Consider the following 144,179-nt stretch of genomic DNA (forward strand, 5'->3'; position numbering starts at 1 on the left):
CCTCAAGGTTGTCTCACCAATCTTGACAAGCTCTCAAAAATGGATTGAGCCATACACCTTATCCTTCTCTAAGAATGGTATTCAAAGTCTCCTCAGGGTGTTCAGAACCAAGAGGACCAATAACTTTAGCTAGATATCCCTTTAAGATCTCAATTTGCCTTTGAAGTGTTCTGATTTCAATCTCTACCTATTCCATATGGCTGAGAACCTCCTTGACTCCCATAGTCATCATCTATTGGGATGTATCCTGTGTAGGCATTCCTAAAATGATATCTTTCACTTCATAGTCCTAAAGGCTAACAACTTCTATATCCACACCTTCCAGAGGGTGAGCGACTTGTGCAAATAAATCCTTGTTCCATGTAGTAGTAATGAATACAAATGGCATTGCATCATGAAATGGAGAGTTAAGCTTGTTCAAAATCTCTGCAATGTCACAAATATCATCCTCTGAAGCATGGAATTGATGCTTGGCACTTCTCATTATTTCCTTTTGAAACCATCTTGGAATATGTCTTTCTATAACCTTATCTGTAGACGATGAAGGGATGTGTTCAACTACCTCCTTCCCTATATCGCTCTTGTTTGGAGTCTCTAGTTGTGGGGATTCTTCTTCTATAGTCTTAGTTTTTGTAGATCTTGTAGTTTGATCCTCAACTTCCTAAGAAGGTTTTTGTATACATTCTACTTTCTGTGCCTCTTTTGATGGCTCATTAGTAACCCTTGGTTCTAGTTCTCCTTGTAATGATGGTTCCTTCTGAACATGTTCTTCTGAACTCAAAGGTGGAGGTGTTATTGAAACCTTATCTACCATCATAACCTGAGGTGAAGATGGGGGAATGGGATGAGGACCTTGTGTCTCGGTTGGCATCTGCTTCCAATCTTGCTATTGAAGTTCACCTATAGGAGTATCTTTGATCTTATCTTCAACTAACTCTATACCAATAGGCATAAAATCAAAATTTGGGATGGAGAGAACATCATCACCTAGCTCCCTTTTCTCATTCACCCATCATTTTACTTCATCTTTCAAAGAAGAGAGTTCTACTATTTTAGCTTGGGTGGGTGTTGGGGTATTTGTGACACTCTTCCTTCTTTCCAATTCTATGGCTTTGGCCAGTCGAGTTCTCCTATGTAGAGGCACTTGCCCCTCCTCTTCATTTGACTCTATTTCTGCCTCATCTGATTCCTCCTCAGGAATGGTTTCAAGAATAGATGGATTAGGCGCTAATATTTTATGAACTTTTTGCCTCTTTTTCATTATAACCTTGATCTTCTTTTGTTTTTGTGGAACCATAGGAGAAGTGGGTTCTTCATGCACAGGATGAATGGATGTCTCTGGAATTTATCCCTCTTCTTGTTGACTCAACAAAACAAGAGGCAATGGAAATTTAACCTGAATATGAGAAGCTCCACCATCTTGGGGCTCTTGGGGATTGGATTCCTATTGCTGGGAAGGGGTCTGTTCTTAAACATGCTCTGCCTAAAACCTTTGAGGAGAGGCTCTCTTCCTCTCTCCATTTTATGGGGGGTGGTAGTATCCCACTAGATGATCTATTTGGTAGACTGTTTCTGGCCTCATAGGAGACTGGAGCACAAAGATAGGAACTGTGACTTTCTTTCCCTTCCCCCTTTCTGGGTGAGCATGTGCATGGAAGATCACTGTATTCAGAATTGGATCAAGTGGAAAGGGTTTCTTGATCCAACTCTTTCTCATTCTAATGACATGTCTCATTCGATGATTAATATCATCTCCTTCCTCTCTATCAACTTCTGCATTCAGAATGGGCCTCTCACCAACTTTATCTTTATTGAATAAGGGGTCCAGTAGCTCATGTGAGTCTTGTAGCCTTATCTCATCTAGGATGGTCAAATGGAAAGCCTTCTCTGCTAAATACAAAATCATTCTACAATAGTCTCTGATACAAACATCGTAGTCATTTTTAGCATTCATCCAATGATCTTCAATGGTATCTTCATGATAAAACTCTTTTTCTGCCAGGTTTTCCACTTTACCAACATTGTCAAAGAATGGTTGAGGAGAGTTATATTCTTCAAGAGGATAATTCTCCCATTCCCGCTCAAAAGTTAGGATATCCTATTTTCTCTTTACTTGGTATGCTCCTACTACAAAAGGCCATTCCCAACAAGGCCTCCATTGTCTTTTGATCCTCTTATAAGCTAACTTTATCTATTGGAATATTTCTATCAAGACCAACTTATCACTTGGGTACCTTGGGAGTTTCTTCAAATTGATGGATGCACCACCTATCTGAATGTATGTGAATGTCTAAAACTGGATGAAATATGCACTGAGAGCTGTGATTTGTGTCTTGGCCTCATTGGACAATATCTTCCCATAATCCTCTTCAATGAATCGAATGATGGAAAAGATGAAGGCATTGTTCACAATTTTGTACTCCTTGCTCTGTGATAAGAGCTTCTTCTTCACTAGCTGAGGATAAACTATATATGACCATGCATTAGGGTCCATCATATTGCCCTTCTTATACAACTCGAGATAGTTGGTTGCCCTTGCTAAGAGTAGATACACCACATAAAAAGTCATATAGAACTTCTTCTTGTCCTTTACTGTCTGCAACTGGTCATACAAGTTCTCACTAAGTGGGGTAGCCCAGTCTAGTGGCATCTTTGTGTGTCTGATGGTCTCAATGAAGTTGACCATGAATGGAGTGAGATGACCCACTACAAGCAATCTCATAACTTTGCTCAGGAGAATGATTGAATATCCAATGTCATCCTTCATGTATCCTTGAGTCATATCCACTTTTCTAATTGTCTTCCCCTGAGGTGGCTTCTCAATGAAGTATAAGGAATATATGACATCAATGGCCTCCTAGTAATGCTCTTTATGCCACCTCTCAGCTGCTTCATACAAAATTCTGATGAACTGATTGGCTCTGGGTAGATGGAAAACCCTCTCGATATTATCAGGATGTAAATACAAGACCACTTCCCCAGTGATGCTCTTTACCACCCTTTCATTAGGAACAAAATGTCAAGTTAGGGTCATAATCAATTCAGCTGACTGCACGGTCTCGAGATGTGATGTTGCATTTACTAATCTAGAACAAATTAGGGCAGATCTAAAGGATGACCTTTCAGTTGGATTATTAAAAACTCTCAAGAACTCTCCCAAGTCCATGGCTCCAAGGTCTGTGTCTTTGATCTTAGTGTACTCATCGTATGAGAGGATCAAAAGACAATGGAGGCCTTGTTGGGAATGGCCTTTTATAGTAGGAGCATACCAGGTAAAGAGAAAATAGGATACCCTGACTTTTGAGTGGGAATGGGAGAATTGTCCTCTTGAAGAATATAAATCTCCCCAGCCATTCTTTGATAATGTTGGTAAAGTGGAAAACCTGGTAGGAAAAGAGTTCTATCATGAAGATGCCATTGAAGATCATTGGATGAATGCCACAAATGACTACAATGTTCATATTAGAGACTATTGTAGAATGACTTTGTATTTAGCAGAGGAGGCTCTCCATTTGACAAATCCTAGATGAGATAAGACTACAAGACTCACAGGAGCTACTAGAACCCTTATTCAATACATATAAAGTTGGTGAGAGGCCCATTCTGAATGCAGAAGTTGATAGAGAGGAAGGAGATGATATTAATCATCAAGTGAGACATGTCATTAGAATGACAAAGAGTTAGATCAAGAAACCCTTTCCACTTGATCCAATTTCAGATATAGTGATCTTCCATGCACATGCTTACCTAGAAAGGGGGAAGGGAAAGAATGTCATAGTTCCTATCTTTGCACTCCAGTCTCATATCAGGCTAGAAATAGTGTACCAGCTAGATCATCTAGTAGGATACTACCACCCTCTAGAAAAGGGAAAGAGGAAGAGAGCCTCTCCTTAGAGGTTTCAAGAAGAGCATGTTGAAGAACATGCCCCTTCCTAGTGATAGGAATCCAATCTCCAAGAGCCCCAAGATGGTGGAGCTTCTCATATTTAGGTTGAATTTGCATTGCCTCTTATTTTGTCAAGTCAACAAGAAGAGGGAGAAATTCCAAAGACATCCATTCATCCGGTGCATGAAGAGCCTACTTCTCCTATGGTTCCATAGAAACAAAAGAGGATCAAGGTTAGAATGAATAAGAGGCAAAGATTTTGTAAAATATTAGTGCCTAATCCATCTATTCCTAAAACCATTCCCAAGGAATAATCAGATGAGGGGGAAATAGATTCAGATGAAGAGGAGGAGAAAGTGCCTCTACAAAGGAGAATTCGACTAGCCAAAGCCATAGAATTGGAAAGAAGGAAGAGTGTCACAAATATCCCACCACCCACCCAAGCTGAAATAGTAGAACTCTCTTCTTCAAAAGATGAAGTAAAATAATGGGTGAATGAGCAAATGGAGCTAGGTGATGATGTTCTCTCCATCTCAGATTTTGATTTTATGCCTATTGGTATAGAGTTAGTTGGAGATAAGATCAGAGATACTCCTATAGGTGAACTTCAACAGCAAGATTGGACACAAATGCCACCCAAGACAGAAGGTCCTCATCCCATTCCCCTATCTTCACCATAGGTTATGATGGTAGATAAAGTTTCAATAACACCTCCACCTCTGAGTTTAGAAGAACATGTTTAGAAGGAACCGTTATTACAAGGAGAACCAAAACCAAGGGTTACTGATGAACCATCAAAAGAGGCATATATAGTAGAATGTATACAACAACCTTCTCAAGAAGTTGAGGATCAAACTATAGGATCTACAAAAATTGAGACTACAAAAGAAGAATCCCCACAACAAGAGACTCCAAGCAAGAGCGATAGAGGGAAGGAGGTAGTTGAACACATCCCTTCATCATCTAGAGCCAAGGTTATAGAAAGACATATTCCAAGATGGTTTTGGAAGGAAATAATGAGAAGTGCCAAGCATCAATTTCATGCTTTAGACGATGATACTTGTGACATTGCGAAGATTTTGAACAAGCCTGACTCTCCATTACATGATGCAATGTCATTTACATTCATTACTACTACACAGAACTAGGACTTATTTGCACAAGTGGCTCACCCTCCAAAAGTTGTGGATACGGAAGTTGTTAGCCTTCAGGACTATGAAGTGAAAGATATCATGTTAAGAAAGCCTACAAGGGATACATCTCGACAGATGATGACTATGGGAGTCAAGGAGGTTCTTAGCCATATGGAATAGGATGAGATTGAAATCAAAACACTTCAAAGGCAAGTTGAGATCTTAAAGGGATATCTAGCTGAAGTTATTGGTCCTCTTGATTCTGAACACCCTGAGGAGAGTTTGAATACCATTCTTAGAGAAGGAGAAGGTGTATGACCCAGTCCATTTTTGAGAGCTTGTCAAGATTGGCGAGACAACCTTGAGGATAAGGGAGTCACTATAATCATAGGAAGTCTGAAGTTATTGCATGCTACATAAGAGAATCTTGATAAGATCATGTCAAGTTTGAGGCAAGAATTTAGCATCATGGATGAGGTACAGGTATGGAGCAAGGATTTACAAATTCTACAAGCCATAAAAGGGAAAAGGTACTGCATTTTGATTGATGTATATATTAGAGAAGAGTTAGACATGATAGATGATTGGATAGAAAAGATTGCAGATGGAAATAATGTGATGGAAACATTGCATGATGAGATACATAGGCTCAAGGACCAGGCCCGAGAGAGAATTTTGGAAGCAGAAAAGTTGTACAGTGATGCATGCTTGTACATTTTTAAAATGAAGAGTGAGAGAAGATGTTGCCAGTTGAGGTAGTTGTGGAAAATTTTAGAAAGACTATAGAGGAAGCATCCAATGATGAAGACATCAAATAAGCCTTCAGGATAGAGGAAGCACTGTTAGAGTTGGACACCAAACTCAAAGATTTTGCAAAGACTCGAATTGAGGTAGACAACTACAGATAGAAGGTTAAAGACAAGTATGAGACTTTGGATCTTCCAGAAGCTGCTAAGATTACTGAGTTTATTGAGAAATTCAAGGCCAAACATCCAAACATAGCTTTAGGATAAAAATTAGTAAAACCCAGATGCTAGAATTTCAATTTTGACACTTAGTAAAATTTTAAGATTTTGACCCAGTCGAGGTCTGTAGCTCTGCAATTCAGAGGTGCGCTGATAGTTGACTGTTAGTTGAAAAATTAGCACTTTCCATGCAACAAGATCACATTCTGATGACAAGTTAACCTCGACACACATCTAGTGAAGGGGAAACTTCTATTTTTGGTGTCTCCATGCACTTCTACCTTGACTGATGGCTTCCTCCTACTTTCTCTCTCATGCTTTCTCTATTTTGACATGTAAAGGACTCGTGCATATAATTAATGAATAAAATATGGATGGAGTGCCTCTAAGCACCAGTTAGATTATTAGTTTTTATATATTTAGTTTGGTTAAATGTTTTAAAAGCATTTTATTGCATCAAGATATCTATCACTCTCAACACAAATTGAGGAGACGATTTCTTATAAATACCCCATTGTAAAATGTAAGAAAGGCCACCGTTATTATGCAATAAAATTATTCTTTTGGTGCTAGCATTTGGAGTGTAGTTATTCTTGCCTAAATGTGTCATTGTTTTGTGGATTTTATTCACGAGATTGTGATTAAGCCAAAGGTTTATTGCATTGTTTCCTGATGTGCAATCTTTTAGTTCTGGTGTTTGCTATAGATATATGAATTCCCCTAACGTAACGAGCTTGAGAAGAGATCAACCAATTGTGTCTATATAGCTTTTTGTCTTGCATGAGTGCACTTTTCATGGCCTTGTGATTTGATGAAGAGTGAAACATCATTCGATTTTTTGAAGATTCTTACTGAGGATTGCATCAGTGGATTCTAGGGTGTGTTGCTCCTATTTTCATTGGTTTCCTACATATTTCTTCAAAGGTTTAACTCACAACGTGTTGTGTTCTGTAGCTTATGTTCATTTAGGAATTTCAATTTCAAGTCTTTTGATTTCATGTTATTTGCTTTCAATTTTGTTATTTGCTTTACTAACCCCTTGTTAGAATAGGACCTCATAGTAGCTACATTGTTAGAGCTGCATGCATAAAAAATAAATAGAAAAATATAAAAATATTGTTCTTTTGGTGTGATATTTTGAGACAGCGAATAGATTTTACTTCAATTCCAAGAGAAAAGAGTTTTTAGAACTACCAAAGGCCTCCTTGTGAACACTCACATTTATCTTCTACTGAGTAGATTTTGGTATGTTGTGAGACAAATATTGAACCTTGGAGTGGATCCTTAAAATGATTTTCTTTTCAAGAGAGGAATTATGCAATAGATTCTTTCCATTGACCTTGTGCAAAATGAATGCCCAATAGAAGTGGCGCTAGAAGGAGGGCCACAAAACAAAGAACCTACTATTGGAAACAAGGGAAATTTGATAAAGTTTTAGAATTCTTGCACCCTTGCAATAATCTACACTCCGTAAAAGTTTAGAAATCACTTCTGAAATTTTTAGAATTTCAGATTCCCAAGTCCATAGAACTCTATGGTGCACAAAATTCAAAGAAGCGAGGAAGTGTACTTCTATAGAGGTATGCTTTTTCTAGAATTTATACAAGCTGGAGGATATTGATCCAAGATCCCCATTCTAGTGAGCGTTAAGATCTTCACCAAGTGCCCAAGAATTTCTAGAGCTTACTCATTTTTGTAAGCCATGTAGTGATAGAGGAATACCCCAAGTTCAACCACTTCCATTTGAAATTTCATCATCTTCTTCTACTCCACCACCCATTCAACCACCGAGTGGACCTCCACATATTCCAACAGTCCCATCACCATCCTAGCCACCTTTAGGTCCACAAAATCCTCCAATGGCCTTGTTTGCAAATGTAGTTGATTCACCCATTATCTTGAGAGTTGCACTCCATGACCTCCCTAAGAATCCTAAGAATTTTTTTCCAAGATTCATTTACAGAGAAACAAGTACCACCGAAGATCATGTCAAGGTTTTTAAGATAATTTGCAACTGAAAGCAAATTGCTAATGAGGATTTGGTTCTTCATTTATTTCCCTAAACTTTGGGGGAAATTTCCTTCAATTGGTATGTGAACCTACCACCAAGATGTGTTGGAGATTGGGACACTTTCAAAAAATTGTTCTTGGAACAATTCAAAACATTCATCAATCCAATAGTGATACATCAACAATTCATATCAATAAAAAGGGACCCAACTGAGATAGTTTCATGCTTCAACCATCACTTTCATATGGTCTACCACAAGTTGGAAACACCATACACGATAACGATTGAAGTTACCACCCCAATTTATTTGAATTCTATGGACCTTCTTACTATGATCTTTCTCAAAAGACTTCCTACAGAAAATAGTGACATATTGGACAAAGTCTTTGTAGAAGTGATCATGTGCACAAAGAAAGCTAATCCTAATGGGGGAGGAATGATGCTTCCAGCACAAATAGTCCCTACAATGCCAACATACCCCGTGGGAGCACCCACCATGCCTAGTCAATTCATACCTATGAACCCAGTTCCATTGTAGCAAGCACCTACTCCACAAACTCAAGCAATAACATATCTAGGGTATGAGCCCCAAAAAATAGCTTTCTTTGAATAGAAAGCAATGGTTCCTGTGGAAGCAGATAACAATCTCCTTTCAGAAGTTGGTCAAATGAAGAATACCATGTCACAAATGAACAACGAGTTGACACATCTTAGATTGTCACAAGGACAAAATAAAAACTTCCAAAGAAATAATGCTAGCCCCTACAACAACAATTTTGGTCAGAATTACATTAGGAACTTCAACAATAATAGTAACAACAATGTAGGAAACAATGGCGGAGGAAAGAAATTCAATCCTCTTGATCACAACAATGGCTTCCAAAGACAAAACCAAAAATGGAATACTCGACCAAATAATTGAAGTATTCCTACTGATAACAACAACAACAACAACATTCAGTATGCTGATATAAATCAACATGATGATGGCCAAAATGTGCCTAGCAATGATGGTGCATACTATAATGGTAATCAGGAGGTGAATCAAAACTCACAAGTGAATGATAATCCTCCTCCTATTCAATTCAATGCAATGCTATTAGAATCTTATGATTCTACACAGAATGTACAAGTGGAACAACAAGCAAGTGAGGAATTCTCATTCCCATTTAGTTAAGAACTTGATCTTCAACACGATGAGATGTTTGCCTTTCAAAATGACAATCAAAATACATATAATCTCAGAAATAAAAAGGATTCCTTGACTGATGGAATTCCTCCTAGTTTGCAACCAACTCCACCTAATCTTAGAGAAAAAAACAATCCGCCACCGGTAAGGGCAGCCCAAGGAGGACAATAGTGTCAAAATCAAGTGAACATACCAACAATATTGAAGAACCCTTCTTGGTCTACTGAAAAGTATAATGCAGTAGAAGATCTGAAGAAAACTAAAGACAATATGTCTATGTTCGACATGTTGCAGAATTGTCCAAAACAAAGAGAAGCACTCATGAAGACATTGGATAATACAAAGGTTCCCATAATACAAATGTTGTCCCTCAAAAGATGATGTCGCAACAAGTAAATGCTACAGAAGAAATGCCCACTATGTTCAAGGACAAAGTGGAGGTACCCTCATTTTTGCTAAGCATAAGGATATATGGGAAGAATCTTCACAATTGTCTTATTGATTCAAGAGCTTCATGTAATTTGATGCCATTATCAATAGCTCAAAAAGTAGGAGTTAATCCTCAACCCTCTAAACAAGTGGTAATACAGTTGGATAAAATGGAAGTAAAAGTCATTGGAGTATTGAAAGATGTGCACATATAGTTAATAGTTGATCCTCAGATCCAAGATATTATTGACATACATGTGGTTGATATCCTGGAAACATATGTATTACTCCTCAGTAGAGAATGGACAAAATTTCTCAAAGGATGGTTCTCTATAGACTTCACTCAATTATGGTTGCCATGAAAAGGATTGAACAATCAAATCAAGATAGATATTGAGCCCAAATTGAAGATAATGATCATAGATTACAATGCCCCAAATGAGATAGCATTCTTACAATAGGATTTGGGTTCGTACAAAGTGATGGTATTGAATATGGTTCCAAACAATACATCTCAAGATCAAAATGAAGAACCTATGGTGTCGGCACCCAAAAGTGAGAATGTGACACAATTCATAGTGATTATGGTGACTAATCTACATTATTTAGGAAAGGAAGTTGACCCTAGTATCATCCTCCTTCTAGGATTTTTTCGGTTGCACAAAGTTAGTCATTCAAATTTTGAATGTTTAGTATGCCAAGAAGTAGTAGCAAAGGTGTTGACACAAATAATGAAAACAAGAGTAAAAAGACCTCAAAAGATGAAATTATTGAAATTCAAGATTCAATGAATTCATCCAACCTTATTGAACAAACTGAAGAAGAAAGTGAAGAGTTAAATGTATTTTATAGTGATACCTCTTCAGATGGTGGAGGTTTATCTTCTCCTCCTCTAGGGATGATTAAAGTTCAAAGAAGAAGATGATATGTCAAAGGTAAAGGATGGACTTCAAAAGTCATTCATCCTAAACCTAAAGTTGAGAAAATTGAAGAGCTAATTGGGGAAATTTAGGAGAAACAAGAAAATCACACACTTCCTCTATCCATAGGATATGAAGGGGACTCATCAAGCCCTACATGAGGAAAGTTACAATGGGTTCCATAGAAACAGTCATTCAAGGCTCAAGTAAAAGAAAAGTTAAGGATGAATAAGCACAAAGTTAGAAAACCCAAGGAAAATGCAGTTTGGATACTCCGCTTTGATGGTTCTAGATGCAAATTAGGAGCCGGTGCAGGTATTGAACTAATCAACCCAAAAGATAGGTCTTTCTATGCTGCATATTGATTGCAATTTAGATGTACTAACAATGGTGCAGAATACAAAGCTTTGATTTGAGGACTTCTCTTTGCATTGGAAAAAGGAGTCACCACTCTTATAATCAAAGGGGATTATCAATTGGTTATATGACAAGTAAAATCCATATACTCATGCAATGAAAAAAAATTAATCGCTTATAGGAAAAGGGTATGGGATATAATGGATAATTTTGAATCCCTAAAAATCAAATCTATTTCGAGAAGGAAGAATGTGGTAGTAGATGCCCTTGCTATTTCAGCTAGTGCTTTGCAACTAGTTGAAAAGACAAAGTTAAAAAGATTCTTAGTTGAATTAGTTTCTATTCCTTCCATTCCTGACAATATCACTAACTTTTAGGTCTTTCAGGATGATCAACATATACTTGAGTTTATTATGTGCAGTCACCATTTTCAAGGACAAGAGATTGATGATACACCAAAGGACAAGCCAGAAGATTATGAGCTTGAGGATAATGATGGAATCCTTAATTTGAAAATCAACACCATTCCAAAAGGAATGGTTGAACTTGAATGCATCTTTGATCATGATGAATCAGCACTCAATAGAAGGGAAACTCAAGAGAAAGGAATCGAATAATGTGACTCATACAATTTGGGTATTGATGAAGAACCAAAAATAGTGTAAATAGGAAAAGCATGCAATCAACAAGAAAGGGATGACATGCTCAAATTTCTCACCGAATATAAAGATGTTATTGCTTGGCACTATGAAGAGTTAAAGACTTATGATCCTGAGATTATCACACATGACATCCCATTGAAACCAGACGTTAAACCTCTCCGACAAAGACAATGACTAGTAAATTTGATTATCAAACCATTAATTATGAAAGAAGTTAAGAAACTTTTGGATGCTAAGATTATATTTCCTATCTGTCATTCCACATGGGTAGCTAATTTGGTTCCTGTATGGAAGAAGATTGGAGAGATTCTTCTTTGTGTTGACTTTCACAACTTGAATTTTGCATCTCAGAAGGATAACTACCCTCTACCCTCACTAGTTGAGGTATTGCAAATCGTTCATGGTTCAAAGATGATGTCATTCTTCAATGGTTACTCAGGATATAACCAAGTGATGGTTGACGAAGAAGATAGGCTAAAGACTGCTTTCACAACCAAGTGGGGAACGTTTTCTTACAAAAGGATGTCTTTCAAGTTGATTAATGTAGGAGCTACATTTCAATGAGCAATTGATGAAGCTTTCAAAGGATTGATAAATAGGTGTATAGTCATCTACATGGATGACTTGACTATCTTTTCAAAAGATCAAAGTACTCATATTGCTGATCTAAGGCAGGTATTCAATAGATGTCATAGGTATGGCATATCACTCAATCCCAAGAAATGTTCATTTGGTGTTACTAAAGGGAAGCTCCTGGGACATGTCATTTCTAAAGTTGGAATTTCCATTGATCTAGATAGAGTTGAGTCTACTTTGAAGTTAGCACCTCCACATAGTCAAAAGGAATTGAAATCTTTCTTTGGAAAGATAAAATCTGTAGGCAAATTCATAAGTGGTTTCACAGAGATAGTCCACCCCATCAATGATTTACTCAAAAAGGGGGCTAAAATAGAATGGGTACCAGAGATAAAGAAATCACTCCAAGATATTATGATTGCCATTTCCATAGCCCCAATTTCGGTAAGTCCAGATTATGAGTTACCATTCAAGATCTTTTCCTTTGCTTTTGAACATTCTTGCGTAGGGATCTTGATAGGAAAAAGAGAGAAGGAAGATGAGTGACCAATTGCTTTTATGAGTTGTCCTCTAAGGAACACTGAGTTGAAATATTCAAATCTTGATAAACAATCCTTTGCATTAATCAAGGCAGTAAAGAAGTTCTATCACTACATACTTAGAAGTAAGGTGTATGCAATTGTACCTAACACAGTAGTAAAGACACTTTTGATGCAGAATAAACTTGGTGAAAGAAGGGGAAAGTTAATGGCAATACTTCAAGAATTTGATCATGAAATCAATCTTTGAGATTAGTCAGAGGCCAAGGGTTGTCAAAAATGATAGCTAATAACCAAGATGGAAATCAAAAGGAATTCAAATTTGATGATGAAATAGATAAAGATGATCAAAAGAAGATGGTTATATCACAAGTTGATATCAATCAAGGTGTGGTGACAGATGTATGGTACCAGGATATTTTCTATTATCTCTTACAAGATCGATGCCCCAAATGGATGAATAGTTCACAACATAGGGGACTTAAGATGAAATACGAGTCTTACAAGTTACTTGATAACAAGTTATATAAAAGGAACTATGAAGGGATTTATTTGAAATGCTTAGGATGTGAAGAAGCTAAGGATGCCTTGGAAAATTTTCATGAAAAGTATGGTATGGGCATGGTTCAACAAAAACAATAGCTCACATGATTTTAATATTGGGTTATTTTTGGCCCTTGATATTCAAGGATACTTTTGAACATATGTGGTCTTGTCATATATGCCAAACCAGTGCTAACAAAGAGAGGCACACAACAATGCCACTAGAACCGGTATACGAGGTGTGCCCTTTTGCAAAGTGGGGACTAGATTTCATTGGTCTAGTAAACTCACCATCATCAACTAGACATGCATTCATTCTTATAGCTACGGATTACTACACATGATGGATGGAGGCAGAGACTTTCAGAAATGACACTGCTAAGGTGGTGACTGAATTTTTGGAAGAACATATTGTTACTAGATTTGGAATGCCATTTGCTCTTATATGCAACAATGCATCTACATTTGCATCTAAATTATTGACCCAATGGGAATTTGAAAATAAATTCATTATCAAATTCTCCACAAATTACTATCCGCAAGGAAATGGGGTAGCGGAGTCTACAAACAAGAACTTAATCACTGTGATAAAACGATTGTTGAAGGAGAATCCTAGGGATTGGCATACACAATTGAAATATGCCTTATGCATACACATGTCTTGTGGAAATAAGGGATTTTTAGTCAAGAAACTAGAACTCTAGACTAACAAGTTCTCAACACTTTAAAAATTTTAGGATTTGATCAATTTTTTTGGTGTTGTTGAGTTCAAGTCAAAGACGATGAGAGATGATCCAAACTTCAACTAGTTCAAACAAGAGGGGTCTCCTTGAAAGATTTCTAAGATCATTGATTGGCATGAGAGTTTTTAAAAGAGCTCTAAAAGAGGAATGCAAGGGATGTGCACAAAAGATCAAATCCAAGAAATGACATCGATGTCTTGACTACACAGTCTAAGCATAGTCAGGATACAAAAAATATATTTAAAAAAAGAAAAGAAAAAAAAAGGGAATATGGTGTTAAGGCTAAATGATTCCAAAGATCTGAAATGGCAAAAGATACATTCTCAAAATAGAATATCTAATATTCAAACTATCGCTTCATCAAAAGTAACATTCTAAATAAAATGAAGCCACTATTCAAATGATCAAAAAATTAAAAGAACGTGGCATCCCACTAAGAGCCCTCAAATTGATTCTCTCATCTTGTCAAGCAATTGATTGATAAAAGCCCTCATGGAGATTCTGAATGAATGAGCTAGGGGGAGTAGAAGATCATTTTCAAGTTATCAAAAAACTTTGATAAACTACATCCTAAGGCATCAAAGGGAATGAATACACAATGCACGTACTGAACTTGAAGATTTCAGGTCCTGAAAGTTTTGACTATGAAGTCATTCAAAATAAGTTTGAGATGTTTAGAGTTTGGTTGGTGTTTGACACATGTTGGAGGAATGTTTTCTAATGAAGAAATGCCTTGGTCATTTCTTCCTTTTTTTAGGGGATATTTGTTGTGGTGTCCACAAAAAACGCCCTATTCCTCATCTAAGAATGGAGACTCCCTACCTTTTTTCAACTCTCAGACTCACTGTTCAAGAGTTGGGAGAAGAGATTAGTATTAGAGTTAGAGTTTTAGAGTCCAAAAAAAAAAATTCAAAAAAAAAAAAAAAAAAAAAAGATAAAAAAATCTCCCACGTGCGTGTGCATTGAGGCATGGTGCACTTCACATTCCACAAGAGAGAGAAGGTTATAAAATGCTCCCTCCCCTTTTGTTTTGCTCATTTCTTTCCAGAGAGCAAAGAGGGAGAGGTAAGTGCATCCCCCCTCCCCCCCTTTTTTTAGTTAAGCTGAGCGCCCATGAGGCCCACGCGCTACCCATGTGCACCACATAGTGTGTAGTGCCCTTTTTAGGCACATGCGCTGCGCTTGAGCAACACACAACTATAATGCCACAAGTAGCACCCTTTCGGGTGCGTGCATGGCACTTGCGTGGCACTCTTGCAAGGCATGTTGCATGCCATCTTGGGTGCACAAGCAGCACCTGCATGATGCCCACGTGGCATCTTGCGCACCCTTATGGGCACTCAAATGGTGCCTTCGCAATGCCCACGCCTGCACTCCCTTTTGGGCATGCACGGTGCCCATGCCATCGCATGAACGATGCATCGTGCACCCTTTTGGGCTTGCTCGTGGTGCTGGCGCATGCACGCTCACACCCTCACGTAAACACTCATGTCTGTGCCTACTCTATTTAAAATTAAAAAAATATATATTAAAAAAATAAAAATGAAACAAATAAGTCCTTAAGGGGAACTTTTTTTTCTTTTCTTTTTATACATTTTTTTTCTTTTTCGATATCCAATGATTAATCATGTTTTCTTTTTCTTGTGATGTGTAGGTAATATAATTAGATGGCATCCACATTCGGATCAGCAATAAAACTAGTTGTTTACAAGTTCGAAGGCGTAACCTCAAAATCACAGTTACACAATGAGTATGCTGAGATCAAAGAGACAAACCTCGAACACATAGACTTGGGAGAGTTCTTGAGAGTTTGTAATAGTCCAACCGAAAGGTCATCCTTGAGATCCACCTTAATTCATTCTGGATTAGTAAATGCAGCATCACATCCTGGGATCATGCAATTAGCTAAATTGATTATGACCCTATCTCAGCATTTTGTTCCTGATGAAAGGGTGGTAAAGAGCATCATTGGGGAAGTGGTCTTGGATCTATGACCTAATAATATCAAAAGGGTTTTTCGTCTACCCAAAGCCAATTAGTTCATCAGACTTTCGTATGAAGCATCTAAGAGGTGGCATAAAGAGCATTACTAGGAGGCCATCGAAATCATATATTCCTTATACTTCATTGAGAAGCCACCTCAGGGGAAGAAAATCAACAAAGTGGATATGACTCGAGGATACATGAAGGATGACATTGGATATTCAATCATTCTCTTGAGTAGAATTATGAGATTGCCTACAGTGGGTCATCTCGCTTCATTCATGGTCAACTTCATTGAGACCATCAGACACACAAAGATGCCACTGGACTGGGCCACCACACTTAGTGAGAACTTGTGTGACCAGTTGTGAATAGTAAAGGACAAGAAGAAGTTCTCTATGACTTCTTATGTGGTGTATCTACTTGCAGCAAGGGCAACTAACTATCCTAAGTTGTATAAGAAGGGCAGTATGTAGGACCCTAATGCATGGTTGTATATAGTTTATCCTCAGCTAGTGAAGAAGAAGCTCTCACCGTAGAGGAAGGAGTACAGAATTGTGAATGATGCATTCATCTTTGCCATCATTCAATTCATTGAAGGGGATGATGGGAAGAGATTGTCTAATGAGGGATATCTAGCTGAAGTTATTGGTCCTCTTGATTCTAAACATCCTGAGGAGACTTTGAATACCATTCTTAAAGAAGGAGAAGGTGTACAACTTAGTCCATTTTTGAGAGCTTGTCAAGATTGGCGACACAACCTTGAGGATAAGGGTGTCACTATAATCACAAGAAGTCTAAAGTTATTGCATTCTACACAAGAGAATTTTGATAAGATCGTGGCAATTTTGAGTTAGGACTTCAACATCATGGATGAGTTATGGGTATGGAGCAAGGATTTACAAACTCTACAAGCCATAAAAGGGAAAAGGTATCACATTTTGATTGATGTATATATCGAAGAAGAGTTAGACATGATAGATGATTGGATAGAAAAGATTGCAGATGGAAATAAAGTGATGGAAACATTGCATGATGAGATACATAGGCTCAAGGACCAAGCCTAAGAGCAAATTTTGGAAGCAAAAAAATTGTACAATGATGCATGCTTGGACATTTTTGAAGATGAAGAATGAGAGAAGTTGTTTCTAGTTGAGGTAGTTGTGAAAATTTTTAGAAAGACTTTAGAGGAAGCATCCAATGATGAAGACATCAGACAAGCCTTCAAGACAGAGGAAGCACTGTTAGAGTTGGACACCAAACTCGAAGATTTTGCAAAGACTCAAATTGAGGTAGACAACTATAGACAGAAGGTCAAAGACAAGTATGAGGCTTTGGATCTTCTAGAATCTTCTAAGAATATTGAGATTATAGAGAAGTTCAAGGGAAAACATCCAAACATAGCTTTAGGATAAAAATGAGTAAAACCTAGAAGCAAGAATTTCAATTTTGACACTTAGTAAAATTTTGAGATTTTGACCCAGTCAAGGTCCATAGTTCTAGAGCTCCACAAGTTTGCAGCTCTGCAATTCAGAGGTGCACTGACAGTTGACTACCAGTTCCAAAAATTGCACTTTCCATGCATCGGGAGCATATTCTGATGACAAGTTAACCTTGACACACATCTAGTGAAGGGGAAGCTTCTATTTTTGGTGTCTCCATGCACTTCTACCTTGACTGATGGCTTCCTCCTACTTTCTCTCTCATGCTTTCTCTATTTTGACATGTAAAGGACTCATGCATCCAATTAATGAATAAAATATGGATGGAGTCCCTCTAAGCACTAGTTAGATTATCAGTTTGTATATATTTACGTTGTTTAAATGTTTTAAAAGCATTTTATTGCATCAAGATATCTCTCACTCTCAACACAAATTGACGAGATGATTTCTTATAAATACCCCATTGTAAAATTTAAGAAAGGCTGCCGTTACTATGAAATTAAAATTATGCTTTTGGTGCTAGCATTCAGAGTGTAGTTATTCTTGCTTGAATGTGTCATTGTTTTATGGATTTTCTTCATGAGATTTTGATTGAGCCAAAGGTTTATTGCATTGAAACTGGATGTGCAATCTTTTAGTTCTGGTGGTTGCTACAAATATATGAATTTTACTGACATAACGAGCTTGAGAAGAGATCACCCGATTGTGTCTATATAGCTTTTTGTCTCGCATGAATGCACTTTCCATGCCCTTGCAATTTGATGAAGAGTGAAACATCATTTGAGTTGTTGAAGATTCACACCAATGATTGCATCAATGGATTCTAGGACATGCTACTCTTTTTTTCATTGGTTTCCTACTGATTTCTTCAAAGGTTTAACTCGTAGTATGTTGTGTTCTGTAGCTTATGTCCATTTAGGAATTTCAATTTCAAGTCATTTGATTTCATGTTATTTGCTTTTAGTTTCATTATTTTCTTTGCTAACCCCTTGTTAGAATAGGACCTCATAGTAGTTGCAGTGTTAGAGTTGCATGCATTAAAAAAAAATAGAAAAATAGAAAAATATTATTCCTTTGGTGTGATATTTTGAGATAGCAAGTAGATTTTACTTCAATCCGAGGATAAAAGAGTTTTTAGAACTAGAAAAGGCCTCCTTGTGAACACTCACATTTATCTTCTACTGAGTTAATTTTGGAATGTCGCAAGACAAATACTAAACCTTGGAGTGGATCCTTAAAAAGATTTTCTTTTCAAGAGAGGAATTATGCAATGGATTCCTGCCATTGACCTCGTGCAAAATGAACACCCAATAGAAACCTGATATGGGTCTATGCAAAAATTTTCAAATTGGTAAGATGAGAAATATTAGTTTCAAAAGCAAGAACTATCATTTTGAAGAAGTCTCAGAACTTGTTCATATAGACTTATGTGGACCTATTGGAATAAAGAGTTATAGTGGAGATAATTTTTTAATTCTTTTTGTTCATGACTATTTTAGAATAATGACTAATTTATCTAAAAGAAACATTAGAAGATTTTCAAAAATACAAGTGTTATTTGAAAAAAGTTGAAGAAGAAACAGGAAAGAAGTTTAAAATGTTTGAGATTAGATAGAGGTGGTGAATTCATTTCCAATGAATAATGCATTGAAAAAGGAATCAAAAGACAAGTGTCAGCCTCTGGTACACCTCAGTAGAATGGAATAGCTAAAAGAAGGAATAGATCCATCATGGATTGTGCAAGAAAACTAATGATAGAAAAGAATGTTGTAACCAAATACTGGAATGAAGCAATCAACACTGCAATGTTGATATATAATTGAAAAGATCATTTGAATGGAAATATTGCTAAAAGATGACTTTGTGTTTTCCATCATTGTTTTGTCATTGATGTCAAACTTGCTACATGTTGGTAAGACAATTGACTTAGTTCATTAATGGGGAGGATTTGATCAACAAGATGTAATTAAAGTACCTAGAGGAAATGCTAAATTATGATTATGTATTGAAGTGTAAGGATCAGTTAAGACAGTGATAACATAATGTATTGATGATCTACTTTGAGGTTACAAAATGAATGGCTACACTTAGAAATTTTAGAAGAATAAGGTTAAACAAAGTTCATTTGCTAAGCTTGACCAAGTTGATAGAAGGTGTCGAGAAAAGCTAGTGCAAACCAAGTAAAAAGTTATTTTGAGCTGAGTAAAAGAAATTTCTAATGAATGTTGAGTAAACTAGTAGGTGTCGAGCAAGTTAGCTGATGTCGAGTGATTTTTAATAGATGTCGAGCACTAGTGAAATATAGTTGATGCTGAGTAACACAGTATGTGTTGAGCATCAACAAATTGATAATGTCGAGCTACTGCATTATGAAAAAGATTAAATATTCATCGATTAAAAGCCAACAAGTTTGTTTTCTTGGAACTTGTGAATCAAGAGGAAGATAAGATTGATGAGTTGGAGGCACATAATCTTATGTAAACTATTTTGGAGGTGATTTCAAATGGATTCTAGGAGAAGTTTCTAGAGAAGACAAGATATGGGGTAGATACATTGTATTCTACCTAATCCATTGAAAACCCTAATTTTGGTGATGGATAATGAGTGATAAAAAAGTCATAATTTCCTATATGTAGGGATGTCTATTCATGAAGTAAAGAGATTAGAGAGTTTTTGGATTTGAAAAACTGATAAGGAGAAGGAAGAGGGTTTTGTTCATCAAGTGACCCAAGAGAAGAAGTCTGTAATGGAAAACTAAGCATAAAGGCTTAAAGAGAATGAATGCTTGAAGGGTGAACAAGCTATTAGAGCTACAAAGATTGGAAACCAAGTAGAGTTGAGGGTTGAATAGTGATCTGTAATATGCAAGTAAGGTTGTAAGTTGTATCAGATCAAAGCTCTACTATTACTTTCTAACAATTGTATCAAATTAGAGTAAATCCTTTGGAGAAAGGTTGACTTAACAATCATCAAAAAATCCTTTAACAGGGTGGCATTTGAAGTGAATGGCCTAAATTCCTCTAACAAGGCTCACTTTGAATAAGGTGATTGAAATGCCTTAACTAGGTCACATTTAACATTGTGTGTTATAACCTTTAACAGGGTTGGCCTTTAATAGGGCATCACTTCAGAAGAGTGAAAAAGGAGTAGCATATTGCTGGTGGTTTTTCCCAAATTGGGTTTCCACATTAAATCATTGTGTTAAGTGTGTTGATGGATATGTTGTGTTTTATGCTTTACATTTAGCATGTTAATTTTATAGTAACATATCAGTTTTGGTTAACACACAATGACTGCATGCATGGTTAAGAATGTTATATGGGTTCACTAAATTATGAAAAGTTTTATTTATATATCTAGACCTAGAATAACTGACTCACAAACCCCCCACCCCCCAATTATTATAAAAGAATTCCAACAATTGGTATCAAAGCCTAGTTGCTTAAGAGGATTAGTTTCAAAGTACTAAAAGCATAAAGATCAGGATGTCAAAAAGAGAGGTACCCAAGCTCAACTGAGATAATTTTTCTACATAGAAAAGTTTGATTAAGCTACACCTTGGAGGACTTGGAGATTATGCACAATCTTGCATTTCAGTAGAACATGTTGATCTAGTAGGAGCCTTAACTAATGAAGATTTGAAAAAAATGAAAGAGCACAATCAACAATGTTGGAGATTGCCTCTTTCCTAAGCTATGCTGATTTTGATTATATCAAAGATCTTAAAACTGCAAAGTAGATGTGGGATGCCCTAGCCACCATCTATGGAGGAGAAAAAAATGTTCAAAGAGCTAAGTTAGAGAGCCTCAAAGGTAAGTTTGATGACATGAGAATGGAAGAAGGTGAAAATATTGCTAAATATGTTGCTAGAATAAAAGAAGTTGTTAGTGCAATAAAAAAATGGATGATGATACTGTGCTAAGTAAAGTCTTGAGAACATTGTTGCCTATGTATCCCATTAGAGTATCTACAATTTGAAGAGTTAAGATGTATGCCAATAAATGATCTAACACTTGAAGGTCTGGTAGGAAGACTCGCTTCTTTTGAGTTATCTAATTTTGACAACTACAGACTAGAGAACATTGAATTAGACCCCAAAGAAAAATTGTTACTGAAGGATTTAGAGGATTTAGAGTATTGCTGGTAAGAAGATTTCACAAAGGAAAAGGAAAATTCAAAGGTAAGTTGCCTATCATTTTTTTAATTGCAATTAAGTTGGTCATATTGCTACAAGATGTACACAGAAGAACTTTAAAGAAGGAAACAAGCAAAAAAATAGAAGAGAAGATGATGGAAGAGATTGCAAAGATAAAGGCAAGAAGTCATGCTACATTGCTAATAAACATGATTCTGATGAACATGATGATGAAGTTGTATATGCTGCAATGAATGATGAATCAGATGAGGATGAGGCAACTGCACTTATGACTTGTATGAATAAGAATGACAAGTGGATCATTGATAGTGGATGCTCACATCACATGACTAGAGACAAAAGTAAGTTCATTACCTTAACTTGTTATGATGAAAATAGTCTAAGATTTGGTAATGATGCATCATGTTTAATAAAAGGAAAAGGGTCTATCAAACTCATAGACAAGATTTCATGTGGCAATGCTTATTATGTTGAAGGATTAAATTATAACTTGTTAAGTGTGTCATAATTGAATAATTTGGGGTGCAAAGTTGAGTTTGAGAAAAAATTGGCCAAGATATATGATACTGTAAGAATTTGGTATAACTTTGATACCATGTAAGAATTTTCCTTATGAAAAAATTCACCCAAGAATTAAGAACTCAAACACAAGCACAATTGTAGACCAAAAATGGATATTATCAATTAATCAGAGTATGTCCTAATACATTGCTCTGTTTAGTATATGATGTACAGACACACTAGGAGTGCTTGTATATAAAGGCCTCTTAGGAAGCACCTAGAATGTCTCTAGAAAAAGCCAGGAGATAAGATAAGCATCATGAAAACTAAGCACATGCCTTATCCAATATTTTAGATGAGTGGATAAGAATGACAAAGTTGTAGACACCATGTGCTTAATTAGTGTGCTAACTCCTGTGTTGTAGATACCATGTGTATAAAAGAGGTACAAACTCATATGTTGTCAATATGACAACTCACAAGAGTATGCATACTCCTAGGTGGCTAATAAATAAATATTAAAATAATGCATTAACCTAAGTAAAATTAAGTAAGTATAAATAGTAAATACTTATTTACACCAACACCCCCCTTTAAATGAAACTTAGGGGAATGCTCTTAAGCTTACAAAAATGAGGATGAAGTGAAAAATGGGTCCCAACTACAAGGCCGTGTTAGGTACCCATGTACATAATGAAAATGCAATCTCTCATAAAGTGGAGAAAGATGGAAAACCTGATGGGAAAAACCCTCCCCTAAAAAGAGATACGAAAGATGTATGGATGGATGGAGTAATCGAGACCCCCCCATTATGACATACATTGAGTATATGCAAGAGTGAAGATGGAGAAGAACAAAACCCCCTAAGAGGAAAAAGTCCCCCCCAAAAAAGGAGAAGAAGAAGACGAGGTAGTCCCTCCCCTTAAAAGTAGTGTGTCGATCAGTAAGAAATGCTCTGATGTAGAAGTCAATCCATGACCTTTGAATGATGTTCCTCCCCTTTGGAAGAAACAAATGTAAGGGTACAAAGGAGTGCATCCCCTATCTGGAGAAGGAATCTCTACGATGACTGATGTCTCTGAAACCTGTTCAATTGTCCCTATGTCGATGTTGATGATGGCATCCTCCAAAATTGCTGAGAAGAAGTGCAGATCAAATAAGGAGAGATGTAAAACCTGCTTCAAGAAACCAACAATTTTCTCAAATGACAAAGTGACCTCTTGTAGATGCTATACATAAGTATACAAAATACCATCAACCTAGAAAGACTAATCATGTAGAGAATGGACATGAGGGTCAGAGTGGGCCCTCAAAACAACTGTAGAAGGATCATCCTTAGTAAAGAGAAGCAGTAGATCATCAAAGAAGTCTTCCAAATTGGCTGTGTGTGACTCCGAGAATAGAGTTGAAATGTCTGGCAAGAAGTCATCACTTGGAAGACAAAGCATATGATGTTGTGCTGAAGTACATGAATCTGTTACTATGGGAAAAGAATTCACCTCAAAAAGAAGATGAATATCATCTAAGATGTCTCCCACATCTTCAATGTGAGACTCCATAAATAGGCTTGTAAGGACATAAAGGAAGTCATTGCATGAAGGTAGAGTAGGAAGACATAAAGGGTCCTAATGCACTAAATCCAAAGCATATGTGCTATAACTAGATTAATAGAAGTAATAGGAGTTGGAGGTGTGATCTCCTCTAAAGAGGAGTCAGCTACTACTGAAGGTAAGATGTCTTCTAGAAATGGAGGAATGCTTGGATCTCCATACATCTCTCAAAGATGCATCCAAAAAACATATGGATCAGATGACTTAATGTCATAAATTATATATAGAATGTTATCAACCATAAAGAGAAAGAGAGTATGCCAAATGAGAAGACTTATGTCCAGATGGTAGGTAAGGCCTCCCACATATGGTAGTGCATTGTGCTAACTAAGATATGTGATAACAATTTGACTCCATTCCAAATAGTTGTTTGGGGTCAAATAAATCAAATCTTCCTTTTCCATGATGGACTAATTTTAATGTAACCTTCAAAGAATCAAAGAACCCCCCCTAATGTATGATTTAGGCACTTGATAGCCACTTATCAATTTAGGGCCTATTTCTAAAAGTAGTATTTCTATCCATAGAACCTATAATATAATTGCAGATCTAGAAAGTAGACAAAAAAAAATGTACTTTCAAAAAAATAAAATGAGCCCGTACTAAGCATTTTAAGTAGCAAAAATTGGGATTTGCAAGTTGCATAAAAGTTAAAGAACATAAATCTCAAACCACCTACACTAATGTGCAGATCATGAAATTATACCCCAAAACAAAAAAATTTGCTCGCAAAAAGGAGTCCATATGAGGGAGATATTGTTGTTTGAAAATTGTTGTTGTTGTTATTTTTTTTGAATCGTTTCCGCACCTCCAAAAAACAAATGGCTCTAGATTTTGCCTTAGATGTCTGATTTGGATGAAACAAAATCCAATCTAGGGGTTTTTGGACCTTTTGAATGTGATGCAAATATCTAATTTGCACCAGAAATCACCAATCATCACCTAAAAAAAATCTCTCCTATGGCCCTATGGCCAAAAATATTTTAAAAAATAATGCAGATCAGAAAAAAAAATAGTAGACATGTAGATGAAAAAATGAAGATTTTAAAATTAAGTGTATTGATTTGAAATGATCATACCAATGCTACAAATCAGTCCTTCGGGTGCTAATTTGCAAAAAAATTATCTCACAATCGACTTTGGCCTAGGGTAGGCAACTTTATAGCCAATTTTCATTGAATCAACATTTTGGGCACAATGGTGAGGTCAGTTCTAGCTCTAGACACTCCTAATGATAGTGATACTCCAGATTTGGGCTATGGTGCTGAAGCAACAAGATGGTCTTAAAATGGCTCTATGATGAAGAAATCTCTAGGAGCTTTGATACCATGTAAGAATTTGGTATAGCTTTGATACCATGTAAAAAAATTTCTTAAGGCAAAATTCACTCAAGAACTAAGAACTCAAACACAAGCACAACTGTAGACCAAAAATGGATATGATCAATTCATTAGAGTATGTCCTAATACATTTCTCTATTTAGTATATGATGTAAAAATACACTAGGAGTGCCTGTATATAAAGGCCTCTCAAGAAGCACCTAGAATGTCTCTAGAAAAAATCCAAGAGATAAGATAAGAATAATGACAACTAAGCACATGCCTTATGCAACATTCTAGATGAGTGGATAAGAATGACAAGGTTGTAGACACCATGTACTTAATTAGTGTGCTAACTCCTATGTTGTAGACATCATGTTCGTAAAAGAGGTGCAGACTCCTATGTTGTCAACATGACAACTCACAAGAGTAGGCATACTCCTAGGTGGCTAATAAATAAATATTAAAATAATGCATTAACCTAAGTAAACTTAAGTAAGTATAAATAGTAAATACTTATTTACACCAATAGATACAAATGGGAACTTGATTGGAAAAGGTGATCAAACTAGGAGTAATCTATTCTATTTAGATATAGAAGATGCTACTTGTCTTATTGCAAAATTTGATGATGTATGGCTTTGGCACAAGAGATTATGTCATGTTAACTTTGATAATCTGATTAGTATCATAAACATGAAAAGAGTTAGAGGTTTTCCTAAGTTGAAGAAACCAAAAAATATAATGTGCAAACATTGTCAGCTAGGCAAGATGACAAAGTCAAGCTTTAAAAATAAAGCTTATACCTCTAAAGAAATACCTGAAATTGTTCATACTAACTTGTATGGACCTATTAAAGTGCAAAGCTACAAAGGAGATAAGTTTATAATGTTTCTTATTGATGATTACTCTAGGATGATGATAATCATGTTTCTAAAACAAAAATCAGATAATTTTCAAATGTTTAAATGATACTTGGCAAGAGTTGAAAAAGAAATGGGTAAGAATCTAAAATGCTTGAGATCAGACAGAGGAGGTGAATTCACTTCATATGAGTTTTAGATGTTCTATAATGACAGAGGAATTAAGAGACAGACATCAACACCTAGGACCCCTCCATAAAATGGAATTGGTGAAAGAAGAAATAGGTTTGTAATGGACTGTGCCATAATACTCATGATGGAGAAAAATGTTGCTCTAAAATACTGGAGAGAAGTTGTAAGTACTACTATATACACCTTGAATCATGTGTAAGTAAAGAAAGGTACTCACTCAACACCTTTTGAACTATGGTATGGTCATGCACCTAATGTAAAATATTTTAAGGTATTTGGAAGCAATTACTATATTCTTAAAGATATTAGGAGTGGAAAGTTTGATGCAAAGAGTGAAGAAGGTATATTCGTTGATTACTCCATAAGAAGTAAAGCTTTTATATGTTTAAATACTAACACTAACAAAATTGTGGAAAGTGAATGTGTCAATTTTGATGAGCTTATAGAATTGCATGAGACTGAACCTACAAAAGAACCAAAAGATTACAAGACATTTGTATATTATTATGAATAAATGCCTACTAAAGAAGATGTTGCAAATCAGGAAACAAACCAACAAGTCTCAATAACTACCAAGTCACATCCTGTGAATGCTGAGTTGCATTTAGATGCCAAGTTGCAGAATGAGGAGAATGCACAATCTGACTCTGAGATTGGCACACATGAAAGAGATGTTGAAACACCTCATAGAGATGCACATAGTGATACTAAAGTTGAGAGATAAAATGCAACCACAAGAACTGAGCCTAGACTATCCAAATATGTCAAAAGACACTATCCTATAGATCAAATCACTGGAGACAAAGATGCAAGGCCAATGACAAGAAATAGGTTGAGAAGTGAATGATGTTTTTAAGAATGAAGGAACCTAAGACAATGAGAGATGCATTGGAAGATGATGGTTGGTACAAGGCTATGGAAGAAGAAATTCAGCAAATAGAAAAGGAAAAAACTTGGAGCCTAGTTCCTAAGCTAGAAGACAAGAATGTGATTGGCACAAAATAGTTATTCAGAAACAAGCTAGATGAGAATGGTGAAGTGACAAGAAACAAAGCAAGACTAGTTTGCAAAGGGTATGCACAAGAAGAAGGAATTGACTATGGTGTAATATTTTCCCCTATTACAAGAATAGGAGTAACAATTTTTCTTTCTTATGCTACATATAAAAGTTTCAAAGTTTATTAAATGGATGTTAAGTCTACATTTCTAAATGACATATTAGAAGAAGAGCTCTATATGGAATAGCCATAAGGATTTGTGGATAAAAATAACAAGAACATGGTATGTAGACTACATAAAGTCTTATATGGATTGAAACAAGCACCAAGAGCATGGTACGGGAGATTTCATGCTTATCTTATTAAGATTGGATTTGAAAGGATAGATGATAACAACAATTTGTACATGAAGATAGATAAAGAAAAAGGTATTCTTTTATCTAAAATATTTGTTGCTAACATCATATTCAGAGGACAAGATTTTGTAAATTAGATGAAGCCAGAGTTTGAAATGTCAATGTTTGGTGAGATCAAATTCTTTTTGGGATTACAAGTCTATCGAATGAAATATAGTGTATATATCACTCGATCAGAATATGTCAAGGAGATATTGAAGACATTTGGACTTGAGGATTCAAAACTATTAATTACACCTATGGTAGTAACACTTAAGCTATCAAAGAATGATGATTCAGCTGAAGTCAATCAAACATTATATAGATTCATGATTGGTAAATTGCAATATGTAGTACATAGTAGATTTGATATTGCATTACCTATGGGGATAGTTTCTAGATTCTCTACTAATCCTAGAGAGAATTACTTCATGGCCACGAAAAGAATAATGAGATAATTGATAGGAACAAAAGAATATGGTTTATACTATAAGAACAATGAAAAGTTTGAACTGAAAGCCTATACTGATGTTGATTAGGCTAGAAATATTAATAACATGAAGAGCACTAGTGGAGGAGCATTTTTCTTAGGTAGAAGACTTGTTACATGGACAAGTAAGAAGAAAAGTTGTACTTCCCAATCTACTACTAAAGTAGGGTATGTTGTTGCTACTATCAATTGTATAGACATTGTATGGATCAAACAACTACTAAAGGGAATGAAGAAAGAGATCATTAAACTAGTGAAACTTTATTGTGATAATACAAGTGCTATAAATATATCAAAGAATCCTATAATACATACAAAGACTAAGAACATTGCAATAAAGTATCATTATGTAAGGGAATTGGTTCAAGACAAAGAGGTGAATATAGAATATATTCACACAAAGGAGAAAATTGTTGATATCTTCACTAGAGCATTACCTAAGGATGCTTATGAATATTTGAGAGATAAACTAGGGGTGATACCTCTATCAAAGGCTATGTAAAAGATAGAGGAAGTACCCTCCATCAAACAAGTTGACATTCATTTCATACAATTAATGTAGTGGATCTTACTTAAGGAATTACCTATAATCACAAAATTAAAATTTCAAATCAGTCACAAGCAACGTGACAGAGGGAGAAAATTGAAGAACCTACAAAATCGTATGTCTACATATATCAAGATGTCAAGTGTTGAGTATACATCTTTGGCATTGTTGGAAAATAGGGAGAAAGTACATTAAACTAATCAAATGCATACTGATAAAGAGGGAGAATATCAAAGCAAAAAATAAAGGGAAACTAAGTACAAAAGAGGGATGATGAAGTAAAAGTACATCATCAAAAGATTAGAGGACTGAAAGAAAGAAAGAGAGAGAGAGAGAGAAAAAAATAAAAGAGGGAGATATTCATATATTTTTCTGATCCATGAAAGAAGAAAATCAAATAAAGAGAGAGTTATATTTTGTAACCTAATCAGAAGAGGAAGTTGCTAATAGAGGGAGAGGTTTTATTCATAAACTTTCTTTTTGGTATTGCCTTACAACTTTAACCTAGTTAGTTTGATGGAACAAGATGTTCATCATTTGTTTGACTAGTTGATTAGTTTGGCTTGCCATCAATGCCAAAGAGGGAGATTGTTGATATATGATTGAAAAGATCATTTGAATAGAAAGATTGTTGAAAGAAGACTATGTGTTTTCAACCATTATTTTGTCACTGATGTCAAACCTGCTACATGCTGGTAAGACAATTTCTTATATGTTTCAAGCACTATCACTTAGTTGATTGATGAGGAGGATTTGATCAACAAGATGTAACTAAAGTACCTAGAGGAAAGGTTAAATTATGATTATGTATTGAAGTGTAAGAATTAGTTAAGGTAGTGATAACATAATGTATTGATGATCTACTTTGAGATTACAAAATGATTGGCTACACTTAGAAATTTTAGAAGAATAAGGTTGAACAAAGTTCATTTGCCAAGCTTAACCAAGTTGATAGAAGGTGCCAAGCAATGTTAGTTCAAGCTGAGCAAAAAGTTAGTTGGAGCCAACTGAAATTAATTTCTAGTGGATGTCAAGTAAACTAGTAGGTGCCGAGTAAGTTAGTTGATGCCGAGTGATTTTCAATAGATGTTGAGCACTAGTAAAATCTAGTTGATGACAAGTGATTTTACAATAGATGATGATTAACACAGTATGTGTTGAGCATCAGTAAATTGATAATGTCAAGTTGTTGCATTATGAAAAAGATCAAAGATTCGCTAATTAAAAGCCAACAAGTTTGTTTTCTTGGAACTTGTGAATCAGAAGGAAGATAAGATTGATGAGCTAGAGGCACAAAATCTTATGTAAACCATTTTGGAGGTCAATTCAAATGGATTCTAGGAGAAGTTTTTAGAGAAGACAAGATATCGGGTAGATACATTGTATTCTACCTAATCCATTGACAACCCTAATTATGGGAAAATACTTCTAATTTCCTATATGTAGGGATGTCTAGTCATAGAGCAAAGAGATTAGAGAGTTTTTGGATGTGAAAATCTAACAAGGAGAAGGAAGAGGGTTTGCTTCATCAAGTGACCCAAGAGAAGAAGTCTGCAATGGTGAACTAAGCATGAAGGCTTAAAGAGAGTGAATGCTTGAAGGGTGAACAAGTTGTTAGAGCTACAAAGGTTGGAAGTCGAGTAGAGTTGAGGGATGAATAATGATCTATGATTTACAAGTAAGGTTGTAAGTTGTATCAGATCAAAGCTCTACTATTGCTTTCTAACAATTGTATCAGATTAGGGTAAATCCTTTGGAGAAAGGTTGACTTAACAGTCATTGGAAAATCCTTTAACAGGGTGGAATTCCAAGTGAATGGCCTAAAGTCCTCTAACAAGGCCTACTTTTAAACAGGGTGATTGAAATCCATTAAGTGGGTCACATTTAGCACTATGTGTTATAACCTTTAACAAGACATCACTTCAAAAGAGTGAAAAAGGAGTAGCATGTTACTAGTGGTTTTTTCCAAATTGGGTTTCCATGTTAAATCATTGTGTCAAGTGTGCTAATGGATATGTTGTGTTTTATGCTTTACATTTCAGCATGTTAATTTTATAGTAACATATCAATTTTGGTTAACACACAATGACTTCATGGATGGTTAATAATGTTATATGGGTTCATTGAATTGTGAAAAGTTTTATTTTTACATCTGGACTTGGAATATTTGATTCACCGCCCCCCCCCCCCCCCCCTTGCTCAGTTATTCTAAAACAATTCCAACATGTACTACATACCTTAAATAGAGTATAGCTAAAGAAAGACTCAAAAAAAAACTACTTATGAACTATGGAATGACTACAAACCTAATGTAAGTTACTTAAAAGTATTTTGTAGAAAATGTTATATATTGAAAGAATCTAGAAAAGATAAATTTGATATTAAAGGTGATGAATGCATATTCCTAGGATACTCCTATAGAAGTAAAGCTTACAAATGTTTAAATTTTCTTACTCATAAAATCATATGAAGTGCATGTGTGAGAATTGATGAGTTTGCAGAAAAGAGTGAAGAAGAAAGCAAAAAGGAGCCTGAGAATTATAGAAGATTTGTTTACGATGAACCTGATACCTTGTCAAATCTATCTGGTAGATAGGAGGTTTCACCTCTTGAATCCCTAAAATCTCCAATAGCTATTGAGTTGTAGACAGTGCAACCTACATCACAATCTGAAAAGAACCAAGTTATAATCAAAGTATACCGAGTTATCACTAGAGAAAATTGATTCTGATGGACCTAAGACACAAACATTGGGACTCAGGCTTAATACTAAAGTTCATAATGAAATCAGTGAAACAAACTCCAAATCTAAAGAACCTGTGTTACTAAGATATGTTAGAAGACACCATGCACCTAACCAAATCATTGGAGACAAATTAGATGGAACAATGACAAGAAACAAATTGAAAGGTACATGTTTACATGCTGAATTTAAACCTAGAAATCTTAAAGATGCTTTGGATAATGAAAGTTGGATTGAAGCAATGCATGAGGAAATAAAAAAAATAGAGAAGAATAAAACTTGGACTCTTGTTCCTATAGCCAAGGATAAAAATATAATTGGCACTAAGTGGGTATTCATAAAAAACTAGATGGAGATGGAAAAGTTTCTAGAAATAAAGCAAGGTTGTTATTTAAAAGCTATTCTCAAGAAGAAGGTATTGACTATGGTGAAATTTTTTCTCTTGTTGCAAGATTAGAAGGTGTTAGAACTTTAGTAGCATATGTAGTCCATAGAGGATTTTTTTTTTTCAAATGAATGTAAAATCTACATTCTTGAATGAAATTCTTGATGAAGAAGTCTACATTGAACAATCTAAAGGTTTTGGAGATCCTAGCAAAAGAGACATGGTTTGAAAATTACACAAGGCATTATATGGTCTCAAGAAAGCTCCTAGAGCTTGGTATGAAAGACTTCATAACTACTTGGTACAAATTGGTTTTCAAAGAACAAATGATAACAATGGTCTATATATCAAAGAAGGACCAGACAAAAAGATTGTGTTAGCAGAAGTATTTATTGATGATACTTTATTCATAGGAAATGATGACTTATGCAAGGCATTTTTAGATGAAATGAGTACAAATAATTTGAAATGTCTATGTTTGGACAACTAAAATTATTTTTTAGATTGTAGATCCAACAGAAGAAAGATGGTATCTATATTACTCAATCTAAATATATCAAAAAATATTAAAGAAATCTAGAATGGAAGATTCAAGACCAGTTGGAACCCCTATGTCTATTAGACATAAAATTTACAAAAATGATGATTCCAAAGAGGTAGATTAGACCATATATAGATCAATGATTGAAAAATTGTAGGATGTAGTGCATACAAGGCCTAATATTGCATTAGCAATCAGTATGGTGGAAAGATTCTCAACAAATCCCAAAGAAAATCACATGATGCATATCAAAAGAATCATAAGATATTTGAAAGATATTGAAGAATATGGTTTATGGTACAAAATAAGAAACAATTTGGATTTAAAAGTATTCATAGATTTTGATTGGACATGAAGTATTGATGATAGAAAAAGCACCAATGGTGGAGCATTCCTCCTTGGTAAAAGACTAGTGTTTTGGATAGGCAAGAGACAAAATTATCTCTTAGTCCATAGTAGAGGCAAAATATGTGCCAATAGCAGCCAATTATTCTAATATTATTTGGTTCAAGCAACTATTGGAAAGTATAAAGATAAAGATCAAGGATCCAATAGTTATGTACCAGGGTAACAACAGTGCAATCAATATATCAAAGAATCCAGTGATGCATACCAAAACAAAACACATTGCTATAAAATATCATTTCTTAAGAGAACTGGTACAAGATAAAGAAGTAAGTTTGGAATATGTGAATACAAAAGAACAAATTGCAAACATATTCACCAAGCCATAACCTAAGGATGCACTTCTTTATCTAAGAGGTAATCTAGGGGTCATTCTCCTCTCTAAAGATCACTAAATGAAGTTCAGTGATGCATCAACTAGAGCATGTTGATGATCAATCGGTTGGTGCGGTGTTGACAAGGGCATATTTCAAATGAATTAGTACTTGAGGTACATTGATACTCATTGATTACTATCTTTGGAATGAGATGTGAAAGAGGAAGAAGTTTGCTATCATATCTCACAAAATTTTTGTAAAGAAATGTACAAAGGGAGAATGAACTTGGTCTAACATCAAAGGTAGAAGAAGTTGTAGTAGACAGAAGTTTTCTGATAGAGAAAGAAACTTAAGAGTTCACACTAATAGAAGGAGTTCTCATGGATGAGAATCATAATGAAATTAAGGATAATTCCTTACTTTATTCTTGCTCTAAAAATTTCATTGTATTATGACATGTTGTGTTGCCATCAATGCCAAAGAGAGATATTGTTGGAACAATTGATTAATTGTGTATTGTCTTTGCTGTTACAGAAAATGTCATATCATCACCAGTTAGTGTATATCAAGCTTACTTAGGCATTAAAGAAAGTTTTTTGTGCTTATCGAGCATTCCAAAGTTTGCCTAGTTTAGAAGAACGTATCTATCAAGTTTACTTGGGCATCAAAGAAAAGGCTTGCAAAAGTTAAGTGTTAATAGAGCTCACTCGATTAATGAAGAAAATGTTGGATGTAACCAATATTAACTAAACTCACTCAGTTACCAAAGGATCTTTGCAAATATGCATTGTTAACCAAGTTCACTTGGTTAACATAGGAAAATCATTTCTATGTTAGTTTCTATTAAGTAGGATCACTGGAACAAGAATTTTCTTGTTTTGGCATATTAAGTTCAAATTGATTTATCTATTGGTTCTAGTTGACTAAGGAGATGAATATTAATTATTCTAATTTGTATTCTAGCTGACTTGACAATATGAAAGATATAAATATAAGGTCAAGTTGAGAATTAAAAGGTGTGTGTGTGTGAATGCATGGAAGATAATTGAAGATTTAATGATGCTAAGAGGAAGTAAACTAGAAAGACAAGAAAAATATCCTTGTGAAGATGAAAAGACACATTTAATCAAGAAGGATCAAGTATACAAGCTAGAATTGATATATGTAATTAGCAATTTAGCTGCATCCAAATTAGGTTATGTGATTGTTACTCTCTAACCATTATAGCAGTGATCTAAATCTCTTAACACAGTTGGCTTAAAAACTATTTGTAAATCCTCTAATAAGGTGGCATTTCTATTGAATTGTCCAAAGACCTCTAGCAAGGCCACTCCTAACAGGGTGATTAAATCCTCTAATAGGGTCACATCTAATAGTGTGTTTTGTAACCTTTAACAGGGTTAGCTCCTAATAGGGCTCACTTCAAAAGAGTGAAAATTAGTAACTAGTTGCAACTGGTGGTTTTTCCTAAATTAGGTTTCCATGTTAAATCTTGGTGTCAAATGTGTTCATGCTATTTTTCTTATTTGTTTGCACCTAAGTTAAAATAATAATAATTACAGAAAATATCTTAAGATTTGCATGTTAAATATTTGCCAAGAATATCCAGTGTTTACCAAGTTACAACATTTTTTGTGTGTTTGTCAAGCTTTAGTAGAGTTCAATTTTCAACAGTTATTTTGAATTCATATCTAAGGGATATAGGATTTATTTTTATAGTAACTAATTCAAAACTCCCAGGTCTCAATTACTCTTATATTTTCAATAGGGACTACCTGATTCCATGAATTTCTCATACACTCACCTCTCTATCAGAATCTATTATGCAAGTTGCTCCACTATTCAACTTCAACATACCTAGGATGAGAAGATTTTCTCTAGGAATGTTCATATCTTCCTTTCACATGTGGACAATGGAGCTAGAAATAAATTAGAAATAAACTAAGCATGAAAGGGATATTGTGATTTTGATAGTTGAATATTTTCAGCAAGAAAAATAAACCAAACGACAAGAAAAGAAGCTCTCATAGATGAGATCAGTGTCTTTTTTATCAAGAATTTGAGTCACAAGGCATATTACAAGGTGACACAAACTTTTGAGATAACTTTAGTTATGTGAAGTGTTTCTTTACAGTCATTCATTGCTACGATTTTTACCTAGCCTTCTTATCAGATCCACATGTAGATTCCATGAAACCACAAACTCTATCAAGAAAATTAATCAATTCATTGGATTGAAGCATGTAAGATAGATCATATGTCCCATAACAAGATGATTAAAGATGATAAAATTTTATTTTATTTTATTCAAATCTTGCAGATTGACAAAATGTAGAGAACAAAGGTGAAACCCTCTTTTTATTAAACTCTAATGAAATCCCTTATTTATATTGAAAAATTATTCATAAAACTCAAAATCACAAAGAGCGGACATAGATTCATTTATTGTTATCTATGAGAAACTATATAGTTGTTGTTCATACACAAGAAAATGCTAAATAATGGTGGAATCATAGCAATGGAAACCTTCTTAGTAAGCTAAAACTAACCCCACAGAATGAGAAGAAAGAAGAAGATATAGAAGAATGAACAAGGGTCAGATTTGATCTTTGGATGTCATTTTTCCACTTGGAACTCATCTATTGAAGAAAATCCTCTATCCTCTCTCCCCAATTGAAAATGGATCAAATTTCATCATTTAGTTGCAATAACTTGAGAAAATATCCCCAAATTGTTGAAAAAACTCTAGCTAAATAAAACTCCAAAGTGTTGCTAAATCCTCAAGTAAAAATCTCATCAAAGTATTGGAGAAGAAAAATAATTCTATTAGAATACTCCTCACCAAGTTTGGCCAATACCTAGATGGCAGATTTTCTTAAAGCTATCTCCAAAAGCCATGCAAAAAACTAAATGAATATAGTTGAAAAGCCCCTACAATTACAAAATCTTGAAAATGTCTCATAGAGTTAGGTCTAGGCTCTTTTCACCAGAAAAATGAGAAAGTTCACTTCAAGACCTTTCCATTGATATAAAATACTTATATATTTGTACAATATTTGTAGTAGATATACCCCTCTAAAAAACATAGATGAAGAAAATGTTAGCTTCTTTAATATTAAAAATATTCCATTAATATATAGTCCAAGAATATATAAAATAAAACATTATCTCTCATGAGAGTATGCACAAGCCTGGGAGAAAATGCAATTTTCTCTGATTGGAGGAGGAAAAGCCTTTATTTTTTATTGGTTGCATTTTTACATGTGGTCCCCACCACTAATACTCCTCTTTCATTTATGTTTGCACATTGAAATGAAGAGGAAAATTTTATTTTTTAATATTATTTGAACTTATCCTCTTTTCTCTCCACTTTCTAATTCGGTTGATCAGTCCATCTTGACAGTGACACATGTCGCCACCTGAACGGCCCAAAATTTGCCAACCTGCAACAACTTGTCATGTCATCTCCATGTGACACTACCTAATTGTCTCTCAGATACTCACCATTGACACATCACTACTATCTTTCTAGATGCTCTTGACACATGTTACGATCTTGTGTTTTTGTGTTATTTCTGTAGTCCCTCTTGAAAACACATGATTCATCCACGTGTCTTCTCTGTTATTTCACCATCTGGAGGTCCCACCTACCACATGGAAGCTTATTATTTTTTTAGGTTCTTACTACATGATCTCCCAAAAACATAACATGATGACATGTGTACTTCTATCCAACTTGGCCTCTTGTAGTGTGTGCAAAGTGTTGTGCTCATATTTGATGCCTAGTCCAAGTCACCCAGTTTCATTAGTCAAATTTACTTACATGCTCCTCCAATTTGGCTATCCGACCCTACTATCGATGAGTCTCATGTTGTCTCCAAGAAAGAGCTTTGAGAAACTTGGAGTGTGAGTACATCATTATAAAAATAAAACAAAAACCCCTCAACCAATGAATGTGGGATATTTTAGTTACACATGCAATCACTATATATGAATCTTGCACTACCAAGGGTGCCCACCATAATTCAGAAAAATATTTACTTCATTTATCGATGCTTCTCATTTTCTATAGAGGTTTTGAAATACACATTTATCATTCCAAGTAGCATATTCAACTGGATCACAACTACATAATGTAATTGATAGTGGGACATTGTTAGTTGAAAGTACTATAAATGTATGCCAAAGTCCTAGATGGCTAGACATTATGCTAACTTAGTAGAGTGCCATATCATTAGATTGATGAAGATGATTTGAAGGAAGTATGAGGAAGACATAAGTGATAAGTAAGGTATTCAATGGGTACTTGAATGAGTTGGACAAAGATAATGCATTATTGGCTTGATTTTTTTACAATCATGTATAGTTGCAATGTATTGAAGAACATAAACTTAACTGAGTGACAAGATTAATGAAGGGAGATTGTCTTCACTGAGTAACTCCACTATTACCCAAGTGATTGAAAAAGAAAAGGAGAAACATAGTGATTCCTGACAAAGTTAGTAATAATTGATTTCTATATTACCTGAGTAACTATTATGTGTATCGAGCAATAGCTAGATGAACAAGTTTGGAGAATCAGAATTTGTGGCTGACTTTAGATGAAATTTAGGAAAGTTTGAGATGGTATAAGACATGAATCAAATTTTTTTACAAGATCAATGATTAGGAAAATTCAAGGAGGATTTGATGATGAAGATTGGAGAAGGATAAGAATGTGCACAAAGTGTATATGAGTAATGTTAGTATGCTAATAGAAACCAAATTTAAATAAAGCTTCTACAAACTAAACAAAATTCATAAACTTCAAGATAGACTAAGATGAACTCTCAATTGAGAATATGAGCCATTAATGGGCTCTCTCAATGAGAAGCTCTCTTGTTGAGTAGCTTTGTCTAAATAGATAGGATGTATGCTCAATATGCTTCCAAAAGCTTCAATGGATGATTGTGGATTTTTGGTGTGGATATATGGCTTTAGTATGGATTTGGCTCTCAAAATAGCATTATAACTTTACTTCATGGATTGTGTTATTTTGCAAAGGGGAAGATCCAATTTAAGAGGCTTGAGGGATTGAGGGCTAAGATGCAAGGATGGGAAAAAGCTTATGGAAGGCTCAGATTGCATGAGAGGAGAGCACATGGATTGTGCTTCCTTATAGCCAATCAAGGAGTGACACATGTCACATGGTGAGAGGATGGAGGAAAGGGCAAGGATGAGTCAACAAAGGAGGCTTCAAGAGATAAAATCTTCATAAAGACCCTCATAATGACTTGTAAGAGCAATAAAAGGGCTTGTAAGAGTCATTTATGACCTAGTGGACTTCATAAAGTTTTATGGTTGAGATATTTTGAGGGTGATGAGAGAAAATTCGACTTGGACTTGATTAGAAATGTTTTAAGCTTGTTTAGGCTTGTGCAAATGATTAGAGGATGGATTAGGATGGTTTAGGATTAGCTTAGGGATAGGCAAGTGGATGGCATTTAATGAGGGTGGGTGAAGGAGGAGATATTTGTTAGCTTTGGCTTGGGTTAGTAAGTTTTAACCCATGTTTAGGGAATGTGACAAGGTTAGGAGGGGATTAGGATTAGGTTTAAAGACATCTTCTAGAAGAGTCTAGAATTTCCTAGGATGAGGATGAAGACTTTCTAGAAGAGTCTAGAACTTCTGAGGATAAATTAGATTTTTAGGAAATAAATAAAGTTTTATTTATTTCAAGGGTTTGGGTTGAGGAGATATTTATTAAAACTTTTTTAATAAACATGAGGATTAATATTTAATTTTAATTAAATATTTTGAGTTGGGATTAGGGGTAGGAAATGATGGGATTAGCCTTTAATCAAAATTAAAGAAGGATTAGAAGATTTTGGAAGAGGTTATTGGTCATAAGCAAATTGGCCAACTTTTGGGAAAAAAATAAATTTTTTATTTATTTTAGGATTTTTGGTCAATTTATTAATTAAATAATTAATAAATAAGGAAATAATGTTTAAATAAGATTTAAACATTTTTGGGAGGGATTCCTTAATTAAATATTTTTAATTAAGATAAAGGGATTTAATGGCATAAAAATAAATAAATTAATTAAATAATTAATTAATTAATAAATGATGATGTCATCAGGACTTTTTCAGAAAATAAAAAAACTTTATTTTCTAAAGGTTTTTAGGTGTCTACATTTTGCCCCTCTTTGATGTGATGCCGCAAGTGGCATGGCATCAAAGATAAGAAAATAAGATGCCCAAGGCTAGAGCAGAAGAGGAGAGAATGGACTGTGAGATGCCCCCTCAAGAAGGCAGCGGGGAGAGAAAGCGAGGCTCGATGGCTTCTTGAAAAGTACAAGAATCTTGGATGAGCAAGGAAACTCAGATTGGCAAAGAGAAGGGGCTGAATTAGCTCAAACTCTCACTATGGGAGAATGATAAAGGAGAATCAGATGCACAAGAGGAAGCAAGCTTAAGACCTTAGGGAAGGTGGAGGATGAAGGAGCAGAGCGCTATAGAAAGGAATCCAGGATAGGGAGATGGATGAGGGGATTATAAAGCTGATGCAACAGGATTTCAAAGAGTTAGATTGGCGAAAGATGGGTTTCGGAGATCCCTAGGACTAGGATTGTGGATCTCGAAAGGTGAGGCTTGGTGGGTTGATTTGGATTGGTGGATCCCTAAGACTAGGATTGTGGATCCCTAAAGCTAAGAGTGATGAGTGATTCAAAGAGATATTGATGCATAAGCTGGGGTAGGAGAGATGGATGCTGGATATGGATGGGGGATAATGGAGATGAAGGAAAACCATTGAAGCTTTTTGAGCGGGGGGATACTTCAAAGAGAAGTACCACCATGTAGTTGAGCACTAGATTTGCTATAGGACTATTGGTTAATTGCCAAGGTTACCAAGAACATCAAGGCCTTTTCACCAACTGTCCAGAGGATTGACAAACTAACTCAAAACAAACACGCAAGGATTGCCCCAACATCACACATGAATCCTAGAGGAAGCAGCGTGGAAACGACATTGGAGAACCCACAAGCAGAAAAGAAAAACAAACAAAAGACATGATCAAGACCTTACGCTCTGATTGCCCCATTCACAGTATACCATGATATGGAAGATCATGGCAACCTTGAGGAGGGAACAAGGAGATTGCTTGGAAAAGATATTTCAAGACCCAATAGGGAAGAGTCCAAATCAAAAGAAAGCGAAAATCTAAAAGAGAACCGTTTGCCAACGAGATGGGTAGGATGAGGTACTAACGGACCAAGATCAGACATGAGGAAAGCTATATCCTGCAAGGACCTATCGGAGAGCCCCTAAGCTGGTGGATTTGGATGAGTGATGCGTCTGGCAAGCTGAACTAAGAAGGATAACACTTTGGTGACAGGAGATCTAGCTAAAGGATGCATTGAAATAGCTAAACAAGCTGTGTGGTGTGTACAAGATGCTGATCAAAGATGAAATGACACAAAAGCTGGATAGATACAATGGTACTAAGCTAAAGAGGATGTACAAGTTGACAGACCAAGATATTTACAAGTGAGCTAATCAAGATATGGTACAAGCTAACGGACCAAGATAGTTACAAGTAGGCACAAGCTCAGGATGATAGGATAGCGGGATGGTTCGATGTTGTGCAAGATGCGAAAGCTAAGGGTGGGGTGATAGCAAAAGATATGGATTTGGCAGGATGCATCCAATGATGATGAGATATTTTGTGACCAAGGATAGCTAGAGGAGCAGGATGAGATGGCTGGATAGGATGGTAGATAGCTAGGATTATGATGGATATAAAGAGATGACATTGGGTTTGCATGAGGATAGCCTAGAGCTAGATACCAATGACAAGGGAGGATGGACAAGACAAGATCTCCAAGGAATATAGTGCCCCCAATCAGAAGATAACATGTGGAAGGAGGTCTTATGATGTATGTGATAGGATTGAAGCTAGGATGGAAAAAGCTGAAGGGGCTAGGGAGATGGATGATAGCCGAGATGATTGGCTAAAGCTGCATAAGATTAGTGGATGGTGTGAGATGGAAGCTGGAGGATGGAGGATAGTTGGATAGATTGGAAGATGGAGGTGGATGTCAAGAGATGACCAAAAGCATGAGGGTGATAGGCTAAGCTGGAGATGGCGGGATTACACATGACGCTTGTTTGCCAAGTTTTCATCATGGTACTTGTCCAAGGCGCTTGAATTGCCAAGTTTTCACCAGTGGACGCTTTATTTTTCTTTTCTTTTTTAACTTTTTGACTTTGGACTTAGCTGGAATGATTTTGGCTTTCTTCAGCTATTTTGCTTTTTTGGAATTTTTCACTAGCTGTTGGAATGTTCAATTTTGTTGCTAGCTGTTGGTACACCGGATGTGTGATTTATGCAATAGATCGGATTAGATGGGATTGATGGTAGGAGATGGAGGGATGAAAATGCTGGAAAGGAGCATGAGATGGGGATTCTTGCAAGAGCAACATTGGCACATGTTGGAATGGGTGTGAAAAGAGCATATGGGGGATAGATGGTAGATGCGGGCGTGATGGAGGATTTGTGGAAGCATGCTTGGGGATATAGGCACCCAAGATGGAGTTAGGAGATGGGGGACATGAGTCACTAGATGGGGGATTAGCAATGGTGGATGCCATTATGCATTGGGTTTCAACTTTTTTCTTGGGGATCCACATGGTTTTGGATTTTCTTTTCATAGGCTTTTGCACTGTTTTGCATTCTTTGATTGGATTTTGCCTTTTTGGAGTATGTCTTTTAGAATAGACATATGATTGCCTAGGATGTGGATTTTTAGCTTTATGCATTTTGAAGTTGGCATTTACATTGTTGTGGTAAGCTTTGGGAAGATGGTTAGGAGAAGCTTTGTGAGATGGAGAGGATATGAAAGAGCATGTAGGGGGATGATGATGGATGATGTGCCCTGATATGTGCCTTTGTTGATCTTGCATAGAAATGGATGGAATAGGATTTTTATGATGGCTGATAGGAGGATGGAGGATGGTAGATTTTGGGACATAGGGACCCAAAATGGATTTAGTGGATGAAGGGGGGATATGGTAGGTTGTTTTGGGTTGCAAAGATGGTGGAGGGGGGATGACATAAGATTTCTTGAAGGAGTGATGGGAGGCTGGCATGGTGGGCTTGGAGATAGGCTTGGTTTGGGGGTGTGGTGTACCAACACCTTTAGATGGTGAGCCTTTGGATACATATCCAAGACCATGAAATCCTAGATTTTTTTGTGCAATAATAGGCTCTTTGATTCCTTTCTCTTGTGGTCCTAAAACTTGACCTTGATAATTCCATCGATTGAGCATTTGAACAAGCCGAGGAAACTTTTTGCTTGCAGAAAATGGTAGAAGTGATTTATTAGGTGTATTGCAATGGGGAGATACTATTCTTAATTCTTCTGCTGAGAGAGGGCCACCGTGGATGAATGTAAGTGAACCAAGAGGGTAGATTATAGATGGTGGAATAGCTTGGATAGGTGGTAAGATGGAAGCATGGAGCGGGGGAGATGGAAGGATAGGATCTTGATGTAGCTAGTGGGATGACAAGATATCTTGTAGTGGAGGAGATATGGCTCGAGGTTTTGGAGATGGAGGAGATGGTGACTGCACTATGGATGGAAGACATCGTATGATGATATCTTCATTTATGCTTTGGGGGATGTCAACATGCTTTTGGGCAGGATCTTGATAGGATTGGTTTGGAGTGGATGGTGCAATAGGAGGTGAAGGGATGGATTCTTCAAAGGCAGCGGATGGATAGATGGGGGATTCAGAAGTGGAGATGGGTGAGTAGAAGATGGATGCATAAGGGTCATTACGAGAGATTTGGGAAATGCTTGGAGGTGATGTGGATAGGATTTGGAGGGATTTGACAGGTGGTGGAATTTTGATGCTTGCGAGAAGTGGAAGGATTTTAAGCAATTTGATGGATGGTATGGGGATGATAGCTATGGGAGATGGAGGTGATATTATAGATGGGGAAGCTTCATCACTGACTACTTCACATGGTTGGATTAGATGACATGGCTTATCGACTGTTGGAGGCAACTTTTCTTGTATTTCCTCTAGGAGATTCCTTGGAGACTCGTGTGTCGAAGGTGGAGGTGGATTGACAGGAATAGCTAGTGTGATGGGGGTGGAAGATTGGAAGCTTGGTTGATGGGGTGATGGAGGGGAAGTTGGAATATCAGATGGCATGACTAGATAGTTTGGAATAACTCTTGGATTTTGGGGGATGCTTGGGGGAATGTTTCTAAGGCTTTCAATATACCTGTCATAGTCAACAAGATTTTCGTCATCATTGGAATAGGAGGTGGCGGGAGCAAGGACAATGCGACCAAACACATCATGATAGGATTGGTACTTCATGCTTTGATGATGAGTTTGATGGGGATGGGGTCTTGCATATGGATGAACATGGAAGCTCATGGTTGGATTTGGATTAAGCACAGATTTTGGATTGGCTGATGAAAGATTTCCTAGGGAGAGTCAAAGCTGTATGACAAACCTAAGGAGGATTGGCTAGAGATTTTTGGCTTTCTTGTGGGTGGAATACTTCAAGGGTATGCTATCAAAAAGTGAGAGTTTTGCTTTCCTATGTGCAAGATTCGTGGTGATTGTGTCAACTTAAGGATAGACTAATGATCCTATGGCATGACACGAGATTGACCACTTGTGGATCCCAACCTTTAGCTCAAGGTGATGAGGGATACAAGTGACAAAGCTGGATTACCCTAGACAATGCTCTGTAAAAGGGATAACCTTGGTGAGATTGGTTGATTGGTAGGATTGATTGGATAGCAAACTCTGGCAGAGTAACAACAACTCTTTAAAGGCTTGGGTGATTTTGGATTGGGTTGCTAGCTAGCTGGGGGGATGATTTGGATGGACTTTGGATTTGGGATTGTTTTAAGGCAAAGAACTAGATAGATTTGGTTGCAGTGGGGGAGCTTGGATGATTTTCTGATAAGGTAGTGACTATGCTAAGTATGCCTTGAGCTAGGAGATTTATGCTTTTCTAGGATTTTGACCAAAGTTGGCAAACATTCATTCAAAAGCTATGAACAAACAAGAAGACAAAAGTTTTCAGCAAACACGTCAAACACACGAACATCCTAGGAATCTTTCTACAAGGATGAAATTTGTTATAGCTAGGGAGTCCTCGATATACGCAAGGTACGTGAGGCCCAAATCCGTAGATGAAACCAAAAAGATGTCACACAGCCGAGAGGAGCGGTAACCCACTTCTCCTCTTTCACTTCTCAAGGGTATAAAGTTCCTTGAGGCTTAGCCCGAGTGACAAAATTTTGATCCCAAGAGAGGTGTCTTTGGATTCACCTCCCGATCTTTATACTCCGCCGGAATGCTGGAGTTGAGGTCGTCCCAAGGGGTGATGAAATCCCCAAGCAGGCCTCCTAAAAAGCTAAGACAAGATTTTGGATCCTAATCTTATGCACCCAAGATGGCCTCGAAAGACGACAAGGGGAGAGAAGACTTGGATGATCTTGGGCTAAAAAACACGCTTGTTCTTTTCCAATTGATGATTTAGATTTTGTAAGCTATGATTGAAGACACTCGTGATTAGGACATACAATGTTCATTCCAACTTGACAGCGTCGTCAACATAATGAAAATCGAGAATTCATCAGCATAAGAAATGCGAGCGTCATTAAAATGCATCAAAACCATGCAATGTTCATTGATTGTTAGGCATTCAAGATTGTGTTTAGCAACATGCATTCAAAGACAAGTGATTAAACATTCAAGTTTTTTCCTTTGAGCATTCAAGATTGAGATTTTGTGTGTTGTTTTAAGAACTTTGAAGTGCTTTGTTTTAACCTTAGATCATTCAAGATTGTTTTTGGACTCAAAAGTGAAAATGACTCTTTGGACTTTGGATTTCATTCAAGATTTTGTGTTCTAGTTTGCATATTTTAAGCCCAAAAAAGATATTCCTAGATTGTTTTGATGCATGAAAAACCTAAGAAACATTCAAGATTTTGCAACAAGACATTTTTTTGGAACAAATAACAAAGCTTTTAGGACAATTTTTGGCAACCATTTAGGACTCTTAGTTTTCATGAGATTTTTTTAAAAAGAACTTTAGTGTGCACTTAGTGTTGATTTTGAACCTTTTGAAATGGAAACTTGAAGTTCTTTTTAAATTTCCAAAAATGAAGTGTTCCTAATTTTGCATGAATGCATCTAAAACCTTGATGTTGCAAGGATGCAAATGATTAGATTGGTTTAGTTTCACTTGTTAAAAGATTTTTTCTTTTTTGCAAATTTTTAATTTTTCAATGGATTTAAGTATGATTTGGGGGTTCATTTTAAGCACTAAAAAGAAGTGTGTATGATTTTGCTTCCTTAAAAAAAAAAAATGGCCAAGATCTCCCACAAGAAGAAGAAGAAGAAGAAGATGGAATAAGAAGAATATAGACAAGAAGAGGAAGAATAATTTCAAGTTCTTTGTCCACCTATAAGCTTGAAAAATCTGCAAACACTATGAGATAGATTATGAGTTCCTTTGTCTTCTTCATGCTCATGTGGACCTACAAAACCAATTTATACAATCCTACCAATCACAAAAATAAGAAAAATTAGCCAAAATCAGCAAATAACATACAAAACTTGACTAAAAAAGCTAATGAAGATGACCCATGCGGGGTCCCACCGGGCGTGCCAAAATGTATATGAGTAATGTTAGTATGCTAATAGAAACCAAATTTAAATAAAGCTTCTACAAACTAAACAAAATTCATAAACTTCAAGATAGACTAAGATGAACTCTCAATTGAGAATATGAGCCATTAATGGGCTCTCTCAATGAGAAGCTCTCTTGTTGAGTAGCTTTGTCTAAATAGATAGGATGTATGCTCAATATGCTTCCAAAAGCTTCAATGGATGATTGTGGATTTTTGGTGTGGATATATGGCTTTAGTATGGATTTGGCTCTCAAAATAGCATTATAACTTTACTTCATGGATTGTGTTATTTTGCAAAGGGGAAGATCCAATTTAAGAGGCTTGAGGGATTGAGGGCTAAGATGCAAGGATGGGAAAAAGCTTATGGAAGGCTCAGATTGCATGAGAGGAGAGCACATGGATTGTGCTTCCTTATAGCCAATCAAGGAGTGACACATGTCACATGGTGAGAGGATGGAGGAAAGGGCAAGGATGAGTCAACAAAGGAGGCTTAAAGAGATAAAATCTTCATAAAGACCCTCATAATGACTTGTAAGAGCAATAAAAGGGCTTGTAAGAGTCATTTATGACCTAGTGGACTTCATAAAGTTTTATGGTTGAGATATTTTGAGGGTGATGAGAGCAAATTCGACTTGGACTTGATTAGAAATGTTTTAAGCTTGTTTAGGCTTGTGCAAATGATTAGAGGATGGATTAGGATGGTTTAGGATTAGCTTAGGGATAGGCAAGTGGATGGCATTTAATGAGGGTGGGTGAAGGAGGAGATATTTGTTAGCTTTGGCTTGGGTTAGTAAGTTTTAACCCATGTTTAGGGAATGTGACAAGGTTAGGAGGGGATTAGGATTAGGTTTAAAGACATCTTCTAGAAGAGTCTAGAATTTCCTAGGATGAGGATGAAGACTTTCTAGAAGAGTCTAGAACTTCTGAGGATAAATTAGATTTTTAGGAAATAAATAAAGTTTTATTTATTTCAAGGGTTTGGGTTGAGGAGATATTTATTAAAACTTTTTTAATAAACATGAGGATTAATATTTAATTTTAATTAAATATTTTGAGTTGGGATTAGGGGTAGGAAATGATGGGATTAGCCTTTAATCAAAATTAAAGAAGGATTAGAAGATTTTGGAAGAGGTTATTGGTCATAAGCAAATTGGCCAACTTTTGGGAAAAAAATAAATTTTTTATTTATTTTAGGATTTTTGGTCAATTTATTAATTAAATAATTAATAAATAAGGAAATAATGTTTAAATAAGATTTAAACATTTTTGGGAGGGATTCCTTAATTAAATATTTTTAATTAAGATAAAAGGATTTAATGGCATAAAAATAAATTAATTAATTAAATAATTAATTAATTAATAAATGATGATGTCATCAGGACTTTTTCAGAAAATAAAAAAACTTTATTTTCTAAAGGTTTTTAGGTGTCTACACAAAGTTCTGTACAAGTTATCTTTTTTGAGTCTCTAGATTCATTGTATGAAGTTTTTGAATCTAGAAATTTTGTATAAACCTAAGATCAATGGTTTTCATTACATGACAAAAGATGGAAGAATATGGAAGCTTTGAGATGATATTATTGTAGTTGAAGTTCCTACCTATTACGATATATTTCTTTCAAGACAATGGTCAAATTTAGTTGGAGGACACATATAGCTAAACTTTTCCTATTGAACTATCTCAATTAATGGAAAAAACATCTAAATCGATAAAGAACCAAGGTATGAATTTCTTGTTGAAAACTTCCAGCATGATAATAGGGTAATTTTTTTCTAGATAGATATTGACAATTCCTAAGTAAGTATAAGTAAGCCTATTCAAATTATAGAAGATAAGGATGAAGTCCTTACACAACAAGAACATAATGAATTATGGAAAATGCATTTATATGGGGCATTTAGTAAAGAAGGAAATGGAGCTAGAGTAGTTCTTATATCACCATCAAGTAAAATATTCAAGTATGTTTTTGCATTGAATTTGTAATGTACAAATAATATTGTTGAATATGAAGCTCTGATTCTGGGTCAAAATATTGCCAAAATTTATTAAATAAAGTTACTTTTAGTATTTGGAGATTTAGAATTGATAATATATCAAATTAGAGATAAATTTTTGACAATTAACTCAAGGTTGAAAAGATTTAGATGCATTTTTAATCAACTAGATTTTTAGGTCTAATAATTTTTTTAGCAGATTTAATGGAAAAATTATGTATCAAAGAAATTGATATTCCATTGCAAGAAGTTATTCAGGTTGAAATTAAAAACAAACAATTTATTCTTGATAAAATGTACAATTGGAAAATCTTCAAAGATGACAATGATTTATTGCAATTCTTGACATGTGAAAAGGATTACCAAGATATCAATATTGATTGGAATGGGCTTTTTGAAAGTGAAGATGGAAAAGATATTGTCTTTGGAAATGAGATTGTGCAGCTTAAATCTAATAAGATACCTAAAGGATTGGTGGATTTGAAGCATATTTTTGATGAACATGAAAAACTCAAAATACATTCACCTAATATCTTGCAAGAACAAGTTGAGAAGGTTAATCTTGGAAGTGAACACTCTCCAAGAAAATTTATTATTGGGAGAACTTTACCAATTAAAATAAGACTAGAATTGATCAACTTATTGAGCAATTATAGGCATGTGTTTCCATGGTCTTGTGATGATTTAAAAGCATATGGATAAAATTTATTTCACCATGAAATATTACTGAAATCATATGTTAAGTCTTTTAAACAAAAGAATACACCAATAATTCCTATGCTATATCTAAAGATGAAAGAAGAATTAATTAAAATGAGAGATGCTGACATAATTAAACCCATTAGATATTCTATGTGGGTTTCTAATTTGGTTCCTGTGAGAAAGAAAAATGGATATATAAGATTGTGTATTGATTTTAGAAACTTGAATGTATCATCATTAAAAGACAATTATTCTTTCCCAAACGTGGAGGTTTTTCTATAAAAGTTAACTGGAAATGAATTCTTATCCATGATGGATGGTTTTTCTAATTATAATCAAGTAAAAGTCAAAGAAATAAAGCAGTAAAAAACATAATTTACTACTTCGTGAGGAACATATATTTATACTACAATGCCTTTTAGATTGACAAATGCTAGAGAAACTTTTCAAAGAGCAATAGATGTTTCATTTGAGGCCCTTATTGATCATATATTAGTAGTTTACCAGGGTGACCTTATCACATATTCCAAGAAAGTTGAAGATCACTATAACCATTTAGAAAAAAAATTAAGACAACTCTTGAATATGGGATGTCTCTTAATCTTGAAAACTACCAATTTCGAACCATAGGAAAAATCATTGGGACATCTTATTTCCAAGGAAGGAGTGAGAAAGATCCTAAAAGAGTTGTAGCAATTGATAATATAAAGATCCCCAAAACTATTAATGTCATTCAATCATACTTCAAAAGGATTAATTTTGTAAGAAGATTTGTGTCCAATTTTGCAAAAATTGTTAAGCGTATATATAAAATGTTGAAGAAATGAGCTAAAGTGGTTTAAATTGATGAAGCTTTAGAAGCATTTACACATAAAAAAAGGGCAATAAAATAAGCCCATGTTCTTAAAAATCCTAATTTTGAAAAGCCCTTTCAAATATTTTCCTTTGCATCATATCATACAATTGTTGCAATTATGCTTCAAAAAAATAAAGAGGGATATAAAGTCCAAAGTTTAATTATAATATTAATGAAAAAAAAGCATATTCTTTGGTAAAAGATGTCAAGGCTTTCAGGCCATATCTAGTTAGTGCAAATGTGGTGGCATATGTTCCTAACGTTGTAGTCAAAGATATTTTTAGATAGACTGAGACTATAAGGAGAAGATGTAGATAGATCGATCAAATACAATAATTTAATATAAATATCGAAATTAGCAAATTGGTCAGAGGTCAAAGGTTAGCAAAACATATGGTTGATTCAAATTTGGAAGCTAAACAAATAATTCAAGTGGATGAAGAATACCTTCAAGAAAGTATTGAGATGTGTCCTTGGTATTCTGATGTTTCCTACTATTTGAGATGTAGGAAATACCATGAAGGCTTGAGGGAGATTCACAAGAGAAATGTAAAATTGCAAGCAACAAAATACATCTTTATTCAAGGTGATCTTTACCAAAAAAATAGGGATGGTATTTTACAGTTTTTCTTGAATATAGGCCAAGCACTTGTGATTCTTAAAGAAATACATGAAGGGGTTTGTGGAGGAAATTTCTTTGCTAAAACCACTACTCATAAAATCATGAGGGAAAGATATTATTGGCCCCATCTCTTTAGAGATTGCATTGCTTATGTTAGAAGATGTGAAGCATGCCAATTTTTTATAGGAAAGCTTAAGTATGATGGAGCTTTTCCTCTTAGAACTTTACAAGCTAAAGAACGATTTCAAATGTGGGGAATCAACTTTATAGGTGAAATTGGCAATAAATCAAGTAGTGGACACAACTGGATCTTTGTTGCCACATATTATTTTATTGAATGGGTGGAAGCAATATAAACCACATGTTTCACTAACATGGTTGTTACTGATTTTTAGATGAACAACATCCTTGTTAGGATTTAAAGAGAAAAAAATAACAATTACGTGCAAATATAACCAATATCATAAAATAATAAATTGTATAGAAGAGAAAACAAGAAATAAATATTTAATGTGGTTCATCTAATCCTTGGGCTATGTCCACCAACAAAGAGTCTAATATTTTATTATCCACTGATTACAATCTATAATCCCTTACAACTCAGTACCACTATAGGAAGCTCTTATCATATTACACATTATGAAATACTTAACCCTTTGCCATTCTATACAAGTATTTTTTCTTCTTTAGGTTAAAATTAGTTACAACATGTCATCCCAAAAATGTTGATAAAATAGCCCCACTCAAACCCTTGACAGTCATGGCCTATGTACATTACTTCCTTGATTAGTCACCACAAACTAATAATCTCCTATTTCAAGACTAATCTTGTACCAATGGTGCTACTCTATGAATCTCCACTGGATCAAACCACTCAATTGTACCTTTATTGTGTTCAATGGAGAAGACCAACTGAAGTTGAAGAGGAGTGTAACTTCTCCCTTGTTACTACCTTTGTAAACATATATGTTGGATTATCATTTATATGTGTCTTGTCCAAATTTAATTTTCCAACATCCAAAATTGATCAAATGAAATGATACCACAACTGAATGTGTTTTGTCTTCAAATGAAGATCAAAATTCTTGGCAAAATGAATGGCATACTGACTATCACCAAACAAATAATTATCCCTCTATGGGTGCTCCAATTCTTCCAAGAAGAATTGAAGCCATATCATCTCCTTAGTAACATCTGTAGTAGAAACATACTCTACCTCTATAGCAGATAAAGAATTCACCTTCTATGATCAAGAAACCAGCCTCACTTTTGCCCCACTAATAGTAAATACATAACATGTAGTACTCTGCCTAGTATCAATATCTCCTACTAAATATGAGTCAACATAGCCTTTTGAATTAGTAGTAGAGCCCCCAAAAAGGAAACATTTATTGGATGTTCCTCTTAAATATTTAAGAATCCATTTGACTATATTCCAAAGCTCAATTCAAAGATGACTCATATACCTGCTAACACTAGTATATTTGCACTTGTTTTTCTACCAAAGCTATTATTTCTCTTTTTTTTTTTCAATTTTCATCCTTGTTTTGGTCAAAAATATCCTAAGTTTTCTAGTGTTGGTCAAAATTTCAACCAACTCAATCACATAACAAAGAAAATCCAAGTTGGTCAAAAATGTCATAAGAAAGAAAAGGTGTGAAATTATTATTATATAATATTTGTGCATTATGTAGCTACCAACCAAGCTTCATTCCCATGTAGGTGTAAAATCATGGGTAACATGATTTGGTTGTAAATCATGGGTTGGACTTGGTTGGACATTTGTAGGCTACCTTTCCCTCCTTCCTGACCCCAATATATTATTATTCTTCCATGTTCGCTTACTGCATCTTTCGATTGGACTTGCTTGGTGGGTTGGCCTTTCTCAGATCAGGTGAATTTGACCTCCCCATCTCCATTCTTGGGTTGGACTTGCTCCATGGGTTGGCTTATTCATTACTGGGTTGGGCTTTCTCGATTTAGGTGAATCTGACCTCCCCATTTGCTTTCATGGCTCCCTTGTTTGTGAAAGGCATTTTCTATATGTTACTATATTTTAACTATTTTTGTGGGCATGTTAAACATTTTTCATTTATGTCAACATTCTTACACCAAAATCTTTGGCATTCACATCTACCCTCATATTGCAGTCTTCATATAGTCTTGGAACTAGGTGTGCTTGATTGATTTTAGTCCAAGTCACATATCTTGTGGTGTGTCAAAAATAATAAGCATCAAACTTACCAAATCTAATTCAGTGTCTTCGCCACGTAGTGGGCATGCAATAAACAATAGTATAGTTTAATAACATTTTAATTTCACTTGTTCATGCAAAAAATTGTCTTCCTTTAATTGTTGTAGTAAATATTGGACTAGGTAGAAACATATATGGTAGCATGCTCCTCTCCATTTAATTCCAAGGAAAGAAACACTCACAAACACGAATAACAATAGTTCCAAGCTCAAAAATAAGAAGACATAAGATAATATATTAATAAAATTTGCATGTTAATTGCTCAAGAATCCCCATAATAGCATCTGCCATATTAGCCATGAAATATGAAAATCAACATTGAAAGGAGACCCAATTAACATAACAGAAGCAACTTGAAAGTTATGTAGTAAAAAAAAAGGTCTTATGAGTCAAAATGTAAGGAAAACAAAATTAATATTTTCATTCACACCTAAATTACCAATTTTTAGCATTATAAATTGAACAAAGAGTTGTAGAAGTTGTTGAGATGAGTCAAACAATATACACTTCCTTTAACAATTCAAATACTTCAGTCACCATTCACCAAATCCCACTCTCTCTCTGGCAAACCTAATAAAGGTGAAGCCTTACAATAGTACCAAAAAGCCAAAAGTCAACAACTAGATAAGCTTGTGTTTAGAATCTTTATCCCCTTTTATATATTGGTTCTATTTTGTTAAGTTTGACTTTAGCTCTCTTGCCTTGTGCTTTTCTAAAACAATGTCACATCCCCAAATAAGCTCACCTTTGTGATATAACTATGGAAATGTTGGCCAATTAGAATAAGTCTTTAGGCCTTCTTTGACTTTTTCATCACTCAAAATGTCAAAATGACCAAAGTCTAAACCCTCTTCATTCAAAACATTTACAACCTTTTAGCTGAAGCCACATCGAGGGGCATCAAGTGTGCCTTTCATAAAGAGCATGAGAGGAAAATAATTAACTAGTTTTTTCAACCGATCATTGAGTGACTCTTTGGGTAGCACTCCTTTTTTCGAGGCAATATTTTTCAGCTCTCCACTTTTGTGCATTTCTATCATGATATCTAATCCACCAATAAGCTCACTTTTTATATACAACTATGGATAGCTAGACTAGTTAGAATGTGTTTCAAGACCTTGCCTTACCTCTTTATCAGACTGAATGTTGAAGCTCCCAAATTCTAGCCCTTCCTCTCTAAGAATTTCAAAAAACTTTTAACTAAAACCACAATGTGGCTCTTTAGGAGTGCCCTTTATAAATAACATGATTGGGTTGGAATTAATGATATTTCCTAGTTGAGAACTTAATGATTCACTTATAGAAGTTGAGTCCAATATACCACCATTATCAGACTCTGAGATAGCAGTAATAGGTTTGGGTTCAGTAGAAGTAGCTTTTGAAATTAATTCACTAGATTCATGAGTAGTCAAGAGAAAGCCATGTTCTTTAAATAATTGTTTCACTTCCCCACTTTCATGCAGTTGAAAGGTGATATCACAGCCTCTAAGTAGCTCACCCTTACAATATAGTTGTGGAATGGTTGGCTACATCGTTGAGCAAGATTGGAAACAAGTTATGGAAAAACTCAAGTGAGAATGAATACTTATGGAGAAAAATTAGAGAGAGAGAGAGAGAAGAGAAAATGCACATTAAGGAAGAAGGGTGTGTAGAAAAAAGAGATGCCCTTTTAAATTCTTTTCTTAATAGATTAATCTATGAGGAACTATGAGTTTGAGACTTTATGTTTCCAGGTTTTTTCTACTTAGAGATGGTCATACCCATAACATAATTTGAAGGTCCAATGACATCATTAATTAATGTGCACTTTATATAACCTACAATCTTCCTACATCTTAATTTGTTGGTGCATGCAGTTTATTTATTTATACTATATACATGACTAATAGAAACAAAGAGGGAGTTGGAAATGACATAAAGACAAACAAGATATGTTGATAAAGTGAGTGCATGTGTGCTTTGTAATCTTTGTATTTTCAAACAGGTGGTAGTAATTGGAGGGTTGAATACTGAAGGGTTGGTTAATCAGTTGTAATTGTTATTTTATTTTGTGGTGTACTATCTAGTCCATTGTTCCAATTGTTTCATAGGGCTTTCCTCATTGAAATAGATGCAATGATTGAATTCAACAGATTTTCCAATAAATAATTTACTTTAAAAAAAATATCTTCTTAGTTCTTTTGTTGAGATCTTTCATTTGAAATGTTATGGATCACAGGATTTAATTCTATTAAAATAAAATATGGTTCATGTTAAGGAAAATCAATGAATTTAATTTTGCAGGATGCAATTATCTGGCTACTATTTTTGTTTTATTTTATTTAAAACTTATGCTTTCTAGCAAAATGATTGAGCTCAGTAGCTCAAGTGCTAAGAAGGGGATTTACATTGCCACTTTTGAGATTCAAATTTTCTTTGTAATGAATTTGGAGCTTATTTTAGAGAATAAAATGCTAGTTGGCATTTATGTCTGAAAATTTATTGGTGGAGCTAGCTAGAAGAAAAGATGAATTGAACGATGTATCATACATCACACTAATAAAAAATTATTTTTTGAAAAAGAGATTAAGTTTTATAATTATAGGTTATAACTTAAAAGAACTTCACTAAATTGCCTTGAAGCTTTCAAGTCAAATCCCTACTATAATTTTTTCCCCCCTAAAAGTTTACTATTAGAATTGAAATCAATAGTTTTAAAAAATTTCATTGTTCCAAAAGCTGACAAGTGAATCCCAGTTTTCATCATCTAGGTATAGATTAGACAATATGATCTTACTAGCTTTTCTTGTGAGTTGCTACTTTCCATTGATTGTGAGTTGCCGCTTTCCACATAGAAAATGAAATAAGAGCCTTTGGAGTAATGTAAGGGTTCAACTATATTACTATTTCATGTTGTTCACTTATTTGTGTGTTTTATCAGGTTGTGAATTTTATATTGACATTTACTAGCTGTGTTTGTGACTTATGAGTTTCTGCTTTCCTTATAAAAATTGAAGTAAGAGCCTTTTGAGAAATGTAAGAGTTCAACTATATTGCTATTTCTTCATGTTCACCTATTTGTGTGTTTGTATCAAGTTGTGAGTGTTTGTTCAACATTTACTAGATGATTGTGTTATGAGACCTTGATTCCTTTTTGTAGTAATTACTATTAATTTCTTACTAGATCATATCTCTTTTTTGTGGTAATAAAGTGTTATCAAACTCACTATGTAGGTTGAATGGAAGATACCCAAATCCTTAATGTTTATGCAAGGATTGAGGGGGATTTACTTGACAAGTTGTTTTCAGTGAATTGTTCAATGCAAAAGATTGTTTGTCGCTCTTTTACCAGTTTAGCCTTTTAAACATGAAAAGTTAAGCAGAAAAAGGTAAATTTTAATTTAAATCAATTTTGTGTATATATCTTGTGTACATGTTCAAATTGTGTTTAACATGTTAGTACATGGTGAGTCAGATTAGTTTATGTCATATACATTGTACACACTTTTGTAGAAAAACCTTATTAAGATAGATCATGAATATTAAACATTTATGAAAATATTTTGGGTGCTCATATGAATTGCCTTTGGATGTCTCTAGCACAAGATAAATGTATAAGGCTTTGTCAACATGAATTTGGTAGTTAGTGTAATCAGTTGAGCCCAATAATAAAAACTTAATGTACATGAACCATTAAAGGTGCATACAGATTCTAGATTTTTTGTATACTTTAAATATTAGCAACTAGATTGGAATCAGTTATATTTTACATATGGTAAGTTGACAGATTAGACACAAGTGGATGTACAAATATTCATTTATTAATAATTCCAATTCCAAATTGTACACAACTTCAAAGTGTAACCCTATATGGAGATCAAAATAATCCATTTCCAAGCCATGCAATGTCAATAGTGGTGATGAGAAGGGATCGCATAGATTAAAGGTTCATCTTATAGTGATTTACAGTCCCATGTAATTTTGTTGATGTATAATGATTAATTGTCAAACTAAAGCATGCTAGCAAAAATCTTTTCTAGAATATCTTGGCACACAAAGAAGGGAGACTACAGGTCATTGATTGTAATTTTGGTAGATTCCCTATTTCATAAAAACACATGTAGTTTTACTCTCATAATTTTATTTTTTTGTTGTTATTGGTCATTGATTATAAAAAATTATACTTGCATTCATTGTAGATATTTAATAGCCCCTCTAATATAGATACACAGAGATTAGGCAATCAAAGATGTACATATGTTGCACTATTTATTGTGACTATTTTCCATATTCTATTGTGTAAAGGTTTGCTGCAACATCAATAGAATAGAAGATTTCTTGCAGTATTAACAACACATAAGACACCATTGGACTAGAATCTGATTTCTATTCACCAAAAGGTACACATGCTTTATATCTACTTGTAGTCTACATAATAATTAGACTACAATTATCTCAAGGATTAATCAGACTATAATTATCTCTTGGTTGTAAGGCAAGATTACTTTGTTATTCTAAAATCACTAGCACATTCTTTATTTAGAATATAAACTAAACAAATGATAGGTGTTCCCCAACACTCAATTGAAATATGCTTCTCCTTCAACATAGTCTGAGCCATGTTCATGGTGGTGGAGTTCTTGTTTTCAGCAACTCCATTCTACTATAAAGTGAAATTAGTAGTAAATTGTCTATTGATTCAATCACACTAAAAAAAACTCCATCAAATCATTTTACGTATAATCACCTCCTCTATCTGATTATAGAGATTTAATATATTTGCCAATCTCATTTTCGACCAATGCTTTAAACTTTTTGAATACACTAAAAGCCTCAAACTTCTGATGAAGAACTAAAGTCTTCCAACTGAAATCATTAATAGAAGTTATAAAATAAACATTACTAGTTAAGGATAAATCCACATAAATTTGTGTGCACAATTTCCAATGCAGCTTTCATTATATCCAAATCTCTAGGAACAAATTCCTCTCTATAATGCTTTGCTAGTATGTAATATTCTTGTGGAATACTAGGAAACCCTTTCACCATATGCTTCTTCTACAGTGAACTTGGTCCATCAAAATGTAAATCTTCATGCCATAAATGATATAGCAAGGACTCATCTAAAATGTTTTGCTAAGCTTCTTCTTGGATACATCAATGATTATAAATACCAGCTTGTTCTTTAAGAAAATTTTACACATTTTCTCTATCATCTTCTAGTACTTGTTAGTAAAATGACCATACTTTTGCAATAAAAACATTATAAATTTGACTTATCAAACCTTTAGTTTCCTTGCTGCTAGATTCTATCATTATTCCTTAGATTAAAAGTTTCCTTTAAAATTTATCATCATATTTTGAATCATTTCTATTGTCTATTTCACTAACAAATTTTTCTCTTCATCACTACTAGACCTTCCTCTACATTGAAAATGAGTTTTGAAGGTATTCATTAAATGCAAATTGATTAAGTTGTTGATTCTTGAATTTCCCAGATGGATATAGTTGATTGGGTGGGTACAACCAACAACATTCTTATCTTTCTTCAAAGATGATAGGTTTGGGTTCTTCTCTTTTCTCTAATTGTATTCTATGTACATCTAGGCTCCTAAAGTTGATCTACACTATTCTTGCCATCTCTTAGTATTCCTCCTATCCTACTCCATAACTTCATCCAACTTCCTCATGTTTTCCTCAAGCACTTGTCTTATGCTTCTCAACTCCTCTTGCCTCATTTTCTCATCTCTTTTCTCTTATTGTTTCCTTCTCTCTTCTTCCTCTCTTTTCTTCTTCCCATTACTCAAAAAGTCTAGCATTTCCCTCTCTAACCTTGTCAGGCCCATCTTCACCTTGAAAGGATATAAACATTAGGTACAACATGTCCAATTTTTTTTGTAGATAATATACATATTAGTTAGATCAAATTTTTCTTTCAAAACCATATGTTTAGATATAAACATTAAGTACAACATGTCCAATTTATTTGCAGATATATTTTCCTATGAAGAAAGACCACGCTTGACAATATGAACCCAGAACAAAATAATGAGACAATGGCTACATTGTGGTCTCAATTCCAAAGAAAACCTAATAAATGTAATTGTCCTTGTAAAAAGTCTAAGGGCTTAAAGAATCAAAGAATTCTAATCACAACAGTTGAGAGTCATCATAGGCAACATGGTCACGTTGAAGTGGGGCATAATTTTTCTCCATTGTCTAATGTGGATTTCCTACTGGAGGAACATGGAGGTGTGAATATCCAAGCTAAGGATAACACTCCCATGGAAGAAGATGATAATGTCCCAGAGGACATGATTGAAGAAGATGGTATTGGATTAGGTGATGAAGAGGCTCACAATGATGGTACTACTACATCTGACAATGATGATGAAGATGGTCTTGATATACCTTTGGTTGAGAAGGCACATGAGTCCCTATACGAAGGCTCCCAAACAACTCTTCTCTCAGCTATAGTGTTGCTAGTGAACTTAAAGGTTATGAATGGTTTATCTGATGTAGCAATGCCACGTATGCTAAGGTATGTCATTTTGTCATCTTCAATGTTAGCATACAATTACTATTCATTATATTAACAATGTATATTTGTTGTTGTAGGTTGATAGGTGAGTTTTTATTCCCATCATAAAAAATTTTGCCTCATTCGTACTGAGAATTATCTACAATTATGAATCAAATTGGAATGAACTACCAAATAGTACATGCATGTCCCAATGATCACATTCTATATCATAAACAACATGAATTTGCAAAAAAATGCCTTGATTGTCATATTAGTAGATATCAGTCAGATCAAATAACAAAAAAGGTACCTCACTAGGGTCTTTGGTACATTCCCATTATTCCACATCTTCAACAATTATTCAGGTGCATTAACCTGGTGCAATTTAGGGATTACCATGCGTGCAATAAAAGTCAAGATGACATTATGTGAATGCCTATAGATGATTTTGCATATAAAGAGATAGAAGAAACATGGTCACACTTTAAAAAAGAACCTCATAATCTAAAGCTTTCATTAGTAGCTAACAATGTTGATCCATTTGGAGATATGAGATCTATTTACTCAGTGTGGCCTATTTTTGTTATTACCAATAACATTCCTCTTTGGATATCCATAAAAAGGGAGCACAAAATGTTTTCAATGAATGTGCTAGGTATTTTTTTCATTTAATAGTTATCTAAATTAATTTATAAATAGTGCATGAAAATGTGATTAATAATTATGTAATGTTTATGTTCATTCAATTACTAGGTAAGTACCATGTTAAAGATATGAATGTGTATATTGAGCTCCTAATTGATGAGTTTTTGAAGTTATGGAATGATGTCACTGTGTATGACATCTCTAGACCAATAGGACATCGACAATTTCAATTCCATGCAATGCTTATATGGACAATACATGATGCCCTTGAGCTAACTCATTTTTGCAGTATGTTATATTGTTAAGTTCACATATTTTTGATCTATTATATTGTTTAAATATTACTTATTATATTCTTAAGATGCACATGATAATTGTATATGATCTTTTAGGTCTTCAGATAAAGGAAAAATTTTCATGTCCATTTTGTGGTCTAAAGATGAAATCTCATCATTCAAGGAGTTTAGGAAAGCAGGTGTTCGATGAGTTTAGGCACTTTCTCTACAATAATTATAAGGATCGAATTATCAAAAAACATGTTTTTAATGGAAAAGAAGAGACATCATCAAGGCCATGAAGAATGACACCTCATTTATGGAAGTTAGAATACGATCGACTAAATCATCGAGGTAATGTCTAGTTTGTCATCTGAAGTTTAAAATTTGTATTTTGAAATTGTCTTATATTTACTAATGATGTAATTGATACTCATGAAGGTCATCAAGGCATCAATGAACAACTTCTTAGAGGAATGAAAGGTTATCCTACTCAATTTAGTAGGTTACCATACTACAAGGATCTCTGAATCATGCATTTGTTTGATGCTATGCATATTGGAAAGAGTGTAATAGAGACACTATGGAAAATATTGGATGGAAGGTGTGATAGAGAATTTTTTTCCAAAATTTGTACTAACATTCATGAATCTAATCATACACTAAAAGATTTCATTGAATCAAATAGTAATGGAGACCATATAAATACAAGTGCCCTTCTTTGGTTAATAACGAAGCAACAAAGTGATGCATTCAAAGAAGTCATTAAAAAAAATAAAAATTCAAACAACATTTGATACAAATATAAGCACTCTTCTATCAAAGAAACATGATATTGGGCCAGGGTTGAAAACACATAATTGGCATACCTTCATCAAGGTAAGTCATGTTCTCTATTTACAATATACTTTTAAAAGTGAATGTACTACCTATTGCATTATTTAGTAATATATTGAAATGATGATTTTTTAATGATTGTAGTATGTCCTGCCTCTATCCCTCCCACACCTATTTGACAACAATATTAAACAAGTTATATACGACCTTGGAAAATACATGAGGTTAGAAGTATTTTTCTTAGATTTGTATAATTTTATTTGAAATCTATCGTATAATTTTATCTAAAATCTAGTTTATATGTTCTTGCATGTTGAATCTCTTTTAGGTGGTTATCATGTAAAGAAATTGATAAAAAAAGATATAAAATATTGGAAGAGAAAAATTCTACAACTTATATGTGAAATGCAAAAGTGTCTACCTTCAACCTTTTTCAATGCTCAAGAACACTACGTCATACATCAGTTGAGGAGATTGAATTGTGTGGACCTATACAAACTAGGTCAATGTGGATGGTTGAGAGGAACTTGAAATTCATGAAGGGCTTGGTTTGACAAAGAGCATGCCCTGAAGGTTCTTTGGTAGAGGGACATATGCTATACCAGACCATGGTGTATATTAGTGAATATCTTCTAAAGTTTGCAGCAAATATCCATGTAGATTGCATTTGGGATCCCAACTCTAATGACAAATTCAAAGTGGAGTACCTAATAAGGAAAGGTAGATTGAGGATACTGAAAGGTAATTATACATTATTATTTTTATAGTTTATTAATTCTTATCCATCATCGATATAAGTTTTTTCTAACTAGTCTTATTATTTTCTTTATAGTTGGTCATGAGCGGGATGCACTACATTTGTATATTAAAAACAATCTTGATTGGATGATTATATAGATTGAATAGTTTCAAGAAAATGGTCACTCATTAACATGGGACAAAATTGCATCATTCGTTAAAGAAGCTCATCATAATAGAGATCCCAATGTTATGCCAATGGTACTTGATTTAGTATATGGCTTAAGAGAAACAAAGGTATGTAGAAGATTATTGATCATGAGCCATAAGTTTAATATCAACTCATAGATCGATGCAAATAATCTTGACATGTTTGAAAAATTACAGGTCAAACATCACAAAGCTATGTACTACCATGGCCATAAATTTTGCATAAAAAAGTCAGAAGAAATGAAGGAAACATGTGATTCTAGGATAAGTGTAGTCTTCGCGATCACCAATATTTTGTCTAGAACTAAAATACATCCTCAATAATCTAAAAATCAATACTATGGCATCTTGGATGATATACTTGAGTGTGACTTTAATTCATTCAAAATAGTTCTATTTTTCATCAAATGGTACAGGCTATGGCTCAATCAAAATGATCCTAATAGGAGTATTATTGAACATGATAATGGATTTCCAATGAATAATACAAGGTCATTTGAGCCAGTCAGAGATGAGCCCTATGTTCTTCCAAGACAATGCAAGCAAGTGTTTTACATTGGTGTTCCACACAAACTAGGTTGTTTGTTAGACATGATCTAAGATGAAGGCTAGTAAATATAATTTGATGGAAGAAGAAGATACTAAACAAGCACAAGATGAAGAAAATGATTATCATGAAGGGTTGTTCCCTAATGATGAAGAAGAAGATGGTGATGATTCTGGTCATGCTGATAGTAATAGTGATGATAATGATGATGATGATGATGAAAATCATAATCATGTTGATGAAGATGGCAATGATCATGGTGATGATGGTCATGATGATGATGATGGCAATGATCATGGTGATGATGGTCATGATGATGATGTTAATGATGATGATGATGGAAATGAAGATGGTGGTGGTAATGACAATGATCAAAGTGCCAAGTACATGTTGACATTCAGTCAAGTTTGTTATTAGTGACAACAATTATTCAGATTTTGTATAGCTATTGAGCTCATTGAACAATCTACAATGTTTGCCATGCAATTCAATAGCCATGGAGCACTATAGTTCCTACCAAGCATTTCAATGGTTACCAAGTGAATTTATTTAGTGTGAAATCTAGTAGTTCAACTCAAACACTTTAGTGGTTACCAAGCTTTGCAATTTCTACCAAGCTAGTAGTTCATGTAAAGTGAAGTTAGTGTTAACTGAGTTTTATGATGATTAGTGTTTACAGAGTGCAATCATGGTAAATATGTAATTCAATTTATATCGAGTTACATAGTATCTACTGAGTCACCAGTGTAGACCAAGTTCAAGACTACTCTGAGGTGATTAGTATGGACTAAGCTTCTACTTCTACCATGTGCATGATGATGTCGAGTAATGACAGTGGATGCCAAGTATTAGAACTTCACCAAGTTAGTCATTAGAACCTGAGTATCTACATATGGGCTGACTTTTAATATTGGTGTTAACTTGTATATTGGTCAAATTTGTAATTATGTAAATTGGATTGATATATATGTAATGTATTCTATCATATCCAAGTGTGATAATAATGTGAAAAAGAAGCATGAAAATGTGAATTAACAATAGATAAAGTGTATTGTAAGGCCATATCAATAAAGGAGTAGCAGAGTCATATCTATCCCATAAAGGTGATCAACACTTCAAGGAATCTCTATTAGCAATTTAGTTATAAGTCAAAGATCTACTCCTTCATCCTAACAGGTGAACCAATCCAAAACATTTAACAAGGTAGACTTAACAGTCTTTTCTCAAATCTCTTTACTGAGTGTATACTTCATTGTGTGTTTGTAATACCTCTAACAAGGTGGACCTAGCAATCCTAATTGCTTCTAACAGGGAAGATGATTAGAAGTGATCATTGTAAGCCTTAACTAGCTAACTTTATGTTGCAGTATTGAACTTTTGTGGGTATCATCCCCACCCCAGTTTTACTTTCTATTTGGAAGGTTTTTGGTTCACCAAATTATTGTGTTCAAGTGTTATGAATGCTTTATGTTTTCAATTTTTGATGCATGCAGTTAGATCTGATTTAATGAATTGGATGGTAATTAGATTATTACAATTAAGATCTGAATTTGCTAAAGTTTTTAAGGTAACTGATTCACCCCTCCCCTCTCAATAACCTAGCTAGTCTTGAATATTTTCAACAATTGGTATTAGAGCTTTGTGGTTCTCAGGATAAAGTTTGATAGCTTGAGCAAAGATCAAGGAAAATGGAGATATTCAGACTTGACAAAGCCATTGACAATGAAAGGCTAGATCTAGAGATGGCCATTGCCCAACTCAAGAAAGCTAAGGAGCAACTTTCCCAATCCCTAAAAAGAAGGAAGGGACTTGCAAATAAAATGAATGATCATCAATACATTGAAAAAAGAATTGAAGATTTTTTCCCTTCAAGCAGTTCAGATGAAGAAAATGATGCAATCAAAGAACTCTTAAAGAAGAATGGTTCCCTAAAGAAGAAGTAAGAAAGCGGAAAAGAGAACAAGAAATTTAGTCAGTAAGGCTATGTGAAACCTTCGAATATGGGAACAAGATGAAAGAAGAAATGGATGGAAGAAACAATGAGATCCAGAATCAATCCCTTCAACATGCAGATCTTATGGATCAAATCTTCAATGCAAATGATGAAATCATGAGCCAAAGATAGATCAATGAAATATTAAGAAATGATCTAAATTTGGACGGACAAATCAATGAAAGAATAAGAAATGAGCTGAGATTTGAAAAGAAAATTAGTGGAAGATTGAAAAATGACCTAAACACTAAAAAACAAATCAATGAAAGAATGATGAAATATCAAGTACACATGAATCAATTAAATCAATTGAATAAGTAGAATCTCTATAGGCAAAAGGGTAAAGTAGGAATTGGATAGAAAGAAGAAGGTGAATCCTCTTAACAAGGTGCTCAAAGGAATCAAAGACCCACTTGCAATCACTATGGTAATATAAGTCATACATCAAACAAATGCTGGAGTAATGGTAAATGCTACAATTGTAGTTAGCATGGTCACAAGGCTAATGAATGCAAAAGGAAACCAAAATTTGAAGGCAAGTGTCAAAAATGCAAGAAACGAGGTCACAAGGCATCATATTATAGAACTAAGTCATTCAATCCAATAGAGAAAACTATGAAAGCAGTATTTGGTTAGGACTACAACACTTGGTTTTGATGTCATTACTGTGGAGAATATGGAAACATTGGCATGAACTGTGTTAAACATCACACAAGGAAGAGGGATACTACCATAAGATGTTTCACTTGTATTGGACTTGGTCATCTAGCCAAGAATTGCATGAATACAGGTAGAATTTAAGATAAAAAGAAAGAAAAAGTAGAAAACATTTGAAAGCAGATGAGGTAGCAATGGATTCCTAAATCTACTAAGGAACCTAGTTCAAGTAATGATGGTCATGTCACTCAAGAAGTGGGTGACTCCACCACTTCCAACTAAGTTCTTAAGGAAGAACCAGAACTGTGTTATCAAGATCACATCCAAATAGTCCCAATTGAAAGGAAGAAAAGATCCAAATCAATATTCAATATGCAAAAGTATCATCAAGTGAGATCGATATCAGTTATCACTAAGTTGACTTCTCTACTGAGCAAGGTTGGGTCATGGACTCTATCGAGCAAAGTTTGGAGTAACAAGAACATGTTTGATTACCGAGTTATAAAATGTTCACTAAGTAATTAATCAAATAGTGGATGGCAAGATGTCATGCATGATGTCATCATAGCTACCTTTTATCGAGCATTAATGAAATTTTTTTAACAAAAACCATGAAATTGAATTCATTTTTCATTGAGAATTCTAAGTGTTATTGCGAAGAAGAGAATCATAGAGTGATCAAGTGACTTCGAGCAAAATTTGCAATAAAGTTTTTTACCAAGTTACCATGGCATCAATCAGTAGTAGCAAAGCAAGGAAAGGGTCAGAGATGTTGGTCTAAAGAGTAGAATGGAAAGCACCTAATTTCAAACTTGTGCTAGTGATTGCTGAAACCATTGACCCAAATGGAGTGCAATCATAGATTCCTCCAAAGGTACTACTCATTAATGATATCCAAACTCATTTCAAGTGTGCAATTCAAGAAATTAGAACATTAGCAATGGATGAATTGTGTGTGAATGGGACTCTCAAACCTGAACATAAAAATTTGGAAGACAAGGGTTTAACCCACATTTCCCACTTGCCCTAAAGCTTTCAAATAAAATGGATCAAATACATCCTTAGTCGAGTTCACAACAGTTAGTTATGGCTTGAAAAACTAGTTTTGATTACCAAGAAATTGATTCATCGTATCACTGACCTTCCCATGCTCACCAAAGCCAAAACCACCAAAACCCTAGGTCAGGTGGAGTTGGAAACGAAAACCCTAGTTGAGTGGGATGATAGAGGTATGAAAATCAATAGTGTAACTAATGCAGAACTAAAATTCAGCATACACATGATAGATCACAAGATTTACAATTCTAGCCATCTAAATAGTGTGTCATGTGAAGTTGTTGACTTGGCATACAAGGTTGTGAAGAACAATCTGTCATTTGACCTTGCAGATCTGTTGTTGAAGCAATTCAACAAAAACATGCAAAGTATTAGAACTTCCAAGAACAACCCTTACAAATTTGGTTTTTTGTTGACATGTTTATTTTTCTATGTTCAGAAGTTTTTGCCTTCAAAAGGTATGGTAGTATGGAGAAAAGATGTGCCAGTATTATATCAGATTAATGAATATATTTCTAAAATGGGAGAGAATTTTGTTAGCATAATGGATAACTATTTTGATGTCTTCAAGGAGAAAATGAATAACATGTTTAGGATACCCAAGAAATTAGTTGAAGACTACAAAGATGATGTTTGTTTCATGGTAGACTATGACAGAGTCTACATTTAGGCAGTAAAACCCAAAATTGTATGGGTAAAACCTCTTCCCTATGAGGTGAATATAGATGAAGAAAATGACATAATTGAAGCCTTGATTAATGAACTTGTTGATCCAAAGGCACCACTCTTTTGAACATATGATGAGGTCAAGGCAAGAATAGAGCTTGAAATCAAGCTTCCATAGGCAGTTAACAAAGGTAAGAGGAGGATAGCCAAACTGAAAACAAGCACACCTCTTATGTTAATCGAGGGAAAAGGTAAAGATGTTGAAGAAGCAAAGGATGAAGAGGAGTTAGAAAAGAAAGAAGAACCAATAAAGGAGAAAGACAAGGTGATCATCACCAAGCCATCCACAAAAATTTTACAAGGAGGTCCAGGAAGAAATGCAGTGAAATTATCTTTAGAAAATCTCTTCCCACCTTCCAAGAAAATTTGAAACAATTGGAAGAAGGTGCATGCATAACAAACTTTAGATCCATGAAGTATGAAGCAAGATTAGAGGTAGACAAGAAATTGGTTGAAGAACTGGTGTAACCAAAATGAGAAAATGGAAGTATTCTCCAGATCAGATAGCCTCCCAAATCTCTAATTAATTATTGGAGAAAATAAAGCCAAGATGGGACTTTGCTATGCAAATAGAAAAAAATATATCTATGCACAAACCCGGAGGTAGTTGCTACCTAGCATGACAAATGCTGAGATAAAAGAGTCCTTGAATAAAAAATGAAGATAAGATGAATCTTAGATTTAATACTTGTTTAATTTTGATCAAGGATATAGAGCATGTCATCAAGAATTCCACAAGCATGTGGAAGAATGTTTATCACTTGCATAAATAAACTGACTTCACAGTAGAGGTTAAGGATGATGACAATGATGATGAGGAAGAAGAAACTTATACTAAGCCTACACATTTTAACAATGAGGAAGTTGAAGAAGATAAAGAGGAAGAAGCTACTGAGGAAGATAAAGAAGATGATGAGGAGACTAACCCTATGAAGATAGCAACTGCAGTTATTGCCTCACTTCCTCACTCTCTAAGCAAACCAATAGCTACATCAAGCTCAAAGATAGCTTCAACAAGTTTGATTATGACCACAACAGATACATCAAATGTCCAATCACTCTTTGCTCCCTCATAGCTCAACACATCATTGATAGAAGTGTCTATCACTTCAACTACTGAGCTATAGCCTCCCTCCTCTTCAGCTACTGAGTCATCAGGCATGAGTACAATGGCTTCTACAAATTTGAGCTCTTCAGCAATAAGTACTTCAATTTTGAGTACTACAATTTTGGATTCTACAATTTTGGCTACTAGAGTTTCGAATACTTCTATAAGTACTTCAATTTTGAATTTAGCAAGCATTCTAGTTAGTATTCCATCTGTTGGCACTTTATTAATTTTCACTGCTAGTCCTACCATTTCTACTATTGCTTCCATATCGGATTCAAAGGCATTAAGTACAAGGATAGTTGAACCTAAGGCTCAACTGAGTATGAGATTTTTGAGTAGAGGTAAGGAGATAGAAGAAGATATAAACCTAGATGCGGAGATTGGAATTCCCAAATGGGACTTTGATAATATCATTGTGGGTCAAATGCATATAGCTGGTCAACTCCTCCAAAAGAAGCCAAAGCAGAAGAAATTGAGAGAGGAAAAAGATAGGGAATATAAAATTATTGATGATGCCAAGAATATTTTGACTAAGGTGATAGGTGTTGAAGTTGATACTTCTCAACACATTTTGTTGCAATTAGAAGAGACAATCCAAAATTTTAATGAGGACTCCAGTGGTCAAGACAAGTTAATTGGTAAAGTAGAAAATAAATTTGATAATAAATTACTTCAGCACATTTCTCAGCAAATAGTTATCCAACAAGTGGAGCTTTCCTCAATTTTGACCAATCTTAAAACCTCTTACACCAATGTAACATCACTTTTTTGAAAGTTGTGTGATGTTACCAAGTTTACAAAGGAGATAAAGAGAAAACTAACAAGGATTGATGAAGATTTGAAAAATAGTGCACAACAATTGCAACTTGACTCTTGTTCAAGCTCTGTGCATCATATGAAGATTAGATCTTGTCAAAAATGCAAGCACAGTTTTGAGAAAAGAAGCAAGGATCTAGTCTACACAGATAGATATTCAGAATATGATCCTTCTCATCATGGATATAATGTAGAAGCATATTTTTTATTCAAATACATTGATCCATGAAAACTTCTCCATTGTAGATCATGTGATAGAACTCTATAGAAGTGCAAATTGCTCTCCATACATGCAAGATTTTGCAAGAGAATTGGGATAAAACTCTAGCACTTATATTTAAGATGCATTCTAAGTTTCTTTCTCATTTTGGTGTCTCCATGTAAATAAATTTTGAATAAATCTTTGGCATTATTGTCAAAAAGGGGGAGAGGGACTTAGTATGCTACATATGGGTAGAGACACTTATTATGCTATGTATAGTGAGATACTATGTATATTGTATGGGGGAGAATCATGCAAAGGGAGAAAGTGTATATAGTAGAGAATTTGTAGATATAGTATATTGTATATACTTACAAGGACAAATTTTGAAAAAATCAAAAATAGTATACCATACTGAGCTAGTATCACATTGTGATGTACATAAGTTTTGGTTGATAAGTGTTTTTTTCACTAATGCCAAAGGGGGAGATTTTTGACATTCAGTCAAGTTTGCTATTAGTGACAACACTTCTTCAGATTCTATATGGCTATCGAGCTCATTAAATAGTCTACAATGTTTGCCATGTAATTTAGTAGCCATTGAGCACTACACACTAATAGATTTGGCATCGATTTGTGACGGCCATGTGTCGCAATTGTGACAGCAATGTTTTGCCACTACGACAGACATAGATGTCGTAGTTATTTAGTTGCAATTTACGATGTCTACCCCTTGCCGTCACATTTGCAACACCTATCTGTCGCTATACAGCCACCTTATTGTGAAATCAAAATCCCTGTTTGCCGTCGCAATTATGATGGGGTTGTTGTTGCATCTATAGCAACCCCGTTGCAATTTCTAGGGTTACCAATGCCAATTGCGACGAGGTTGCTGTAGATGTGACAGAAACCCCATCGCAATTTTCGTCACAATTGTGACAATGAAAGAAGTAAAACAAAAACAAAATTCGTGCACCATTAAGCTTCCCCAAATATGACACCATTAGAGACCTACAAATCATTTTTCTCAATTATTATATGTCTCATATTTGTTAATGTATGTTACTCGAAGCCTAAACTAGTTTGAGGCCTTTCATATGGATTCTATAAAAGCTCTTGTCGAAAAGCAGAAGAGATCATTAGAGAAGAAATGGGTAGCTTCTTGGAGGATTTCTTCACATTCCTTACCATGATTGCTTTGTTTAGGTTAATAACAAATGGGTCGAAACGAGAGCAAGCAAACTGGGTCTTCCATTAATTACCTTTTGAATTGAATTATCACCAATAGATCACTGTCAGGAATGAACTAAATTGACAGTTGGAATTTTGAATGCTAAGAATATTAATTTATATCTAATTAAATTTAAATAACACTCTAACTTTGTGTAACCATTTACTCATAACTAAATCCTTGGCTGCTAATATGGCCTGTGGCAAGTGCTTCTCTCTGGGAAAAATTAAATGACCATCATAGTTCCTAGTTTGTTACATACCTTACAAACATTTCCTAGATTAAACATTTCTCAGTATTCCTCTGTTTTACTCGGTTTGTGAGTAGCATCAATAGTTTGACAGATACTACAAAAGTACGTCGATAAAAGATATTATTAATATATTACATGGAAGCACATACAAAGTGATAAATGATTGTTTTTCTTAGCAACAAAACATAGAACCTATTGTTGCATTCAGTCACAAAGCTATATGCATTTGATCTCGATGCTTCAAATGCAGCTGATTATGACTTGCTTCTTAATTATTTTTCTCTCTACCATCGGCTTTCACAATGAGATTTTTATATCTTGAAATTAAAAAAAACTAAAACAAAGACTTCAACGAAGCATTCAGTCATGAAACTATGAGCATTTGCTCATGATGCTTCAAATGAAGCCCTTTATAACTTATTTCTTAATTAATTTCATCTCTATCACCAGCTTTTACAAGGAGATGTATGCATCCTATATTTATAATAAAAAAATACAAACAGACACTTCAAAATGTCAAATATTATTGTATTAGTCCAAACAAAATAAAATATATTCTACCACGCCTTATAAATATCCTAAATAATATTTTGTCATTTTCCCTGTCTCAACAGTTCCTACATAGGTAGCTTCTAGCTTCTCTGAAAATTCAAGTAGTCTTGGATTTTCATCTAGTTTTGCCCTGCCATAAAAGCAGTAAAAGCAATTAAACACAGAGAAGATACTGGAAGTGAATCTAGATCATTCGTAGGATGAATGCTTGTCAGATTTGAAAGAAGTTAGTGGATACACTATCATGTAGATGTTGGTCAAAGCCACAAAGCTATTGCCCAGCCTGACCACTTTTATTGTACAGGAGTACAGTAAAACCTGTTTCAAAATGACTAGAGATTTTGATGTTACATTGAGTTATTGGAACTAGGTACAAAAGAGAACATTTAGAAAGTCTAGGCAGTGACATATTTGGAATTCACAACATCTAATTCCTTAGTAAAAAAATATATCAGTGTCATATTCTTCATACCTAGCTTCAGTAGTTGTTGCATCTTTATAAGTTTTTGTGTCTCACAATTTGTATGTGTGTAATTATATATATATATATATATATATATATATATGTATATGTATATATATATATATATATATATATATATATATATATATATATATATATATATATATATATATATATATCAAAGTCACTATTTATATTTGTGCACGAAACTCAACAGCAACACAAATTGTAAATCCTACAAAAATAAATGGTTACTCTTGCCCATTGTGTGTGTGTGTAGTAAAAAAAAATTAATATTTGTTAAAATCTAGTTCTGGATTCAATAAAAAAAAATTTGAACCACAATTGAATCCAAAATCAAGTTTTGAACATCTATAATGGATTGTGGAGGCTTGGTATCGTTAGCTATTGATATTTGCGCACAAAATTCAACAGCAATAGCAATTGTAAACTAAACAGGTATTCTTGCATCTTGATCAATTTTCGCATTTCACAAATCTCTTGCTGTGAAGTATGAGTTGGAAGTACAATGATCTGCTATTAGAAAAAATATGGGAAGCTTATATTCTATATCAAGATTATACAAAAGTGTTGCCATCAAAATTTGACTAAACATGCAACTAACTTCATACCTGGGATCTTGGGAGGAGATCCATGATCTCCATAACCCAATTTGGAAGGTATCTTCAATTTGTGTTTCTCTCCAACACACATTCCCAAAAGTCCTTGGTCCCAACCTGTGCCATAACATATGATTATGTAGACCATCAGGCTTCCATTAATCCCTTCTTTATCCACAAAAGTTATTAACAACAAAAAATTGATCAATTTCATAAATGATAAATTAAAAATCAGAAAGCTGATTTTCCTTCACAGATGTGCCTCTCATGAATACAACTTCATAACTAGATTCTAGGGACTAACCTAGACATCCAAAACTTAAAGATTTGTGAAAATTATTGAAAAAACTTGCAATATGAAATGTGAACTTCATGAAACATCATTAGCAGGGTTGTTCATAAATTGTGTAGAAATCCAGGGCATGCATCAGATGTGATAGGAAAGGAACAACTCAAAGACTAAACATACAAAAGTCACTTAGCTATTATCAAAGACTCCATTTCCAAAAATGCAAATAAGTTTGGGGTAAAAGCACAAACCTGTGTCACCTTTTATAAAGAAATGTGATATCAAAATGTGACAGTTCAACATTAATGACAAAAAAAAATAGTATTTGTGTTTAAAATATGAAGATGATGTAAACTGATGAAATGTGTAGAATTGTATAAATTTTATGCCTATAATTTTCATAAATTTTTGACTAAGAATTTTTTCATTTTATTTTATTTTGAAGTCCCTATTTTAACTGTAAAAAATATAGGATGTAGTTCCCGTCAAACAAGTATGTTCAAATCATCTTTTTTTCTTCTGATTTGAAAATATTTTATAGATGACATGTATAGCTAGTGAACAAAAAAAGAAATAATTATTTTTGATGTATATTTTCTTTGTTATAAGTGCTCAAGTTTGACCTTGTCAGAATCCAACAGTTCTTTCCTCCCATCAAAACTTCCCTATCAAATCTATACCTTCTTGAAAAAAAATTATATATTCATGAAGAGGATTCTCTCCTCTAGTGATAAATATATTTTTTTTATTTTTTTGATATGATTTACTATTTTTTTTCATTTTTTGAGAGAGCATCTTCTAACATGTTGAAATATCGACTTATAATATTTTGAGATTATAACATATTATAACTAATAAAAATACTCAAAAAATTATATAATGATGATATTGAATCTCAGATCTATAAAAGGGTATTTTTAGTTTTTGAAAAAAATTGAGTTTTGATAGAGAAATGAGATTTGACCAAAACAGGTTTTTGTATCACAAATGGTGACACAGATCCGTGCTTTTACCCTTTGACATTTCTTCCAAATAGCCTATCATCAAATCACTGGTCACTTTGAGGGATCGTACATTTGATGATACAGTGGCTTAAAGTAACATTATTCAAACACTAAATCTATTATAATAGTATAGATCACTATCTAAAGATGCCTGATTTTGTTTTAAAATTTTACAAATATGAATAGTAGTGTGAATTAAGTTACTGGTTTGATCAATAAGCCTATGCTCATACTTGTTCATGAATCAATCATTGAAAGAATTTATTGCATGCCCGACAGAATCAAGATAATCAACATTGCAATCTTCATATTATTGTGCCAAGAAACAAAACCAACCAGATTCCTGCTGCATCATATTTAGCTTTCCAACTAGCCTCATATACCTCCTAGAAGATATCTTTAAGCCTACCAATTTAAGTCACATATAAAAAGAATCTCTGAGAATATGAGGATCCTTAAGCTAGAGAATCATAAAGAATGATAACATGGGAAGTAAGGTGTGTTAGAGAAAAAGGTGAAAATAAGATCATCAATCCTTGTATTGATTTGAAAACATACCTTCCATCATATTTTTTTTAAAATTGTGTTTTTAGTACTCAGGTAAAGTGCCCATTTCTTCTCATAAGCTTTTGCCATTGATGCATTAGCAAATGCACGAATAGACTACACAGAAATAATTAATCATAATTGAATATTTGAGATTTGCTCAATTAGAATTAGAATAGGAAATTATATTTGTCATAAAAGAGAGGACTACATACCTCATCAGTATTGTACATAGCTAATGCTATTCCTCCATCTCCTTTACAGTCATATACCTCCAACTCTGTAGTTTCACCTCCATTCTCTGGAACTGCATCACTTGACAGAAGTCACTATTGCATCCTACAAAGAATACTAATGAAAAAAAAAAAATAGATGTTTTTCAATCTCTGACAGTGAAACCATAATGATATTCACTAAGCTGAAAGACAACAAGGACGCATAGCATCTAGTTCCTGCTGATTGAGAATTTGAATGGAGAGTTGTGTACTTAAAGTTCTAGTAGCATACAGATCCAAAGTCTAGGGAACTAGCCAGAAAGTTTTTCCATTTTAAATTTTCTATTAGTTGAACATTACCAACAAAAAGTATAATATATACCAGTAGATCTATGGAAACCTCCCTCAGGACAAGCAAGAATGGGTTTACAGAATCAACCATGATACTAAAGATTTATATTAATAAGGCAGGCTTTACAATATACTTCCTATTCTCAATCTGGCCTTTATTGCCTTGTTTGCTAGAGTTTGGTTGTATACAAGAGGAATTAGGCCACAGCCCTGACATAGGTGCAAGAAGAAAGCCTAGTACCCAACCTGAGATGATCTCCATGACACCTTGTAATTGACTCACAACTTTGCATCAACACAACGTTAGCTATAAAGTAAGCAAAATCCAGCCCGGTTACTTGATCTTTGTTTACATCTATTGAACATAGATTTAGCAATTGGGCTTGAAGTAATTATGAACCCTAAATTAAAAGAGAAATCCATGAGTAGTCCATAATGGGTAACAATCTGTTACTTCAGATGACAAGATTCATTCTTGAAACAGAGCATCATAAGCATCATACCCATGTTAAGAAGTTTATCAATAGCTATGACCAATCACGGAACACTCTAAACAAATCAAATCTACAAATTTTACCTTCTTATCAGCCACCTAGAAGGGTTTCAAGGCTACACACGAGCGCTCCTTCTGACCAGGCAGTGTAAGACATGTGGGCATCAAACTAGCTATATATTTACATCTAACATGAAAACAATAAGGTCTATCTGGTTCTGATGTTTACTTACAAGTCCATGATCAAATTAGGAATGAAAAGATACAAACTTTGGTCTTCACAAAAATTTAATACACACAAAACTGAAATACCAGCAATATCTATTGTGGGGCTAGATGGATTTATACCTATTTGGGCCTAATTGCATCTTCAAATATGGGATGCTTGGAAGATTGAAACTGGGTTGAGGACACATTTTGCATAGGAGGACTACTCATTTTCTCATAGCAATGGATAGAGAAAATAGAAATAGAAAGATGAATCTCATCCTTAATCCAAGATTAAGTCTTTGCACTGTGCTTTTTATTCAGACCAGGATTTGATAAGAAGGGAGACAAGGCTTGAGAAGGCAATGGACATGGAAAAGAAGAAGAAGAAGAAGATCGATTAAGCATAGGCCAAAGGGAAAGAGAATATAGTTTCCAAAATCCACCAAGAGCCAAAACAACAAATCTCAGTTGATGGCTTCCACAACCAGTGTTAGCCCAATGCTTGAGACATATGTTTTCCCATAGCTTGTTATCTTGTGTGTCTTTATGCCATATCCTATTAACACATGAGGTTGTTTCCAATGTTCTTGCATCCATGTATTTCATCACTTTGGATAACAAATCCCCATCTAAAAGAAACTGCTCCATTTGATCCCTCGATAAGTTCTCACACTGATCCTGAGATTGCATCTTTTCAGATGTTTTGTGAAACAATGGTGCCTCCAAGTCTCCATTGGGCTTATAACTATGATGATTATAATTGATTTTACACTTGCTGGGTCTTCTTATTGCCAATCTCATTGCCCTTCCAGATAGAATAGGACAAATGAATGTGTATCTACAAATAAATAGACCTTGTACCTTAAAAAACAAGTTGGATAGTTTCATAAATAAGCATCGAAAAAGGATCTGAGTCTCTAAATTTAGGCAGAAACACAGAGATAGACATGGAGACCAGAGAGCATAGCTTCAAAAAAAGGTAAAGTTATGAAATGGAGTAGAGCACTACCAGAAGGAAAATTTCTAATAAAAAAGGAGTAGACGATGAAGAAGATGGGTTCCTAATTTAAATTAGATCCTAAAAGTGATTGATAATCATTTAGAGACTTTACCTTCATAAATATAGTTTCTACCTTTGGAACACTGACAAACATGTTGCCCGCAATGTGTTGCACACCTATAGCACAAACAGATCATAAACAACCAGTGAGGATTTTGTTACCCAAAATCTGTAAAGAGACAAAAAATGAGTTCAAACATTGTGTTTAAAGCAAGTACCAACATAACTGGGACCCTCTAAGATGACTTCAGGGAGATCAAAATTAAAGCATTTGATATTAGGGAAGGAGCGGGAAATAACAGATCTTGCACTTTGAGTGCATTTTACATCATTTAGGGGCTTTAATAGCCTATTACATCATGTAAACACTACCATCTACCCATAACTCTTCCTAGGAAACCCTAGGACTTCAAATGACCCCTTACATCATATTGACTCCTATTTGTGCCAAGTTGAGCTTCACTTTATTTCGAGAATAGTTTAATATTCTCTACTAAATAGGGCCAACCATGTGAAGGTGGAAGCTCATTTGGCCTCACCCCCCTCCCCCTAACATCACTCTACATTCCCCGTTAACATCTAACATTCATTCATTCTTTCAACCATTAATAAAATGTAACATTTAATCAATATCACATGATAACATTCATTAACACATTAGATTCATAAACATGCAACATTCATCAATATTTTGCATTAACACATAATTCATGAACATTCATTAACACATAATTAAATTCATTGAGACATGAAATTTAGTCATTATCAATTAAGGTATGTAGATGACAATCATTTCTTTTTTTTTCTTTCTATTTCTTTTTTCTATGTAAGCTCTAAGAGGAGCATCAGTGTCATCATCAATTCCCCCCTCATCAATTCTTTTCTATGTTCTTGATGATCTCAAATTCCTATGCTATTGCAAAGGGGGGTCCTCTGCAATAAGAAATAAAAGAGTTAAATTAAAAATAATTTATTATAATTGTTACAAGTATTTAATTATTTTAAATAATATAACTGTGGCGCTCTTTACTTGATCTAACCACATCATTTTTTCTGGACTCAACGTCAACACGCTCATGAACATCGACGCCTTGATCCTCTACAGTTGCTGTACAAAATGTTACGTTAATCCAAACACTAATTGCAATTACATATAAAAAATTTAATAGCAAATGTATACCTCCACCACTGGGATGCACATCATGCGAACCTTCAGCATTCACAGATTGTGTAGAAGGATTGTCAGGCTGCATTCCAACATCCTACGCATTGTTATCATTGCTTGCTTAAAATAGATATACTCACTTTATATTGGAGCTTAACATCAAATAGACTAATTGCTAAAGTATTCAATTTGAAATAAATTTCATTTAGCTTATTTACCTGTGGCTCAGATGCATCATTATTAGAACCTTCCACACTGATTTCAGCTCGTAGCCATTTAGCCATGGCTCTATAGCCTTGTTCGAAGCCAATTCTCTTATCCTCTTCTGTGAGGCATCTCTTGAACTCTGAGCCCTGCATTTTTGCAAGGTATGGTGAATTTTACTTGCATTGTTTCATAAACCAATGGAGGGTAGTTAAAATATCAAAAGGAAATACAAAAGTTGCAAAAGTTGAGGATCAAGAATACTTACAACTCGTGCTTGAAGTTTCAAAAAACCACCAGAGCCGAGCTTGTGTGTCTTGTGCTTTTCTAGTCTTGCCTTTGTTGCCTTTGATGTGTCAGGCAATTTATGAAAATTTTGAAATATGTTAGATATTATAAATATAGAGGTTAATTAGTACATAATTACATTCTTAACATTATCACATACCTTGGTGGTGTACTCTCTAGTGGTGTAATTGTATTTTTCTTGTCAGCTTTATACTTTCCATCCAAAATCAGAGCCTGCCACTCAGCCTCAGGAACATAGGGTGGACGCTTGTACCTAGGGTTATCCCGTAAATTTTTTTTGTACTAGTCCCTAATATACTTCAAACATAAACCAGCTTTTTCAAGGAGCTTGTTTCTCTCAAATGCACGAGGTCCAAAGAGTTGGGTCATGCTCTCTATAAGATCATCCTTCAGCTTTTTGTCTTGGAGATTCCACCTTTTAAGTAAAAAAAAACATGTTAGACTCATAACTGAAGTGAACCTACCTTTAATATAGTTCAAGAAATGGATGAAAAAGAAAACTATTCTAGCAATGATATGAAATCAAAATAGTGGTTTGGGGTTTTAGTTAGGATATGATGTTCTACTAGGTACGCATGGTGGGGTCAAATATTCACAAACACTCATCACCAAGTTTTTTCCAAAAAACATCATTCCCTACAAAACAATCATGGGATCATTAGTTGATGAAGAGTGATCAAAAACTAAATTACTATTATATCACTATAGAATAATAACTTTAAAGTACCTGGAACTTTGGCTACTTTTAATGGAATGCCTTCATCGTCGCTGACGATCAATATGACATCCTTCACCGTTCCCATGCTAGGAACATAGGAACATCCAGGGAATGATGCTCTAGCTCCTATTGCAAAAAGTTTCATAAGTTTACAAGTTTACAAGGTTACAAGGTTACATGAATAAGTTTGCAAGGTTACATCAATAATTCAGAAATGGTTGACTTGCTTTCTCGCTGTTTCTCAAGATGTGATATGCAAATTCTTCAGGTAATTCATATTAAGCAAGCTAGCTAGTTGTTGGTGCTCAAGATCTACCACCCCTTAACCACATAAGTATTCTATTGCTATTTTGTCACTAGGGTAAGTATGAGGACATCATACATTAATGAATTTGACTTAAAAAATTACACGGCTAAATCCTGATAACAATATCACAAATTGACTTGCTATGGAAATATGTCCTTCTTATGTATTGAAATTGCTATGCTGTGTAAACATCAGTGAAACAAAATCAACAATTAATGTATTTTTCAGTCTTATTTTCTAATATGTCTTGCTAACAGTAATTTATCAAGTAGTAGCTTCAAACTTTCAAAAAAACTTATGATCTTTCCTGTTCAATGATTCCCATTCTTAGATTTGGGGGACGATTGTGTGTAGAGAATATACAAGGAATTAAGAAAGGAGGCAGCATAAGGGTATGAGAGAAGCCTACATCTAATTGATAATATTCATAGGTTTATGTGGAGAAGTTTGTATTCTTTATGCCATTAATTGTCAAATTGTATGGAAGGAGACTCTACATATTCATATTTTTGATAAAGTTGTGCAAGGTTGAATTGCATATCTTAGTCAAGTGAATTGTAAAGGAGATTATTATCAGATATATTCTGTTTATTGATTTTTTTAAATTTCTTGTTGCTGCAAATATATTGTTTCTGTGTATCTATATTGTATTCTGACATTTGAAGTGATTATGGAATGTTGTTTGTGTGGGAAAGTTATTTACTACATTACTTTAGTTTTTGTCACAGAAGATGTGCTTTATGAAAATGAATTTATTTTGTTTTAGTTCTCGTCATCATGAAGACAAGTTTGGATTTTGTTGGTGATTGTGGATTTCATTTCCATCAAATGGTATTTGAGAGCCTATGTTCCTAAGTGTGCAACCATCTTTGTCAAAGGGAGGCAATTTGCACCAGGATCTGCGTGTCAAGAAGGGTGAATAGTAAAGAAGTTGTGCAAAATAATTTGTCTATCCTCTAGCAGAAATGAAGCTAGGTAAGATGTTTGCAAATTTTTTCCACTGAATGGAAGTGAGTAGAAGAGATCTTGGAGAGGTACCTCTTCTAGAATCCTATTGGTTATAGAGGATAGAAGTGAGAACAGTTGGAAAAGAAGGTAAAAAGGTGAGAGTTGGAAAGACTTGAAGTGATTGATGGTGAAAAGAAAGAAAAAGAGAGGATTTGTCATTAGATGGATTTTGGCAATCCTGTGTTGGAGAAAGATTGAAAGAAGAGATAGATGAGGCTGAGGAAGTGGTAGAGGAAGATTTGTGGGCATAGTTTTTCACAATAGAGCATGAGTGGATGGATAAACTTGGAAGGTGTAAGACAGATGGGATAGTGAAGATGAGGAAGATGTGATTGCAGTAGTGAAATACAGAGAGCTTGTGGATGATGGAGCAACGTAAGAACATGGTGCAAATTTTGATGAATTTTGTGATAAAGAATTTGGTTTACCTTTGTTGAAGGTAGGGAAAGATGTTGGAAAATTTTCTTGCGGGATTCAATTGATTACATATAGAGAAAGGTGAGAATGTTATAGGGCATCCATGGAGGTGGTCATTTTGCAGTGGATATGATTCCACAAAGAAGGGGAGGAGAGGAGAGATTATGTGGAGGAAAAGAAGAGAAAAGTATTTGGAAGAGGAGGTTGGACTATGGTGAGCACAAGTCCACAAGAGTGAAGAAAAGAAGAGAACAAACTATGTAGGTGGATGGTGAGAATCCTGGCCAAGTGTTGGAATAGGTAGAACTACCTCTATCTATGTCAATGATAGAGTTTGCTGTAGTTTGACACAGTCTAAAAGAGTAGTCCTACTACGTAACTCCATTTGTGAGCCATTCTCACCAGTCTTTACCTAGTTGGGGAGTTTGATGTAGGAGCATCTGATGCGAATCAACAAATGACCTCAAGGAAGCTGATCATCCCTTTATGTTTGAGGAACTTTTATTGCTGGGCATCTCATGTTCATTTTGTAGCTATGTTTGTTGTATGTGGACAGCATTTTGCAAGTCCAGAGGTTGTCCTAAGCACTTGATGCCTCATTTTATTAGTTTCTTTTGCATTTCCTTAAGTTTTTTTTTGGAAAACTTTCATCTTCTAAAAGCCTCAAAGATGCCCCTATTGCTCACTTGAGGGCTCGTTCTTCAGTGTGATGAAAACATTCTAGTAATTAAGAATATGTTTTGGAACAAGGATTAGGATCATCACATCAATATAATATTGCTAACCATACATATTTAATGAGCCTGTAAGTTGATATATAATGTACTCAAAGATGACATCGTAAACACATAACACTTAAACACATAACAAAAGAGAGAAAAAGAGGGATTTGTGTACCAGTAGATGGTGCAATGGTCAATGCCTGTAAGCTGTGTGTTGTCAACTCAACAGTCGGAAAGAGATTTGTGGTTGTCTTGGATGGAGGTGACATCATCATAGGATTTGAAGCTGAAGAATAAAATTGTTAGAGCATGCATAAATATAGAACGCGTGAATAAATTCAGTCTTAATTGCATGTATTGTCAATGATTATGATAATTCCTATATATATTCAATGGAAAACACAAGTGGGGAATGGAACATGCAATTTACCTGAACCACCTGCAGCGCCCTCATCATGGGAATGGGGCTCAAAATCACGCAAAAAACCTTGTAAAGAAAATGCATCCATATTTTAATTAATTTCATAAAATAGCATAACATAAAAATGATTATTAAACTCTTGTTATAATTTAAAATTTCATTAATACTTACTTTTAAGGTTTCAGAGGTGTGCAACAATTCAGCTGCCCTATTTTTTATTTCCTGAGAAGTAGGCTTAATGGTTGCCAAACGTATAATTTCTCTGCTAATTTTCTTTAGCAACTTTTTAATCGAACCGATCGGGTCATTGGTCTCTACTAAATCGATATAAAATGGGTCCTCCTCAGGGGCAAACTGCTAAGGGAGTGCAGGTTCCTTTCCGTCCCTCCAACCACTGGCCCTCTGTGACAACAATAGTATTAGTATTATCAAAATTACTCCAAAAAAATGAAGAAAACAACATTAAAAAAATAACATTTTGCTTCTATCTACTTTGCACAATTACAATGAGTTTTACCTGCTCATGTGTAGATGATCCGAGAACATCGCCAACATCCCCTCCCAGCGGTGGCTCCATATTGTGCCCCTATGTCAAAGACCAAAAATTTATTGACTAAATGGTATGTTGGAATCATTGATTAGAAGTTGGTTTAATAGTATGTACCACCCCTATGATAGTAGCCTTATTTGTATCTATGCAGTTCAAATTGTAATCAATAAGAAGCTCTTCCCTGCACGTATTAATTTTATCGCACAGATGAATACATGATTTCCCTCACGCACCTCAAATATGCAATTGGGTTGCTTTATGGTTGACCTGGGTTCTGTACTATTTATAAAACTCGCAATATTCTCTGTTTCTTTTGGCCTTCCATCAATGTATATAGCCACACTTTTACTTTGATTATTGTCTTGCCATTGTATATAATTTTCTGAGAGGGCATACCTACGCATACTTTTTTTATATTGAACAATATGCATCCAACTTTTGTAATCGTAACATGGTCCAACATACTCCATCAATTTAGAAAATTTTTTGTAAGACACCTTTATGCCATCCATAGAAAATAGGCCCAAACCATCTAATGATGATGGTGTTATGTGATATATCCTCTCGTTAACAAAAAAAATTAGTGTTTATTGGAGGAAGTTCCTTGGGTACCCAATGTTTCTATAGATGTTGGTACCTTAAGGGCACCTCAATGTCACCTTCTATCTCATCATCATAAGAACATGAACCCCCTTGAGCAAGAAAAAATTTCATGTGTTTATTGAATTTCCTTCTAGTCCTTTGACCTCTTGTTAATCTCCCTGTTCTAGATAAACTGCATGTCTCACTTTCCTCTTCTATTCCTATATTTCCTTCACTTGAGGAAGACACTTCTGAAAAATACCTATTCGTTGGTACTTGAAAATGGGAGAGATCTTAGAAGACATCAATTTTACTATTGATAAGTGTATTAAACAGCCTGTCTATAAGGAGTATTGACTTATACCTGTCGATTCATGAGACTATGCAGGATGCTCTTGAAAGGGGTTTAGTCTCCTACAAATGTAATTCAATTATCATGAGCATAATCACATCATAATCATAATCACATTAAAAGGTACATCACATAAAAATTAAAAACATTAAATTAGTGAAGGGCTAAGCACTTATATTATGTTTTCCCTATGAATTTTATTCTAGGTACAACTCCCTTTTATAGATATTTAATGAATTCCCTTTTCTAAACTAAACACTTACAAATGCTTTTGACCTGAAAGAAAATAAGGCTCAATACATTCACGCATCAATATTTGTTTTAAATAGTTTTATTTAATTAATTTAGATTAATAGTTAATTTAGATTAGCACTATTCTATTTCTAATTGAAACTTGTAGCTTTTAAACCGATAATGAATAAACTATCTAACCATATAAGACAAATATATTTCTATCAAGAAATTAATATTAAATAGATTAAGGATTGATTGCATACCTCTAAATTTCATCATCATCATCCTCATCATCATCATCATCATCATCCTCCTCCTTGTCATCATCATCATCCTCGTCATTGTCATCATCATCATCATCATCGTCGTCGTTATCATCGTCATCATCATCATCCTCCTCACCATCATCATCATCGTCGTCATTGTCATCATCATCAACATCATCATCATCAACATCAACATCATCTTCATCATCATCATCATCATCAGAAGCAACATCTACATCATCTTCTACTTCTTCGGTATCTTCTTCTTCCATCGCATTATACTTTATTGGCCTTCCTCTCAGTTCATGTCTAACAACAAATGACCAACCCAATTTATGTAGAAACTCTGAGTAAAATGCCCGCTCACATTAGCTTGGAAGAACATAGGGCTCATCCCCAACTGGCTCAAACGTCCTTGTATTAACCATTGTAAATCCATTATCATGTTCAATAACAGTTCTATCAGGATCATTTGGATTAAGTCATAGCCTGTACCATTTGATAATGAAGAGTACTAATTTGAAGGAACTAAAGTCACACTCTAGTATATCATCCAAAATGCCATAGTATTGATTATCAGACTCTCGAGGATGTAAGTCATTTCTAGATGAAATATTAGTCACTTGAAAGACTACAGTTATTCCTGAATCACAAGCTTTCTTCGTGGCATCCAACACTTTGACGTGAAATTTTTGACCATTACAGAACATAGCCTTGTGGTGTTTAACCTGCAATAATATGTGAAACATGTCAAAATTATTGTATCATGAGTTGATAAACATACGAGTGATTAATTAATTTTTATGTACCTGGAAATCTCTTAAACCATGTGCTAAATCTATTTCCCTTTGCGTAACATTAGAATCTCCATTATGATGAGCTTCTTTAACCAATGAAGATACACCTTCCCATGTTAATGTTCGACCAAAATGTTGACATCGTTCAATCCATACCGTCATCCAATCAAGATTGTTTGCAATATACAAATGTAGTGCATCCCACTCTCGAGCACCTGTACAAAAAAAAAAAAAAAACTTACAACCGATTTATTTTGAAAATTAAGAAATAATTTATTACAATAACATCTTATAATTTATTACCTCTCACTTTCCTCAATATACCTTTCCCCATCAAGTACTCCCCTTCTAATTTTTTAAAAGCCTTGAGATCCCAAATGCGATCTACATGGATATTTGATGCAAACTTAGGAAGATATTCAGTAATATACACCATAGTCTGGTATACCATATATCCCTCTACCATAGAACCCTTAGGATGTGCTCTTTTTTGAACCAAAGCCTTCAAAGATTTCAAGTGCCTCTCAACCATCCACATTGACCTAGTGTGTACAGGTCCACACAATTCAATCTCCTCAACTAGGTGTATGAGGTAGTGTTCCTGTGCATTGAAAAAAGTTGGAGGTAGACACTTTTGCATTTCACACAGTAAATGAGGAATTCTTCTCTTCCAATAGTTTATATCTTCTTTATGGATTTCTTTAGATGACAACCACCTACATTAAGAGATTCAAGTCACAAAAAATATATAGATATGAGATTTTACAAAATAATATACAATAGATTACATAGCAAGAAAAAAAAATCACAAATATAATAAATATATACAACAAATTGAATAGATATTACTGCTTACCTCATGTATTTTCCAAGATCGTATATCACTTGTTTGATGTTATTGTTGAAGGGCTCTGGGAGAGATAGAGGAAGCACATACTGCGATAATTATAAACCAATCATTTCATTATTTTCTAACATAACATAATGAATAGTACACATAGTTTATGAATATATTGTAAATACAAAAGAACATAACTTACCTTGATGAAAGTATGCCAATCGTGCATTTTGAGCCCTGGCCCAAATTCACTTTTTTTTGATATGAGATTGTTTATGTTCGCAGAAAATCCTGTGGGAAATCAAATTTTTCGTATGACTTCTTTTATGGCATCACTTTGCTACTCCTTAATAACCAAGGAAGGGCATTTATATTAATCTGATCTCTGTTGCTATTTGAGTGAATGAAATTCTTCAATGCATGATTGGATTCATGAATGTCATTACAAATTTTGACAATTTTTTCTTTGTCACACCTTCCATCCAATATTTTCCACAATGTCTCTGTTATATTCTTTCCAATATGCATAGAATCAAATAAATGCACAATTTGTAAGTGCTCGTAGTAGGGCATCCTGCTAAATTGTCTGGGATACCTTTTTAGTCCCTTTGGAAGGTTGTCAGTACTACCTTGACGACCTTCACGATCATCAATTACACAATTAGTAAACAAAAATCACAATAGAAATATATAAATTACAAACATAAACCATTAAGTGGAATGACATTACCTCGACGATTAATTCTATTATATTCCAACTTCCATAGGCGAGGTGTCATTCTTCGTGGCTTTGATGTAGTCTCTTCTTTCCCATTGAAAAGATGTTTTTTCTTACTTTGATACTTATGATTCCTGTGGAGGAAGTGTCTACACTCATCAAACACTTACTTTCCTAAACTTTTTGAATGACAAGATTTCATTTTAGGACCACAAACTGGACATGCAAATTTTCCCTTTGTTTGAAGACCTACAAGATAATGATATAATTGGATTATTAAATATGTTGATTTTTATAATTAGAATTATTGTGCGCAACTTGAATTCACTATAACATACCACAAAAATGTGTTAGCCCTGGGGCATCATGTATTGTCCATGCAAGTATTGCATGGAATTGAAATTGTCTTTGTCCTATTGGTCTAGACACGTCATACATAGTGACACCGTTCCATAACTCCACCAACTCGTCGATAAGAGGCTCAATATATACATTCATATCTTTAACTTGATATTTACCTACTTCAATGAACAGTAACACTACATAATTATTGTGACTGTTTTACTGCAAGATTTGTAAGTACATGTAAATTAATAACTATCAAATGATAAGATACCTAGAAAAATCATTGCCAACATAATGTGCTCCATCTTTATTGACATCCACAGAGGAATGTTATTGTTGATAACAAAAATAGGCCACACCGAGTAAATAGATCTCATCTCTCCAAATGGTTTGACACCATCTGCTGCCAATGAAAGACTGAGATTACGAGGTTCTTCTTTGAAGTGTTGCCACTTTTCCTCTATGTGCATAAATGTTGAACCATCTGCAGGGATTCGAATAATGTCATCTTGACTTCTATTGCATGCATGATAATCCATAAATTGAGCCAAGCTACTACACCTGAATAATTGTCGCATCCATGGAATAATGGGGATGTAACAAAGAACCTTTTGAGGCACCTTTTTTGTTAGTCAATCTATTCGATATCTAATTGTATGACATACAGGGCATTGTGTTGCAAATTCATGTTCTTTATAATATATAATATGATCATTGGGACAAGCATGTATTGCTTGATAATCCATTCCAATATCTTTTGTAACAGTAGATAATTCTCGATATGAGCGAGGTAGAATATTTGATGATGGTAACAGAAACTCGCCTATCAATCTACAGGAAAAAATATAAGTTGTTAATATAAACAATATTAGTGGTACATTATTCACCCTTTGTTAACTATAAAGACATATATGAGATACCTTAACATACGTGGCATTGTTATGTTGGATAAGCCACTCATAACCTTCAAGTTCAACAACAACAATACAACAGAGAGAAGACTTGTTTGGGAGTCTTTATATAGGGGCTCGTATGCCTTCTCAAGTACAGGTACATCGAGGCTATCATCATCATCATGATTAGATACGCTTGGACTAAATGTGTCATGGATCAATGTATTTATACCATCATCTTCAATTGTGTTTTCCAGCGCATGATCGTCATCTTCCATGGGATCATTATCTTCACCTTGGATATTTGCACCTCCATGTTCCTCCACTTTGAAAACTATATTCTTTGGATTGTTGTGGTTCATATCATGTACTTCCCTAGGGAGATCAACCTATATAAAATTGATTAACATAAATAAACCATGATCATCAACTCATTGTCAAGTGATTTCATATGTATATAGTTTGTTAAAATGATATAATGAACGAATTACCAGTGGATGATAGTCATGCCCCCCTTCAATGTGACCATTCTCCCTACAATGTCTCTTAGTTGTTTTGATTAGCAGTCTTCTATAATTTAAGCCCTTACAAATTTTGCAAGGACAATAACATTTTCCATCACCTTTTCTTTTCAAGTTAGACCACAATCTAGTAATTGTATCCATTTTTTGTTCTTCACTTATATTATTTGACTTGATCGTTCTTTGCAGAAGCAAAAAACGGGCTATGAAAACTTTGGTCTACAACTTTCAAAAACTAAGCAAAACTATCAAAAGTACACAAATCTTCTTAGACCTAGCTAAATACTTTAATATTTTAAAAATACTTTCTTTGACTTTATTCCTAAGACATTTAATCCAATCACCTTTTATAACATTTAGTCAATTGCTCTAGGAAAATTTCTAGATAAGAATATTTGTAAAACTTTGACCAACCACCTGAAGGTCTTATTTCAAGAGACCTTACAACATTAAGCCACTAAAAAATATGCAATTTTCATACCCGATCGTGCGGCTATATAACTCGTGCAATGGCCTTCTTGCTTAGTTGTAGAAGCTCTCCAACAATCAAATCATACAAGCTACAAGGCCTAACAGCAATTTCAAAACATATAAGCTAAAAGTCTAGTTAAAATATACATTAGATTAAAAAATATGCAATTTTCATACCCGAGTGCGTGGCTCTATAACTCGTACAATGACCTTCTTGCTTAGCTGTAGAAGCTCTCCAGCAATCAAATCATACAAGCTATAAGGCCTAATAGCAATTTCAAAACATATAAGCTAAAAGTCTAGTTAAAATATACATTAGATTAAAAAATATGCAATTTTCATACCCGAGCACGCAGTTATATAACTCATGCAACGACCTTCTTGCTTAGCTGTAGAAGCTCTCTAGCAATCAAATCATACAAGCTACAAGGCCTAACAACAATTTCAAAACATATAAGCTAAAACTCTAGTTAGAATATACATTAGATTAAAAAATATGCAATTTTCATACCTGAGCGTACAGCTATATAATTCGTGCAACAGCCTTCTTGCTTAGCTGTAGAAGCTCTCTGACAATCAAATCATACAAGCTACAAGGCCTAACAGCAATTTCAAAACATGTAAGCTACAAGTCTAGTTAAAATATACATTAGATTAAAAAATATCCAATTTTCATACCCGAGCGCATGGCTATATAACTCGTGAAACGACCTTCTTGCTTAGCTGTAGAAGCTCTCCAGTAATCAAATCATACAAGCTACAAGGCCTAACAACAATTTCAAAACATATAAGCTACAAGGCAAGACATATTATATGGCATGGAAAAAGGAACAAAATTTACAAGTTTTAGCAAGACATATTAAACGACATCATAGTGCTAGAGAGATCACAATTATGAGTCAAACATAGTCATGAAAAAACACATAAATTATCTAGTTATTGATTTTTTGACATATTGTTGTTGATAATGTTTTGTTATTATTTGGTTCAGAGATTTGATATATACTCATTGTTGTTGTTTAAATGCTATTGAGATCCACCCTCTTGGCATGTTGGCCAATGGAGTCATGTTATTATATTGTTTTATCATCTTGGGACTTGTACTCTTGGTGAAGACCAATCAAGTCTTTTGAGTTTATATTGTTACCTTCTCTGAAAAGTTTAAGTCATGGGTGACTTCTGAAAAGTGTATATTGTTACCTTCTCTGAAAAGTTTATGTGGATTGTATAATAATTGTTTTCACAAGATTCTATACGTGAATATAGCTTTGGTGGATAAGAAACAAAAATTCTTAAAAATTCTTAAAAATAAAATCTATAATCTTAATGACCTACGAGTAATTTGAAAAGCCTTGTTTTTGATTAATCTATAACTAGACATCACTTTGGTGTCTAGATTTTGATTGTAGTCTTTCAAAATTGTGTATGGACTATGGTAGTATACGCATTACATAAAGACCATTGTTATGATAGATTATAACATTTTCATTTATGTTTTATGCATGTGAAGAGGAGGATATTGCAAATTTGAAAAAACATTGTTGTAAAATTGACCATTTGTAATTCTACCTAAATAGGTGGAATTGGAATATGTGTTCCTATTTCAATTTTATATTTTTTAGAAACTGTAAATTTTTGGGTCTGTGAATTCCCCATCAAATTTTGACTCAACCAAACAAGAATAGAAATATGTATTCTTATTTTCTATTCTAGAATAATAATTCTAGAATATGCATTCCTATTCCCACATTCTTTTTCCTATAGCCAAACAGATCTTAAGAGAAAATGATACACACATTTCCCTTGGTGACCATGGAAGAAAATTTGAAGGCACAGTGGGGGAGTATAATCTTGGTGGCACATCTATTGTGCCAATAGGAATAAGATGTTCACTACCATGTTCTGTCTCCATCCAACTTTGGGTATTCAGGATTGTCATCATTCACTTTTACTACTTAAGCACAAATTAGAAGTAATATGAATAGCTATTATCTACTCATCCTCTAACACCTCTATAAAGAATATGATTATGTAATGAACTTAATTTATGCTACAATACCAAAAAATATGTATGTATCTTCCCTTGATTATTTATTATTGTGTCTAGCATGACTTTTTGTAAGAAAAGATTGTGCAATATCTTTGCCTCTATGTGCTCAAGTTTGCACAATCTCCCAGGGAATTCAACATCCCCTTCTCTTGAGATGTATGTGACTTAGATTTTTGTCCTCCTATGGGTTAAAGTCAACATGCATGATTTTCTAAAATCCTCTACACTACCATTTTGCAAGCTCATTGACAGGCTCTATGATAAATTTTCTTAATCATTGATAATGATTAGATTGTCACTAAGTGTGTTGAAGAGATTGTGGTGATGTTAATGAAGGTGATGGAGAATAAAATCCTCGACTCTCCAAGTTCAAAGAGGCTAACCTCAAGCATAGGTTTTTTCTTTCTTTACATTGTAAGGCATTTAAATATATGATTTTTGGCTTGAATTTCATAATGTTTTAAAGTTTTCATTGCTTCAATTGATTTGAGATGTGTCAATGTTGAGTAAGGGTTTCAATATGTAGTTTTTCATCTCAAATCAATGTGGATATTTTTTTTCTTAATTTTTTAAAGCTGATTTGAGTTTAAGGAATTCTCATCCCTAGCCATACATAAAATCCCTTTTACATCCACATTGTTCTCTCAAAGTTGTTAAATCTTTAATTTTGAATTCACAACATTTAGAAATAGATTTGAGTGAAGGAGTGTTCAAATTGCTGAAATTTATGGCATGTGGGGAATGTGTGTGGATCAATAATTGAAGGAAAATATTTTTCTTTTAAATGAGGTAGTGGAAGACCAAATCTATATTGGAGGAATAAATGCCCCCAATCGTAAAGATGAAGATAGATAAAGCCCATTATAGATGGGATGATATTTGGTGTATCAAGCTCACATTACAACCATTGAATCAATTTCCAATAGTCAGTGAAAAAATCAAGTGATATTTAATGGTTTTTATATTTCATCCAACTTTAAAGAGCACTAAAATTTAGACCTCCACGTCTTTAAATACCCTCTTCTTGAATGCTTATTTTCAATCAACAAAAACTCATATTATCACATTTCTCCCTCTAAAATATTTTTCTGCAAAAGAGAAGTATTTCTGATTGTCTTGGAAATCTTTCAAAGGTTTCAGAGCTTGGTTTCCATTGTAAGCAACAGTGTGAACTACATTTTAATAATGAAGCCCTTCTTTTCTTTTATTATTCTAATGTTTTGTCAGTTTCTCATATCAGATCTTGGTTTAGCTTCTCGACCCATTTCTGATGTGAAGCTGTTGAGTTACAAACCCACTTCTCAGAAAGGAGTTGTGGTCGAAAATGAGGTAAAAGCATTTACATCTACTATTTCAAACGTTTTGGAGAGCCATATCGAGAACTCTATCGAGAACGTTTTGGAAAGCTTGAAGAAAATAGTAGTACAGATGAGACATTGTATAAAACTAGTTATGCTCTATTTCCACAAGTATATAGCTAGATAAACAAGAGAGAATGTTACGCACCCCACCTCTGGTATCAAGAGAAGTTTGAATAGTACCATATTTCATTCTTGGAAATGATCGTGGGTAGATAAGTTGTGCTCAGAGTCTGGCCCTAAGGGGTTTTTTCACTCTGGGAGATCTGATTCATTGGGTGCTCTCTTAAACATTGTGAGCAACGCGCCCTTTTTTTTTTGTCCTATAACTTGACGACATCGCAATTGCGATGTCATCAGGTTATAAGACAAAAATAAATGCCAAATACACATTGATGTCACAAATTAATGTCACAAAATACTGCCAAATGTATTAGTGACAGTTCCTACTGAGCATTTTAGTGGTTACCAAGCTTTGCACTTTCTACCAAGCTAACAGTTCATGTAAAGCAAAGTTAGTATTAACTGAGTTATATGATGATTAGTGTTTACTGAGTGCAGTCATGGTAAACATGTAGTTTAGTTATACTTAGTTACACAGTATCTACCGAGTCACCAATGTAGACCAAGTTCAATATTAATCTAACATGATTAGTATGGATTGAGCTTCTACTTCTACCATGTGCATGACGATGCCAAGTAATGACAGTGGATGCCGAGTATCAGAACTTCACCAAGTTAGTCTTTAGAACCTGAGTATCTACATATGGGCCAACTTTGTAATATTGGTGTTAACTTGTATATTGGTTGACTTTGTAATTATGTAAATTGGATTGATATATATATATATATATATATATATATATATATATATGTAATGTATTGTATCATATCCAAGTGTGATAATAATGTGAAAAAGAAGTATGCAAATGTAAATCAGCAGCAGACAAAGTGTATTTAAGGCCATATCAGTAAATGAGTAACAGAGTCATATCTATCACATAAAGGTGATCAGTACTTCAAGGGATCTCTATCAGCAATTCAGTTGTAAGTTAGAGATCTATTGCTTTGTCCTAATAGGTGAACTAGTCCAAATCCTTTAAAAAGGTACACTTAATAGTCTCTTCTCAAATCTCTTTTACCGAGTACATACTCCATTGTGTGTTTGTAAAACCTCTAACAAGAAGGACCTAGTAGTCCTAATTTCTCCTAATAGGGCAGATCATTGAAAGTGATCATTGTAAGCCTTAACCAGCCAACTTTATGCTGCAGTATTGAAGTTTTGTGGGTATCATCCCCACCCTAGTTTTACTTTCCATTTGGGAGTCTTGTGGGACACCAAATTATTCTGTTCAAGTGTTATGAATATTTTATGTTTTTTAGTTTCTCATGCATGCAATTAGATCTGATTTGATGAACTAAATGGTAATTGGATTATTACAATTAAGATCTAAATTTTGTAAAGTTTTTAAGGTTGTTGATTCAGCCCTCCTCTCTCAGTAACCTAGCTAGTCTTGAATATTTCCAATAGTGAGATGATGGTGATAATGATGATGACATGGATGAAGATGATGATCAATGAAATGTCTATCTAGGTACAATCAATGTCAACTATGATGGGGTCATGTATGCCTATACTTTTCTTTCAAAACCATATCTGCAGATATAAATATTAAGTAGAACATGTCAAATATATTTTTACATATGACATATACACATTAGTTACACCAAATTTTTGGCTAACTTAAGATAAATGATTTACATATACAATCTACTTTATTATTAATATTTTTTTTGGTAAGTCTATTACTTTCATTTTGTTACTAATTGCTAAGAATTACTAATCTTTTTCATAGGGCAACATGGGTAGACCACCACATGATCACACAGGCAAGGATGCACCATCTCACATAGCTTCTTCAACAGAGGTAAACCATAATTATTGTAATAGTTCAAATTATATAGAAATAAGTGTTGTATTGTTATGTTCTTTCAAAACCATAAGTGCAGATACAAAAATTAAGTACAACATATCAAATACTTTCATTTTGCTGCTGATTTCTAAGAATTTCTAGTCTTTTTCACAAGGCAACATGGATAGACCACCACGTACAGGCGGCGATGCACCATCTCACACACCTTTAGTGGAGGTAAACATTAATTATTATTATTTTTATTGTTATATAGAAATTTTTTTTGTATTATTATTTTCTTTTCTTTATGTCTTTGGAGTTATTTTGATGAAATTTTACTGCTATTGATGTCACAAATGATAGGAAAAAGCTAGAATGACAGCATATCAAATGTGATCAAAAATACAGGCATCATTTCTACATTACATTGCCTTTAGTGTTGAACCTATGTTCATGACCCAAAAACTCAAACAAAAATACATTGAAGAAATTGTTAACATTATCATTGAGTGTAATACAAGCAAGGAGAAAGAGGCACTAAAAAAAGAATTGAACCGTAGGGTCCAATCTTTTAAGGTAGGCAGTAATTAATCTAAAGCAATAATAGAAGTTCAATAGATGTTAATATTTGATAGTATCTTATGGATCATGATCTAAAATATTATGTTTTCTTGTATAAAAATATGTGATAGTTGTGACATCATGCAGTGAACATGGTGAGGGTTATAGCACACAACCTTCGTGTAAGTAACACTTTCTTTGTCTATTTTCATCAACATTATAACACAACTTTCTTTTTAGATGCTTCTAGCTAGTTTCCCATTTTATTTGTATCTATTCCAAATGTATTTGCTAACAATATTGTATTCTTTAGCTCACAATGAAGTGTGAACACCTCCTTCAGTTGGCGGTCAAATATTTTCCTTGTGCATTATCAAAAACAAGGAGCATGCAAACATCCTCATCTATGTCCACTACAACCAGTAAAACTTTGTTTTGATATATTGTTTAATGTGATAATCATGCATTCTTTTTTTGTTGGGTGGCTTTTGTACTCATCTACCTATTTTTTGCACTAATAGATAGACCTTCAGTTGATAGAGCAACAAAGATGTGTACTACTAAAGCTGATCCATTTCTTGGAGTAGTCCATGTGACTAGTGTTGGTGTTTAAAAAACTAATGAACAACAAAAGCTCAATACTAAAGTAATAATACCCACAAATATAGGGATTAGCTACTTCCCATTAGCAATGATGTGTGCATACCATTTTGATCCAACTTCAACAAAATCAAGATTGGTTTTCTACTCTTTAGGCTCTACAAAACCAAGGTGGGTATATGTAGGGGATGATTCAAATGAATACTATTGTATGAGAATTATATTAGTTTCATTTTTATTCTCATCTTCTATCCCTAACATATACTTAGCTTATCCATTTCTTGAAATTTTTAGATGATATGCATCCCTCATAAGCAGATTTGGTAACAATTTTCCTTAGGTTTACAAATATTTCTAGAAATAGTAGCTACCTAAGACTCAAAAATCATATATAAATGAGTTATGACTAGAATTTACAACCTCAAACAAATGAAATAAAGTTTATTTTGATTTTATAATTGATTAGATGTGTAATGGTAGGATTTACTCTCATTTACTTCTGATTTATATGATCAGTGCCTTATCCATTTTTCCAGAAAGTCAAAAATTGGCAAGGGATCTAATTCAAATAACTTGTAGATGAATTTATAAATTGTAATCACCCATTCCCATTCTTATGAAATATCCCTTTTATAAACTCATAAACTCTACTGATTTACTAAAGCACTTCCTTAACTCCTTGAATTAAAAGCAACAGTAGAACCAATATACAACCTATCCAAATTGCATTCAATCAGTTAAACCTTATCCAACAGATCTCAAAGAAAAAAAACTCACAAAATGGAGACAGAAATTGGTAACATAGATATCATGTAAGTACCCCTTTGTATTATCCTTTTAAAAGACCGATATAATGACCAATAGAAACTCAATGAAAGAATCATCCAAATCTTGCTGATACTGTCATTTCTATATGAACATCAGAGAGTAAAAAATTAAAAGTAAACCCAAAACAACTACACACAAATGGATTGACCTTACTTTTCTTGAAAAAGAAAAAAATATACAAGCTTTCATACCCTTTCTCTAGCCCTGGAATCTCATTTATATTGTGTGAGATGCAACAAGATTCGGGTATAGAGAACTGACAGCTATCCTTTTGGCAAAGATATTTACCCTTTGCAAACAAATACAAAAGGACAAAATTTTGTATAATAGAAAAGATTTTACATCACAATATTCCTTTTAGGTAGGTTAATTTTCTATTATACATCAAAACTATTAAATCAATGATTTGTACTCATGCTATTCTGATTCTTTGGAGTATGTGGCTATTAGGCTTGAGAGTGATGTGTCCTATTCCATTACCTACAAGCTCACCTCAACTCAGGGGTTCTCATTGTCTTCATCATTAACTTTTAAAGTAACAGTTACCTCTGCATCTTCCTCTATGCCATCATTTTTTGCCATCTATTTTGTAGACATAAATTGTTCTTTCCACTCCTTGAAAGCAGTGTCATTAGGCCAATCAAAATTTAGAATTTCCCTTTTCATTTTTATCACAAAATTTCCTACTTCTATTTCAACAAGGTCCTTTCTAATAGCATTATAAAATAATTGCACTTTGACCAGCTCTTCATTGGTCATTGGTCATTGCCCATATTATATGCCCTTTTTCATTTATAAAATTGTTCATTCTTTGGCACAGTATCTCATCTAACTCTTTTTCCACTCTTCCTTTTCTTTTCTTTTATCAACCTTTTTGAGAGCACTAAGGAAAAGGTCAAACTTCTCAGCTGTGTACTTGGAGAGGAAAATCATTATTCTTTTCTGAACAAAAACTTGTTTATTATCAAAATCCTCCAGCCTATTAAGTAGATCAAAAATATTTTCTATTTGGTGACATGGTAACTGGATGATAGATATGGACATAGTATTAATGTCATTATTCCTTTCACTCCACTTCTATACAATGAGTTTCAATTTATCTTCATCTCCTTTTGTTTCATCCCAAATAGCTATAATTCTTGCCAACTGATCATAAAATGTTGTCTACTCTATAGTGCCTCTCCCATTTGACTTCTATAAGTCATCCTCATGGATGCAACCTTGTTGATCTTTAGTTTTGATGGATCATGATTGTGACAATGAGTGGTCTACACCGTAGAGGTGATTTGATGTATGTTTCTATATTAGTTGCTTTGATTATGCTTTGACTAATTTATGAGATTATGATGTGATTTATGGTTCACTAATGTTTGTGCCAATGCTTACTGGGATTGATGTGGTATCATGAGGTTGTTCCATAATTACCCTGAGATGTGTGCAAAGATTGCATTGTGTACTATTACCATGCTACACTAGACTAGGTTCCTATGGCAGTGGTTAGTCATGTTTATGACTATGCTCGCTTATGTGTTTTAAGTTCCTCCTTGTTGTTGTTTAAATAACCATTATTAAATGCTAAATAGTTAGAAATGGATTGTCCATGTTGGATTCATTGGTTATGTTCTTCAAATATTCACCTTGTTATATTTTTATCTAAGAGATATTTGTTACTCATGTTATTTTTTACATTTCAGATGACCCTAGGGTCGGATATTATACCTTGATTTCAATATCATAGATGTTAGACTACTATGTTGTTTAGTTAATCATATTGCATGATGATGCCATTTTGAGATGACAATGTGTTTTATGATGATATCTGGTTATCTGGTATTTGGGCATATTACTAATTATGTTATGTAATAGATTTAATGCTATTGTTATTTACTTCATTCCTGTGTTGTTATGCTTTATGCAAACGTGAGTGATGTAAATAGATTATTTTAATATAATTAAATAAATGGTTAAATTAAGTGATTTAATGCATTTATTGCTTCAACTATGTTATTATATGCAATTGCACTTGATCATGTTGTTTAGTGTGTAGGATATGGTAGTGGCACATGGAGTTAGTGATTTAGCCATTCATATTTTACCAATGTCATCCCTGTATGGTCAACGTATCCTTAACTAAATTTTTAAATTAAACCTTTCAATGATTATTAAATCCAAACTCATTTGCATTATGTGATTAGACTAGTGAGCATGTATGTGCATTTAGAGGTTTGCATAGTCACGAAAGTTGTTAAAGAAATTTATGTGTTTTTGAGTTTTTGGGCTTTTTAATTGATTTATTTTAATTTTTGGCAGTTTCCCCATACATGAATTTTTATTTATAGGAATAGCCTATTTTTGTTTGGGTTGATTTGGGGTTCACTAGGTTGGCTAGTTTTTTCCCTAATCGATTATTCACTCAAGAAGTGAATAAATATACAAGAAAGGGATTAAATTCCACACTTCTCACTTTTGAATTAGAAAGTTGGAGAGTAAAACCCAAAATCCTCTTCATGAGGATTTACTATTTTGTTCATTGTCAGAGCTATGAGTGTGAGATTGTTGCAAGATCAAGCTCGTTAGATCCAGCTTAGGGAAACCTTGGATTGCCACAATTTTTAGCCACTTCTACAATCTATTTATTTTATGGTTCAAATTTTCATTTTGCCCTTTTGACTGTGAGGTAGGGCTTTCTTGTTTTATTGTTTTGGCTTTGTTTTTGCTCCTATTTTTGGTAGCCATTTGTTTGGAGGTTGAGAACTAATGTTCCCCTCCATTTTTGTATGCTAGTTCTACCCAGTTAGGTGGGTATGAACATTTCCCTATTTTTTGGGCCGAGGGTTTGGGGTTTTGCACTGTTATGCTGGTCATTTTTGCATACAGTGTTCAGAACCAATTACTTTTGGATTTTTGGGGGTTTTGTACCCAAAGGCCCAATGGATTTTAATTTCAAAGGTTTCAAAATTTTGGGGTTTTTACCTCATTTCGTGTGTCACCCTATTTTCTTTGCTTTTCTTGGCACAATGTGGGCCATGGACCTGGATGATCCAATTGGATATCAGTTAGACCACTATTGCACTATTGTGTTTACATTGGGATGTGTGTTGCATCTGTACTCCTAACTTGTGTTCGATTGAGTGATTTTTAAACCTAGTGTTATGGTTTCTTTTGGACCTTTGCTTTTGTTTCGTGGACACTAGGATTCGTGTAGAATCCATACTCCCAGATTGAAGTGGATAGAGTGATTTCATGATTTATGGTTTTATTTTTTATTGGGTTTCGTGTAGAATTCATCCTCTTGAGTTGTTTTTGGTTGAGTGTTATTTTACATTGTGTTCTCATCCAGTCCTTGTGTTATGATCTTTGTGATGGTGGTGTGCCATGCATGAGTATGTGTGTGTACATTTGTCAGGTGACTTGTGAGGCCTGATCTTTCATGGTACTTCTGGAAGTTATGATCATTGGGGTTGGGATGGGAGTACACAAGCCCACGGGTACTTGTCATAGAATGAGTATGGGTAGGGTAGGGTAGCATATAGAGGGGCTTCTATCTTGCAGCCTACTATCTATTTCCTAGTTGGTAAAGGAAGTTTTATTTAAGTGGTAACTAGAGAAAATGTGTGAGTGGTAATAAAACTTAAGATAATTAAAATTGGATATGCATCTTCTATTGGGAAGAGCAGCGGCCAAACTAGATATGCACCTTCTGTTGGGGAGAGTAGTGGCTAGACTAGCTTGGGCTTGTCGATGCCAAGCAACTCTCCATGATGTCAAGCCCTACTTAGTAGCATATTGAGTTACTCACCAGAACCTATACCCCTTGCATTGTCTTAGCTTCTTGGTTACAACCATCATACTATCTAGTGTGAGTGTTAGCCATGGATGTTGTTTTTGTGTCTTTGTGGTTGGATCATTATCTCCATCAGCACAATGGGTGTGGACCTACAAGTGCCACATGGTTGGGAGTCATAGCTACCTTCACCACTACTAGGGACCAATGTACAAAGATGGTCTTTTGTCCTAGTACAATAGTTGTTGGATGTTTTCACTTAATGCTTCGAGTTTTGACGTATGCTTTCTTGTGATTTATGCTTTGATTAAAATACGTGGATATCATGTTTAGATGTTGTTAGCTTATATGATGCATTCCTATATTATGATGTTTAGCATATGTTTAGATGACGTGAATTGATTTGTTGGTATATCTATTGCTTATTGATGTTTAGCAAGTGATAGGTGATGTTATCTACTTGTAGGATTATCTTATGCTTTACTACTAGTATGTTAGATTTCTTTGTGCTTATATTATAGCATGTTTTATTAGTGATGCCCCTATTTTGATAGTACTAACAATCTGATCAGTGACTTGGAATGTTATGCATAGGGGATGGCTAGGATCCACAATGGTCTTATGAAGCTATTGATGGCTGGGAGGAACCGTGTGCTTAGTTTGGTTGTTTTGCACTTTGTGATGTTATTTTTGTTCACTGTGATGTTCCTTTAAGTACATTCTTTTATTGATATGATATATATGTATAGATGTTCCTCTTTCATGTTTCATGGCATATTGTTGATTATGCACTTGATTTTTTGCTCCTCAATCTATATGGTTCTGGTACTCCCCAGTGTGGAGGTTTGTTTTCCCATTTCATTCCTTGTTTTGACCCTTAGAGTAGTTTTCTTGCTTTCTAGGGTGACCATGTGTTAGCATGGTGCGATACAATAAAGTGTCATATGCCCATTGGAGTTTTGGCGTGTGTTCCCTAATTATGTCGCATGCCTCTTGTAGTTTTTTCATGTGATACTTTCCAATATTGCACCCCCATTAAAGAAGTATCATAAGATAGTTGTAAAGTATCATACACCCTTAAGAGAAGTGTCTCCCAATCCCTGAAAGTGTTGCCCTCTTTCTTGAGAAATGTCGCACGATACTATAAAGTATCGCCTACTGCTAATTTAAAGTATCGCCTGGCTTTTGTGAAAACCTATGCTTGCGGACAACAGGCACTTTTCGATAAGACCTAGACTTTTTAGGAAGAGTTTTGGGTAACCTCTTAGGTTTTCTTCAATCCTTTGGTAATGCACCTTGAATTTAGAATGTTTTTATTTGGATTCAGTTATGCATTTTCCATTGTTTATCATTTTGTTTAGTAGTGGCGTTTGGAGATTTTTTGGTTGCTTGGATTATTGGTGAAGTCTTCTGTTGTAATCTTTGTGATCCCTATACTATGTTATCTTGTGCATTCATACAGTTTGTTTAAAAAATATATATCTTATCTTGAATTGAATAGCTTGCCTAAGATTTTCTTCATACTAATTGTTCAGTTCTATATGCATTTTCCTTATTTTTCCATTTCCTCTTCATATTCCTCTATAGTATAAAACTTAGGCCTTTGTGGGGTGTCTGGTATTTCAACAATTGGGGTTGACTTGAATGGTTCAAATAGGCATCAGGGTATACAATTCTTGGCCTACTAGGTTCTCCCATCTTTCTCTTCCCAAGCTGCTTGTCCATTTGAGATACCTGATTTTCTAGTAATTGTATCTTTTTTCCCCTTTCCTCATAGGCCTTCAGAAGTTATTCAAATTTAGCATTAAGTTCTAAGAACTTACTCTATTCTTTTCCAGACCCCAAATTTTAACATTTCTAAAGTCATTCCAAAAATTTGTTGGCTACTTACTTCATCAACCCTATATACTGTAAGAGTAGCAGTATGTTCTTTACTAGAAATTTCTTTGCATTCTAGTTTTATCTCTTTTTTCAATTGACAAAATTACTAGGGCTTGATGATCATCACGAAATCTAATTCCTCTATGTTCCTATAGTATTTCTTCCTCTATTTTATATTGTGCATTTTTCTTTTTTCTAATTGAATCAAAGATCATAGCATTAGCTATGTCCCACTTAGGAAAAAATAGGACCCCTGACTCCTTAACTAATTGCCTCCTGGCCTCAAGTGTTAACTAGGAAAAATCACTCAAAAATTTAGATTTTAACTCTTCCTCAATATCAAAGTCTAGTTTTTTGAGTTGTTTTGCCTTTATTTTCTCACATACCTTCTCAAAATTTCCCATATTCCTTCTCCATAAAAACTGTGCAAAAGCCCTAGATTTAACAAAATTTCTATCATTTATGAACTTCTGTAAAGCTTGGGCAATGATTGGGTATATCTCCTTACCTTGATAATCAACAACTGTGAGGTCTAAGAAGGGCATAGGAGGCTCTTGAGGTACTCCTCTTTCCATGTCTACAGAAGTGATAATTACATCCCCTTCTCCACCCATTTATCTCAGTTGCTATCTTAAGGATGCTTCATCCTCTATTCTGATTAGGGTTTGGGTTGGGGAATACTCTTCTACACAAGAAGAGGATCCTTGTTCCAATTTTTTCCTTTTTGGAGCACTAGCTACAAGTGGACTCTATAGCCTTGGTCTTCTATGGGGGGGAACCTATTGTATGTTCTGAACTACTATGTGACCTGCCCTCTTCTACAATGTATACTATCTTGGAGCAACTATCATTTTTCTATTTATTCTTCTCTCCACCTTTGCTAATCTATCAAGATAGGCTTTAACATATGTAGCTTTTTTTCTCATTCATAGTTTGCATTATTGCAGCAAAATTATTCATCAATACATTCTTTTTGGCTCCCCAATATTTTTTTTTCTTTTAAAGGATCATAATCAAAGTCAAATGCATTAATGAATTCCAAAATTTTGTTGAATACTATCCATTTCACTTTCCTCACCTCTTTTTCTTGTAAGGAGAAGATATTCCTAATAATATCTTTAGGGAAATATACTTGTTGTGTGATAATTTTGGTTTTTGTTATTTCCCTTAGAAGATCAAAGAATCCCTCTAGGTCAATATACCTTGCATCGGATTATGCCATATTGTACTTATTCAAAAATAAACTGAGATGTCTCCACCCCTTCCTCAAAAACAAAATCATGTGCTAGAGTGAAAATTGGGAAGAAAGTGCCCTTACCCTTACCAATGATATATCTTTCCTCAATGGTTCCGATTTGCTACAACAATTATGCTATCCCTATCTTCAATGGCACAAGGAAAGGTAGAACATGAGGTTTCCCCAAAAAACCATCTACTCTAATTACTATAGAAACATTATATGGAATTTTATTGCCCCAATTATGACTAAACAAGAGCCCTTTTGATTGGTCTTTGGGTTTGATCAATTCTAACAATGATTGTGGGATTCTAGGTCTATCCCCTCTCAAAAGCAATCTAAGCCTAGATGTAAAATACCTATCAAACCTTACATAACTGGCATTCCTAGCCTCCAAAGTCATATCAACACTCCACAATTGGATTGGTTTCTTTTCACCATCTCTTGTCAACTCCAGTTCCATACCCTTAGAGAAAATGGTAACTCCCTTAAAAAGACATATGTACATGAGTAGGGAGTACAAGAAAAAGGGTCTATTTACCTTTCCCTTTGATATTCCTACCAAACCATTATGAATTTCCTCTGTAAGGAAAGAAGGAAAATCCAAAATATTGCTCATTCCAAAATATAATGTTTGAGCCATAATAAGAACAATAGAACAGGGATGTATCCCCCTTCATCTATCCCAAAGATTTGGCAGAGCAAAAAGTACAAAGCTTGAGCCCTAGGATTGAAAAATTTCCTCATCAGTGGCTCTAGGGTAGTGGGTGTAACTAAAGGTAATGTACCAATTCTGGTGAAATGTTGTTGTAGAGGCCTTGCTCTTAGGTACACTCTCTGTGCATCATACCTTGCTTGAAGGTCATCCATGTCAATAATCTCATGCACAACATGGTTAGGGTTGAGGTTGAAAACCTCATGAATCAATTTAGGAGAAACCTAAATAGATTATAACCAGCATAATTCTTCACTAACCTAGTAATTTGATCATATTTCTTAGCTAGGTCAACCAGTAGATCACTATCAAAGAAAACCTCGAGGACTACTAATTTTATAATATTGAATTCCTAGACATTACTCAAAGGGGTATCTAGGTTTCTTTCAACAAACCATTTTTTGAACAATTCTAACCCTCCCATGGAAATCTAAGAATCTCTCAAATAATTTTTCTTATCATAAAAACCCTCACCAACCACCAACCTAGGGTTCTTTGGAATGAGATCCCTAACTATTGTTATTTCATGCACAGATGGGGTAAATTTCTCAAGAAAATTGTCATGGACTGACCTCTTGAAATAGTCAATGTGTCTAGAGAATTCCTTTCATGGAGGAATTTTTTAAAAACTTTAAATTTCACACAACACCAATTCCTTGACTTTCAGAGGATGCAAATTACTTAGCTGCTGAATTGTGTCTCTTTTCTACTAAATTTTGTTGTAATTCACTAAACAATTGGTAAAATTCTATCCCTCAGCTCTGGAAAATCCTTGCATTTTGATAACCTTTCATTATTTTGTAATTTAATAATGGTGGATTAATTAATTATACCCAGATATTAAGATCACATGAATTAGCTCTGAGTGACAATAACTTCCATTAGCCATTATTTTCATGTCGCACTCAAATTTGAATCTTATCCATTGATCTCATAATATTGAATGGCTTTGCTTCAAAAAAAAAAAACTTCTTTATGGCTTTAAAGATCTAGCCATGTGTCAAATAGGAACTTCCCTGCATTACTTAAAGTTCTTGTGTCTTCATAATGCAAGCAAGCACCAACCCTCAATCTCCCTCTAAATCTATAGTCACGAAAATAAAACATCTTTGCAGTAACATCTCAAAAAATGAAATCCAACTGGCATAATAACTCAACATCTATTTCTAGCCTATCATAGGTCAACACACTTTCATTGCATTTGGTCCCACTTTTCCATGTGTCAGGTTAGCACTTCCTTTCATTACTTAAAGTTCTTGTATCTTCATAATGTGGGCAAGCGCCAACCTTTAATCCTGGTCAAGTCGATGATCACATAATTTTATATTGCTATAACACCTTGTCAGCTTCTCTAGCCAATAGAAAATCTCTACATAAACTAGTAATTTATGACAACTTCCATGCAAGTAGCTTACATGTTACCTTCTTAAAAAATGGGCCTATAATGTCATCCTTTTCCATGCGTTAGATAGGTGCTTCTCCACTTTACCTAACTGTTGATCATCTTCACAATGTAGGTAAGTGCTAGCTATTGATCTTTGAAAGATCAATGATAGAACAATCAAAGTGTTTGGATAGTATGAAATAAAAATAATGACATTAGCATGGACACATGTTGCTAAGGCACTTCCCCATTTTATCTAAAACTCATGCACCTTCGTCAAGTGAGAAAGAATTGTCCGTTGATCAATCCTAGATCAACGGTGGAGCAAAAGATATTATGGAAGACCATGTCAAAATATTTAGCCAATGATAATATAACACCTGTGGTATGGAAAGAGAACAACTATCGATATCAATGAAATATTTCACAAAGTGTAGCATTGATATCATCATGGACACATGTCCACAAGGCGCTTCCCTGCATTACTTAAAACCTTTGCATCTTGATCAAGTAGGAAAGCACTAGCCATGGATCTTCCTTTAGATCTATAGTGGATAAGATTCATATTAAGGTCTACTCATGGTACTTCACCTATCATCACCATAGATAGGTGTCAACACAACACTTGTTTGCTTTGTCTGAAACTCGGTCAACTTCATCAAGTGGGAAAGCACTGATCATTGATCTGGAACAATCAACAGTGCAATAAAACTACAAAAAGAAAGACCCACGTTGCAAAGAAAAACCAATGAGAAAGTGCATAAGTGGAAGAAGTCAGGACTCTATAGCATGAACAAGGTTACGCGTCATCAATGGATAAGTGTCACAACAACGCTTCCTCACTTTACTTAAAACACATGTATCTCCATAATGTGGGTAAGCGCTATTTGTTGATCTTTCTTTAGATCTATGGCTAACAAAACCATCCTTTTAAGCACAGGAAACATGCCCTTGATCAAGGTAAGCTTAGAAAATAAAAGGCTTAATCACAAAAAATAAAAATAAAGTTATCATTTTATGCAAAAAGAAAAACTTAGGGTAAAATGTACTCCTATGCCAATTTGAAAACACTAACCCTTTTGAAAACTAGGGTACAAAATGAGGATTTTAACTTATCCTTTAGGAACTTGAACTGGGGTTTTGATTTAGGCTCACTAGATCAACCAAAGGGCCTTAGTTTTTCTTTTATGGGGACATTGAATTCACTAGATTCAAAATGAGGCCTCAAATTTTTGGGAGAACAGACCACACAACAAACTTTCCATAAAAATTAACAACTCCTGAGAGAGCAACAACAACAGGGACAAGACTATGCACAGGAAACTATAAAAAGATTAAAGGATATACACATGCATAGAAAATCTAAAACTACTATTCATGGAAAAATAGACATTTCAGTAGAAATACCTCTTCAAGAACTATCCATGAATTGGCAGTTCAAGAATGCTACCTGATAGATCCCTCAGCACATAATAATCCTTTCCCCAATTATCTTCAATTAGATAGGGACCTAACCATATAGGGTCAAATTTTCCATGTTTTCCCTTTTCTTTAATTCTTGCATTCCACATGAGGATCAAATCTTTAGATTCAAACTTTTTACTCACTATTCTTTTGTCTTATAATGTCCTAACCTATAATTGTAACTTTCGGTTCTTGAGAGATGCTTCTATCTAGGTTTCTGCTAGTCCTACAAGCACATCCAACCTTTCTTGATATCATTAGTAATATCTTCATCATATAATTGGATGTAATTATAAATTCCTACTAGATTATTCTGAGGCATTCTTGCTTGAATTCCATACACCATATCAAAACGTGCTACACCAATGGCTTTCTTCACAATCACCTTGTCAACCCATATAGCTAATTGTAACTTAGAGTCCCCAGCTTTCTTATTATCATCCAATGTATTTTTTATTATTTTCAACAAACTTTTATTTGTGGACTTGGCTTGTCCATTCCCTTCTGGATGATAAGGGGAAGAAGTTGATCTTGAAATTCCATACTTGTCACAAAATTTTATGAACTCCTCAAACCTAAAGCACATTGCATTATCTGTTACAATTTTTTGAGGACAACCAAATCTAGAAATAATGTTATTTAGCAAGAAATTATTGACAACTTTACTAGTTGCATTTCTTGTAGGGACTGCCTCCACCCACTTTGTGAAATAATCAGTTCCAATGAGTATCCATGAATAACCAGTACTAGACTTAGGAGAAATTTCTCCTATGAAATCCATTCCCCATTATTGAAATGGTGCTTGAACCTCTACTGACTTCAATGGAGTATTTCCTAAAAATTTTAGCTCACCTATTAATTTTGATAGATATCACATCTTCTAACCATTACCTAAGTATCTATAAAAAGAGAAGACCACCAAAAATTGACTCTCATTATCTTGTGTGTTGTGGTCCTGGCCATATAATGTCCTCCACAAACTCTAGAATGCATTTCCTTTAATATCTCTTTTGATATTTATTGATCAAAACATTTTAGTAGCTCTCATTCAAATTTTCTCCACCATAAATCATTTTGGACAATAATATACCTGATAGCTTGTAATTTGATACTTTTTTTTTCATTCTTGGTCAATTGGGAAGGAACTTCCATATGCTGTAGATAATAAATGACACATTCACAATGATTCATGTCAAATACACCTAATATTAAGTCATCTACCACTATATTAATTTGATTAGCATCTAAGTTCGATTGAGCCATAAGCTTAGTTAATCCTTGGCCTTTTACCAATTTTGTTATCTAAATTTCAATATTAAATTCTTGGATGCTATTGATCCATTTGCATCTCCTACCTGATACCTCTTGTTGGGAGAAAATGTCCTTGATAGCTATACTAGGTACAAAAGAAATAACAATAGAACCTACCAAATAACATCTAAAAACCTTAACAACTTTCACCAAATCATATGTTTGCTTCTAATTTATCTCATTATTCAGTTCAGCAGGTTGTAGTGACTTAATAAATAAAGCAATAGGTTGTTCATATCCTTCCTCATTCTTCTACAACAAGATTGTAGCTACAATATGGAAAGATGCAAAAGAGAATATGTGCATTGTTTTTGTGTTATCTAGAGTCCTAAGGATTGGAGCATTTTCTATGCTAGTTTTAATATCCTAAAATGCCTATGAAGGTTCACCATTCCAATTGATAGTAGCTCCTTTCTTAAGCATTTTTGAAATAGGTCTACTAATCTCAACAAAGTTAGTAACAAACCTCCTCAGAAAGTTAACTTGCTCAAAGAAAGATTGTGTTCCCTTCACATTATTTTGCTTAGGAACCTTATCAATGGTTACCACTCTCTCAAGATCTATCTTTACACCATCTTTTGATACTATGTGTCCTAATATTTTGCCTTTAATTATCCCAAATGTACATTTTTTAGGGTTTAATGACGCTCCATATTCCAATGCTTTGATAAAAATCTTCTCCAAATGCCTACAATGGTCTTTAGCCTTTTGGAATAAGCTATAAGGTCATCTTGGTATACAACCATAAAATTATTGATATACTCATGGAAAGCTACATTCATAGCCCTTTGAAAAGTGGCACGAGCATTAATCAACCCAAATGGCATTCTTGCATATATATGAGTTCCCCATGGAGTTGTAAATGTTTTCTTGAACTACTCTTCTTCTTTCACCAAGACCTAGTTATACCCTAAGAACCCATTCATCATGGACATCAACTCAAAGCCAGTCACTTGTTGTAACATAGCCTCCATGTTTGGCAACCCATAATTATCTTTTAGAGAAGCAATGTTTAGGTTTCTAAAATCTACACATAGTCTGATGTCCCCATTCTTTTTCTTGATAGGTAATAGATTTGAGACCCAAGTGGAATGCCTAATAGGCTTAATTATCCCTCCATCTCTTAGTTTCATTAGTTCTTCTTGCATTTTGGATGCTAAGGTGGGATTTACTAGTCTCTACTTCTACCTAAAAGGTTTTACATTATCCTTTAATGGTATGACATGTTGAAATAGATCTTCTCTATAAGCTTTTATGTCATCATACGACCATGCAAAAAATGCCAATATTTTCCCAGTAGGTCAATCAAATGCTTTTTGATTTTAGCTAACAAATTTTGACCAATATAAACCTTCTTGGGTGCTTCATTAGTACCCAAATTTATCTCTTCTAGATCTTGAGGTTTACAAACTTTAGCCCCAAGCCTTACCCTCTTGGTTATCAAACATGTTCTCCAAAACAACCAAACCCCTAGGTAGTTTATTAGTCTTTAATTGTATGGCCTCTTGAATAAATATTGTTTCCTTCCCATCTATGGTTTCAACCCAGTCACTATAGTCCAATTCCTAACCATGTTACTTATCTTCATGCAACGAAAAATTCACAATGCCTTTGTCATCTTCAAATACTTGCCAATGTTCAATATTGTCAAGTATTGAAGGTCTATTCTAGACTTCAATCTATGAAATTCCTACAAATAATACCTCCTTTGGTTTAATTGCTACATTTTCTAATAGGTTGTCCATCTTATTCTGAGTTCTGTCTCTCCATGAAATACAAAATGCATCAAAGAATTCTATCTAATCCCAGACAACATTTCTATATTATTTCAATCTTTTATTTTTAGAGGCATATTTTTCCCTTATTTGTGAGACAAATACTATTCCTACCCCTGCACCTTCTTTAGATCTAGCCCCATCAAAATACATGGTCCATAAAACTAGTGAATCCATACAACATTTAACTTCATGTTCAATCACAGTAGGCAATTTCTCAACTTCTTGACTAGTTAACTCTGCCCTAAAAGCAATCACACTAGTGTCCAAGAAACAAGTAGAATCTCTATCAATTTCTTCCCCCAAAATATGACTGACCCTTGGCTCTCTATCTACTTTAATATCTTTTTCTCCTATGTGAAAAGTTACATAGGTTAGGTCACATTGTAGGCTACCTCCCATAGCAACACTCCATTTTTTAGAGAGCAACATTCCATAATGTGGAGGAATATCAACTACAAGGACTGACATAGTCAATTCTACCTCAGGATATGTAGCTATCCTAAATGGTAAAGCATTGATAGTACCTATAACTAGAACTTCTCTAGCATCCATACCTCTACATTTGCCTTGCTTAGTGTCTACTTTCAACCCTAGGGCTTCCATTACTTTGAAAGGAATGATGGTGTTAGAGGCTTCTGAATCTATCATGCAATTTTTAAGGGTTTTTCCTTTTATAATGAGGCTAAGAAAAAATGGGTAAATATCTTCTATATATGCTACTGATGAATCATCCAAGAACATTTGGGGAATTTGAGATATAATACCACCATCTTCTACTACCAATGGGGTTTGTTGAATGGCATTTTGTTCTATATTGTTATTATTATTTCTCATCCCTCCCAACCATGACAAGGATTTTCTTTTATGCTCTTCAATTCTAAATAGTTCAGATAAAGGTACCTTTACTGTTATTTTGGACAACATAGACATCATATCAATAGGTTCAGACATCGTGGGTTTTACAAGAATACCTTGAGTTGAAACCTTTTGCATAGCAGGCACTATTATGTGCTTGACAATATCAATCCTAATTTCTTTTCTTGCACAACTGCTTTCACTATCTCTTTTGTTTGGAATTGAACCTTCTTCTTGGGTTCCCACTTCTTGATTTTGATGTCTTTAACCTTAAATGTCTCTACATTAGCCTTCTTGTTTTCATCTTTCATCTTGTGTGTAATATCCTTTATGAATATACCAAAAGGCTTCCTAACATCATTATTAACTATTCAATTTCTCAAATTGTAATTGCTATGCACTTGGGAAATCATCTCTGCAGTGATTCTATCAATCTCCTCTTTAAAGGGCATTCTCAAATTTACATGGCCAACTTCAAAAGATGTAACACATACATGATCTTCATCACAACCCTTGTCATCTAAGAGAACTTGTTGATGATGTAACTGATGAGAAACTCTCTTATTTGCAAGATCACTTTTAGTTTCTCCCAAATCAAAATCCATACAATCGTCACACATGCTAACCATATTACAGCTCACATAATCATGGTTTTTTTCTTCTTCCTCATCATTTTCTGCACTTTGATCTGAGGCAATTGATTGAGTAACTGTACAATAATTTGAAGAGTGAGGTTATTGACATATGATGCACCATGGTACATCATCATTCATATTTAGAGAGCTTCTTTAGAGAGGATCTTGGGTGCCTTTATCTTTTACATTCAAGGTTTGGCTAGGAATTGGCTTACCATCCTTCGATTGAGTGGTATAAGGGTAGTTCTGCATTCTGGGTTGTCAATTGAAATTGTTTTTGTTCATTGGGGTTTTCTCACAAAAATTAGGCTTATGTGTATTGAAATTAGTTGGGTTCATCTTTTTCAACAAGTCCAATACTTGACCTATTGTGGGTTCTTCAGGTTTCTTACCTGCAAAAGTTTTATCAAATTCCTTCTTATTGTTATTCTTGGGATTGAATAATTTTAGGTCATCTCTCCTACCAAGCTTACCAGATACTTTTCTATTATTTTAAATAATTACTATAGTCTTATGAGCATCTCTCAAAGTTTTAGGATCTTTATCCCTCAATTGATAAGCCATCTTGCTATCAAAAGCATTAAAGTAAGTTGTAAGACAAACATCCTCATTCAACCTCATAACCTGGAACAATTTGTACAACCCTTTTTGGAATCTCACATTGAAATTGAATTAGACTCTTTAGGATTCTTCTTGATGTTATTGAAATCATTCAGCATAAAACCAACATTAGTATTATCTCCATATTGTTCATTGAACAATTTTTCCAAATCACTTCATGAGCTAATGCTTTCATCATGCAATCTTCTGAACCAATCCCTTGCATCTTCTATTAGTGAATGAAAAAATAACTTCATTACAACATCTTCATGCTCAAATTTGAAGCCATTTAGCATATCTATGAAAATTCTCAAGTGCTCTTCACCACTAACATCATTATTTTCTAAGAACTTGACAACTTTATCTCTTAAATCAAAAGATATAGGGTGTGGAGCACCAGGGAAAACTACAAATGACATTTGTCTATATTTTTCCATGTAGATGGGCTTCTTCTAAAAACTAGCAATATTTGAGGTGCTTGCTATATTGTCTTGGTTGAGAACAACACTTTGAGATTGTTGAGGTTGGATGATAGGGACTTGAGTACTAATGGTAGATGATGAGGTAGGGGTAGCTTGAGATATACCTTGATTTGAACATACTAGTCCACAAGTACATACAATAGTTGTAGCTAGGGTAGACAGGTTTGGCCATGAAGCCAATGCAAAATTACATTTTATGAATTGAATTTTTCTCCTAATTTTTGCAGGTTGGGCTTCATTCTCAACTTTTTCGAGTTCCTTTGCAAGATCTTCTTTCTCTTTCCTTTCTAAATCTAACTTTGACATAGGGGTGTTTACAAATTTATTTGTTTCTACTTAAGGCTTATTTATTTGGATCCCTATAGCTTTTCCTTTTCCTTTATCTGTCTACTTGACTGTAGGTTCTACTTGGTTATTTTTGATAGGCTTGTAGGGTTGAACTTGGGCAATAACAAGTTCTTGTCTTTGTCTTAGGAGTTTTTCTTGTTCTTGAACCTTGGTTCTTAAACTATCTACATCTCCAAAGACATCAGCATGAAGGATTGAAGTTATTTCTTGTAACTTCTTATTTTTTTCTTTTAAGGTAGCCATCCTCCTAAGCAAGTTGTCTCTTTCAATAATGGCATTTAGGGTGGCTTGCTCTCTTTCCTTTTCTAGATGAACATGTTTAGCTTCTTCCTCAACAACCCATTTCTTCAAAACTCATATCTCTGATCATATTTCTTTAGGATCTATATAAGTGGCTTCTAAATTAGTAGGATCATCTAGATCTATAAGATTAGTTTCCAATAAGGGACTGCTCCAGGATTGAAAGGATCTTCAAATGCACACCTAAATCCTAGCCTATGATTCATCTCAACTATCTAATTTGGCCTAGGGGATGCTTTCCCTACTGGTGACATATCCTTGTCCTAATAATTTCTTTCATTTAGTAATGGGGTACTCAATATTCGTCCTAAGAGTCTTGTGGTTTTTGATTTAGAGCTGAGTGAAGAAGACTATCTCCCTACCACCATTTGGTATAAATAATTAACTAATATGCTACCTCTCAGTTTCGAGGTGGGGTTTTGGGTCTAACTTTTTTTTATTCAGGTTCTTCCTACCACCTTGAGGTAAGTCAATATACATTGATACATCAAGATTGGCTCTTGTGTAAGCTTTTGTATTTTTTCTCTTGTCAGCCATTTTACTACTTATCAAATAAACACTAGCTCCAAAACCTTGACTGAGTTGCCACCCTATTCTAGGGAAAATACAACAATTAAAATTACTCTCAACTTAAAGGAAAGGACACTATATACATAAAAACCTACCCTATTGGGAGCATGCATAAATAAACAAAAATTAGTTGCATATGTATATCAAATATTCAAAATAAAACAAAATACAACTAACAATATGCTTGAGTTTTACAACTCAATGAAACTGAAAAGAAACATCCTCATGCAACCTCAAAGAAACTCAACTAGGGCACCCATAAGAGGCCTTTTTGGTGTGCTTTAGATTGGAGGGATGTGGATGTGCTCTCCCAAAACACAACTATTGAATCCCAATGTTAATGATAAATGACATGCAATATGAGATGAGTGAATCTAAGACTAAATGAACGGAGCATACCTTCAAGAAATGGCTATGAGTGAGCCAATCCTCAAAGGATTCTAAGATGTGGGATGAAAAATGCAAAGAACCAAACTTAGCAATGATATTCTAGAATGAGATTCAAGCATAAATGCAATAAATCTAACATCTATTGAAATGGTTAGTAGAATATATGCAAATCACAAAATCACTAAAGAGCTCTAACACTAAACTAGCATGATAATAATGCAGATGAGGGAGTTCGAAAATGCTTGAGACAAGGGCTCTATTTATAGTTTTGAGAGAGGCCTTGGGGAGGTGGCATCTATGTGGCATCCACATAGGCTCCACAAGGGAGACACATGGGCTAAAGAACAAGCCATGCAAAAGTCAAAAAGAGCCTTTAATGGTTGAGAGGCTCAAGGTGTGCTCACACATGTGTGAGCAACCTTGGGGGAAGGAGTGGGGGACAAATGTGTAAGAGGAGTAAGAGGTGAAAGTTTTATTGAATCATGAGCTTCTCACACATGTGTGAGTAAACACTTAGGAGCTAAAATGTGATTAGAAAGGTGTTTAGGATAATAAAGTGGGATTAAGTAGTGGGTAGGCTTAGAAGGACGAGAGTGATGGGAGTAGACTAGGTTTTAGGATAGGATTAGGATTAAATTAAATAAGATTTAACTTAATCATAGGATTATATAAATTAATAAAGAGGAGGGAATTAAATAAATTGAGATTTATTTAAAAGGGGATATGTGGAGTACTATGTATCAAATAAATTTAATACATTAGAGGGGATGCATTTAAATTAAATTTAAATACATGAGGAAAATGAAACTATTTAATTAAATAAACTTAATTAAATATGTAGAAGAATATGACAAATATAATTAATTAATTAATAATTAATTATAGTGTCAAGGGTGATACTAAATCAATTAATATAGTGTTTAGGACAATTTTAAGTGTCTACATTTTGTGCCTCTTTGATGTGATGTTGGGACAATATTATATCAAAGAAAATAAAATATAGGTTGCCCTAGAGAGGATAGAAGTCCTAGAAGTCATGCCATAGTGATGACAAGGGAGGAGGGTGCCTCCTCTAGGAAATGGGGTGGAAAAGGAATATATTTTGCCCCATTTTCTCAAAAATAGACACATGAAGAAAAAAGTAAGGAGAAAGGCTTAAAGAAAGGCCTTGCATGACTTGTTGGTAAGATCTAAATTAAGTAGGGTGATTTGGATAATTATTAAAATTAAATGCATCTTAACTACATGAATGCATGGGATTCAGTTGTGTTCATATGGGAGAGCACACCATAGTTTGATATTAAAAGAGGAGTTATGCATCAAATGCTATAGTAGCATAGATGACAAGATTCCTTGGTGTGGACTAGACTCTCAACACAATAGATGTAGGTTTTAGAGTCATGATGGAACAAATGACATATATGCACTAGAGAGGTCTGGGCACACCCAAAGTCTTGATAGGGATCTTGGTGAAAAGTGTACTAAACTGTTGTCCCTAGTGAGCAATGCATAACCATAACTCTAAATTAGCATAGATATGCTAAAGAATCATGAAAATAGATCATATCACAAAATGAAACGTGTAATTAGGTTAAGTCATTCAAATAATACCAAGACATTGAAGATTGAGGCACACATGGGGAGGCTATTACTAACACAAAGATAAAATCAACAAAAGACCTTATGACCAAGTAGTCATTCAATCCACAATTCTTGCCATGAACTTTATTCTAAGAGTAAAATTTGTTAAGCCTGTGTAGGAAGGATTCATCCTATAAGGCAAAAATTGATTGTTTGATTGAATTGTATTGACATATTTGTGTTTTTTTGCTAGCAATGATAGTGAAAGGAATGATGTTCTCAAATCATTTAGTCTTAGTGTGAATTTGTGTAAGTTTGTTTGCAATCACTATTTGATAAGTTCAGTTTGATGGGTTGAAGCTCAATGTCATGAGATAAATAGTAGAATTTGGATAAGATATGATAAGATAATGGAAGAACTTAATTGAATGAGATAAATGATGTTGATGAGAAGAAAAAGGAGACTTGGATAAGATGTAAATTGATTTGTAGGAAATGATCGAAATAAGGGAATTTGATTAGAGTAGAGAATAAATGAATTGATGGAATTAAATTTGAAGCAATACAAATTGATGGAAGGTGGAATAGATTAGAACCATTGACAAGGGATAACCAAGGAATGGTAAATGGATGGGAAGGGTGGGGATATTTGAAAGGAGGAATAATAAATGGGTGGAAAGAATGGTGAAAGGAATATGGGGGACCAAAGGATATGCTATCAAACAATGGGGAGCCAAGGACCATGTTTCAAAGGAGTTTAAATGCCCCATACCAAGGATAGGAAAATGGAAGAAAATATGGTGGGAAAGGATGTGTGGAAATGGAAAGATGGTGTAAAGGCTATTGTATGGAGGAAGGGAAGGCATGTGTATTTCCAAAGCATGTATGAACATTTTTTTGTTGGGCCTCTAGTATTGATCACAAGCATAGGCCTGAAAGTGGAATGAATAAGGGATATGCGAGGGAGGGTATGAAAGATGGATACTAATATGAAGAGTATGGATGAAATGTGGGATATGAAGTGGATGAAATGGATAGGATAACCAAGACCAAGGACACATGAAAGAAGGATGGAAGTATGTAGGAGTATGGATGGACAATCAATGAAGTGAACATGACAAGGACTATGGGATGCAAGATATGGATAGAATGTCAAGATCCAATATATGAAAGAATTATGGGAGTATATATGATAATGTATGGATAATGTACAAGGGATATGTTAAGTAAGCATATGGATGGATGGAAATAAATGATATTCAAGATCAAAGATGGAAAAGGATGATGAAGGATAGATGGAAGTATGGAAGATATGTAAGGAAGTATGGTATGGCTGGAGCTTGTCCCTAGTGTAGAGTGCAAGTGGAAGAGAAAAAATAAATGGATGAATAAGTAGAATTGGAAGATAATGGATACATGATAAGGAAAAAAAAGAGAGGACTAAAGCATTTAGTTACCTGGATGGGATCCCTTCATATCTTTTCCTTTTTTTCCTTTGTTATTTTGAAGGATTTTTTACTATCTTCTCATAGATGTTGGTAGGATAGTGAAAAGAAGGTGAAATAGGTTCAAAAATTGGAGGACAATGACTTATGAAAAAGTTTGAATTAAGAGGGTGGAGTGGTTGGGAGGAAGACATGGTTGATGGATGGTAGGTTGGAAGACTTGTGCATCAGTGGATGAAGGAGGTGGAAAGATCATCACGGACACACACATTGAAGGGTGATGGAAAGGAGGAAATTTCAGAGGATATGTAGGAGAAAGTTTGAATTTTGGGATATAGGGACCCAAAATGGATGAAAGAGACAATTGATTTAGGATGGTAGATTTGGGTATATAAGGACCCAAAATGGATTTGGAAAGCAGATTCTTGGATGATTTATGAATGAGGGAATTCTTTGGATTAGGAAAATTGGATGTCATTTTGAATCTTTCTTTGAGATACATTGCTTCATTGAGTAGCTTTGGGATCCACATGATTTTTGCATTTTGTATTTTCAACCTTTGTGGCCTTCTAATTTTGTTTTGGATCATATTTTTCTTTTCTTGAACATGTCTTTTAGAGGGGACATGTTGATCCTTGGATTTTTGTGGATATTTGTCTTGATTCACTTTATCTTTGGCATCCAATTTGCTTCCATTGGCGATGGTAGGGGTGTATGAGGATAAATGGTATGGAGAGCTTATGGATGGTAAACATTGGAAGGAATTCAAGGATGTGTGCCTTTATTGATCTTTAATAGGTATATGAGGGGATGAAGTGGAATAATTGGATATGGTGGATGGATGTATGTAAGGACACAAAATGGATGAAAGGGATGAAGGGTTTGGCTTTGGAACATAAGGACCCAAAATGGATGGAAATAAGGAAGGAATGGGAATATGGATATAAGGGCCCAAAATGGACTTGGAAAATGGATGATGGGAAAACTTATGTTTGGATGGAGGAAATTTAGTTTTGGAAGAAGTGGAAGGTGTACTAACATCTTGAGACAATATTTCTTCAATGGGATATTTGTTATTTTCAATACAAGATGCGAGTCCATGTGGACTAGATAGGTATGATAAGATCATGTGGAGGATTAGGATCATGAGGGGGATTATGAGGGATAATAGGATCTTAAGATGGAGTGGGATCGTGAAAGAAAAATCAAGGGGTACTTTGATCTTGACTTAAAAGAGGATCATGTAGTGGAATGGAAGGAATGATTGGATCATATAATGGAATAGAATCATATAATGGAGTGGATGGAATGGAATTATGAGATGGAACATTTTGATCTTGACATGGAGGAGACCTAGTGGATGGAGTGGAAGGAGCATCTTCATGAAATGGAGGATCTATGGATGCTAACTCTTGAGATGGAATGGAATCAGTAATGTGCATGGTACATGGAATGTCTTGAGCTTGATTAGGAAGTGAACATGGTAAGGGAATAATGGGATCGAGAAATTCTTGGATCTAGAGGATAATAGGAATTTATAATGACATGATTTGGAACAAGTTCTTGAGATGACATTGGATGTATGACTTTGGTTGATTGGATTGCTTCATTTTTAGTTTTGTATTTAGACAAGCTTTCTACCAATGATTGTGGGAAAAAGAAATACTTATTACAAGGTGGAGATAATGTTGATTTTATAGGATTAGGTGTGGAGGTGGAGGTATGGGTAGGGGAATGGGATGATGGTTTTGGATATTAAGCTCAAAGTATGTGGAATTACATGGAGGATTTGGGTTGGATGAGACATGAGGATTATGGTCTTTGAAACATGGGGGAAGAGGAAATATGTCATGGAAGGTAGATTTTTTCTTTTAATTTGCTAGGCCCAAGATAGAATTCTTAACTTCCTCAATTTCTTTGGTAATGAAATTTCTATTTGAGGAATTGTGTGGGCTACGAATGGAATTGTATGTGGTTGAAGGATAATGAGGTGGATTTCCCTTGTCAGAGGTAGAAGAATAATGAATGTGAGATGGATTAGAATTAGATATGAATTTTTGAGGATTGATTTGATACATAGGTTGAAAGACAGGTATAACTCTGGATTTCCTTTGAAGATCTTCAACCATTTTATTAAGCCAATTATTATCCAAATATTTTAGACAAAGAGTGATGAAAGATTTGACGATGGATGGAATATGAACTTGGGACTAGGAGAAATTTTGGACTTTGTGTTGACATGATTTGAATTGGATTTGACTTGATATTGATTTTATTTGATTTGACATTGATGAAGGTTTGAGATGACCTTGATAAGATTTGGGTCATTCAAGATAACAAAGATTATAATGGTGCTCCTAAGTCCAAAGTAAATGATTTTATGAAAGTTAAATTAGAAAATTTTTTGAATAGATGAGAAAGATTGATTGATTTTGGGTGAAGATACAAATGAATTGGATTAGGAATTGATTAGAAAAGAATGAATTGGACAAGGGATTGGATTAAGAATCATGAGGATGAATCATTGAATGAGGGAATTTGATCTTGATATGGATTATGAATCATGATTAAGATGATGATTAGGGAGATGAGGAAATGACTCAGATGATTAGAGATGATTAAGATTTTGAGGAATGATTTGAATGATTAAGAAGGTGATTAAGACAAGAGATCCATGATGGTGATGAATTTTATGGATAGAAGAAGTCACGGGGAAAAACAAGAGCTTCTTTTTGTTATTTTTATTATTTTTGAAATGTATTTAAATTTTGAACTTTTATGATGTTTTTGGATTTTTTTGAAACATAACATGCAAAGCATACAATGAAATATATACATGAAAAGTTTAGATGGTGTTTGTCCCCTTCAAATGGGGAGGTTTTTTAACATGTAGCACGTCAAACACACTAACAATCCTATAAGGTTTTGACTAGGATATACAAGCTCAGCTAGGGTGTCCTCGATATACACAAGGTACATGAGGCCCAAATCTGTAGATGAAAGAAAATAATGCCACACAATCAAGAGGAGGCAGTAACCCAAATCTCCACCTTCACTTCCCAAAGGTATAAAGTTCTTTGGGGCTTAGCCAAGAGTGACAAGATTATGCTTCCAAGAGAGGTGTCTTTTGATTCACCTTCCAATATTTATACTTGTCCAGAATGCTAGAGTTTAGGTCATCCCAAGGGGTGATGAAATCCCCAAGTAGGTCTCCTAAAAATTGTAAAACAAGACCACTTATTTCTTGTGCACTCAAAATCACCCAAAGGCACGAGAGGAGTGAATACATAAGTGGTCTTGGGTTTAAAAGACACTTGTTCTTTTTTGATGAAGCTTTATGTTTTTATCTACTTTTAAAGACACTCGTGTTTATAGCATAAAATGTTCTTTCCAACTTGACAACATCCTCAACATAATAAAAATTGAGAGTTTCCCAACATCAGAAAATTGAGCATTGTCAACACAAGAAATTCAATAAGGAAAGAGTCAATTCCTTTATACTTTCAAGATTGAGTAATTATTTATTTTAAGCACCAAATAAAAATTTTCATTGTAATGTTCTTTGATCCTTAAGCATTCAACATTTGATGAGATTCATTTTAAACCCAAGTTAAAATGTGTATCATAGCATTGTTCTTTGACCTTTATGCATGCAAGAGTGTATTTGACTTCTAAGAATTCATTCCAATTTTTTTTTAAAAATTTCCTTAAGGCATTCAAGATTTTGTTTAAACAACATTCATCCAAATGAAAAGTTTTTCTCAATTGACTATGCATTCAAGATTGGATGTACTTGTTTTACGTTTAGCCATTCAAGAGTGTGCTTGATTTACCCCATTAAGTGCAACATTCATTCAAAGACAAATGATTAAGGATTCAAGTTCATTTCCAAGAGTAATAAAATATTAAGGAAAATCTACAAGGAAATATGGTTAGGTGTTTGTAAAATGCTCTCATCTGCAATGCTATAATAAAAAACTTGATTAGCTTCAACAAAATCTCAAAAAAATGAAAGCTAACTATGGGAATATTTATTTTAACTTTTTTTGTTATTTTTTCTATATGTAAATAAGCTTAGAATGATTCCAATCCTACAAACCCACTAAAAGTCACAAAAATAAAGCATCTTTGCAATAACATTTCAAAAAATGAAATCCAACTGGCACAATAACTCAACATTTATTTCTAGCCTATCACAGGTCGACGCACCTTCGTTATAGTTGGTCCCACTTTGCCACTTGTTAGGTTAGTGCTTCCCTGCATTACTTAATGTTCTTGTATCTTCATAATGCGAGCAAGAACCAACCTTTGATCTTGGTTAGATCGACAATCACATAATTTTGTATTGCTATAACACCCTGTCAGCTTCTCCAGCCAATAGAAAATCTCCATGTAAAATAGTACATTTAAATAACCATCACATAAGAAACTTATATGTTACCTTTTGGAAAAATGGGTCTATAATGTCATCCATTGCCATGTTTTAGATAAGCACTTCCTCACTTTACCTAACTATCAATCATCTTCACAATGAGGGTAAGCACCAGCTATAGATCTTTGAAAGATCAATAGTGGAACAATCTAAACATTTGGACAATATAAAATTAAAATAATGACATCATCATGGACACATGTTGCTAAGGTGCTTCCCCACTTTTTCTAAAACTCATGCAACTTCATCAAGTGAGAAAGCATTGTTCGTTGATCGATCCCAGATCAACAGTGGAGAAAAAGATATTATGGAAAACCATGTTAGAATATTTAGCCAATGATAGTATAACACCTATGGTATGGAAAGGGAACAACTACCAACATTAGTGGTTTATTTCACAAAGTGCAGTGTTGATAGTGCTTCCCCACATTACTTAAAACCTTTGCATCTTGATCAAGCGAGCAAGCACTAGCTATAGATCTTCCTTTAGATCTATGGTGGATAAGAAACATATTATATTCTACTTGTGGTACTTCAACTATCATCACCATGGATAGGTGTCAACACAACGCTTGCCTGCTTTGTCTAAAACTCGATCAACTTCATCAAGCGAGAAAGCACTGATTGTTGATCTAGAACAATCAATGGTACAACAAAACTATGAAAAGAAAGACCCACATTGAAAAGAAAAACCAATGAGAAAGAACATAAGTGGAAAAAGTCAGGACTCTGCAATGTGAACAGGGTTATGTGTCATCAATGGACAAGTGTCGCAACAACACTTCCACACTTTACTTAAAACTCGAGTATCTCCATAATGTGGGTAAGCATTATTTGTTGATCTTGCTTTAGATTGATGTGTGACAAAAACCATCCGTTTAAGCACAGGAAACACAACCCTGATCAAGGTAAGCTTACAAAATAAAAGGCTTAATCATGGAAAATAAAAATAAAGTTATCTTTTATGTAAAAAGAAAAACTTAGGATAAAATGTACTCCTGTGCCAATTTGAAAACACTAACCCTTTTGAAAACTAGGGCACAAAGTGAGGGTTTTAACTTATCCTTTAGGAATTTGAACTAGGGTTCTAATTTAGGCTCACCAGATAAACCAAAGGGCCTTGGTTTTTCTTTTATGGGGCAATCATCCGGTACATGCAAAAAATCAAGCTAACAACTAGTGCTAGTTCATTTGAAGGGACATTGTTGCTAAACAAGAAAACTAAATTTTCGTTAAAATTACAAAAGCTTTCAGGTGCTTTAAAATCGTTATTATTTAAAGTGTAAATTTAGTTTACTTATACATAACTCATTTTGGATTGATAATCCCTTTATTTTTTGTCGGTAATAATGTTTTCTTTGACCATCTTTTTGATATGACATTGAGGCTATTTCTACCCACCATACATAAAAGGTATTTAGTTTCATATCATTGTTACATAATTTTCTTTTCTTCCATTTATTGTACTATATTAAATTTATTGAACTAACAATTTAATTTTTTTTAAGGTGGAATTTACAAGCTTCTAAATTAAAAAATCAACTAATTACATCTTTTGAGGACCTATTTGGAAAAAACATTTTTAACACTACCCTACTTCTAAAAAGAGCATCTAGGCATATAAATACTATGAGGGATCAATATAGAAGGGGTCTTAAGGGGAACCCAAAGTATAATTGTCCTCCTATGATTCCACTGATGGAATGAAATGAAATAATAGAAGATGCAAAGGAGAAAAGGCTATGTGAAAATAGAGTAAATGAACCAACACATGGAAAAAGAAGGTATGTGATGATAGTATTAAGTACATTGTAATCATGCACTAATTAGTAATCTTTGTAAATATATAATCTAACATGCTTGAAACTATTCATAGACTGTAGGATGCATCTATGGCTACAAAAGCAAGACTAGAAAAGGTTGGCCAACACAAACTTGGCTCTGGTGGCTATATGAATCTTTAGTCTTGACTTGTAAGTATCAGCAATCAAATTTCATTTTTTTTTTAATATAATGTTGCAAACAATTTTTTTTAATGAAACCATACATGAAAAACTGATAATGTTTAGCAAAAAATATAGGGTATAGAATTCAATGTGGAGCTCATAGATGAAGATAGAAAAATTTCCTTAAAAGAAGGTTATAAAGGCATGGCTACACACCTATGCCAAGAATCTAAAAGCCTTGCCCAAGAATCTAGTGCACCAAATGAGACATAGGTAAATTGGTCAGATGAAAAGTAAAGGAAATTGAATAGTTGAGAAAATTATTTTTTGGTGTTAGTTTTGAACATAAATTGACTGCATAACAATGCACATATAATTTTACTATAGCCTTCATATCCTATCATAGAACCTACTCATAATGAAGGCCAAGATGTGCATTATAGTGGTGGAGGTGTTAATTTTTTATTGGAAATTAATTATGCAAATATAAATACAATTTAACATCTTCAATTGCAATTTGACATGTATCCTTTTTTTGAATATTTTAGAGCATGTTGAACATCATGGTAAATGATTGGAGCATGTTCCAAGTGTTCAACATGTTGAAGTGGTGGTGGATCAAAATGTTAATTTACATGATGTGGCATTTTTAGGTAAGAAAATTGCATGTTATGTTGTACTAGTACTTAATTATAGACTTGTAGCATTTAAAAAAAGAAAAAGAGCATGCCAATTTAACCCATTTACTTGTTCTTGCAATAGAGCCCCCTTTAGTGCAATAGCCTCCTACTCCTCCAAAGAGGAGAATCCATCATAATTTCACAATACATGTTCCACAAGAGGAGGACAATGAGCAAGATATTGATGCTCCTATCAACCTTTTTCTTAACAAAGCTAAGAAAAACAAAAAGAAGAAATGATGTTTTAATATGGTCTTTGATAAACCTTGTTGGATAATGAAATAACTTTGTTTTAAGTAATTATCTATGAATTTTGAGTACTAATATTGATTTTTATTTTATGATAATGAATAGTGTTATGTCTTATTGAAGTCTTGATTAGTATTGTGTATTAATGAATTTTATATCAAATTAATGAATGTTATGTGATTGTACTGATTCAATTTTATAGTTCATAAATGGACAAATGAATGAATGAAGTATGTAGTTAGATGATAATGGATAATTTAGATTGATGTTAGGGGGAGGGGTGTGAGACTAGATGAGCTTCCACCTTCATGTGGTTGGCCTTGTTAAATAGAGAATATTATAGTATTTTTGAAACCAAGTGAAGCTCAACTAACATGCCAAGGAATCATAAAACCCAAATCCATCTACCTCTCATATTCTCATCCCAATAAGTCATATTTTTTGCCACTTTTTGCATATTCAATATTCCATTATTTATAATCTTGATAATGGTAGCGTCCATCTCGTCGGTAAGTTGTTCCTATCCTATCCTTTTATTTTTAAAAATATGTCTATTTCTCTCCTACCACAACTCCCATATGACAATAGATGGTGTTGCACTCCATAATCCACCATACAAATAGTCCTTATTTCAAATAGATGTTTGTCTTTGGTCTTATCTATTTTGTAATTAGGTAATTATAGCCCTCCTTAGTGTTCTAGTTTGTAGTATTCATTTGATAGTTGCTTTGAACAACCTCAGCTCCATAAGAAATTCACAAACCATAGTCAATGAGGACTACTAGAGCAACCTTCATTATTGCATCCAAACCAAGGTAACCCATTTACTTTGTTTTTGTATACCAAGGAAAGATTTGTAAACTTATCTCCATATTCCAACTTTATTAAACTAATTTATCCTCTTTCTCTTTTGGTGCTTAGAATTGGTATTGTTATTCAAAGACAGTAGTAGAGAAAGTAGTGTGTGAGTATACAATGTTTAAAGGTAGCCTTCATTTGATAACATTACTAGGGTATGTTTAGTTTTGTTTGTTACTTTTTTATCTAATTTTAAATAACTTTCTAGGTTTGCATATATGTTTATAGAATTCAATAGAATGGTCCTACTCAAACATAATTCATGTTCATTCTCTATGGTTTTTTATATTAGCCCATGGAATTGGTTTAATGTGACTTTAGGAAATTCATCAGTAATGCAACCAGAATTTCCTTCACCTTGCAGTCCAATAAAGAAATTGCCTATATTTGAGAACCATGTCCTAGAAATCAATTTTGAGAAAGGTGAACATCCAAGTCTAGTGTTTGTTCTTGATTGTCCTTTCCAAGAATATTTTTCCAACCCAAATGAGTTCAAAGAAATAAGTTCAGGGTAAAATCATAGATCTGTGTCACCATTTATGATACCAAAACCTATTTTGGTCAAATCTCATTTCTCTATCAAAACTCAATTTTTTTCAAAAACTAAAAATAGCCTTTTATAGATCTCAGATTCAATAACATCATTACATAAACTTTTGAGTGTTTTGATTAGTTATAATATGTTATAATCTCAAAATATTATAAGACAATATTTCAACATTTTAGAAGATGCTCCCTCAAAAAAGAAATAAAATATTAAATCATATCGAAACAATTAAAAAATTATATTTATCTCTAGAGGAGAGAACCCTCTTCACAAATATGTAATTTTTTTTGAAGAAGGTATAGATTTGATAGGAAAGTTTTTATGGGAGGAAAAAACTATTGGATTCTGATAAGGTCAAACAGGAGTAATTATAACAAAGAAAATATACATCAAAAATAATTATTTCTTTTTCTATTCACTAGCTGTAGATGTCATCAATAGGATATTTTCAAATTTTTATTTTTATTTTTAAAAGATGATTTGCAATACTTGTTTGATGGGAACTACACCCTATATTTTTTACAATTAAAAAAGGGACTTCAAAATAAAATAAAATGAATAAATTCTTACTCAAAAAAATTATAAAAATTATACACATAAAATTCATCCAATTCTACACATTTCATTATTTTACATCATCTTCATATTTTAAACACAAATACCATTTTTTTGGTCATTAATGTTGAACTATCACATTCTGATATCATGCTTCTTTATAAAAGGTGACCTAGGTTTGTGCTTTTACCCTTCAATTCTTCATGGTATGTGAGATTTTTTCATTAGCTTAATTTTTTTCCAATGAAATCTAGAGCATATTTCATGTATTGTACACATTCTGAATTTATGTATTCAGCAGTTCTGATCCCCATGCTTATGTTTTAGAATTGTGCTTACAACTTCATCTACTCAAGTGTAAGAGGTCAAAAAGGCTAGTGCATAGGTCTAAAAATTTCCTATATGGGGACAACTTACATTTCAAAGATCATAAAATTGGAGATGAGAAAATTGCAAGGGAAAATACTTGCAACATGCCATCAGAGGATGGAACACCCCATATGTCCAACAATATATTTTCTACCATTGAAAGTTTAATATTGAATCTTTAAGAATGCATGGTATTTTTTTTTCAAAGGAATAGTTGCCTGATCTACTATATGTTAGAGATGTACTTGTTACTTCTAGTTTTATTGGGGATTCCAATACAATTTTTACCAGATGGCATTCCCCCTTCAATCCATTGGATCCCAATTTGTCAAATTGGTCAAATGTATGTGATCAAGGAAAAATTCATGTTTCTAAGTCACATTTGAAGTAAATATATTAAATGTAACCATTTTGGGTTGATAGAATGGTTGGAAGAGTAAAATGCAAAAGTTGCACAAAAGTTGTCAAGTGACTTCATAACTTATGTTGACAACATTTCACCAATGGCTAATTTTAGCTAAAAATTTGGTTGAGAGTAGTTGGGAAGGCTTAGAATGTATTTAAACACTCATGTACATGCCCAAAACAATGGTGTGGAAGGATCTGGGTTGTAAGACAACAAATCTGATAATGCAAAATTTTCTTTGCAAATTGGTGGTCGCAAATCTTCTTTCTACTTGAAATCATATTGGACATAATAGAATATTGTTCTAACATTCATTTGGTATGATTTTAAGTTGATTTAAAACATTATGTTCAATTCACCTTAACTATTCATGTAGACTATTATATTTGATAGTTTCTTTGCAGTTTGAGGCTTATCATGTGGATATGACGCATTCCACTTTATGTGACAACTATTCCTTGTGGAATGGATTTGGAATGGTGTATTATAGGATGTTATAATAAAACAAACTTGGTAGAAAAAACTTCTTTGTTTACCGACTGAGCTCGGTTAACACTGAGTCCTATGTTAATCGACCGAACTCGGTTAACACTGCATCCGTCTTTACTCGGTTAATATTGAGTTCTTAATTAACCGACCGAACTCGGTTAATGCTGAGTTCTTAGTTAATCGACTGAACTCGGTTAACACTGAGTTCTTAATTAACCGACCGAACTCGGTTAATGCTGAGTTCTTAGTTAACCGACTGAACTCGGTTAACACTGAGTTCTATGTTAACCGACTGAACTCGGTTAACACTGAGTTCTTCTTTACTCGGTTAATACTGTGAGAAAAGTGTTGTCACTAATGGCAAATAACTTTATGCCAACAATCTCCCCCTTTGGCATTAGTGACAAAAACAATTATGTATCAAAGTTTATGTACAGAAATTGACATACATTTCAAAAAGTTTCCAAAATTGTAGATCTTATTAGATGTATGTCTCCCCCATACAATATGCACAGTATTTACAGATCAATACATATATCTTTGCACGGATAGCTCTGAAGTTCTGAAGTTCTGTCTCCCCCTTTTTGACAATAATGCCAAATAACATATATTTACACTGAGATTTCAAAATGAGAGAAAAATTCTGAATGTACCTTGAGAATAAGAGCCAAAGTCTTATCCCAATTTTCTTGCAAAATTTTGCTGGAGGAGAGTGCAATTTGAATTTCTGCAGAAAGTTCAATCATATGATCTGCAACTGAGAAATTGTTGTCATGAATCAATGTTCTGGAATGAGCAATATGCTTTTGCATTGAAGTCATGACAGGAAGAATCATATTCTGGATATCTATGAGAGTAGACCTGATTCTTGCTTCCTCTCACAGCAATTCTGCCTGTTTCTCCGACAAAAATCTTATTTTATGATGATGGGATGAACTTGTACTGAGGTCAGATTGCAGCACTTGGGCACTGACCTTCATATCCTCATCAATTTAATTCAACTTTTCTTTTATATCCTTGGTATACTTAGTAACATCACAGAGTTTTCCAAAAAGTGAAGTTACATTATTAAAAGAATTCTCAAAATTATTCAAAATTGTAGAAAATTCTACCTGACTTAATGCAATATGCTGAGCAATGTGCTCAAGCACCTTATTGTCAAATTTCTTCTCTGCCTTTTCAATCAACTTTTCTTGGTTGGAGGTATCCTCATTGAATTTGTTTACAGCCTCTTCCAACTGAATCAAAATGTGTTGAGTAGAATCTACTTCAACACCTATAGCCTCTGTTATAATATTTTTAGCACTCTCAATGATGCTATATTCCAGATCTCTTTCATGCCGTAGCTATTTCTGCCTAGCCTTCTGCTCTAATAGCTGACTGAGCATTCTCATTTCATCAACTGATGTTGTATCAAGATCTATTTTAGGAAGGATAATGTCCTTATCCAAATCAATTTCCTCATCCAGTGTCTTGCTAGAAAACATGTATCTTTTTGCTTTACCAGCAAAGACTTCATCTTGACCCTTGTGAACTAAGACTATAGTTGATGAGGCAGGGCTGGCTGATAAGACTGGAATAGGACTATGTAAAGGAAGACTAAGAGATGTGCAAATGGTATCAAAAATTGATGTTGCTGTACAGGATGGAGTGGAAGAGCTAATAGTTGCAAAAAAAATTTTTAAGAGAAGTCAAAATTGTAGTATTTGTAGGTACACTTATTATACATTCTGCAGTAGAGGTTGATGTGCATGATGAACTTACTGCAGAGACTGATGGAGACTCGGTTAATGAAGGTGGCTGCAGCTCGGTTAATGAAGTGATTGGCACTTGCATAGATGGTATACGGAGCTAAGAGGACTTACCAGTAGAAGCTATTTCCATAGTTGATGTAACTGTTTTGGATGGAGAGTGTGGAAGAGATGCAATGACTTCAGCTGTAATTTGTACTGGATCTTCTTCCACCTTTGCTTGTTCTTTCTCCTCCATTTCTTTTTCAGCTTCTTCTTCCTCTAATTCTTTCTTAGCCTCTTCTTCCACTTCTAACATGATTGAATGAAGATCCTCTGGAATATCATCAATATCATCATCATCTTCATCATCATCACTGTTGTCAATGTCCTTGATTTCAACAGTATCATCACTGGATTTGTGTAGATGATAGATGTTTTTCCACATGTTTGTTGCATCATTTACCACATGCTCAATGTCTTTGACAAGTATCAAACAGGTGTGGAATCTAATCATCATATTGCCTTCGTGATCTTTCAGTGATGCTTTCACTTCAGCATTAGTGAAACTTGGCAGGAGATTCTTCAATGTCTGATCATAGATGTCTTTTACAGTCTTGGTTGTAGCTTCCCATCTGATTTGCAACTTCTCCAATAGTTCTTTGGAGATCTGGGAGGCTATCTGGTCCGGTGAGTATTTCCATTTACCCATCTTGTTCAGTACCAGTTCCTCAATCTGCATCTTTTCTTGTTCTGTTCTGGTTTCAAACTTCAATGCTTTGAAGTTTGTGAAGCTAGCACCTGCTTCTAATTGCTTCAATCTATCCTCAAATGTGAGTGGAGGCTTAACAAGTATAGGTTCTTTCTTTCCTTGTCTTGTTCTCCTGGAGAAGACTGCAGAGGCTTGCCTTTTAGGTTTGGTGATGATCACCTTGCCTTTCTTTTGTTGAGGCTCCTTTTCCTTGTCTGACTCGGTTTCCTCTTCTTCTTCTTCGTCTTCTCCTTTGCCTTCTGTTATCATAAGAGAGCCAACTTCCGTCTTCAGTTGGGTTATCTTTCTCTTTCCTTTGTTAATGGCCTGAGGAATTTTAATTTGGAGCTCAATTCTGGCCTTAGCTTGATCATATGTTCCAAAAATTGGTTGCCTTGGGTCTACTGGTTCATTCACCAGTGCTTCTATGATATCCCTGGCTTTGTCAATTTTTACCTCATAGGGAAGAGGTTTCACCCATGCTACTCGAGGCCTGGCTGCCTGAATGTATACCTTGTCGCAATCTACCATGAAGCATATGTCTTCCTTGTATTCTTCAACTAGTTTGGGTGGAATTCGGAACCTATGATTCATCTTTTCCTTAAATTCTTCAAAATAGTTATCCAAAATAATATCAAAATTTTCACCTAGTTCTGCAATGAACTCATTTATCTGATAAAGAATTGGTATATCTTTTCTCCATACTACTGATCCCTTTGATGGAAAAGATTTCTGAATATAGAAGAATAAACAAATCAAAAGCGAACCGAATTTGCAGGGATTGTTCTTGGAGGTTCTAATGCTTTCCATATTTTTATTGAATTGGGATAAAAGTAATTCTGATAAATCAAATTCTAAATTCTTCTTCACTATTTTGTACGCCAGATCCACAGCTTCACAGGGTACACTGTTTGGACGGCTTGAACTATAGATTTTGTGAGCAATGACGTGAATGCCAAATCTCAATTTGACGTCAGCTACAGTATTCAGCTTAAGTCCCCTACCATCCCATTCTACTTGGGTCAGTTTCTGCAATTCCTCCCGACCTAGGGTTTTGGTAGTCTTGGCTTTGCTCAGCATGGGGAGTCCAGTAATATTGTTAATCATTTTCTTTGTGATGAGCACTGGTTGCTCTAACCACAATTGGCCATTGTGAACTCGACTGAGTACATACCTAACCCATTTAACTTGAAATTTTCTTGGCAAGTGCGAAATGTGGGTTAACCCTTTTGTTTCAAGATTCTTATGTTCGGGTTTTAGGTTTCCATCTATGCTCATTTCACCTAGGGCATTATCAATTTCTAGGTTTCCAAGTTCTTGAATAGAGCATTTAAAATGAGATCTTATATCATTGACAAGAAGTACCTTTGAAGGAATTTGGGATTGAGCACCATTAGGGTCCAGTGATTCTGCAATAGCTGGTGCTAATTTGAAGTTCGGCGCCTTCCATTCCTCTCCTCTGACCAGCATTTCTGAGCCTTTCTTAGTCTTAGAGCTTCCACTTCTGAATGCCATTGTTACTTGATAGGTGTAGAAAAATTCTGAATTGATTCTTTCGCTCTTTTGAAAAATTCGCTCGGAAATGTCTTAAGCTCGCTCTGAAATTGTAGAAAATACCTTAGCTCTTTGTTCACAGTAAAAATTTAGATCAAATTTTGCCCCTTTTGATAACAAATTTTCCATAAATGTTTGTGTACGATGGCAGAAGAAATGACAGGTTGTCATCCACTAGCTCGGTAGATATTATCAACTCGGCGATCGAAAGAAAATATTGAAGTACCGACCTTACTCGGTTAGGTCACGAACTGACCTTGCTCGGTTGACACAACATGGTCAATGAAACTTAGTTGTGACCGACCGAACTCGACAAAGTCTCTTACCGACTCAACTCGGTAACTGCTACTCGGTTAATGAAGCTTTGTTACATCCAACCAAACTTGGTAAAGTATTGAACCATCTTGGAGTCAGAGTGTATCTACAATACTAATTTGATCCATCTTCTTCCTTTGGAGCTGCATAGGATAAATCTTGGAAAATGCAGTTCCAATGTTTCTTATATGAATACTAATTGGAAATGGTAGAGTCACCCACCTCTTGAGTGACACTCCTATCTGACTTATCTTGTTCGGTAGATTTTGGAATCCATTGCTGCTTCATTTGCTTTCGGATGTTATCTGCTTTGATTTTCTTTTCATCTTCAATTCTTTTGATATTCATTCAATTTTTGGCTATATGACCGAGTTCTGTACATGTATAGCACCTTACAGTTGTGTCCTTTTTCCTTAGGTGATGTCTGGCACAATTCATGCCAGTATGTCCATATTCTCCACAATAGTGACATCTGCACCAGGTGTTGTAGTCCCATCCGAATATGGCTTTGACAAGTTGTTCAGCTAGATTGAATGATTTGGATTTGCACTGGAATGCCTTGTGACCATGCTTTTTGCATTTGTAACAATTGCCTTCAAATTTTGGTTTTTCTTTACACTTATTTGCCTTGTGACCATGCTGATTGCAGTTGAAGCACTTACCATTGAATTTTGCTTTCCCATTGCTCCAGCATTTGTTTGATGTATGACCTATCTTGCCACAATGATTACAAGTGGATCTTTTATTCCTTTGTTCACCTTGCTTGGAGGATTCACCAACTTCCCTGTATCCAAGACCAGCTTTGCTTGTTTGTCTTTGAAGATTCTGCTCATTCAATTGATTTACGTCTACCTGAGATTTCATCATCCTTTCATTGACTTGCCTTTCAGAGATTAGGTCATTTTCCAATCTTTCATTGATTTGTCTTTCTGATCTCAAGTCATTCTTTAGACTTTCATTGATTTGCTTTTCAGTGTTCAAATCATTCCTTATTCTTTCATTTTGTGCTCTGAGAATCCTGATTTCTTCATTTGCATTGGTGAGTTGGTCTATGAGATCTTCATACTGATGAGTTTGATTGCGGATTTCATGACTTCTATCTTCTAGTTCTTCTTGTGCTTTGTTTCTTTGATCCAAAGCTTCACATAGCCTGATTGACTATATTTCTTGTTCTCTCTTAAGCTTTCTTACCTCTTCTTGCAGAGATCCATTCTTTTCTAGAAGTTCTTTGATTGCTTGGTCAGCTTCTTCTGAATTGCTTGATGGTAATAGGTCTTCAATCTTCACTTCAACATACTGATGATCATTCATTTGTTTTGCAAGATCCTTTCTTCTTTTTAGGGATTGAGAAAGATGTTCCTTTGCTTCTTTAAGTTGAACCATGGCCATTTCAAGATCTAACTTTTCATTTTCTATAACTTTCTCCAATCTGAATATCTCCATTGACTTTGATCTTTGCTCAAGCTGTCAAGCTTTGTCCTGAGAACCAAGTTAGCTCTGATACCAATTGTTGGAAATATTCAAGATATAACAGTTTACTGAGAGGGGAGGGGTGAATCAGTAAACATAAAATCTTAAATCAATTCATATTAACCAGTAAAATATTTAATCACCTAATCTGCAGTATGTAGACATTCATAACACATAAGCACAGAGATTTTGGTGACCCAGAAACCTTCCAAAATAGAAAGTAAAACTGGGGTGGGGATGAAACCCACAAATCTTCTTTACTGCAGTAGGAAGTTAGCCGGTTAAGGCATACAATGATCACTTCTGGTGATCTACCCTGTTAGGAGCATAAAGGATTGTTATATCCACCTTGTTAAAGGATTTGAAACATACTTCATAAGTATGCACTCTGTTAGGAGATTTGGTACAAAGACTGTTAAGTCTACCCTGTTAAAGGATTTATAAAAATTGATTCACCTGTTAGAATGAAACAGTGGATCTGAATACAACTGATTGCTGATAAGATCTGCTACGCTCTGATTGTCCTTGATATGACAGATAAAACTTTTCTGCTCCAATGCTGACTTTGCTGAAAACCTTCAAAATTCAGCTTACATGCTTTCGCACACATTCTTCACATACTTCATATATTTCCCATACATCTAGAATGATACAATACATTACATATTTATACCATCCTGGTTAAAATTACATGCAATGGTCGGCTGAATAAAAGTAGACAAAATTTAACTGAGTCGGCCGAATATCAAAACAAACTCGGTAGAACAAACTTCTTTGTTTACCGACTGAGCTCGGTTAACACTGAGTCCTATGTTAATCGACCGAACTCGGTTAACACTGCATCCGTCTTTACTCGGTTAATATTGAGTTCTTAATTAACTGATCGAACTCGATTAATGCTGAGTTCTTAGTTAACCGACTGAACTCGGTTAACACTGAGTTCTTAATTAACCGACCGAACTCGGTTAATGCTGAGTTCTTAGTTAACCGACTGAACTCAGTTAACACTGAGTTCTATGTTAACCAACTGAACTCGGTTAACACTGAGTTCTTTTTTACTCGGTTAATACTGTGAGAAAAGTGTTGTCACTAATGGCAAATAACTTTATGCCAACAATTAGGAGTGTAGAGGAGATCATGGGGATTACATGTCAATACCCTAAGGTAGAGGGTTAAAAGGGTAACTATGTATTCTCAATGCCATGTATTGGTCTGAGTGAGATCATTGAATAAGAGGGTAACTTTATGAATGATTATGTTTGTGAAGATGAAATACAAGGTTTTTGATCCATTGGTAGTACCTTGAAGTGCTTGGAGTCATGAGATTTATAAAGCCCTAGTTTTTTAATCTTAAAAGGGAGGGTTTTGTGGTTAGGTGTGAAGATGGGCATGAAACCACTTGATTCCTAGGAAATTTGAGGTTTGGCATTGTAACAAGATTGTTTTTTGGTCTAGATATTTAGAGAAAATTATTTAGAGGGTTCACTTTGTAAAAATGGCCTGATTGGGCTAGTTGTAACGGTTGCAGGGAATTGGTTCTGGGTGATGGTTCAAAGTACCTATATTTGAGTTCTAGATATATTTAATATCTCTAAAAAGGGTATTTAAACTATAGTTTTTTTTCCAAGTGGTTTTGAAGGTTTGTGAGTGGCTAAAATACCTATTTAGGAGGGCTAGTAGGGATTAAGGCCTAATAAGAGCATTTTGGGTCTTGGAGTTATAACCCTATGAAAGTTAAGTGTAGAACTTTGAATCAATTTGGTTTTAATGTTTTGATGTCCCTGGAAGTGTTGGGAAGGTCATTGAAGTTGGAATACCTATGTGAGTGAGGGTATTGGGTGAAACCTATTAAGGTGGAAGGTAGGTGTAAATTGGGAGATTGAAGATTTGATTGTAGAAGGATTGTTCATTGTTCATCGTGAATTAGTTAGGACCAATAACCTCTGCATTAGCTTGCAAATGATCTATATATCTTGTATGCTAGTTTGCATGAGGTTTTGGTTTCTCTTTGGTGATAGGAAGACAAATAGTTGGGAATTTTGATAGTGGTGTTAGCTCCTTCTATTTTTATTACCAAGTAATGCTTAAAGAGCCATGATAGCAATAGTAATGCTTTAGGTTTTGTGATATTTGTTTATTTTACTTAGGAGGCTGATTCTCTATTTTGCATTCAATTGAGTTCTATGTTTGGTGATGTTACTATTAAGAAATACATATTCCATTTGAAACTGGTTCATCTACAAGCACACTAGCAATGGTGCAATTCTCAGTTTAGTGATATTTATATTTTCACCCAGTGGGCTAATCTATATATCTTGTATGCTAGTTTTCATGAGGTTTTGGTTTCTCTTTGGTGATAGGAAGACAAATAGTTGGGAATTTTGATAGTGGTGTTAACCCATTTAATAGTTCACATGTTGAATGTTTAAAGGTTCTCTCCTTTCTCTTGTCTTTAAATCACATACTTTTAGTTTGTACTTTTCTTTTTCTTTCATGTTCTTAGCTTAACTTTGTTTTTATTTACTTGCTTTACCTTATTGTAACTTCTAATATGACCATTTGTAGCCTATCCATACAAGATGGAAATGTGTTGAATTGGCACCCTAAATCTCAATTGTAGTCCTTTGAGTTATGTAGGTGTCTTGGATAAAGAGCTCACTTAGCCTACTAGTTAGTCTTAGTTGTTTGCTCTTTTTTCTATACCCTAAATATCCTTACCATCTTGTATCATTGAGTTATTTCATTAATCATTAGTTAGTATTATAATTAGGACCATTTTATTTAATCTAACCAAATCTACCTAGCTTTTTAGAACACTATTATAAGTGAAGTGGTGTTAGGCCATTCATCAAATTGAGTTTTCTATGCAATAGATTTGATTCCCCTCTTATTTCTAATTTTCCACTTATGTACTTGCCATAGTGTCTTAAGCTATTGTACATCCATGATCCATCCCCAGTCAAAAGTTTCAGCATCATAGAAGAAACAAAAAATGGCTCATGTGTTTCCATCTCTACCAATACCACCACATTCAACAATGCATCCTTTGCCAACTACTGTAATAGCATAGCTTTCATCATCAGCAAAAAGGGGAGCTTCTCTTGAACTAAGAACAAGAAAACAAAAGTAGTGAGCAATTAATTTCTAAATTTTCTCAATTATTATTTTTTCTATTTCTTTAAATATTTTCTTTCTAAATTGTTCCAAGTATTTATAAGTTCTATAATAAAAGAGAATTGTTGTTTACTACAAAGTCAAAAAATGCCTATGTTGTCTGCCCTAATCAAGACTCACTAATTACCTCCTACTCTTCTAATAGTAGGGAGAGGACAGTTTGGGAACTGAGGACCATCAAAGCCTTTGGGTTTGAGTAAAGTTGTAGCTCTTGACCCCTTGGTGGGCAATAAATTGAGGACAAGGTGGCCAAAAGACAATACATTTTATGAGGCTGTTAGTACCAACTATGATCCAATTAAGGTATTGAAATTATTTAAGTTTAATGTTAATAATTTGATTTTTTTTTATGGAAATTTATGATATCTATGTGAAATATTGCTGCTCGGTAAAAAAAAAATTGTTATAACACAAGGCCACTGAAAAAACCTTATAGTTGAAGAGGTCCCACTTCATATATTGTAGTGTTGTTGCCACAATATTTTGTTTTCTACTTGGTTTTTTTTCTTGCAAGGTTGGGGTTTTAAAGATTACACTACCACAAATTTGGTATCTTTTAGCATACTTTCGTTCATTATGTGTTATTTGAAAAACCTAGATCCATGACTTATGTTTACCTTTTTAGTATAGATGACAAGTTTGAATATTATTCATGATTACTAAGGATCTGAAATTGAAAAAAATTATAGCAATTTCAACCAAAATTTGTCAAAAATTGAGTCCAAATTTACTAGTGTAATGTTATCATGTTTTGATTGTCTTCAAGTTCAATAAATAGGATCTCAAGAGTTGTTTCCCTATGAATTTTTGAAAAATTATGTATGTTGTTTTCGTACTTTTGAAAGGAATATTTTTGAACTCTAAGAAATGATAATACTACCTTCATAATAATGTTCATTTGACTGAGTTTATATTTCTAGCATCAAATATCTTTAAGGCTTTGTATCAATATCTCTTATTAGCTCAATTTAGAAAATTGTGTGACTGAATTCATGTAAGGTTATGTAGATAACAGAAAATCTTACAAATAATGTAGTGTCTTTCTAGCAATGCCATCTTGAATTGTGGGCATGCCTAGTTCTATCAAATAGCATCATTTTAAGTCATAAACATAGATCAGGCAACCCTTGTTTTGTCTCACTAGCAATGTCATCTTACATTATGATAATTCTGAGTTCTATTGATTAACATCATTGTATGACATAAATGTTGGAAATAATTGCTTACATGTGCCATTGAAGAGTAGTTTTTAATAATTTTCACATGGGCTTTATGATGTGGTCATAACAATCTTGCTCTTTTTGGTTGAATATAGGCAGCTCCTATAAACATTATTGTAGGTTCTCAAGTATGGGTGCAAGATTTTGAAGTGGCCTGGATTGATGGAGAAGTCCTAGAGATCAAAGGTCAGTAGGTTAAAGTTTAGATAGTTGATGGAAAGTTGGTAAGTATACAGATTTATTTTGAATGACAATCTATTTAGATCTCTTTTTTAATTTATTGTGACTTCTTACAATTGGTTTAACAAAATCCTACCAATGGCAATAGGTTTGTAGGAAAACTTTTTTTTTTCAGAGTGGTAAATGCTTTGACCTAGAGCTATGAACTAGTGAGGACACAAATAAGGGACCTCATCCCCATTAGATTTGAACCTTGATGGCAAGGATAACAACTCAACAACTTAACCATCATAACATGCCACTATTGGCACAAGTTTGTAGGAAAACTAATGGCTTATGTCTAGGAATATTATTTCTAGTGTTTCTTTGTGGATTGTTTATGCTTGCTTTTTGGTCAATGGTTAAATAGATTCTTTTTCAGAGAAGCTATGTTGCACATATTTCTTTTTTAGGACTGCTTTCATTTCCTCCTAGCAATATAATGATACTTTATGCTTACTAGCCTTGTTCTCCACATTTATGGTGACCACACAAGACATCAACATAGCTCTTTTGGCATCAATAAATCCACTTTTTGTAACGCATTATTAGATATCTTGAAACTCAACAAAGCCAAGAAATCTGCTCTAGTTGTATGCTTACTCCTTTCACCAAATATCCTACACTCCCTTCACTCCCAACACTAATTTTTATAGAGTTGCTAGGTACTAGCCATACAAAGTTTCTTTAAGGCAATGACTAAGATTGAGCAAAGAGAAATGGGTTCCAAGAGCGTTCTTACAACTTCAGACCATTCCAACCATCTCCAACAACCAATGGAATATCAATACTAGACAGAGAAACATTTAACTGAACACATGCACTAAACAATAGCTAATACATTGTCATACACCATGAGAATGCAAGCTCAAAATAATAATCCTTCACAAATGTGGCCACCTTACTTGAATAAATTAAAGCATGATGATAGTGCAAGCCTATGCGTCACATAGGATGGGCTACTATTTAAATACATGTTGAATAGGAAGCAAAACCATTGTCGCCTTGGGAATTTTTCCAAAACTAGAAAATTAAAGGCATGTAAACACACTACAATCCTCATTGCATACAACTCTTTTTGTCTTCTTTTGTATGAAACTCTAACTTTTTCTAACCATATTTTTAAATGCTAGGCATGGTTTCAGTATTTATTTCACAATTCACAAAGAGATCCGCCACCTTATTCTCTTCTCTTAGGACATTGTTGAAGAAATATTGTAAATGTATTCTCCATGTTAATAAGCATTAGAGAGTAATACCTTAGCTTTCCTATTGTTACATCTCCTATTTTTTAGATCTATAATTATAGTCTTCAAGTCCCCTTCCATTTTAAAATTATGAATGTCATTCACCTTCCCCATTTGAAAGCCTCCAATCACCACGAGCCATTCCACCTCATTAGTAGAATTCATTCCAGGGAATAAAAGATACCATGTGATGAAACTTCCACTCTTTTCATGAAATTCAACACTAGAAGGCTTGCTTGGATTAGCCCTAGGACTACCATCCTAGTTTGATATCCTTGAAGTAAAGGCTTTCAATACACATTTTTATGCTAATTTGTTTTTCTTTGAACCTATTAACTGGGGTTCAGTGATCATAAATTTTACTCATATAATATAATTAATAATGCTACCGCTAGTAATTCCCATATAATTAGCTATCTATATTCTATATTTTTAACTAATATAAGTTTTTATTATGGCTTTGGATGTTTGAAGCTATATGCCAAAAATTAGTTATATTCTAATCTGTGTGACTTATTTTCAAAGAAAACCTTGCAATAAAATTCAATCCAGTGACTTGGGTCCAGAGATAACTATTTAATTAAGCATTATCTTTGAGGATATAATTTCTATAATGAATACTTTATCTTATCAAAGATAAAATACATAATCATGTTTCAACAAGTTTTAGATAAAGGTAAAGGTACAAGTAGCACTATCAACTCTCTCAGAGTCTCAGCAATTGTTCTGAAAGGGTGTTTCTTCATCTGCATCATTTGAAGTTGAGAAGAGATGTGGGGCTACTTCCAGGTTTTATGTGCTAAATGATAGATAATTTAAGAACTAAAACAACAATGCTGGTAGTTCCTGTGCTATGTCAGGAATTCTTTAGCTCCAAAATGCCAAAGCTAAACTACTCATTTATTTGTAGCACAAACACAAATTACCATATGTCATCATAGAAAATGTGTTTATCCATGTTGTGCATTGTGAATTCTTCAAATCATCATCAATACCATCAATAAAAAAATGTGCCTTGTTTGAGGTCTATTAAAAAATATTGGAGTAATGGACACTTTTTTTTATCATTCCTAGTAGTTGGAATTGTGAATGTTATCCCAAAAAATTATGGTTATTACCAAAATTCAAAATAGGATTGTGAGCTTTTAGAATTCAGATATGCTTTTGGCAAGTTCAAACATGTTTTATAGATCAAAAGAATTTTCCATATAGTTTGCAACAATATAACAACTTTGTAGTTAGGGTCATAAAATAAGGTGACCAATGACAACCTATGGATTTTTAAATTTCGTCTCTGTATGTTTAAGCTTTGGCAGTTTTCATGTCATTAATCTTCTTTGACTAGGCCCTTTACTTTTGTTGAATTCAATTACAATACCTTGTAAAGTATAAACAAATTAAAGCTTTGGACTGTAAAATTTTTCATTTTTTTTGTATTTTACTTTTCCTTAGACACTGAATTGTTTGGTATTAGTTATTCACATTGTCAACTTTTCATGGGAATCCCTTTTCTTTTGTGATAATCTCAAGATTTTTTTTCATAAGAAAAGTTTTTAATGGATAAGTTGGTTACATCTTGACTTGTTGAATCTTTCTCAAGTTCTAGTCACTTGACTTTGGCCAATTTTACACTAAGATAATCGAAATGCTATGGTCAATGCTCTTGCTTTGCATTTTGTTACTTGTATGAAATTATGGTATCATAAATGATATTTAAAATAGAAATTAATATATTATGTGCAAAGAGAAAGTTAAGAAATGTGCACATTAGTTACACAAACTATTATAGCATGACATTTCTAGTGCATGGTTATTTGTTTATTGATAGGTGTGTTTTTCTTACAAAAAACTTGGCTAGTACATTATGTTAAAGCATAGTTGTATAGATCTATTTCAACTCAATTACCATTTCCTGCTATCCCATCTTGAACAATATAATAATTTTATAAAAATCATCCTATTATTTTCTAAAATGAGCACATCCCAAAGGTAGTTAGTCCAATGATGACATAGTGATAATGATTTGAGAAAGATCTCAATGTAAGTCTTTTGTTGGGTATCTAACATGCCCAGTCCATAACCCTTAAATCAACAATGTTGACCAAGTCGAGATTAGAAACCTTATTCAACATGCTTTCACTTATTTTTTCTACTTCAGCTTCTACATCAACACTCATATAGGGGATAGGAGCCCACGACAAAGATGAAGACTATCAATCTATGGTGCAAGTTAATCAATGATGAAGTGGGCAATGAAGAAGTGCCCTCTCCATAGCCCTTACAACCACAATGTTGACCTCATGGAGATTAGAAACCTTATATTAATTGGTGGCTTTGACCCCAAAAAAATTGGCTACATCTACATCACTCACATAATTGATGGTGCCCTACCCATAAATGCCCATTTGTTCCATGTTGTATCAAGCAATTGTTTCTTATCCAAGCCATTTAATTTGCAACCTTTTAAATCTTTGCAAAGATAAATTTTGAGTAGGAGAACTTTTCTTCTCAAAGGTTCCTTTGATTGTAAAGCATCCATTCCATTATCTGTTGAACTAGATATGTCTTGTTTGTTGAACAAATAATGGAATGGATACTTTAAAATTAGAGGACACCTTTGACAGGACAAATTTTCCTACTCCTGCTCTAGCTTTATCTTTGTAGAGACTTAAAAGGTTGCAAATTAAATGGTTTGGATAAGAAATAATTTCTTGATATATCGTATAAAAGAAAATTGACCAAATAGTGGTGGAAATTTTGACCAATTCTTGATAGTTTTCTACCAAGAATTGGTCAAAATTTCCACCAATTTTTTAAAAAATTAACCAACATTGGTTGAAATTTTGACCAATTCTTGATAGTTTTCTATGAAGACTTGGTCAAAATTTCCACCAATTATAAAAAAAATTGACCAAACATTGGTGGAAATTTTGATCAATTCTTGATAGTTTTCTACCAAGATGTGGTCAAAATTTCCACCAATTATAAAAAGAAATTGACCAAACATTGGTGAAAATTTTGACCAATTATTGATATTTTTCTACCAAGAATTCATTGAAACTTCCACCAATTCTATAAAAAATTTGACCAAACATTAGTGGAAATTTTGACCAACAATGGCAAATCAGAGATAGAATTTTTTTTTAAAAATTGACGAATGCATTCGTCAAAATTTTGACCAACCTACAAGTTGGTCAAAATTTTGATGAGAAAATTTACTACGACCTACTTGGTCAAAATTTGACCAACTTGGGTCAAAATTTTGACCAATATTCATCAAAAATTGAGTCCAAATTTACTAGTGTAACAACTCCCACTACATGTGCAATATTTATGTAGGAGCATCCAGTGGCATAAGGAAAATCTTGTATCACCCAATAATATTCTTAGCATTAGTGTCTATTTAATGTGTTTTTATATTTGGATGCCCATTTAGTCCATATAGAGATTCCAACTCTCATAGTTCCACTATTGGTTTTCTAGGTTAGTGTTTTTTAGAACCTTGAGATATGTGCTAGTGAAGAAAATAGGTTATTTTTGAATTGAGCCACAATTATGCTGAGTTAGAAGGTATAAGTTTTAGGGATGATTGTATTTTTAATTTCAAGTACTCTAGAAAAAACAATCAGGTCAAAAGGCTTTATGGTTTGAAAGTTATTATAGTTTTAAGTTGCCTGGAGACCCCTTAAGATTGCTTCAAAGTCAGATTTGAGGCACTAAATGGACTTGTACAAGACCAAAAAATTGGGGATAAAACTAGTCCATATGGCTATAGAGCATTTTGAGAGATTTCTGAAAATGTAAACGCTTTGTCAATAAAAGTCCTAGATCAAAAATTATACCTCCCAAAAGTTGTACTATTTTTGGATTCTTCTAATTTTGCACCAACTTTTGACATGTCTTCCAGAACATTATACTTTGGTGGTGGATGCCAAATGACATATTCTAAAATGTATTCCTATCCCTAAACCTAATTCAGGTTACTTAAGGCTATTTCTTGCATTGTAAAGGCAGATTTTGTGAAGTTTGGGAGAAGGTACTATGAGAAGGGATTTTCTCTAGAATCTGATATCATTGTAAGCCCATAGAGCATGTAGTTGAGTTTATTTTTTTTGTACTAAATGTAATAGCATATCATTTCTGATAATAAAATTCTCCTTTTCCTATTTTGTTCATTTTGTCTTGGGTTGTACTCTCATCAAATATCTAGCCTAGTACATACCATGGCATACATCAAACTTCCTATAGTTGAAACATAGGGTACCTTGGATACTTTGTCCTCCTCTTCTCGTTTCTTGGGACACATCTCTGTAGTCAATTTTAAATGACCAAGTAAAGGTGTGTTGATAGTTTTAGCATTCTCCATAGAGAAATGTTACAACACCTTCTCAATATAACTAGCTTGAGATAAAGTCAATTTTCTAGTTTTTCTACCTCTACAAATCTCCATTCTAGGGATTTTCTTTTCTTCCGCCAACTCCTTCATAAAAAATGAATGTGCTAATTTTCATTTTAACCCCTTAATGTGATCCATGTTAGAACTAGGTGTAAACATATCATCAAAATATGAACATAAAATAACATACATATCATCATCTAACCTCTTAAAACAAACACAATGGTCTAAATGACACAGGGTGTAACAATGCTCATGCATAAAACTATCAAATTTTAGATACCACTATTGAGGTGCCTTCTTCAAGCCCTATAAACCTTTCTGCAATCTTCACACTAAATTCTCCTTACATTTGACCTCAAATCTCTGTGGTTGTGGCATATATATCTCTTCATCCAAATCACCACAAAGAAAGATTATTTAGCACCAAGTTGCTCCAAATGCAAATCTTCAATAGCCACAATACTTAAAATAGTGCAATTTGAAGTCATTTTACAACAAGAGAAAATTTCTCATCAAAATCAATGCCTTTTTTCTATGTAAATCCTTTTTTAAATAACTTGTCTTTAAATCATCTCTTACCTGCATCCTCTTCTTTCAACCTATACACCCATTTATCCTGTAATCCCTTTTACCTACAAGCAACTTACATAAATCCCAAGTCTTATTTTTCAGCAAGGAGTTCATTTCTTCTATCATTGTTGACTCCCACTAAATCTTTGTATCCACCTACAAAACTTCATCATAGCATTTAGGTTCATCAGCATCTGTTAATAAAATATAAAACAAAGAGGGAGAAATTTTTTCTGGAGGTCTATTTAGCCTTGTTGACCATATAACAATCACTAGAATGTGTGGTATTTTTTGTTATAGTTTTTATAGAGCATGAGGGACTACTGTAACATCATCCTTTTGGGTATCATCCAACCCTACATAATCATTTTCTTTCTTCCCATGTTTCTACAACAGATCTTTGTACAACACTTTCTCATTGAATATGACATTCATGCTTCTTACAATTTTATGATTTTCAAAATCTCAAAGCCTTTAACCAAATTCATCATTTTCATATACAACAAACATACATTTCTTTGACTTAGCTTCTAGCTTGGTTCTATTTTTATAATCTATATGTGCAAAGCTTCATAGCCAAAGGTTTTGAGAAAATAATAACTCACCTTCTTACGAGTCCATGCTTCATCTAGAATACCACAACCCCAAGGAGTAGAGGGACCTCTATTAATTGAATATACAATAGTATTGACAACCTTTGACCACATGCTTAAGGGAAGCCCAACATGCAACCTCATGATCCTTGCATGCTCCATTATTATCATGTTCATGCATTCAACCACTCCATTTTCCCATGGAGCCCTTGGAATAGTTTTGTGTCTATGAATACCATTAGTGGAGAAATAATCTTCAAATTTATAACTACAATACTCACTACCATTATCAAATCTAAGACATTTTAATATTTTACCAGTCTCATTTTCAACCAAGCATTTCCATTTCTTAAAGGTTTGAAATTTATCATATTTTTGTCTAAGGAAATAGACCCATACTTTTCTATTTGCATCATCAATGAATGTAACATAATAATGAGAGCCACCAAGAGAAGATGCATGAGGTAATCCCCATACATCTATATGCATAACCTCTAATTTATTATTTTTCTTTTCATTTCCACTCTTCACAAAACTCACTATCTTTTATTTTCTATACACACAACTTTCACCAAAAATCTATATTGACACATTTCAAACCTAGTAAAACATTCCTAACCTATACAAATATATAAGGTGTCCACTTTCACACCTTCTTTTACTACAAGGGAATATTTTAAAACCTTCTATTTTTTTTCATTAAAAGCAACTACACAACCCTCAAACACCTAGTTGCCTTGCTGAAACTAAATTCCTACTTAGACTTGGAACATGTTTTACCTCTTGTAGTGACCAATGATTACCATTCTACAACTTAATCTTAATTTTTCCTTTTCCAACAATGTGACAAGGTTCATTATCCCCCAAATAAACAATCCCAAAATCCCCTTGGACATAATCTAGGAAATAACATC

General features: G+C 34.2%; 1 pseudogene; it reads right to left on the reverse strand.

Moving 5' to 3' along the window:
• Window positions 1-52,650: 52,650 nt before the first annotated feature.
• Window positions 52,651-101,011, reverse strand: LOC149535470 (monothiol glutaredoxin-S11-like; annotated as a pseudogene).
• Window positions 101,012-144,179: the final 43,168 nt, after the last annotated feature.

The sequence above is a fragment of the Cupressus sempervirens genome, chromosome 10 (assembly GCF_028749045.1).
Source record: "Cupressus sempervirens isolate cs-2001-9-10 chromosome 10, ASM2874904v1, whole genome shotgun sequence".
NCBI classification, from domain to species: Eukaryota; Viridiplantae; Streptophyta; class Pinopsida; order Cupressales; family Cupressaceae; genus Cupressus; species Cupressus sempervirens.